Here is a 103,462-nt window from a genome sequence, read left to right on the forward strand (position 1 = left end):
AGAGAGAGAGAGAGAGAGAGAGAGAGAGAGAGAGAGAGAGAGAGAGAGAGAGAGAGAGAGAGAGAGAGAGTGTGTGTTAAAACCAACGTGAACCTACCGAGCAGTTATCATGTGAGGAGAGAACTACTGCAGCCGTCTGATAGATTGTGTGCTGGAAAACACCAGTACTGTAAAATCACAGCACCCCAGAAAATGTCATAAAAGCTTTCTTCCTCAGTCACTCCCTTTCCTTCCTCTCCTCCTCTCCCTCTCTCCCTGTGTGTTAACGTGCGGAACAATTCCCATTGTCTGCAGCATGTTCCAGTGTCTCTCATAAATGATAAAGGAGTGCGACCGGTGCACTATGGATGGACCAGTATAACTGTGCTCTCACTAGCCAGCTATACATCTGCATGTATTTGCCTGCTTGCCTGCCTACATAGCTACATCACGTTACATAACGTGATGTAGTGGCGCCACTCCCGAGTGGCTGTGCCACTAGAGATTCTGGTTCGAGTCCAGGCTCTATCGCAGCCGGCCGCGACCCGGAGACCCATGGGCGGCGCACAATTGGTCCAGCGTCGTCCAAGGTAGGGGAGGATTTGGCCGGGAAGGGATGTGGGTTCATTTCCCACAGGGGGCCAGTATGACATTTTTTTTTTTTAAAGAAGAAAAAACATATATATATATATATATATACACACACACACGTCTGCATCCACTAACTGTAAGTTGCTCTGGATAAGAGCGTCTGCTAAATGACTAAAATGTAAACCCTGGATTTTAGGGCGGCAGGTAGCTTAGCGGTTAAGAGCGTTGTGCCAGTAACCAAAAGGTCGCTGGTTCTAATCCCCGAGCCGACTAGGTGAAAAATCTGTCGATGTGCCCTTGAGCAAGGCACTTAACCCTAATTGCTCATGTAAGTCGCTCTGGATAAGAGCGTCTGTTAAATGACAAAAAAATTAAAAATAAAAAGAACACAACATGGCAGAGGGCTGGGGCACTGGGAACACACACTAGATAATAGTATAAATACAAGTGTGTTATTGGTGCAGGTATGTTGATATGGATGATTTACACTGGAATAGAAGGTCCATAGTGTGTGGAATACTAATAGTATTGATAATGTACACAGTGTATACAAAACATTAAGAACACCTGTTCTTTCCATGACAGACTGACCAGGTGAATCCAGGTGAACTCTATGCTCCCTTACACTTGTTAAATCCACTTCATAATCAGTGTAGATGAAGGGGAGGAGACAGGTTTAAAAATTATTTTTAAGCATTGAGACATGGATTGTGTATATGTGCCATTCAGAGGATGAATGGGCAAGACAAAAAATGTAAGTGCCTTTGATCGGGGTATGGTAGTAGGTGCCAGGTGCACCGGTTTGTGTCAAGAACTGCAACGCTGCTGGGTTTTTCACATTCAACAGTTTCCCATGTGTATCAAGAATGGTCCACCACCCAAAGGACAGCCAACTTGACAACTGTGGGAAGCTTTGTTCTGAGGGCAAAAGGTGGTGCAACTCAATATTAGGAAGGTGTTTCTAATGTTTGGTACACTCAGTGTATATGTCCTTATCTGTGATCCTTGTAATGCACACCCATTAGTAACACCTTCCTAATATTGAGTTACGCAGGGTCTGACCTCCTGTGGCCATTAAAGACACCAGAGGGAAAAGAAAGAGATGGTATGTTTGCATCACCTCAGTCACCATTGTTATCTAGTGTAATGATGTTGTGGTTTATTGGTTTAAAGCATTGTAATGATGTCAAATGAGCTTTGATTAGGCCTAAGTTAAGATGTTTGAATTAAGTTTGTGTTGTGAATCATTACATTGTATTACATTTCATTTTCATCTTATGTTAGAGAGTATTATTAATATATAAATGCTCATTCCTAATGACAGAGTGGGATATACATGCTTTTGTATTATTAACATTTACTGTCTATTTCATAAGTACTTTAAAAATGCATAAATTTAACTAACCTTCATTTGGCCACGAGGAGTAACCTGAAATTAGATGTGGTGAAGCTAGAATTAGTCAGACATCAAACCAAAACTTCATAATCAAATTAAAATGGATGCAAATCTATACAATCAATATCATTATAGGAACTGGTTGTAGTATGGTGCAGCAAAGTGTGCTTTAAGATAAGCATCATTAACTGGCTACTCATTTTGAATTAAGCATCCTGCTGTAGGACAGACAACATGGGAGCCAATGGGGTTAGGGTTACTAGAAAATAGGGGAACATTTTACATTTTTACATTTTAGTCATTTAGCAGACGCTCTTATCCAGAGCGACTTACAGTTAGTGAGTGCATACATTTTTCATACTGAAACCAATGGGGTTAGGGTTACTTTCAATGCAGTAATGAATTACAGTGAAATCGGAGCCTTCTGACTCACATGCACATCAGAATACAGTTAGTAGGCCTACACAACACAGTCAGTACCCACAATACAACACAGCTTTGTCACAACAGGACTAAAACGGCAGCATGGCCAAACGCGATACTTTAATGACACTTTGACTAGCCCTGCATGTAGAGAGAGCAGATATGCCAGTCCATTGTTATTAGGGTTAGGGGTCATTGTATAAGGTTTAGGAGAAGAGTACAATGTGTAACGTGAGTAGAAGCCACGTCTGGACTAGGTTTGATGTGCTGGGTTCAGTCTGGCTAAGACCTGTAGAGGACTGGGCTAGCTAGGTTCTGTATAAGCAATTTGTGACATCTGCTGATATAAAAAGAGCTTTATAAATACATTTGATTGATTGATTGACTGACTGACTGAAGGGGAGTGTGATACATAGCACATCTGTGCCAGCTCTCTAGCTCTTTAAACAACAAACTCCCAATCAGCTCCAAATGACCTGCTTCATTAACAACATGGCTGCAATTACTGCCTTCTCTGGGGTCACAGGGCCAAATGGCTAGCAGGCCCAGGGGGTTGAAGGGGGACGAGGGGTTGGAGGGGTGGAGTGGCGCATGAGGGGGAGGTCTCTCGTCCGATGGGTGGGCGAGATATCTTTTTGTGGTGGAGTGAGAAAGAGAGGGGAGAATGAGACTGGACAATGTTATCCTGTAACCTTTTCCAGGGGCCCAAAATAAGCCTGTTGCTCCCATTTTTTTGTAGCCTCCAGAGACAGAGGGAGGGAAAGAAGAAGCCTGTTGGGCTGGCTCCTCTGGTCACTGGCGTCTGGTCTATGGCTAGGCTATATCGTCAGAGGCTGGTTCTCAGACAGAGGCGAGAAGGGTGGTGCTGGGCTTAACAGCCTCTCTGGCGCAGAGACTCTGTCTGTCAGCTCCCAGACACAGAGAAATATAACCCAGGCCTCCCTCCTCCCTGCTCCTGGCCTGTTCCCCTCCCTCCTCCCTTTCCTCAATTATGGGCCTTTTCATGTGCCTCAGAACCACAGGCAAATCATAATTAAGGCTGAAACTGTCTATTATGATTGGAATATTTTACTAGACAGGCGTAATTACAACCAAAATGGTTGACTTAAAATAAAAAAACAATGAGTTTAAACGGCCAATCAAGGGCTTTAACTGAGAAAAAATAACACACATTTATAATCATCTGATTAACATCCATGTTACCGAAAATGAGCACTTCTCATGGCCGTCACGTATAGGCTACAGACCCTCAGGAATCTCTAGAGCTGGTCAGAAAAGCAGTTCCAATCTGACCCCAAAGAGTTTAGAGTATGCGCTTCCTCTTCTCAAGCTGTTCCAACGGAAGCAGAGGGCCAATCCCTGGCTGAATCCCCCATCATAGACAGAGACAGTGTGTGGAGAGACCATGTCAGACGCTCTGCCCTCTCTCCAACCCCTCATACTTCACCATCAGGAACAAGATAGGTGGAGGGGAGGGAATGAAAGAGCGCGGACTGGGGCTTTTTCAATAACATTGTTTTACAGGCCGATGCAGCGGAGTGAATCCGAGAGGATTGGGGATTATATCTCCTCCAATTTACATTCCTGAATGTCTGCAAATCCATTAACCCATGCTGCCCTCGGCTCCAGTCAGCTCTGGGAGTCGCTGGCTAAATTTAATCAGCCTTCCCTTCGTAGCACAACCACGGCCGCAGCAGCAGCCTCAGACCTAGACCCAGACCCATTCAATGTTCAGCCAACCATGGCACACACGCATATAGAAGTACCTGTTATGTAACACTGGATGAGCATGTTAGTGGGGGTTATTCATCTACTACTTTATCTGGCATTATCCCAGCCGTGTGTGTGTGTGTGTATGTGCAGAGGGAGGCTCAGCTGCGATAAGGAGAAATCGGGGATAGCGTCACAGCCACTACCAACAATGACCCTCTCTACCCAAGACTACAGACAAAGCTCAGAGACAGCCTCCAAATGGCTTTCTCCACGGATATAAACAGCCGTAATAAAAAGGGATTTGAGAAGGCATGTAGCACATAAACACTAAACTGTGATTCGCTCCATTTTGTGTCCGTCGCATATTACTCCACATTGCATCAGAGCAGCCAGCCGTTTCCCAAGAGGGATTAAAAATATATCGTTCCCGTTTAAAAACCAGGAGACAGGAACAGCTCATTATGATGCCGAGTCCCAGAGGAATAAGCAGTGGTGATTACAAGCTGCTGCTGTAGAGAACAAAAGAGGAAAACTTCTCCCCATGAAATCACAGTGGAAATGGCCTGCTTTAATTACCAGCGCTTTATCATCATTCTAAAGCTGTCAGACAGGGGGCTTGCTGGGAATGTGGCATGTTTGTCAGATAAGATAAACATTTGAGGAGTCGAGCAGTTTGAACAGAATGACCGTTTGATCTCTATTTTCTACCAGGAACGCCATTGGTCTGGTCCAGCGCTAGAAGAATAGACCGTGTGCCGACTGCTTGCCTACTCCTCCCTGTCCGCTCTATGGGGCAAATATAAATAAATGTATACGACAGTGTAAGTGTTGGACCCCAACACAGCTGCCTGTTCTTGGGCCACCACAGGCTGTTACACACCTAGCTAGCCTGGGCCACCAAAGTGGAATCAGACGTACAAAGCCCTTTGAATGAAATCAAAGGCCAAAAGCACCTTTGAAAGATAAAACGCTGCTTCCTTTTGTTCTATATCCATCTGTCCCCAGGACACCGACCGTGCACGTGCATGCATGCACACTCATGCATATGCAGACCTCTGCGCTGCCCTGACATTCTTGCATGCCACCTCAATGTATTGGCCTCTTCCACATGGGCCAATAAAGTGCAGGAAGAGAGAGCAAAACCCTGTGTATGAAAATGCCATTAAGGCAGCATGAGCTCTGCAGAGGAATCAGTCTGCCTCTCGGCCGGGTAACGGGGCTATAAATAAGGCTGCCACAGAGACAGGGGGTACAGCGGTCAACCAGGCATGGCACAGTGAGAAAAAAACACACTGGTCAGGAGTTAGCATAGCATCCAAACCATACACAGGAGTTGTCCAAACCCTGAACAGAAGACATTTACTGGGACATTATGAGAACCGATCTGTTCCCCTGAGAATAAGGCAGCCAACCCTGTCAGTTTTACTGATCTCTAATTACGGTGCTCTGAACAGCGTTCTGTTACATTAAAGCGACATTGGCTTTTAAACACGAGCCGCCTTCTTCTCCTCTGGGCCTCTCAGTTCCCAGCTGATTGCAGATCTTTTTAACCTACTTCATGTAGCCAGCAGAGGTTAATGGCAATACCAAATTAATCTAAATCGAGGCATTAGTCTTCCTAAAGGGCTATTTCTGTTTGTGATGGAGTCATGGACGGTTCTGCTGGGTGGGAGGAGATACTGTTCAGAGTTAAACACTCTTTGGGACTGAAGACGGCAGTAAAAGCCAAGGCCAAGGTTGTTGATTAAAATATATCCCCAAAAACTATTTGTTCCTAATCTGAGGTTATATTCCACTCTGCCTCTCGATTTCTCTTTTTGGGTTTCAATTCATAATTAAGATAAAGCGTAAAAGGAAAACTGTCCATGGCAGTGAACTTCTTGAGTCCTGTATAACACTACAGAAACGAGGTGGGATTTCAGCTGAACCCTGTGCCTGTAATTCTGCCCTCATTTCCCTAGCTGGGCCATGTTTGTGTTGTGGGCGGCAGAGAGCAGCCCGGGCCTCTCTGTGCCCTCATGTGCTGAGGTGTAGGAGCAGGATTATCTGGCTCTACCAGGATGTCTGTGTGTGTGTGTGTATGTGTGTGTATGTGTGTGTGTATGTGTGTGTGTGTGTGTATGTGTGTGTGTATGTGTGTATGTGTGTGTGTGCGTGCGTGTGTGTGTGTGTGGAGGGGGGGGCGCTCAAAGCTGAGACTGTGTGCAGATAACAATGTTCATTATTCACTGTTGAAATGTTACCTGCAGATATGGTCAATGTGTAACCTGTGAGGACAGAATGGGTTTGGTGTTTGCCTTGTCAGGGTGTTTGCCTTGTCAGGGTGTTTGCCTTGTCAGAGTTTTAAACCGGGTCAATGAACCTGGACCTCAGACTGAACTATTCCTGCTGCACAGCTAGGCCTGGATCTAGGTCAAAGGTAGGCCGGGAGGGAGGCCTGGACCTTTCTTGAGATGTGTGGCTGCTGAACTGAAGCCATAGTCCTGACTGAGGTTAAAGAAGCAGAGCCCTGACATCGGGCCATGGCATTGGCCTGGTGACGAGATGCATGGTGCTGGGGTGAGTGGTCGACTGAGTGAGGAAGTGAGGCGGGAGGATGAAGGGTTGAGTGTGTGTAGGGGTGGATGAAGGGGTGTGCAGATGAAAGGGTGGGATGTTAGACATTTTAGTCATTTAGCAGACGCTCTTATCCTTTCATGGTTACTGTACCTCTCAGGCAGAGGAAGGTGAGGAAGTCCTCAGTCTTGGGTTTCCGTCTGGAGATGTCTCTGATGTGAGCGGAGGGGGCGGGCAGGGCGGTATCAGACACCTTGACCGGGGTGGTGCTGGGAGAGTTGGGCTGCGACTGGGCAAACTTCCTCTGTGCTTGCAGTCTGGGCCTGGGAAGAGACCGGAGAAAACAGGATTATTCCCATACATCCTTAAACAGACCCACTACCCTCTGTTGTGCATTTTATTTAGTTTGGAAGCCCAGGCTTAGCTCAATGGCCTTTAAATCATGGCCCCAGGCTTTGACCGATTTGCCCTGGATGGATCTAAACTGAGCGGTATACTACAAAGTAAGATCAAAGAGTTAGCCAGCTAACTTGCCTGAATATTCTGAAATAGCTTTTCTTTTTTCTTTTTTTAAGATAAGCCTGAAAATGGGCATGGTCTAATTGGCTCAACAACCAAAAACAAATATCTATGTTTAGCTTTCTTAATGAACCAGAAAATCCACTTATTTCTGGTTGTTTATCAAAGTTAGCTTGCTAACGCATTGATCATGTTTTGTAGTATACCCTTCTGTTCAGCGGTTTAACTCATCTCTGGTCTCAGTTGTTAGTGTGACTAATTTAGTCAGTCTGGGCCTTGGACATGATTTCATTGTCTTTCATATATCAACACTGTAGTGTCCAGGGAGGTTAAAACAATAATATAATGCTCCTTCAGAATAACCCCCAGCAGCACCGGCCAGCAGCCGTCCACCTCATAATAACAGACTTCTGATTTATGTTGGCTCTCTGAATTGTAATTAAGTTCTCCATTAAAGCCAATACCTCTGCAGCAGCTGACAACTGATAACAAGTACAAAGGAGGCGTCAAATTGCCAACAGACTTTCAAGGCCAGATCTCTTTTTTCCTCTGTCTCTCCATCTCCCTCGCTGAGATGCACAGGGCCTTTTTTGCTTTTTAGATCTATTTTTCAGCTCCATCTCAGTCTATCCTTTCGTCTGATTCCACAGGGGGAGCAGGCTGACAGGATGGAATACTAAGAGCAGCTTGTCTGGAGATGGACCTGGTCAGACCTCTTCATCTCTTATCTCACACACGCAGCCATTTCATTTCACCATCATTTCATCATCTCTTTGTCTCAGGGATGTTTGATGCCAGATACACGCCTGTCTCACAGTCAACAGAAAAAGACAACGCCACGCTCATATTGCCTCCCTGTATACCGCCATGCTGTTTGAAATAATCTCCCATTCAATCTGATGCTTGTTAGGAGATTTTCAGCCCTGCCAGGCGGGTTGACAGACACAGACAGCATCGCTAATCAATTGAGACCACAGACGCTTGCTCCAGACAGATTGTGACTACCCGGCTGATTGTCTCATCGCGCTACATGTAGGGGAATGCTTCATGATATTCTACAGTGATTACTCAATATATTAAAATAAATAAATAAATAAAAAGGCAAATCACGCCCTGAAACACCCACAATGCATTTTGTTTCCATCAAGCCCCCGGAACCTACAGCATTCCAATTGGACTTGAATCACAAAGCAATACACAGCCTATATATCCCCAACCCTGACCAAATACATTGAACAAGAAGCTGTGAAGAGATTACATCGATACACACACACACACACACACTGGGTTCAGTGATGGAACAATCGGTCCTGAGAGAAGCCATTGTTCAAGAAGGATTCTGTATTTGATGAGCAGGTGCATCAGTATGATATCCAATCTGTTCTCATGCTTTAGATCAGCCAGTGAAGAGAAAAACAAAAGGTTCTGTTTCCGCTCCCCCTGGAAGGACCAATGGCTGCTGCAGGTCACACCTGAACATGACTTTCGGTGACAGGTGTCACATCAGAGGGCTGGTTTCGCCAGCCCGTCATTATGTTGTGGATAGAACTATCAGTTTCAGTGCCAGACTGGTAAAAACATGAGCTGTTTAAACGGCCTGGCTCTGACGGCCCTATAGCCGGCAGGGCCTCGGGATGCATGGAGAGAGGGAAGAGTGGGAGGAGAAGGAGAGTGAGGAGTGGGCGCTATTGTGCGTCATGGAGACTGGTGCAGATTAGAGATGCAGAATGCATTAGTTACAGTGGCTCCCTGACACTACAGCTCACTTAAAGGGGAACCAACACTACGTCTCCTGGAGGGCAGAACCAACAACAGAACCAACACTACAGCTCACTTAAAGGGGAACCAACACTACGTCTCCCTGTGGGCAGAACCAACAACAGAACCAACACTACAGCTCATTTAAGGGAGAAGCAACACTACGTCTCCCTGAGGGCAGAACCAACAACAGAACCAACACTACAGCTCATATAAGGGAGAAGCAACACTATGTCTACCAGACTGCAGATCCAACACTTCAACTTACTTAGGGTATAACCATTACTACAACAACTCAATTAGAACATGGACGAGGGGTATTTAACGACTGCCTCCCAGACAGTAACAGGATAAAAACATGTCTTTCAATAAACCCCTTCAGAAATAGTATTCTCCTCCTTTCATGGGAATAGAGCCAGAGATAAATAGGAGCCATTTAACTGGACAGGGTTGTTAAAGGTAGGGTCAGTTCGAAACAAGTTGGACCAGTAAAACTATGAGAACTGCTATAGTTAAAGATGGGCCAGTAAAACTGAGAACTGCTATAGTTAAAGATGGGCCAGTAAAACTATTTAAAGTGCCATGGCTCTAACATCCTGTCTAGACAGATCTGAGCCCTTATGAGCACTGTGGCTGAACCAGAAGACTAATCTGGACCCTTTCCCCAGGAGGACGGAGTAGGGACCATCTACAGTCAGGATGTCATGGCACCAAGTACCCACAATGCCCAAAATGTCATGGCACCAAGTACCCACAATGCCCAAAATGTCATGGCACCAAGTACCCACAATGCCCAAAATGTCATGGCACCAAGTACCCACAATGTCATGGCACCAAGTACCCACAATGCCAGATGGACAAAAACAGCAGACACACCAACAGATGCCAAGCCTCTCCAACCCAGAGACTCTCTGCAGAAAGGTCTCCCTGACGCACAAACTTCAACACTGTCACGTGGAGCTGCTTGTTGAGGTGCTGTCATATTTACCCGGGACTCCTTCTATAGGCGTCTAAAGGCACGCTATGTTCTGAAGTTCAGCAGGGCTGTTCATTACCACCACGCACCACCTAATCCTGACTCAGACTAGCTGCCTAGGCACTGCACACCTAAGAGAGAGCGAGAGAGCACGAGAGAGGGGGAGAGAGAGTGAGGGGGAGAAAGGGGGAGAGAGGGGGAGAGAGAGCAGAGCACCTGCAGTGGAGGCACATGCATACAGGGGAGAGATTACAGCAGGATGTTCGCTTCATCCCAGGCTAATCTCCCTGCTCTTCCTCTTCCTCCCACTCCCCCTCCTCGCTCTTCAAAACTGCCGTTCCTCTGATGTTACATGTGTCTCCACTCTGTATCATTGGTTAGCTCTCAGACAGAGAGGGTTACCCAGAGCCGGAACAGAAACACTACTTGCATACCCCCGGCTAAATGAAGGGAGGAATGAGGTTCTAAACCGCTCCAGATGGTCCTAATAAACTCTAGCAGTAGACACTGCAGCGCTCAGCAGCTGGAGAAGAGACTGTACCGTCAGAGTCACATGCAGAAGAGAGTGAGAGAGAAAGGGGATACCTAGTCAGTTGCACAACTGAATGCATTCAACTGAAATGTGTCTTTCGCATTTAACCCAATCAGAAAGGGGGAGGGCTGCCTTAAATCGACATCCCGGGGAGCAGTTGATGTTTGGGGTTAACTGCATTGCTCAAGAGTAGAACGGCAGATTTTTCCACCTTGACGGCTCGGGGATTCAAACCAGCAACCTTTCGTTTACTGGTCCAGTGCTCTCAACCACTAGGCTACCTAGTATTGATCAACATCACACTAACAACACAGCCATGAGAGTATGTAGCTGATAAACCCCATGGGCTTTGTATCCAGGTGAAACTAAAGCCACAATCTCTCCTCACAGCAGCACCATTCCACTGGAACAACAGCACCACGACCATGGCTGTCAATTCAAATGACTGGGATTCTAAAGCAGGGTTAGGGCTAAGGTTAGTGCTAGGGTTAGTGCAAACCGCACTCAGGGAGAGAGCCACTCTGGCTAATGTGTTTATTGCTTTTCTGTCTGAGTGTTGAGCACCTGGAGGAGAGATGGCCTTGCATTGAGCAGACTGTGACCTGGTGACCCTGTGACCCCCGCAGGGCTCGTCACTCCCCTTCCCCACTCCATAATAGGTCATCGGTCAGAGAAGCACAAAGACAAGAACACTAGAGACAAACAAACAACAAACATATAAAGACTATTGAAGTCTGACTCTCTTGAATTTCATCTAAGGACCCCTTATAATATTTTAAGGTGCAATAGTTGTAACTATAGCATTGTGTAGAACCTGCTGATGCAGAATAACCTTGATAGTCCTGCTTGATGCAGATCCATGCTGCCTGGCGGTGTTTAGACTATTCACAAGCACAGCACGGATTTAGACTCCTGTTAGGCTTTGACACTTCTGACGCTCCATATTAAACACATGAGCTCTCTATTCAGACAACCCCTATTGAGATGTGTGCTGCCTTTCAGGTGAGGTGTCTGGCAGCTTTCTAGACACAATGGCTCTGATAGTCATTTCAGATACAGGCTAAATACTGCAGGAATATGAAAGGGTTAGGGTTAGATACCGTTCAATGCTGAGGCCTCAGAGGGAATATAAAAGATACCCAGCGATTTAAATGTTCCCTTCCTTTTATATACATGAACTAAAGAGAGATGGATGTGGCAGTTAAAAGTCATCTTCACAATAGATCAACCTACATTGGCCTAAATAAAGGTGATATATAGCTACAGGCCACATACAGTACATTCATAATACTAGACCTATAAACAAATACCTTCATAAAAAAAACACTGAAACAGGGTAAACATTGACCGACATTTTAAACAAGACTAAAACACACCAGTGAACATGTTTCTCTTTTTATGATGTGAAACAGGGAGTGTTGGCGAACATTCCAATGAGAGTCATCACAGTCTAACAAATGTATTGGCCCAGCGTTGTGTGATGTGTACACGCAGATGTGTGATGTGTACACGCGGTTGTGTGATGTGTACACAAGGCTTAAGTGACTCCTACACGATGATCTTCACACCTAATCCACTTTGCAAATTATTTCCTTAAAGCAACCTAAGCCTACGTGTTGCATAATGCATGAACTGTGGGAAGAGGAGTCCTGTGTCCACTATTGTTCATTAGTATACTACCATGTTACTGTGTCCTCTATTGTTCATTAGTATACTACCATGTTACTGTGTCCACTATTGTTCATTAGTATACTACCATGTTACTGTGTCCTCTATTGTTCATTAGTATACTACCATGTTACTGTGTCCTCTATTGTTCATTAGTATACTATCATGTTACTGTGTCCTCTATTGTTCATTAGTATACTACCATGTTACTGTGTCCTCTATTGTTCATTAGTATACTACCATGTTACTGTGTCCTCTATTGTTCATTAGTATACTACCATGTTACTGTGTCCTCTATTGTTCATTAGTATACTACCATGTTACTGTGTCCTCTATTGTTCATTAGTATACTACCATGTTACTGTGTCCTCTATTGTTCATTAGTATACTACCATGTTACTGTGTCCTCTGTTGTTCATTAGTATACTACCATGTTACTGTGTCCTCTATTGTTCATTAGTATACTACCATGTTACTGTGTCCTCTATTGTTCATTAGTATACTACCATGTTACTGTGTCCTCTATTGTTCATTAGTATACTACCATGTTACTGTGTCCTCTGTTGTTCATTAGTATACTACCATGTTACTGTGTCCTCTATTGTTCATTAGTGTACTACCATGTTACTGTGTCCACTATTGTTCATTAGTATACTACCACGTTACGTTGTCCACTACTTCGCTTTAGTATACTACCAGAGTACTGGGACCATTCTCTGTGCTTAGAGCAGTGAGCTGATGAACTGTGTAGTAAGTCGGAGCTGGACAACATCACCTTGTCTCTTCAGCTCAGTGGGTCGACCGCTTTACCGGACTGACCCTGGCCTCTGACCTCTAACCCCTGATCTTGGCGGCCATCTTAAATCATGCTAAGCCAGGTCAATATTCAGGCTCAGAGAAACGCTATGTTGCTGTTATCACAGACATCATCCATGACATCACAGGCTCTCTGATTGGTTCTGGAACATGGGCAATGCCACCCAGTCCAAATCTGATCATGATAGAACAAACTACTTCTCTTCAGCACTGCTGTCTAGTTTCTGTTGCAATGATGCAGTTTTATTCCTTTGATAAGCACCATTGTCTTCAGTGAATACATTCTGCTTGTAGAGAATAGAGAAACTGGAACAAATCATGTGCATGGCAATGCCTTGCTCCATCTCAGATCTCCCCTACTGTGTTCACTGCGGGGTGGCAGGGTATACAATATCACAATGTGTGATAACACACTCCTCTGCTCTGCAGACAGTATTGTGATCGAGTTTATTCAGACTGTTGTGTGACAGTATGTAGTTGGTTATTAATATCCCTAAGGCTGCCATCTTTATAGAGGCTTTGTAAAGCAGTTTAGAGAGCAGGGCCGAGAGAGAGAGAGAGGCATTAAAGGGAATTATAGAATGAGTCTCAGTGACAAGAGGTTGTTGACTTCGAACCCAAAATGTGAATAATAGCTTAATGGGAGAGAGAAAGACAAAAACACTAACACACATGCACTGTTGGTAACAGTAAGAACAGTGCACTGTGGGTAACAACAGTAAGAGCAGTAACAACAGTGCAGGGTAACTGAAGCTGGTTCAACCCATCCACTGTGACTCAGTCTGATCCGTTTTTTTTGTGCCCGGCTGTCTCATGCTACAATAGCTAGCAACAAAGGGTTGGATGTCTCACCTGCCTGTCAGATCCATTGGAAATACTGACAGTTTAAATTGCACTGAGTCATTACAACACTATAGTAGGCAGGACACGATTCGTCAAGAGATGTTCTATATAGCTAAACACTTTACATGTGGATTTACAACTAATCAATGTCTGGTTACACCAGATACCGACTGGTTTGTCGGTTATCCAACACAACACGCCATGGAGTACCACTCTTCATCTTTTCAAGCATGGTGGTGGCTGCATCATGTTATGAGTATGCTTGTCATCAGAAAGGACTAGCGAGTTGTTTAGGATAAAAATACATGGAATAGAGGCAAAATCCACAGGCAAAATCCTAGAGGAAAACCTGGTTCAGTCTGCTTTCCAACAGACACTGGGACAAGTTCACCTTTCAGCAGGACAGTAACCTAAAACACAAGGCCAAATATACACTGGAACTTACCAAGATTACATTGAATGTTCTTGAGTGGCCTAGTTACAGTTCTGACTTAAATCGGCTTGAAAATCTATGGCAACACATAAAAATAGCAGTCTAGCAATGATCAACAACCAATTTGGCAGAGCTTGAAGAATTTTTCAAAATAATAAATGTGGAAATATTGTACAATCCAGGTGTGCAAGACCTGGATTGACAGAAAGGCAGTGCGTTACTAACTTAGCATTCATTAAAACAAACAACAAGCAGCTCAATGAGCTCTACTTGGCTTCTGCTACTGAGGAGAACTGGCCTCAATAAAATCACCATAAGATGTGGAGCTTTCCAACTATGGTCACCATGGCTGAACCCTGTGTGTCCTACTTCATCCTGGGTAGTGTGGCTGGGAACAGGAGGGAAGTGGAAGGACCTCTCCAGTACTTGGCAGGGAGGGGAGGTCCTGGTGCCTGATCTCCCATCTCTGTGTCCTGCGAAGACAAACATCACCCAGATCCCAAACGCCTCCCTGGACCCACCTCCCCTCAGACACACAGGGACCCTCCCCTGCTCCCCAGGACGCTGCAGCCAAAACCATGCACCTGCACCTCCCCCTCCTCCCCTCTCTTGCTCTTGCATTGCCAGGTGTGAAAGGTCCTGGCACCTCCTCAATCAGCCACCCTGTTATAGACTGGCGTGGGCTGCAGATGCCAGGGCCAAGAAGTCGTCCTCCGCACACACTCTCCCTCTACACACACACACACAATACACACTCCCCACACCAAAAGGCCTGAGCTATTGCCAAGCGCTCTGTGAGCCGGCTGCTCATTAAGGGAGGGAGAGCCTGCTTTTATTTCCTGCATGAGAACTAATGAAACCCACCAAACCACTCTAGTGAACACAGGCCTGTTGTTGACACAACGTCTGTCTACTTCTCTCCCGCTCTCCTCCATCTGTCCATCTTGTTCTCTCGCTCTCCTTTTCAGATTTGCCAGGCCTCTTAATGACCAGGTCTGCTGGACTTTTCAATAACAGGTACAGCAAGGCCAGGTACTGCAAGCTACCACATGCATGCACACACACACACACACACACACACACACAGAGAGAGGAGATGTGGGTGAAAAGAGGAGGTGGAGATGAGGAGCAGAGGAAACATGCAATGGCTGGCTACACAGAGGAGGGTCTCAGTGAGAGAGATTACAGAGCTGATCTCTGTGCTATGGCTGCTGTAGTACAGAATATGTATATGAATATATAGCATTTAATGTAGCTGGGAGTGTGTGCGCGTGTGTAGCAGTGCATTTAATCCACAGTGGCTGGTCTGTTACAGGCCTGTTTGAGAGTGAAGCCCACCCAGTCGCGACCTACCAGTCTGCTCCAGTCGCTCACACCACCCCTGTTCCCCAGTCTCCTCCAGCCCACCCCAGTGTCCTCCAGTCCCTCACACCACAGTTTCCTTCGGCCCTTCCTGAGGACCAGTCTCCTGTATCTGCATTTTATTAACTGAACAAACACTTCCCAGGTGACAGTCAGCCAAGAGGTACAGAGCACCACGTCAGAGGGGAACCCTACAGGGAACAACCAAACCAACACACGTTCAAACTGGGCACAATATTTCACTCATATACTATATAGACGGTTTTCAGAGTCTTAACCCAATCTCCACACACACACACCAAACAGACAGCCCTCTCTCTTTACACTAGATCTGAAGAACCCATTAGAGTTCAATCACTTGAATCTCAAAGGGAGAATAAAAGGTATAAGAGGCTCATGTACCAATTTTCAATTTCCAAGTAATGGTCTTATTCTACTTTCCATGAGAATGACGGGGAGTTTCTCCTGAGGGGAGAAACTGAGTGAGAGAAGCTCTTGTAAAGCAGAGTTCTCCCAAGGCCTTTACAGATTACAAATCACTAGTACAAATTACATGGCAACAAGCCAATTGTTGTATTTGAATGCATGAACTTTTTCCTAAATTATTAATTGGAAATGCTCAACACATCTCTTAAGTCGCTAATTAAAAACGACTGAAAGAATGAACGCTGGTTAAAGAGCTCCCATTCTTCTGAATCAAACTCCTCTTTACCCTTCACTGTTGATGCTGCCATGTCCCATTACTGTAATTCCCTGATTTATCCAAACATTACTGGAGAACTGGAGAAGAGAATACAGCAGGAATTAAGTGAATTAATAAAAGACGGCAAAGGCTTTCATACATTTACTAGCATAATTGTTTATTTTTGCTTTGATCATTCTTGCTCCCCCCCCCCCCACACACACACACACACACTGAAAAAGCTCTGAGAGCACTGAATTAACAAAATGTTGATATCACCTGGATCAAAACACCTCTATGATACCTTGGCTGTACTGTAGGCCATGAAAAAAAGTGCAGTACAGCTCCCCCTGACTATCACTACCTTTACTCCATTACTCTGTCTGGGTCAAAGCTGCTGATCATAGAGGGAGGGAGAGAGAGAGAGAGAGAGAGCGAGAGAGCGAGCGAGATCAGAGAGAAAGCTGAGAGAGAGATCTCTCCCGAGTATAGGTTAACACAACTCACCTCTTCTTGGCAGGGCCATCCTCAGAGTATTCGCTGCTGCCATCGGTGTTCTGGAACCGCGACCCGTCAGCCTTGTGGCCCTTCTGCCCCGAGCCATTGAGCTGGCCGCGGGCATGGGAACCTACAGAGACAAGAGGACAGGCGTTAGAGACCATATCGTATACTGCTAGGACATGTTGACTGGAGAGAAACAGTGACCAAAGTAAGAGGGCTGATTTGTGTTTGGAGCCCGTCAGCTGAACAAAGTCAACAAGTCAGGACTCAGGAAAAAGGAGCAGAGCTCATAAAGACATTCCAGTCAAATGAATGAAGACAGCATTGATGAGTAGCCAAGGCAGAAAAATGAAGTGAACCCCTCTTGATCAAATGAAACAGCATTCCCTGCAATTAAATAAGAAAACAGATTAATTATAATCCACTAAATCTTTGTAGGTAGTACAAAGCATCTACTACCTGGTACTGGAATTTCTAGTTGACTCACCACCCTCCCATCACATTCCTTAGGACTGATGCCTTAAAATCATGTGCCAACCCCAAACCACAACCCTAACCCCTAACTGCAGGTGTCAAAGGAATGTAATAATGACATAAATTAGTAGCGAATGGTTGAGTTGAGCCCAGGCAGCTGAAGTCTGTGTAGAGTGCAGGTCACTACCTGACAGCAGGAGACTAGTCATAGACCCCATCATGGCTGTAAACCGCTCTTAACATGCTCTGGTAGTATGAGTCAGACCATAGTGGTGCTCAGGGAACTGACTGGTTTAGGTTAGGTGTGCGTGTGTGTGTTCTGTGCTCAGAGTTAGTAGGGTGTTCAGCTGGCAGAGAGATGCTTTAGGCCAAGTCTTTACATGCTCTCATGATTCACTCATTCAGGCATCCTTGGAGGCACGAAGTGCCACATATGCTAACAATAACCAGAGCAGTTACACTCAGACAGTGAAGTTTGTCACTCCATTGACCTGCAGGTTGTTTGGTGGAACACCTCCCTTAAGTTTACCTTTACAAATCATCCTTTTGGCATTGAATACATTTAAAAAGAGACCAAGAACTCACAGAAAGCATTCTCCAGATTCAGCTATACTAATCTTCATATAGCTAAATCAGTAGTCGTAGGTGACTGGGATAATATTTATACTGAACATAAACAGCCTGGTGAGGGGCCATCTTGCCTCTTCTCGCCTCCCTCCTCTGAGTTCTTTTACATATGTCGGTCTCACATCAGTGCCATTGTGAGGGGCCGGGCAGGGAGGAAGAGAGAGACAGGGATGCAGACTGGCAGTCATGGAGGGTGCCACACTGGGCTGGGGCCTAAACTCTTTCCCCTGGTCCCAGTGAGGCCTATCCGGCCAGGAGGATGTCGGCTGATCCGTAAGGGTCTCTAATCAGATTTTGAGAGAGAGCGAGAGGTGTGATACCGTAGCGAGCCACAGAGTGTAGCTCATTAATGGAAGGTGGAGTAATGCATACAGAAAGCCCAGATGCAGACAGAAAATATTAAACAGCCAGGAGAGTGGCATTACTTCAGCTTAATCACCTTTACAAACACAGTGACTATGACTGAATAATACTGTTTCTAATAGAGCAAGCTTAGTGTCCACCAGCAGCCTGTAGCAATAACACTCTCTCTCACTGGTCCACTGTGTGCTGTGGCCGTCATAACTGTGGCTAGTAACAATATATGTATTTATCTCAAAGCTTGACTATGACACAGTATGATTGGGACCATAGTGTGTATAAAAATAAACTATGTGTTTGTCGTTTGGGATTTTACCCCATTTGAATGAATTTTCAACCACTTCTGACAATAGAATGGGATACTAAAAGGGGAATTCTAGGAGACAACCCTACAATAGGACAACAAAAGTAGTGTTTTTAAAATGGCTGTCCCACCCACACAGTTCTGCCCACAAATCAACCCCAGACCGAAGGAGACAGAGATCCTATTTAGTAACTGTATTGTCTACTGTGAGTACTAAGAGTAAAACTAAAAGATCTACCCAATAACAAGTCTATGTGGCCTAGGGTTGTCTAGCATTCTAAGCCGCAGTCTCCTCTGGCACACGTCTACAGTGTTGGCATAGGTTAGACTCTGGCCTACTGCCCTTTGACACCACCACTATCCTTCCCACTGTCATCCTCAGAAAATACCTTAAATATATTTAAAAATTAAAATAACAAGTTTATAACAATTCCAGTGGATGTGGCAAGTGAGGATGACATGCTGCAGATTGGCAGTCGGTTTCACTCTCTCTCGCTCTCTCTGAGAGAAGGCCAGCCCTATGACCAAGGCACTGTGCCCTCTGCCACTACATTCTGGCGAAAACTGCCACAGTTTCATCCCCTGAGGTCTCCATGAGACGGGACAGGACAGGGTCAGTGCTGAGGGACAGACAGGACAAAGCCGGTGCCAGTGGTGCTATGTGGCAGACAGTCACTACCATCTCCAACGGTTTGTAACGCAGCCAGTAGTTCCATCAATAGAACGGAGCTATGCCCTCTGAGAACCACGGGGGGAGCGATATGGAGAGGGAGAGAGAGATGGAGAGGAGGGCAGGGGAGCCAGAAGAAAGCTTCCTGAGCAGCAGTAACCAGAGGCCTGTTGATGTAATGATGCCTTCCATCTAGGGAGGAATCACACACGAGAGAGAGAGAGAGAGAGAGGAGAAAAGGGCATCACGTAATTAGTTCAATAATGCAGAGAGAGAAAGAGGAAAAGAGAGATGGACGCCTGCCAACAGTGAGAGGTAAAGTGGTCGGGGAGATGGCATGATTGCCGGTTATGGATGGGAGATAGACAGGGCGCCAGGGATGAGGGGGGCTGACACGCTTAAGGCCTTGCAGGGTTGGTCCTTCACTCTGCTGTTGGATCCATGGGTGTCTGCAGGCAGCTAGCTCCAGACAGCCAGCCAGACACACCCCCTCTAAAAGAGATCGACAAAACTGCAGAAGGAGGAGGGGGGGAGAAAAGGGGTGAGACCATCACAATAGTGGATGTTTGACTGATTTCCAAAATGGAGGAGAGTTTCAGCCGGTACAATGCAGTCTGTGTGCGACTGAGCCTGCAACCTAGATCTAAACTGAGGCTTCCCCTTGCCTGCTTGGCACGGTGTGAACTTCCAGAGGCCTTTCGCTCCCCCTCAGTCTCTGGGCTGTGTCAGTGACAGCAGAGAATAGGTTCAGAGGCCTGTGTGAAGTTCAATCTCCTAGTTGGCTGTTGGCTGGGATTTGAAACAGAGAGGAGACAGAGCAGTGTGGTTTGAAGCACAGCGAAGGTGTCAAACAAAGCAGCATCAGATAGCTCAAACCAGCCTTTATCCTGGGTATATACCACCGATACAGACACAAACAGGCACAGACTGAGCTACCTGAGCTCCATGGACTTTATATTGCACCTGCTTAGAAACATTATCTGCAGCATCCTCTCTGTTTTATTGTGTTTACCAAAGCACCTTCACTCTGAAATAACTCCATATTAATGTGTCATTATTGACGGTGTAGGCAGTCATTGTAAATAAGAATTTGTTCTTAACTGACTTGCCTAGTTAAATAAAGGTAAAATAAATAAATAAAAATTATTCCATCACTACTACCAGATCATTATCAGCTAGTCCACTGTAAACAACTAAACACAGAGTAGCCCATCACAGGTCTGTGAGCATTCAGACAAAAGGCAGACTGGATCAGTGTTGCAGAGAAAAGGGTCCCTGAGGAAACTCACCATTCGTGTATTTGGTTCCATCTCCAAGCTGCCTTTTCTGAGCAGTCTTGAACTCCTTCAGGGAGAGATAGAGCACCTTCCTTACATCCCTCTCCTCTGACCAGGGGATCCCATCTATGTCATCCTAAAAACACAGGACAACTGGTTAGCATTAGGATCTTACCATAACACAGCATAGTAGATGACTACATGTTAGCATAAGCATAACACGCTACATTAGCATAACATAGCAAAGCATTACAAGTAGCACAAAATGCACCATGTTTCTCACAACATAACCATGACCCACAGAAGACAGAAAGGTGATTCCTCACGAAACTAGAACAAAACCATGATATTTTTGATTTTCACAAAGTTTTATCCATATAAGGGTCCTTTGGAAGAAGCATTTAACATATTTCCTATTTATATTTGTTCATACTTACCAAAAATATAAATGCAACATGTAAAAGTGTTGGTCCCATGTTTCATGAGCTGAAATAAAATATGCCAGAGATGTTCCATACGCACAACAAGCTTATTTCTCCTGTTTGTGAGCATTTCTCCTTTGCCAAGTTAATCCATCCACCTGACAGGTGTGGCATATCAATAAGCTGATTAAACAGCATGATCATTACACAGGTGCACCTTGTTCTGTGGACAATAAAAGGCCACTAAAATGTGCAGTTTTGTCACACAACACAATGCCACAGATGTCTCAAGTTGAGGGAGTGTGCAATTGGCATGCTGACTGCAGGAATGTCCAACAGAGCCGTTGCCGGATTTGAATGTTAATTTCTCTACCAAAAACTGCCTCCAACGTCGTTTTAGAGAATTTGGCAGTACATCCAACCGGCCTCACAACTGCAGGCCACGTGTAACCACTCCAGCCCAGGACCTCCACATCCGGCTTCTTCACCTGCGAGATTGTTTGAGGAGGGGGAAGGGAGGTGCTGAGGAGTATTTCTGTCTGTAATAAAGCCCTTTTGTCAGGAAAGATTCATTCTGATTGGCTGGACCTGGCTCCCCAGTTGGTAGGCCTATGCCCTCCCAGACCCACCCATGGCTGCGCCCCTGCCCAGTCATGTGAAATCCATAGATTAGGGCCTAATGAATTTATTTCAATTGACGGATTTCCTTCTCTGAACTGTAACTCAGTAAAATCTTTGAAATTGTTGCATGGTACATTTGTTTTTGTTCAGTATATATTCGTGAGGAATCACCCAGAACCAATAAAGCCTAATAATGAATTAATAGGGAGAATATGGCTGTCTAGTATGACAGATTCCAGTCGTTTCCTTTGGCTGACAAAGAAAGACATAGGATGTTATTGTAACCAGGGTGACAGACATCTTAAACACAGCTTCCTTTTCCTAGAGCACCATTTTATCTGACAATAACCCTTCTTCCATCTCAGTACTATTTATGGATGGACAGTCAATGAGGTCAATGTAGCGCCGATACTTAAAGCAGTACACCGCCAGGAAAGACAGAAGAATGGTATGGTGACATGGACTTCCGTTACAGTACACTAACTTTCCAACATGCTTCATTATTAAGGTCTCCAGTGTCTGAGTACAGAAATAACCTGCTTCCTACACAGAGCAGATTTACTGTATAACACTTATAACCCTGCTTCCCCTCACAGTACAGCGCTGCATCCTACACACAGTGCAGCTGTACTAGGCTACTGTTTGACGTGTAACACTACTAATGATGAGGAAATTAGATTAAAACAAGAGTGAACAAACAAGCTGGATCTCTACTGAAATAGCTGTAGGGCAATTCCATGGTAACGGAATTACTCTGACTCAGATATTTCACTTTAAAATGTATACCAAACAAAAACCATTGATTTCAAAGTTTAACTAACCATAGAACTCTATGAACAAGGACTACTTTTAAACAATTCCACTGAACATTTGACCAAAACACACAAAGTTTGGTAACAGAATAAAACTGAGGGAGATTGTACTATAATTAGGTTACCAAACTTTGCATCTGCACAGTTTTTCCAGTAAAAGTCTATTATATATTGTTTTACTGTGTAAATTCTTCAAAGTAGTCATTGTGCATAGAGTTGTGTTTTGTTTAATTTTTAAATCAATGGTTTTTCTTTGGCATACATTAGTTACTGTGGAATTGCCCTGTAGTGATCATCAGTAGTGGACATCACGGAGATATTGCATGATAATCAAAGTGTTGGTGGAGGTTAGACTGTCCATAGACTTTCTCCTCCTGATGAAACGGAGGGGTGACAGCCATGTTTCCCTGCCGACACGCTCTCGACTGTGTGTGTGTGTGGCCGATGCTGTGCACCACCACTCCGCATTACACTTAGCTTCGACTGACACAAACACACGCATACACACACACACACACACAGACGCATGCACGCACCCACAGCCGACACCTCTGGCTTTGAACTCTGGGAGCTGACCAAAAATTCGCCTGAAAGTTTTTGTTGTTTTTTTCTCTTGGAGGCTGGCAGACTGCCAGAGTAATTTCCTCATCTCCCTACATGTAGTGACGCAGCGTTGGAAACTGCGGAGTGCTGGACATCATTAGCCGAGAGCCCTGAAGAGACGCAACAACCGTTTTTTTTTTTACAATAAAGTCAAATGTCAACAGAAAAATAACTGCGAAAGGAGTCAAAAAGGTTTTCACAACCCTCTACGGAAACAACTCAGCACTGTTAAATCTTTTAAAATGGAACTTTATTCTGCGGATCGCTGGTCTTAACAGACATGCAGCCCTGCCCATCTGCTTAGTAAGGGCTAAACCCCTCAGACTCATAACTAGGTCTCAGCTCCTCTCTAAACCCCCAGACCTCCTGTGTCATACAACACATGTTAATCGAACCAAAAATGGTATGGAAATTCAACATTGATATCGTGCCTTCGCTGTAAGTAAAGCCAGTTTTCTGTCAAATGTCACGACCGACAGACTGACTGACATGGGTAGGCAGAGAGACAAGCAGAGACGCATGAGTGGGTAGTTAGGCAGGCAGCAGGCCGTGGAGGGGGCTGACTGACTGACGGAGGGATGCCAGGCCTCTTCAGAGAGGGAGAGTCGGGCTGCTGGCAGAGTAGAGTAGAGCAGAGGCGGGGCTCAGATGAGAGCTGGCACCACCACAGAGACAACACGCAGCACTGAGCTGACACCCCCCCGCCCGCTGACACCCTCCCCTCCCGCAGGGAACCCACAGCCTGCTAATGAGAGCTGGGGCCTTTGTGTCTCTACTTGAGCAGGCCGACGGGCACACAGCACGCTCTGCAACACACACACACACACGTTTTAGGGGCCCCAAAGGGACTCAGAACACACTACCTTTTATACCACAGCGCTCCACCTTGGCAAATACTGCGAACAGAAAGACACACGGCGGATCCTCTAAACGACATCAAGAACTTCTACTCCTTTGACATTCCCACTGAGACAAGCCTGGATGGGAAAGGTGGGTAGTCCCGACCGAGACTAAAGGTGGGTAGTCGTAGACAGACGTCTGTCACAGCAGACAGAGCCACTCAACATCAGACAACACGCTGGCTCCCTCATCCCACTGTAAACACATACCAGTAGAGACTGTTAATAGAAGCCAGAAAGAAACTCCATATCAACTTGTGAACCCTTTACCATCTGGAACATCCCCAATAGGCTTCAGGAAGATGCGTAGTCTATACCTGACTGTTCTGAGGCTGCTGTTTACACTAGAAGCACTGAGCTGACCCTGTATAAATGGTTCTTTATACAGGGTTAGTACCAGGGTCTAAGCATGGACATTTGTAGATAAGTCTTAAAGGGGACACTTCACAATTTTCCAACTTCATATTCATAATCTCCAGCACCACCCCAACATGTGAAAATGGTGTGTTTCTATATTTGGTAGTTAAAAAGATAGAGAAAGATAAGTGCTTCCAATGACATTGGTGTACATCGTGTGATTGACCAATTGTGAGTAGGCATTGTCTACTAATTGGTTGGCATTGGAAACACTTCTCTATCATTTTTACTACAAAACATAGAAACGCCATTTTCACACAGTGCCTTCAGAAATTATTCATACCCCTTGACTTATTGCACATTTTGTTGTGTTACAGCCTGAATTCAAAACGGATAATTTTTTATTAATTTTTTTACACACACACACACACACACACACACACACACACACACACACACACACACACACACACACACACACATTATGACAAAGTGAAAACATGTTTTTAGAAATGTTTACTAATTTATTGAAAAATACAGAAATATCTAATTTACATAAAGTATTCACACTCCTGAGTCAATACTTTGTAGGACACCTTTCACAGCAATTAATTACAGCTGTGAGTCTTTCTGGGTAAGTCCGTAAGTCTTGTGCAACATTTGACCATTATTATTTTCAAAGTGTTTCAAGCGCTGTCAAATTGGATGTTGATCATTGATAGACAACCATTCTCAGGTCTTGCCATAGATTTACAAGTAGATAAGTCCAAACTAACTCGGCCACTCAGGAACATTCACTGTCTTTTTGGTAAGCAATGCCAGCATAGATTTGTCTTTGTGTTTTAGGTAATTGTCCTGCTGAAAGGTGAATTCATCTCCCAGCATCTGGTGGAAAGCAGACCGAACCAGGTTTTCCTCTGGGATTTTGCCTGTGCTTAGCTCCATTCCATTTTTTGCAGTATTACTTTAGTGCCTTGTTGCAAATAGGATGCATGTTTTGGAATATTGTTATTTTTTACAGGCTTCCTTTTTTTTTTTTTCACTCTGTCAATTAGGTTGGTATTGTGTAGTAACTACAATATTGTTGATCCATCCTCAGTTATCACAGCCATTAAACTGTGTAACTGTTTTAAAGTCACCATTTCTCTACGGAAACTGAGTTTCCTTAAAAAGGAAATAAAAAAACGATTTGAGACCAAGTGAAAAAGCATCCATACACCATCCAAAGTGTAATTAACAACTTCCCATGCTCAAAGGCATATTCAATGTCTGCTTGTTTTTTACTCATCTGCCAATAGGTGCCATTCTTTGCGAGGCATTGAAAACCTCCCTGGTCTTTGTGATTGAATATGTGTTTGAAATTCAGTGCTCGACTGAGGGACATTACAGATAATTGTATGTGTGGGATACAGAGATGAGGTAGTCATTCAAAACTCATGTCAAACACTTATTGCACAGAGTGAGTCCATTAAACTTACATTTACATTTTAGTCATTTAGCAGACGCTCTTATCCAGAGCGACTTACAGTTAGTGAATATATATATATATATATATATATATATACACACACTGGCCCCCCCCTGGGAAACGAACCCACAACCCTGGCGTTGCAAACGCCATGCTCTATCAACTGAGCTACATCCCTGCCGGCCATTCCCTCCCCTACCCTGGACGACGCTGGGCCAATTATGCACCGCCCATGAGTCTCCCGGTCGCGGCCGGCTGCGACAGAGCCTGGATTCGAACCAGGATCTCTAGTGGCACAGTTAGCACTGCGATGCAGTGCCTTAGACCACTGCGCCACTCAGGAGACATTCACTTATTTTAACTTGTTAAGAAAATATTTACTCCTGAACTTATTTAGGCTTGCCATAACAAAGGGGTTGAATACTTGACTCAACAAATGAATAAAGAAATGGAAAGCTGAAATGTCTTAACATTTCGAAAAACATTCCACCTTGACATTATGGGGTATTGGGTGTAGGCCAGTGACAAAAAAATCTCAATTTAAATCAATTTTTAATTCAGGCTGTAACAACAAAATGTGAAAAAAGTCAAGTGGTGTGAATACTTTCTGAAGGGACTGTGGTCCTCTGTAGCTCAGCTGGTAGAGCACGGCGCTTGTAACGCCAAGGTAGTGGGTTCGATCCCCGGGACCCCCCATACACAAAAATGTATGCACACATGACTGTAAGTCGCTTTGGATAAAAGCGTCTGCTAAATGGCATATTATTATTATTATTATTATTACTGTATGTTGATGTTGGGGTGGTGCTGGAGATGAATATGAAGTAGAAAAATTGTGAAATGTCCCTTTAAGAGCAACATGAGTAGTAGTGGGACGAAGGTGGAGGTTCCTGTGGATCTTATTGAGCAGCTGGTGAGATGAAGTAGTGAGATGTTCCATGTTATCACGTCACTGCGTTGTAAACCCCTTCCCCTCTAAAACCACCTGATCCATTAAGACCAGGACTAATGTAATAACCTGCAGAGACACCAACTCCGTTTCATCTGTCAACTCTAACATTGCATGATGGATGGAATAAAGCTTGAATCTAGGTTGTATAAATAGAGATCAAGAGCTTGGGACTATAAAGTTCTATCTGTAAAAAGAGGATTCTGAGATAATTGGCTTTACATTTCCAAACCCTCATTGATTTGAATGGTGTCAGCAATTTTTATCTAGTATTCTTTTGAACTTACCAACATGAATTGGGGTATTTAGAGTGACATACAGGTGGAGAACATTGAACAGAACAAGGCTGTCAATAACTCAATTTTGACAAAAATGCAGATCGAACCTTATAGTCCCAATCTCTTGAGATGTCTGTGGCACTGATGTGAGACAAATGACAAAATAAAAATGTCTTGTGCGGTGAACAATTATGGAAACAAGGTCACTGCAATGAGGTATAAAAGAAGACTTGTTCTTCTAACCTACTGTGTACTGTAGGGGGATTGGCTGAACCTCCTGTGTACAGTAAGAGGATTGGCTGAGCTATTTGGTGCCGAGAGAAAGAGGAATTAAGTCCATCTAATCAAGCAGGAAGTTCACACCCCCTCATTTCACAGAAAGTGAAAAAAAAACAGACACACACTGGAAAGGGGTTGTCCCACTTTCAAAACAAAAGGAACAAGCGTGCGTTGGTTCACGTCGCAGACTAATAATAGCCTGCTGATGATGGTCTGGATCTCATCAACCAGAGAATGTGGGCCAGGAGCCAACTGAGATCAGGCTGAAATGTGTTAGTACTGTATAACACACGTCCCCCCCCCCCCCCCCCCCCTCTCGGCTTCAAATGTGTCCCAGATGCATAGCTCAGTCAGTGCTGGTGTATCTGTAACAGGATGGGTTTTCACACACAGACTTACGCAGCACAATAACTATTTTTCACAGCTCCTCCTCCCCCCAACTGTTACTTAGCTTGCAGATACAAGTGACAAGCTGCAAATTAATTGGAGGTTGCAAAGCCAAAAGGATTTCACCAAGTCACCTGTTACAAAGGAGTGTTCTGGGACACAGCAGAAGTCCATTCCCGAGTGCAGGGCTGAGTCAGTCACTCAGTCCGCTCCTAGTAGGAATATTGCTGGGCTCAGACCGGGACGGAGCCGAGAGAGAACCTAGGGTTAACGGGTGTGTGAGGAGCTTAATGTCATCACCCCATTACACCTCTACCTCAGCGCATTGGAATGCCGGGCCGTATCCGTAGGGTCTCCCTTTGAACACCCTCATGCTGGGATCGACCACATTCCTGCTCCCAGTCTCAGACCCAGAGCACTTCCATCTGCACCAGCAGCATTCCTAAACATTATCCCATTTTGGGGACTTTGGAAATGTTAGGGGCTGCCAACCAAGGGGGAGAGAGGGTTGTTGCCTCGCTTCTCCTCGCTGCATCACTGTGTGTGTGTGTGTGTGTGTCCTGCCCTCCCCTGTACCCAGCGGCCGACCATAAACACCCTGAGAGAAAACACTGTTGATCTGACACAGAGACACACTGCCAGGCGCCACAGAATGCATTTAACTGAAGGAGGGATGTGAAGAGCTTTATCATCCTGTGGCTTCTCTTCCTCTTCTCTCTCATGACAAACTCACTCTGCCAGAGCTAAAGCCAGCTGAGCATGTCTAAGTGACAGACTGCCACTTCCATTCAGCCCTGTCAAGCACAAAATGCTATCAGACTAAACTGGAGCAGAAAGGAGAAAGATAATGTAACGATTTAAAGGCGCAGGAAAAGGGGGGCTGTGTGATTATTTTGACAGACAAATAAATGGCAGAGTGAATTCCAGGTTACAGGAGCTAAAGGGAGGTTCCAGGGCCCAAGCTGGACCAATGAAGCGGCTTTATCAACCAGGCCGACCACCCTTGACCAGTGGTGACTGGTCAGTCCGGTCTTCACACGACTGAAGAAGAGAAACAGAGTCCACCTGATCAGAATAACAGTGTGCGTACACTGGAACTTCAGTGGATGCAGGCAGATTCAGGATATGACCCGGGGGAAGGGGGGATGGACAGGAAGTCCAAAGCCTCATTACTCCACTGGGCTGATTGAGGTGAAATGGTCTGAATCCCACTGGTGGAGATAGGATGAACACGCTAATACAGCCCAGACACAGACAGGCCAATACAGCCCGGACACAGACAGGCCAATACAGCCCGGACACAGACAGGCCAATACAGCCCGGACACAGACAGGCCAATACAGCCCGGACACAGACAGGCCAATACAGCCCGGCTAGCCAGACAGACAGACAAACCTGGTCCCAATACCCACCTTTGCAAATCATCCAGGACTGGCAGTTAACAATACATCAATAGGAACACATGTTGGTCAGCTGACATGGACGTAGTGTGGATGGGACAGAGAGAGTGGGGTGGGACAGGGTTTAGTGTGGACTCGGAGAGTAGGGTGGGGGGTGGGACAGGGTTTAGTGTGTCAATGTCCACTTATTCAGCCTTAATGAAAGTGGATCAGCCGTCTCCTCAGTGAGATCCAGCCCAGAGCCCACCATGCAGCCCTGTTTACACAGGCAAAATCAAGCAGATAAGGAGTAACAGATGGTACAGTCCCCACTCACTTTCTCTTGCTCTCATCCCTCCATGTCGCCCTTCCTTCATGTGTCCATACTACTCAATATTTCTCTTCCCATGACTTTTCCACAGTATACCTCTCCCCCTCCCATCCATCTCAGTGATCCCTCTCCTCTAATGGTAGTGACAGGCCTCTCCTCAGCTAGCAGCAGGGTCTGACTCACAGTGGAGAACATGGTGAATCAAAACGTCCAATCAGGATGAATACATCTGAGGGAATTACAATATTCTAATTTCTCCTGTGTTTAGGAGAGAAACATTCCACACACACACACACACACACACATACACAAACAGTATTTCACCCACAGTCAAACAGGACCCTGAACAGCTTCACCCCCAAGCCATAAGACTGCTAAATTGTTAGTTAAATAGTTAACCAATTGCTACCCGGACTATCTGCATTGACCCTTTTTGCACAAACTCTTTTGACTCATCCCATACACTGCTGTTACGGTTTATTATCTATCCTGTTGCCTATTCATTTTATCCCTACATATACAGTTGAAGTCAGAAGTTTACATACACGTAGGTTGGAGTCATTAAAACCAGTTTTTCAACCACTCCACAAATTTCTTGTTAACAAACTATAGTTTTGGCAAGTCAGTTAGGACATCTACTTTGTGCATGACAAGTAATTTTTCTAACAAATGTTTACAGACAGATTATTTCACTTATAATTCACTGTATAACAATTCCAGTGGGTCAGAAGTTTACATACACCAAGTTGACTGTGCCTTTAAACAGCTTGGAAAATTCAGGAAAATGATGTCATGCTTTAGAAGCTTCTGAGGCTAATTGACATGATTTGAGTCAATTGAAGTTGTATCTGTGGCTGTATTTCAAGGCCTACCTTCAAACTCAGTGCCTCTTTGCTTGACATCATGGGAAAATCAAAAGAAAATCAGCCAAGATCTCAGGAAAAAAAAATGTGTAGACCTCCACAAGTCTGGTTCATCCTTGGGATTAATTTCCAAACGCCTGAAGGTACCACGTTCATCTGTACAAATAAGTACGCAAGTATAAACACCATGGGACCACACAGCCGTCATACCGCTCAGGAAGGAGATGCTTGTCTCCTAGAGATCAACGTACTTTGGTGCGAAAAGTGCAAATCAATCCCAGAACAACAGCAAAGGACGTTGTGTAAATGCTGGAGGAAACAGGTACAAAAGTATCTATATCCACAGTAAAACGAGACCTATATCGACATAACCTGAAAGGCCGCTCAGCAAGGAAGAAGCCACTGCTCCAAAACCGCCATATAAAAGCCAGTCTACGGTTTGCAACTGCACATGGGGACAAAGATCGTACTTTTTGGAGAAATGTCCTCTGGTCTGATGAAACAAAAATAGAACTGTTTGGCCTTAAAGACCATCGTTATGTTTGGAGGAAAAAGGGGGTTGCTTGCAAGCCGAAGAACACCATCCCAACCGTGAAGCACGGGGGTGGCAGCATCATGCTGTGGGGGTGCTTTGCTGCAGGAGGGTCTGGTGCACTTCACAAAATAGATGGCATCATGAGGAAGGAAAATTATGTGGATATATTCAAGCAACATCTCAAGACATCAGTCAGGAAGTTAAAGCTTGGTTGCAAATGGGTCTTCCAAATGGACAGTGACCCCAAGCATACTTCCAAAGTTGTGGCAAAATGGCTTAAGGACAACAAAGTCAAGGTATTGGAGTGGCCATCACAAAGCCCTGACCTCAATCCTATAGAAAATGTGTGGGCAGAACTGAAAAAGCATGTGCGAGCAAGGAGGCCTACAAACCTGACTCAGTTACACCAGCTCTGTCAGGAGGAATGGGCCAAAATTCACCCAATTTATTGTGGGAAGCTTGTGGAAGGCTACCCGGAACGTGTGACCCAAGTTAAACAATTTAAAGGCAATGCTACCAAATACTAATTGAGTGTATGTAAACTTCTGACCCAATGGGAATGTGATGAAAGAAATAAAAGCTGAAATAAATCAATCATTCTCTCTACTATTATTCTGAGACATTTCACATTCTTAAAATAAAGTGGTGATCCTAACTGACCTAAGACAGGGAATGTTTACTAGGATTAAATGTCAGGAAGAGTTTAAATGTACAGTGGGGGAAAAACGTATTTAGTCAGCCACCAATTGTGCAAGTTCTCCCACTTAAAAAGATGAGAGAGGCCTGTAATTTTCATCATAGGTACACGTCAACTATGACAGACAAATTGAGAAAAAATAATCCAGAAAAATCACATTGTAGGATTTTTAATGAATTTATTTGCAAATTATGGTGGAAAATAAGTATTTGGTCACCTACAAACAAGCAAGATTTCTGGCTCTCACAGACCTGTAACTTCTTCTTTAAGAAGCTCCTCTGTCCTCCACTCGTCCTCCACTCGGTGTATTAATGGCACCTGTTTGAACTTGTTATCAGTATAAAAGACACCTGTCCACAACCTCAAACAGTCACACTCCAAACTCCACTATGGCCAAGACCAAAGAGCTGTCAAAGGACACCAGAAACAAAATTGTAGACCTGCACCAGGCTGGGAAGACTGAATCTGCAATAGGTAAGCAGCTTGGTTTGAAGAAATCAACTGTGGGAGCAATTATTAGGAAATGGAAGACATACAAGACCACAATAAATCCTGCAGTGCAGACGTGTCACCCTGCTTAAGCCAGTACATGTCCAGGCCCGTCTGAAGTTTGCTAGAGTGCATTTGGATGATCCAGAAGAGGATTGGGAGAATGTCATATGGTCAAATGAAACCAAAATATAACTTTTTGGTAAAAACTCAACTCGTTGTATTTGGAGGACAAATAATGCTGAGTTGCATCCAAAGAACACCATACCTACTGTGAAGCATGGGGGTGGAAACATCATGCTTTGGGGCTGTTTTTCTGCAAAGGGACCAGGACGACTGATCTGTGTAAAGGAAAGAATGAATGGGGCCATGTATCGTGAGATTTTGAGTGAAAACCTCCTTCCATCAGCAAGGGCATTGAAGATGAAACGTGGCTGGGTCTTTCAGCATGACAATGATCCCAAACACACCGCCCGGGCAACAAAGGAGTGGCTTCGTAAGAAGCATTTCAAGGTCCTGGAGTGGCCTAGCCTGTCTCCAGATCTCAACCCCATAGAAAATCTTTGAAGGGAGTTGAAAGTCCGTGTTGCCCAGCGACAGCCCCAAAACATCACTGCTCTAGAGGAGATCTGCATGGAGGAATGGGCCAAAATACCAGCAACAGTGTGTGAAAACCTTGTGAAGACTTACAGAAAACGTTTGACCTGTGTCATTGCCAACAAAGGGTATATAACAAAGTATTGAGAAACTTTTGTTATTGACCAAATACTTATTTTCCACCATAATTTGCAAATAAATTCATTAAAAATCCTACAATGTGATTTTCTGGAGAAAAAAAATCTCATTTTGTCTGTCATAGTTGACGTGTACCTATGATGAAAATTACAGGCCTCTCTCATCTTTTTAAGTGGGAGAACTTGCACAATTGGTGGCTGACTAAATACTTTTTTCCCCCACTGTATTTGGCTAAGGTGTATGTAAACTTCCGACTTCAACTGTATGTACATATCTACCTCAATTACCTCGTACCCCTGCACATTGACTCAGTACTGGTACCCCGTGTATATAGCCAAGTTATTGTTACTCATTGTGTATTTATTCCTCATGTTAATATTTTTCGATTATCTCCATTGTCTCTCTCAGCATTGTTGGAAAGCATTTCACTGTTAATCTAAATCTGTTGTTTACGAAGCATGTGATGAATAAAATGTGATTAGTCATAGGTCTAGCACACTCATCTCAGGTTTTCCCCCCCTTTGAGAACCCATTGGATGTGTGAACAGTGAATGTCTCATCTGGTTTACAGAACACTGCATGGCTTACAGAACACACGCACACCTTCCACACAGAAAGCAAAAGGCTGTATTCAAAGCGTTGGCTATCTACCCACCACAATAGTAAAGAACCTGCAGTGCTATACACACACCCATATTTTTCAATAATCTGAGAGGATTAAAATAATGTTTTTGTATTTAGAAAGATTATGTATTGTGGGTAAGAGAAAGCAGCATTGTACCTCAGTCCTGAAACATTCCTTGATCACTAAAATCAATAGGATGTTCATTACAGAGTAGCTAATGCAGAGTAGCAGAACAAAACCCTAAGAGATCAGGCTGAGCAACGCTTCCTGGGGACAGCACTGCGTGTCTCGCCGTAGCCATTGTCACCGGGTCTCACTCTGAGTCACCGAGGGAGTTCACCACAACCCTTACAATCTGAAGGAGAAGAGTAGACTCATCAAACATAGCATGCACACACATCAGCATTGTGCTAGAGCTGGAAACCAGCAGTGCACAGTGAAAGCTAGCCTGTCAGCCAGCCAGCCAGTCCCCACACCTGCGTTTGTTTGTTGCGAAGCAGGCAACACCATTTCAGGGAAACATGTCAATTCAGCAACATGTCACTACTGTTATCCACCCAGTCAAACCTGGCTTGTCTGTTACACATGTATTTTACTGTCCCTGACCTGTTGTGTACCCCCCCCCCACCACACACAAACTGTCTCTCAGTTTTCCTCTTCCCCTCTCTGTCTCCAGTGTAATGGACCAAGGTTAGTGTAACTTGTTACCTCACTGCTACACTTTGCCAGCTGGAGAGGAGCTGTGTGTGTGTGTGTGTGTGTGTGTGGGGGGGGGGGGGGGGGGGTGGTACAGACCACCACAGCATGTGATTTCTCTCACACCCTCCAACTCAGAAGATGATTTTATTACAAAACAAGAGCGGACAGCTGTAGGTTCACACACACAGAGAGAAATCGAATAAAAATTAGAGCGAGAGGAGGCGGCAGCAGGAGACAAACTGCAGGTCAGGAGAGAGAACAACTGTCACTGAGCAGGAGAAAGAGCTTTTAGAGGCCATTTAAAGACTCCCACTCTCTGCTCCACTCTGCTTCAGTGCCAGCCTGACTAAACCTGGGAGAGAGCCAAAGAGCCAGACAATGAGTACGTTTACATGCACAGTAATAATTTGATATTAAACTGATTATGGCAGTAGGCAGCTTATGCAACAGTCATGTAAAGACCTTATTCTGCTTATCTTAAATCGGCGTAAGGTCAAAATCGAAGTAAGCATAGGCTGATTAAAACCTGGTTTTCTGAGCAATCTTTCAAATTATTAGGACATGTAAACACCTTAAATTCGGCGTGCCAGCAGTGTATTGATCTGCGCATGTGCTAGCACCAGCCCAGTGAGCCTCCCTCTTTAGCGCGAGTGAAGTGAGTTCGGAACAACTGAATGTATGAATCTTAGAAGTAGTTTTCGCATACAAACTTTAGATGTCCGAACTCAGAATAAAATATGCTACCCAAAAATAATATGGTCGCTGTGGTAGAACATTTATTTTGATTGGCGATTTATTAGAGTGCCATCAGGTAGCCTGATTTCGGATGTGTCCATGTAATCAGGATTATTAGCGAAACTACTATATTATTCTGACTATCCACAATAAATCGCATTATTGTGTGCATGTAACCGTACTCAATGATGCAATGATGCTGAAGCATCGACTCCAACATCCACTCCCTCCCTCTAGCCCCCTTCCTCAGATTCCCTCTCTCCTCCGACAATCTTTTTTTGTCTCCTGGGGTGAAATAAATCTTCCTGTTCTCTTACTGAAATGAATGAGCACTGAACGCTGTGGCTCCCTCCCACGTCCACCTGCCTGTCCTGGGCTTATTATTCAGCCCTGTCCCCTGGGACCCAGCTCCAAGCGCTACACTGTCCCGCCTTCTTTACACCATGCGACTCACTAAGACTGGGTTCCACTGCACCACATGTGATGTTGAGTACATGTAGTCATAGTTTAAATGGCTCCAATGGTAGTGTATGAACACAGAGGAGGTAAGGAGCATGGTAGGAACAGAAGAGAAAAGGATAAGAGAGAGAGAGGGGTGAGAGGAGAGAGTGAGAGGAATAGCAGGAGGGGTGAACAACAATGCAGGTCCTGTGTGTCAGCCCTGGGAGCAGTATGAAAATGTATGCACTCACTAACTGTAAGTCGCTCTGGATAAATGTCTGCTAAAATGTAAATGTACATTTAGTGCCTCTTCTCACAGCTAGTGGAAATACTTTCCAAACTGTTGGCAGCAGCAGTAGGGCTGGAGCCTGGATGTGTTGCAGCTAATGGCACGGAGCAGAGAGTAACGGGGGTGTCAGGACACAGGGCAGGGTGGCACAGAGCAGCACGCGGTGCGGGGGGGGGGTAAACGATGCAGTGTTCTGGGATGCCCTCCTCAACCCAGGCACTCACTGGCCCTGTGGCACACTACTGGGCCTGAGCTCTTGGCTCTGATCGAGCGCATGTGCGCGCACATGTGCGTATTGAAGGAGGACAAACAGCTGTTTTCAGGATGAGTCAGACATCTGGAAATCTAATTAGTCAATTTGTTATTGGATAAAAACGTTGCCCCACCATAGAAACCGCAGAGCATGCTGTAATGTGTGTGAGGTCAACCCCGTCTCCCTCTAGCCCTACCACCAAGCACCGCTCAGCTCTTTCTTCATAATATCCATCCACAGTGTTTCACCGCACATTGGCCTGGTGTATTTGATAAACCTTTGCAGTGAGTTGATAGTTAAGAGGCTGTTATTATTTTATTACTGCCAGTCAGTGTGTGATGCAGGGTGAAGCGGGGTGGGGGTAGACGGTATGGGTCCTGGTAGACAATCACCTGTTTCTCTTTGGTTAACCTGTCTGAGTGATGTTATTAAATTCAACCTACACACCTCACCCCAAGACTCAAACCCAGACATTTTTAGTGATGTAATTAAATTGTAACCCGCTCCTGCCTCACTTACTCACTCTGCTTCCTGTGTCCTCCTCCCCTCCCCCCAGGTCACAGAGGCTCAGTGAACCAGCCAGATCCTGTGGAGTACCTCAGCCCTGTAAAACCACAGATGTGTGCTGCATCCGCCTCACACACACACACACACACACAATCTCTCAGCAAAGGCCTCCATTCTCCTCTAGCTCCATATGGGCTTGCATTAATTGCGAGCGACAGGGGTCAGCTTGAACATATGTCGACCCTGACACACTTCACTTCCTAGAGGGATTCTGCTGCAGAACAGAGACCACGTTGGCCATGGAGACTGACTGCTGGGGGACCGACCAACAAAATGGCTGCTCTTTCCCAACTAACACAGAGAACCAGTGTACTGTGAGCTTTTTATTTAATTTTGAGGCTTCAGAACAACAGTGTATTGAGACATCATGGTCAAAACAGTCAGCCAGCAGCACCAGTCTGTCAAAATAGTCAGCCAGCACCAGTCAGCCAGCACCAGCTTGTCAAAAGCAGATTCACAGTAGAGTGATGACTATCTCAGTTTACCATGAGGTTAGCAGCAGTATGGCTATAACTACAAAGGGAAACCCAGCCGCGAGCTGCCCAGTGACGCGAGCCTACCAGACAAGCTAAATGCCTTTTATGCTCGCTTCGAGGCAAGCAACACTGAAGCATGCATGATAGCACCAGCTGTTCCGGACGACTGTGTGATCACGCTCTCCGTAGCCGATGTGAGCAAGACCTTTAAAACAGGTCAACATTCACAAAGCCGCGGGGCCAGACAGATTACAAGGATGTGTACTCCGAGCATGTGCGGAACAACTGGCAAGTGTCTTCACTGACATTTTCAACCTCTCCCTGACCAAGTCATTAATGCCTACATGTTTCAAGCAGACCACCATAGTCCCTGTGCCCAAGAACGTGAAGGTAACCTGCCTAAATGACTACCGCCCTGTAGCGCTCACATCGGTAGCCATGAAGTGCTTTGAAAGGCTGGTAATGGCTCACATCAACGCCATCATCCCAGAAACCCTAGATCCAATTCGCATACCACCCCAACAGATCCACAGATGACGCAATCTCAATCGCACTCCACACTGCCCTTTCCCACCTGGACAAAAGGAACACATATGTGACAATGCTGTTCATTGACAACAGCTCAGCGTTCAACACCATAGTGCCCATAAAGCTCATCACTAAGCTAAGGACCCTGGGACTAAACAACTCACTCTGCAACTGGATCCAGGACTTCCTGACGGGTGGCCCCCAGGTGGTAAGGGTAGGAAACAACACATCTGCCACGCTGATCCTCAACACCAGGGACCCTCAAGGGTGCGTGCTCAGTCCCCTCCTGTACTCCTTGTTCCCCCATGACTGCGTGGCCAAGTACGTCTCCAACACTATCATTAAGTTTGCTGACGACACAACAGTGGTAGGCCTGATCACCGACAACGATGAGACAGCCTATAGGGAGGAGGTCAGAGACATGGCAGTGTGGTGCCAGGACAACAACCTCTCCCTCAATGTGAGCAAGACAAAGGAAATGATCGTGGACTACAGGAAAAGGAGGGCCGAACAGGTCTCCATTAACATCGACGGGGCTGTAGTGGAGCGGGTCTAGAGTTAAGTTCCTTGGTGTCCACATCACCAACGAACTATCATGGTCCAAACACACCAAGACAGTCGTGAAGAGGGCACGACAAGAGCTTTTCCCCCTCAGGAGACTGAAAAGATTTTACATGGGTCCTCAAAAAGTTCTACAGCTGCACCATCGAGAGCATCCTGACCGGTTGTATCACTGTAAGGCGTTACAGAGGGTAGTGCGTACGGCCCAATACATCACTGGGGCCAAGCTTCCTGCCATCCAGGACCTACATATTAGGCGGTGTCAGAGGAAGGCCAAAAAAATCCTTAACAGCTTCTACCTCCAAGCTATAAGATGTAGATCTCATTCCGTCAGTAGAGGATGCCTGGTTGTTCTTTAAAAGTAATTTCCTCTCAATCTTAAATAAACATGCCCCATTCAAAAAATACAGAACTAAGAACAGATATAGCCCCTGGTTCTCCTCAGACTTGACTGCCCTTGACCAGCACAAAAACATCCTGTGGCGTACTGCATTAGCATCAAATAGCCCCTGCGATATGCAACTTTTCAGGGAAGTTAGGAACCAATATACACAAGCAGTTAGGAAAGCAAAGACTAACTTTTTCAAACAGAAATTTGCATCCTGTAGCACTAACTCCAAAAAGTTTTGGGACACTAAAGTCCATGGAAAATAAGAGCACTTCCTCCCAGCTGCCCACTGCACTGAGGCTAGGAAACACTATCACCACCGATAAATCTACAATAATCGAGAATTTCAACAAGCATTTTGCTACGGCTGGCCATGCTTTCTGGACCCCTACAAATCATCTGGGCTAGACAATCTGGACCCTTTCTTTCTAAAACTAGCCGCCGAAATTGTCGCAACCCCTATTACTAGCCTGTTCAACCTCTCTTTCGTAACGTCTGAGATCCCCAGAGATTGGAAAGCTGCCGCGGTCATCCCCCTCTTCAAAGGGGGTGACACTCTAGATCCAAACTGTTACAGACCCATATCCATCCTGCCCTGCCTTTCAAAAGTTTTTGAAAGCCAAGTCAACAAACAGATCACCGACCATTTCGAATCCCACCGTACCTTCTCCGCTATGCAATCCGGTTTCCGAGCTGGTCATGGGTGCACTTCAGCCACGCTCAAGGTCCTAAACGATATTATAACCGCGATCGATAATAGACAGTACTGTGCAGCCGTTTTCATTGACCTGGCCAAGGCTTTCGACTCTGTCAACCACCGCATTCTTATTGGCAGACTAAATAGCCTTGGTTTCTCAAATGACTGCCTCGCCTGGTTCACCAACTACTTCTCAGATAGAGTTCAATGTGTCAAATCGGAGGGCCTGTTGTCTGGACCTATGGCAGTCTCTATGGGGGTGCCACAGGGTTCAATTCTTGGGCCGACTCTTTTCTCTGTGTATATCAATGACGTCGCTCTTGCTGCTGGTGACTCTCAGATCCACCTCTACGCAGACGACACCATTTTGTATACATCTGGCCCTTCATTGGACACTGTGTTAACAAACCTCCAAACGAGCTTCAATGCCATACAACACTCCTTCAGTAGCCTCCAACTGCTCTTAAACACTAGTAAAACTAAATGCATGCTCTTCAACCGAACGCTGCTTGCACCCGCCCACCCGACTAGAATCACTACTCTCGACGGGTCTGACCTAGAGTATGTGGACAACTACAAATATCTAGGTGTCTGGTTAGACTGTAAACTCTCCTTCCAGACTCACATTAAGAATCTCCAATCCAAAGTTAAATCTAGAATCGGTTTCCTATTTCGCAACAAAGCCTCCTTCACTCATGCTGCCAAACATGCCCTCGTAAAACTGACTATCCTACCGATCCTTGACTTCGGCGATGTCATTTACAAAATAGCCTCCAACACTCTACTCAGCAAATTGGATGTAGTCTATCACAGTGCCATCCGTTTTGTCTCCAAAGCCCCATATAATACCCACCACTGTGACCTGTACGCTCTTGTTGGCTGGTCCTCACTACATATTCGTCGCCAAACCCACTGGCTCCAGGCCATCTATAAATCACTGCTAGGCAAATCCCCGCCTTATCTTAGCTCATTGGTCACCATAGCAACACCCACCCGTAGTCTGCGCTCCAGCAGGTATATCTCACTGGTCATCCCCAAAGCCAACACCTCCTTTGGCCGCAATTCCTTCCAGTTCTCTGCTGCCAATTACTGGAACAAATTGCAAAAATCTCTGAAGCTGGAGACACTTATCTCCCTCACGAACTTTAAGCATCAGTTGTCAGAGCACCTTACCGATCACTGCACCTGTACACAGCCCATCTGAAATTAGCCCGCCCAACTACCTCATCCCTATATTGTTATTTATTTTGCTCATTTGTACCCCAGTATCTCTATTTGCACATCAATCAATCCAGTGTTAATACTAATTGTAATTATTTTGCACTATAGCCTATTTATTGCCTTACCTCCATAACTTGCTACATTTGCACACACTGTATATATATGTATTTCTGTTGTATTTTTGACTTTGTTTTGTTTTACCCCATATGTAACTCTGTGTTGTTGTTTTTATCGCACTGCTTTGCTTTATCTTGGCTAGGTCGCAGTTGTAAATGAGAACTTGTTCTCAACTGGTTTACCTGGTTAAATAAAGGTGAAAAAAAAAAAAAAAAAAATGGATCAAATGGCCACCCGGACTATTTACATCTCCCCCTCCCCCTCCCCTCCAATCCCCCCCTCCAATCCCTCCCTCCATCCCCTCCCCCTCCATCCCCTCCCCCCCTCCATCCCTCCCCTTTGTTTTTACACTGCTGCTACTCGCTGTTTATTATCTATGCGGTCACTTTACCCCTACCAACATGTAGAAATTACCTTGACTAACATGTACCCCCGCACATTGACTCAGTTCCGGTACCCCCTGTATATAGCCTCATTATTGTTATGTAATTTTATTGTGTTACTTTATTATTATTTTTTACTTTATTTAGTAAATATTTTCTTACCTCTATTTCTTGAACTGCATTGTTGGTTAAGGTAAGTAAGCATTTCACGGTAAGGTCTACTGTCACGTACACCAGGCCAAACATAGAAATACAAACCTAGAATATATTCACACCCTGACCAAACTAGCTAGAGTTCTATAGGCCAGGGCTTGACATCTACACCTGTTGTATTCCGCGCATGTGACAAATACATTTGATTTGAACCAGTAGCTTATCTAAGCTCATCAAAAGCATGCCTTTACGGTTAGAAGAACGAACACGGCCTTCTCCCTCCCTCTCGGCTTTACAGAGAAGTCAAAAGAAACAGAACTGGCAGCAACCACTAGGACCTCACATTTAGCTTTTTTCACACGGCTGTGAGAGAAAAGTGTACACACACACACACACACACCATATACCTATGCAGGTGCGAGGCACACAGACACACAGCTACTGTGGGCCTTGTATTATCATTGCAGTCCACTGTGTTCTGTTTATTCAATCTGACACACCGACCCAATTTAGACCGAAGGGGAAATTAAAATCTGCACTTCCCTGTTCCCCAGCATTCATTAACTAGTCATTGTTAGTGGCCGTTTACAAGACCGTACAAAACTAACGCCTAGCGCTGGAGGGCAGATGGAAAATTACACCGCATTGCGAAGGCGACAAAATGAAATAAATGATTGAGTGAAATGTTTAATAACATAAATCACACACGTAACAGCAGCCAGCAAGGCTTAACAACAGCGGAGCGGGCTGGCCTTCTGGGGTTTACAGAGGCGGTAAGAACACACTGGAGCCTGCAGGAGGAATGGTCTGGACAGAGAGGGACACTTCTAAATGTCCACAGCAATTAAGAAGCTCTAAACACTTCTTAACGTTGCTATTGACTGGCGGATCTGTGGGAGCAGAAGAGACAGAACATATCTGTGGGAGCAGAAGAGACAGAACATATCTGTGGGAGCAGACAGGAGGGAGGGATAACTGAACAGACACAGGATCATATCCAGGGGGCTGCACCAGAGGGGTCAAGGGTTAGGGGTCAGGGGTCAGGGAGGCGGCCGGCCTTTGGGGTTAAAGGTGACTCGCAGCAGACACCTCTAAGTTGCTCTGCTCAAAGAGCCTGTCAATCAACATTGATTATTTACCATCCCGAGTCTCCCCCACCCTAACCCTCATAGCCCCAGGGTCTCCGCTAGATAGAAGCCCCTTTACATGACAAAGTGGTACTGGAGAGAAAGGCAGGGGAAGGGAAAGAAAGGGAGAAAAAATTGAAAGAAACTCTTCAATACCAGGGTGGCTGAAATCCCCATGGCACCAGGTCCATCGTCAGGACCCTGCTTTTAAACCGAAGGATCAGAGGGACAGGGAGGTCTACATGGTATCGTCTACAACATCAATCTGTGATAGTAAAGATTCCGTTGGAGTTTAGATTCCCAGAGCGAGCGAACGCCCTCATCAAACCATCTGTCAGGTGAAACCGATCCCACAACCAGCTGAATCCGTCCTGACAAAGAAAGAGGAAACGAGAGGGGGACAGGTATGCATTGTCTCATATTCTGGATCTATTCATCCCTGGTTGTCTTTCCCTCCAGGGTGAAACTAGAGTAGGTGTTAAATGTTCCCCTGCCCTGCCAGCGTCTGACCTGGATATCAGCAGACAGAGGACAGTGTACTGGGTGTTCGCTCCGTCACTAGAACATTCTCTGTTCAGGTCTCAAAAGGAATTAAATTAATCCAAACTGGTCAACTAGAAGACAAGAGGAGCCGGTCAATAAATATAGGCTAGGTCTAGGAGGAATTAGACCTGGCTTTCATGAGGAAATAGGCCAAATATGACATTAAGGTTTTCCTCTGCAGGAATGAAAGTTTGCCACTCAAAACAGAAAACTATATTTATTTCCTGAAAGAACTGCCATTCTGACAGAGCTTCCCAATGGCCCAATCAGAGCCCTCCTCAGGGAGAAGTAGTAACCAATCCCACCTCCTAACACCTTCAGACATGTCAGTCTCCCGATCAATCACTGATAGCATCTAAATAAACAAATCATACCTCCCATCAATCAGTCTATTTAAAGACACCCACAGTCAGGCCTTTGTGTCAGAGTGTGTGTGAAATGATACATTTTAAAAGAGAGAATATAGCTCAAGGAAGTCAATGGAATTTGCAGAGGAGCACCCTGGCTTGGAATATGATTTACAATGGTAATACACTGGATCCACTGGTGGCAGCATGTTGTTTCATGACCTGGTATGAGGAGGCTGGTTTAGTGGCTGAGACGGTCTGTCCCTTCCAGCTCTGTTTAATGACCATGGTGTGTGTGGCACTAGGACCAGACAGACCGTCAGCTCTGACAGTCACTGGGACATAATGTTATCACATTAGGATTCAGACCTGCTGCTAAGAAACTCATATTTCTGATGTCTGGATATTGGGAGCAAACACCAGTTTGGTTATTCCACAGTCACAGGTCAAACCAGGTCACATCATTATTACCTGCTGATAAGCGTCTGTAGTGACGTAGCCCTACCGGCTACACCGGTGCCGTTACCGGACAGGTATCCAACACCTCCCTCATGACATGTCTGTGACTCAGCACTGCCCAGCCTGGTCCTGCGTGGATATAGCCTCATCCCAACCGGCTACATTCCTATCGTGTTCATCCCCAGAGCTGAAGGACAGTGATAGTTCTGCCTTTCAGAGAGGAGCAGCATGGCCTCTCACTGACCCTGATGGAGTCATAATTACTTAATGAAAAAACGACCTCGTAGGAATCCACGGCACCCGTCACCAGGAATCACAGAGAAACACAAAATAAATGCTAGGTCTTTACATTCCCCTGAACTCTATCCCCACACACACACACACAATGAATAGGGCAGTGAATACAACACAGCCAGACAGAGAAGCGTCAGGCGGACCTGAATATGTAGCCCTATGACGACGGCACACCTACAGGCCTACTCACTGTAGGAGGAGAGGATCAACCCTTAACTGGCTGAAAAGTCAGGCAGTGCCGATTTGTCTTCTGTAAGACGCTAATAAGGAGAGTATTGGCTCAGGACATTAGTCGTTTCCCGTCTGTCTACAGAGACCCATAGAGGAGAGAGACCAGTGGATTGGGTTGTTATATTAAACCCTACTAGGCATTTAAACCAGTCCTGGCGTGTTAATGTATGTTCCTGACTCTTAAACATGTTATGTGATTTATAGGGCCTCATAAAAATGTGTGGTTTAATTTAACCTATTTTTCTGTTAGCGAACCTCACAATAACTCCCCTGTATTAGCTCACCGAGGGCCTTTAGGGTTCAATCTCAGTTTTACAGTTTTACTGTGCCTCGGATAAAGAGCAGAAAAAAAAAAGTGTCTAAAAGATGTCGGAAATATGGAATCGAATCAAGTCCTGTGTTCAATTTCCTAGTGAATGGCAGTGGGGTTTTGCGCTGGTAAATTGTCACGTTCCATTAGTGGGAGGTTTTAGGCTGAAGGCCCCTGCTGCTGCTGGAAAAGAAAGAACACTTGTTTATTAGGAAAACATTTATCAGAAAAAAGGCTTTTCCAATCGCAGCCAAAACAGTACAGGACTAGAATGTCTAATGACACTACTGGTGCCAGGGCATTAAAATACTCAGACTTGACACAAATATAATGATGAGGTCTAATATATATATATATATATATCTTACAAAAGTGATCTCAAAGGAGAAGCTAATGTTAAAATGTAGGTGTAGAAAACTCAATAGTATATCAATAAAAGTATACATTCATGATTATGGTCCAACCATTTAGCAAAGTAAAGTGGTATCTGATAGCAACCTAATTAGCATTGTAGTGACACTATAGGCTGTCCTGATGCTGGCTAGTTCAGACCCGAGCCAGGCTCATTTTAAAATAACAAGTGCTTGTTCAATTACTCTCCCAGCTACACCTAGAACCATTAAATCAAGCTGCCAGAGAGCAGCCATATTTCTCCAAGCTGCCTGCCTTACACAGAGGACTGAGACGAGCCAGAGGGTCCTGGCCTCCTTCCCTCCCCACAATGCCCCCTCGTGTCCCCCCCGTAGGGCCCCTGGGGCATGGGGGACGCTTGACTCCCAGATTTCCTGTCCACAATTAAGCGAGCCAATAATGTGGCTGGCGCCTGGCGGGCAGGGCAGGAGGCTTCCCCGGCCCGGTTTAGAGGTTTAGGGAGGGTTTCTGCTGATGCTGCGAGGAACGGAGAGGCGGGTGAGGGAGGAGGGGAGCAGAGAGGAGGGAAGGTAGAATAACAGCCATCCATTCAGTCTGAAGGAGACAGGCTCTAATGATTTTTACAAAGAGCAAGAAAACACACAACTCAGAAACACATCTAATACTCGGAGAAAACGGAGTGGGTTGAGTACAGTAGGGGAGGACGGTCTTGTTGTTTTGCAGATCATTGGCACAATGAGCTGGTTTCTTTAAATGACAAAGTGACTCTGGCAGCGCAGGGCTCGGCATGCCGTAACAGTGCTTCGCTCTCCGTTTCAGCGCATTTAGGCCGAGATACTTTTCATATAAAATCACTACACCCCCACACACAAGAGAAGAATCAACACATGGAAAATGGACAGAGAGAGAGCGAGCAAGCGTGAGAGGGGAGGGGAAGAAAGAGAGTTCTCCGAGAACTCCGAGTGCAGGGAGAGGGGAATGAGAGAAGAGAGGGAGAGTGCAGCGAGTACATTTCACTGGGTGAAGTCATCTTTTTCCTATGGGTGTCATTCAAGCCATATCGCAGGCAATTATGCAGCCTTTAATGCCATTTTATCCCCTGAGCCAACTGCACATCTAGATAATACTGTCTAAATATACCCAGTCTGGGTGAGAGGGGTCTTCCTGAAATAAACACACTTATCCCCTTAATCTGAAAATACCGAGAGCTCAATTTACACATGACATTCACGTCTGTAGATAGATGAGTTAGGGCGGGTTAAGGAGACATTTTAGGATGCATGAACAAGGCAGTTAAAGCCAGGCAGTCCCAGACAGAGCCTTTACCAGGCAGACCATTAACCGGCAGCTATACATTTATCCAGGCAGCATGCTCAGCAGGTAGAGAGACCAGACAGAGTGATAACCAAGCAGCAGACAGATTTAACCAGGCATCCTTCAGGCAGAGCCTCAACTAGGCTGAGCGTTAAGCGGCAGGTAAAGTGGGCGTTCCGCTTCATTAAGTCTGTGGTGATTCTCTGAGTCGGAGCAGATTCACCCAATTTAAGCAGGAAATGACAGGATGTCAACTAGCTGTGGAGAGAGGGAGGGAGAGAGGTGGGAGAAGAGGGGGATGCTGCCACCGAGTGAGACAGGTGATGGCCGTCAAAGCCTCAAGCAGCAGCAGCAGAGCAAACTGAATTACCCTGCTCCGCCAGGAAGGGAGGACAGGACAGTCTAATTACATTACTACTGGGGGGAGGAGAGGGCTAATGTTTGACACAGTCATATTGGAAATCAAGTCTGCTTCTGAGAGGATAAAGGTCAGCTGGTTCAGGCTGGTTCAGCAGGGAGATGGGAGGGACAAGGTGGAGCAGGGTAGTGCGAGTTGCCTTATCAGGACTAGGGCACAGGAGAGCAGGGTCCAGGGAGGGTCGATAGTGCATTAAGGAGAGAGAGAGATTGAGAGGAGAGACACAGGGCTAAAGAGTCAGCCAGGCGGTCTGCAGCGTGTGCAAGGGCCTCTGCACTAATCAAAAGAGGCTTAAAATAGCAACAGCGGGAGGAGGCAGCCAGGCTGACAGCCTCGGTCTGTAATCACGTCCCTAAAACATACACCAGAGGAAGGACTCTATATATAGCAGCAACACACAGGACAGACAGGGAGAGCAATATAACAACATAGGAAATTATTAGTCTGAAATCCCAAAAGGCATTGAATATCATGAAACAATAGGGGCATTCCATTTGGATTCCAGGCTAGGAAAAGATAGGATTGAGAATGGAATGGTGTCCTGAGTCAAATCAATGGCATTAGAAAGGGGACAGGATCAGACCCGCAGGTTCCCTAAAGCTCAGGGGGTGACATTATATAATCTGTTATTGATTATTCCACACAGCCGTCCGTGAGCCCAGGGAAAAACATCCAGCACTGCCCTGGTTGATGCACGGAGACCCACAGACCTGGCTGAGATGCAGCCACTTAGGAAGGAAGACAGTGTGCCAGAAGGACATCCATGCAGCTACTCCTATTTGGGCAGAAATAAAGAAACAGATGTTCGGCTAAACCCCCACGGCAACTGGAACTGCTAGCAGAAATCTCCTTAGAGGGACGTTTTGGCATGAGGGGGAGGGGGAGGGGGTAAATATTTACACTAATTTGTACAAACACATCACATCCTTTTTCACATGGCCAGAATAGAAATACAATATAGATGGTGTCTGTCTGCTGAGGCTGCCTGCCATCAGACATCACTACATCCCAGCAGACAGCACTCTGATGTGGCTCCAGCCTCTCAGAAACACACAATAATCCCAACATCCACTGTGCTAAACATCCTACAAGACAAGATGGGGTTTTAATGTGGAGTCACAGTATCATCAACAAGCCTCTTTACAATTAGAGAGAGATGGAGGGATGGAGAGAGAGAGCAGAGGGAGGGAAACATGAGGGGGGGGGGGGGGGGGGGTGCTGTCACAGTCTGTCTGACTGGCAGTCCTGCTGGGCTGGTATAACAGGACACACACAGGGCTGGCTGGCGCTCTGCACTGGAGTGCATATGACTCAGGCACCAGACCTCAAGATGAACAGACTGAGCGAACGGAAAGGTCGAGCAGAGAGAGAGAGAGAGAGAGAGAGAGAGACACACGATCTTGATGTGCAGCCAACGAAAATGCAGATATGGCGCGCTGTGAGATCTTGCATGACTGTCCCTCACCTCCTACTAAAAATACAGAGACAGATAGACAACCACAAGCACATTTCTGTGAGGAAAGCTAGATTGACGACAGGAAGCAGGGCCACTTCGGAGCAGCAGCTCGGGCAGTCAGTAACTAGGGCATCAAAGATCATGGACAAGTATGATAAGAGCCTAACCCCCCTTAGCCCCATCATTGCTCCACTACTGTATTACATATTAATGATGACAGAGTCAGCCTGGAAGGTCTAGTGGGGACAGCCACTGGAGCGAACACACATCCAGATGCATTCACATTGAGCTAAAACCACAGCAGCATCTGCTAGTTAACCTTGAAATATTTCATTCACCATCTCTGTGAGCCTCTTATGCACCGAGCGCAGAAACCTAAGAGTACGCTTGACTTGGTCCGAGGCTCCATGCTGTAGCTTTAACCTGTTCTCTTAGTGCCAGACTAACCAGAGCACATCCAGGCTGGATGGATGGGAGAGGGGGAGAGAGAGAGAGAGGCTGTCATGTATCACTGAATCGCTTCACATCTGAGGTTCTGCCGAGCCCAGCCCAGTGGAGACTACTGCATTGAATGCAGCTCTGTTCTCTGTGCATGGCAACCAGTTCAACTGCAGTAGCACTCTCACCCCAACCCGACAGACCACAACACAGAAACCCAGAGCTGTGGGTAGAGAGCAGCAGAGTGGGTGGGAGGCTAGAGGAGCTGAAGAAGCAGGACATGTCAAAGGTCCACATTCTACAAACCTTCCCAGGCAGGCACAAAATGGACGCTAACATAGTATGAGAGAAAGAGAGAGGGAGGAAAAGAGAGCGGTGAGGAGTTTGGACGAGGATGTGCCCTTAGGAACTCTTTCAACCCACACATAGAACTAGGAATATCCCCTAGCCCAGACTATGTACTAGACTTCCTGTAACTACAGTAATATCGAGTAGATGAGCATTCATAAACACTGTTTACAAGTGCTGTTGCAGATTTGATTATGTTAAGTGCTTCCAACCTAACACTTTCCACAAGGGCCCATTTTCAGATGCAAGTTGACCCTCTAGTAAAACACAATGCAAGAATGTAACAAACATCAATATGAACATTCCAGGGTTAACAAAGAGTCTTTAAATAATCTGTCCTAGAGGCCCTCTCCTCTCGGGTCGGTCATAAATCCATATAAGTGCATTAGTACTTCCGTACTAGAGTAAGCTACATTCCACTGGGTCTTTGAGCGTCCAATTTTTTAAAAGCAGGACTCTGAGCCACCAGCCATGTGTTGCTTGGGCTTGGCTATACTTTGGAAGTTTATATTGGAATACCCAACATTCTGTCTGTGCATTTTTCACTTGTGTCACTCAAATCACAGGCTTGTGCTACCGCTGCAGCAGACAGGCAGACCCTGTTCATCTCTTTTGTAGTTTACATTTCTGTCTGCTGCTGAAACAGGTTAGTTGTATTATTAGAACACGTAATCAGCTAAGCCCCCACCCCCCTTCGTGGGCCAAACTCTATGACCCTTCATCTAATCATCAGCATGCTGCTGCCTGGGAGAGAGGACAGATCAAAGGCTGGGCTACAGAGGCAGCCCTGAGCGAGACCATGGTGGGGTGAGCCATACCAGACGAGTCGGGAGAACCCACTACAACTGCAGTGACTCCTCATTCAGACAAACATTTATATTAAACAGCCCATTTATACAGTCTGGATGGGTGTTTATGGGTCTACAGTGACCTTGTCTGAGAGACTAATGGAGGAGCCCCTCTGTGCCTTAATAATGCAAAACCCCATACCCAACCATATGACTCAGTACAGCCTGTTTAATACGGTGGTGGGGGAACAAACCACCGGAGTTTGTCAGTTAGGTGCATCATGTGACCGACACTGACCATTCAAGCCTTGCCAACGCTTTGTGTCAGATTACTCTGACCACTGTCTGATCAAGTTCCTCTTTCGTACCCTCTGAAGCCCCCGATGGCCACCCTGCTGCTCACCCCACTACAGCCCACATCGTTTAGGCCTAGATGCTTGGGTGACTGGATGCCTCCCCGCTCCGGAAACCACTGGAGGTAATTTGTCTTTGATGGTTAATGGTTAGTAACTTGTTCTCCCCTCCCTCCCCTCCTTGGCAAGTCGTCTCTTAGAGTAACGTTGTTAGCCAGGAGGCGGTATCCCCCAGAGACAGAGGCAGGCAGGGGTCTTCAACCTGAAACCAAAGACACATGGAGAAACAACCACACCACAAAACCAGTCCTAATGCCCACCGGATCACAGGACAGAGAGCTGAAACACTACAGACTGAAGTGGAGAAACTCAAATCTCTGAAGATCTCTACCTCAACTACCGCATACCCCTGCACATTGACTCGGTACCAGTACTCCTTGTAAAAAGTCTCATTATTCTTATTTTATGGTGTTACCATTTCCTATTTTTTTAGCAAATGTGTATTTATTTTCGTACTTTTTAACTGCATTGTTGGGAAAGGGCTCGTAAGTAAGCATGTCACGGTAAAGTCTACACCTGTTGTATTCGGCGCATGTGACAAGTACATTTAATCTGAACATTTCACAGCTTCTGACATCACCACAAGGCACCGACGACAGCGAAAGGAATGACTGAGAAAGAGTTTCCTTTGGTGACAACACTAGTTTCCTTCAGCTCAGTCTAATGACAGAGGAGGATCTCAGAAACATTCGTCAACAAAGCAGGGCGCTTCTGGTAGAGGATAAACTGAGAAGAGTACAAACCACTTCAGATATTTATGTCAACTTCCTAACAACCCTCTCAGGTTAAAACCCACAATGATTGGATGTGATGCAGGGAGGGGAAGCTCTGAGGAAACTACTGTGACTCAGCCATCCTGAATCATTCTTTCATGTCTTCTACGGACAGGGGAGGTTCTCATGAACACATTTCTGCTGAGTGGGAAAGAAGTTTGCGAGACAGCAAAAAATATGCTCAATTTCAGCACGCAGGGACAGAGGAGGCTGAAGAGAATTATCAGTCCATTTTGACAGTATCATAAAATCTCAAACCAGGGTGTACGTCCTCATCTTACCCTGACGGCTCCAAATTGTACACTTCCTTATCAGGAAAGGAAACTTCCTCCATCCCTCCCACCCCCATATCTTCTTCCTTTTTTTAATCAGTCTTCACTTCCGCCTGGCTGTTCAGGTTGGCTTGGTGCCAGTGGGCTCAGCGAGGGTAGCCATTACGCTGCCAGAGGAGATGTTTACTGGACTGCCAGTCTAGGAACTAAAACGCCACAGAAGTGGATCAGTTTTATCTCGTACAGGCAGGAGGGACAGGTTCAGGTCATGACTTGTGATACGTTTATCCTGTTCTGTTCTAGTCAGGCCACTGTCACTCCCTTTTACTTGAACAATAAAATATCCAACTCATTTAATCACGCTGTCTAGATTAGAATAATCAATATTGAGCCATCATGTTAGTTACTTTTAACGTCGACCAGAGGGTAGACAGAGAAAATACATTAGAGCGATGATGACAACACTAGAGCAATGTCTGTCTGTGTGCAGAGTGTACCTACCTCCAGCTGATCTGAACTACCTCAGTCTGCATTCACATTCCACTCATTCTCTGGGCCAGAAGCTCTGTTTGAACTGTATGACAGGAGTGTGGAGGAATGAGGGAGAGAGGGAGAGCTCCAGAAAGCGAGAGAGTGAGCTCGGTGGTGCTGTGCTATCAGAGGCTGCCAAACAGACAAGGCATCAGCCAAAAGAGAAACCATGAGGGGAGATCAGTCTCAGACCCAATTATACACAGTCTCACACACACCCTTGCAGTCACTCCCTCACACACAGGCCCATATTCACAGTCCCACAGGGGCCTCTGTATGAATATTTAGAGGGTTCTCCCAGTTAAGATAAGAGCCGTGTTGTTGCAGGGAGGGCCTGTTCCCAGTAGACAGACACACAGAGACAGACATGAGCCACAGGAAGCCACCAGGACTCTAACCCCACTGAACCACCAGGACTCTAACCCCACTGAACCACAGCTCCCTGTAGACTGACACAGGTCTGAGCCCAGCTCCCAGTAGACAGACAGACCGGAGCCCAGCTACCAGTGTGTGTAAGGCTGTGTCGTCTTGGAGTCTGGAGTGGCTCTCACAACAAACTGTACAGGGGCTGGGTTGGGGGAGGACGCTGGAGACGGGTTAAGTACCACTGTCTACACACAGCGGAAACCAGAAAGTACAGAAGTCGATGGCCCAAACATCTGTTATTCAGAGAGCAGCCATTGACATCTCTCCCAGTCTTCCTCCCTCCACTGTTGGTGCCAGAGGATATTGCAAGTCAAAGTGTGACATAGTCAGAGTCTACCATTACTACCTGCTCAGTAGAAAACATGTGGGTCTTTTTCCTCTGGTTCCTCCTACCCTCCTCTACAGCCAGTCCACTGCAGCCCAGCCAAGCCAGTGGTGGGTTGGGGTGGGATTTGGATTTGAACCAGACTAACCAACTATGTATCCTCAATAGCCATGTTAACACACAAACACAACATAAAATGGCATTGATATTTTCTCTGCTGTCATTCTTTTGCAAATTCACCGTCCTCATATTGGCACTAGAACTTCCTTTTCTAGAAGCTACTTCGGAACACTTGAAAGATACTGTATTGAAGTAGGCAGTTCTGTGGGAACACCTTTGACATCAGAGGACGTTCCCCTTGTGCTAGCCAATGTGATTGTTGTTTTTCCTAAGGTTCACACCCACTCATCTCCAACTTAAACACGTGTAAATGTACCGCCTTATCACCTCACATCGTAGTTAACTTCAATTAAGTTGTGAATAAAGGCTTCCATGTCATGGTATGAAACTCTCCTCCCCCATCTTCCTTCATTTCCCCTCATAGAAGAAGAAGCGAAGGCTATGGAACAACCATCGAGCACAGAAAGCTTTTGTTTCCATACCAATCTTTTCCACCAGCTCCCACCCACACACACAGAGCAGTCTGCTCCCTGGGATCACCATCCACATGATGTAATGCTTTGCTACAGACTCACAGTATGGTCTATTCTATTAGTTTCTAATGGCCACCAACAGACCAGGCAGAAAGAAACTGTGGCATCATCTTGGGTCAAAGATGAAGAGGTAATTAGGCCAGACTATTTCCTACAAAACAGTGACGTACGTTTTCCATTTCCCCTTCATCTGAACATCCTTCTCTCATAGTGAAACTCCTCTGACACCACTCTTCCTGTCAGACGGCAGTGGGGATCCCCCTATCAGGTGGCAGATTACTGAATGGACCCTGGTCCATGACCCACAATTCCACGGTAGTGATGTAATCCGGTCTGGTCGCCACAGGAAACACTGTACATCTCCCTACAACGCAGCTTTCTTCATGCTAGGACTGATTGGAAGTTTCTCAACCACGCTTTAGGTGAATTTTCCAGGTTCCACTAACAGACTAGGGTTGGTTGGTCACCCACTTACAGGAGGCTACCGCGTGTCATAGACTTTCACTTGTGGGGGGGGGGATATAGTGCCAGAAGACAACACCCTCCTTCAGAGGAGAAGTAGTCATTGAAACTGTTCTCTGGTTCTAGGCCTGGCTGCCATCTACCCCATTAAACACCAATCACAGCTTGTATATCAAATACATGGGAATCTCTGCCAAATCTCTTTACATGCGCATGTGTCTGTGAATGCTGGTAAACGTGATGAGGTCTGAATGAAGAAGAGATGAGAAAAGGAAAGCAGAGAGATGGCTTAGTGACCAGGGTCTGTGGAACGCTCCAGTGCGAGAGAAAGAGGGGAGAAAGAGCGAGAGAAGAGAGCCCTTACTGACAGACTAGATCATCTCTGAGCCTGGCATGGTGGAAACACGCACACACCGGCTCCATGCTCCCGAGTTGACTACCTCACATGTTGACATGCATGACTGACAGTTAAAAGGACAGGAGTGTTGGCCATTTGTAGACTTAAAACATCCACCTGTGATTCCATGCTGTTTGCTAGGCATGATGGATGCTCAAATAATCTTGTTCCAACATTACACAGAAAGGGGGGGGGGGGGGGGGGGGGGGGGACCTCTGTGGTCTTAATCAATATTTTATTGACAGTTCATTCTGAACTCTGCTTCCATTGTAGTTGGCAGCATTGATCTCTATTCATCTTTGTGTTCAAGGCTCTCTACGTCATAGTCAGGAGTCAGCAGCAGCGGAGGGCTGGCTGGTACAGAGTACCCTGAGAGCAGTAGAACCATCTTGAGCTCTCGTTTCAGCTCTTTTTAGCCATTTAAACACATGACAATACCCAGGGGAGGGAGACAGGGGAAGAGGGGAGAGGCAGAGGGAGACAGACATCCCCCCAGAGCCCCTCAACCCCCAGAGTCTGGTTACACTGCTGCTCGCCTATCAAAAGCACTTTGTTCTGCCACGGAGACATCAGCCAATTACACAGCAGGGTGAGCAGGCAGATTGGCAGGGATTGGCCAAGGCATATGGGTGGCTCCACCCATTCTCCCCCCATCCCCTAACAACAGCAGCATGCTGGTCTCTCCCTCTCCTCAGCAGACCAACTGCTCTCGATCGCTCTCCCTCCAGTTCTGTCGCCATCTCCCTCTGTTCATACGTAACTGTCCGGTTTGGAGAAGCAGGCATCATTCTCCCCACCTCTCTCCATTTCCCCCTCAACCCTCAAGCACTCAGGACGACACTGAACAGACCCATCCAAGCCCAGGGTTTCAGCGGTCACACACACACGCTCCTCCTGGGCCTCTTGCTTGTTGCTGGCGGAAGGAAACACTGAACAGAAACAGTAGAGAGGCTGAGGCAGCAGAGGCATATCGTTCTACGCAGGTCCGCTCTACGCAGCACAGAACAGAGTTGAACGAGGTCTCAGCTCTGACCTACTTTTCAATCATCACTACAGGAAGGGAACTGGGAGTAAAACAGGCAGACGGTCAGTTCCTCTATGACCGCTTAGGGATACACAGGGGTGAAGTCCTGTTTCGTCTGGTGAGGAGGGTAAGAGATGGGTAAGGGGGGGTTGTGTCATTGTGGCTCTCTGCCTTGGGCTCTCCCTCCCCTCGTCGTACTCCCTCGTTCCTCCAGCGAGGGGAGCAGAAACAAAGAAAGAGGCCCTGCCCTTCAGCACAGAGAGGTGTTAACAGCAGCCTGCCTCACACAACACAACTCGGCCATCTTAGAATCTGATCGGCTCCATAAGGCCTGTGGGCGAGTGTGCATATGTGTGACTATATCCAGCGATTGGTCCAGGCTGTACCATGGATGGCACAGGTGGAGGCGGGCGGCCCGGGTCTTTGGGAGTAAGAACAGAACGTACCTGCTCACACACAGCCAGCACCTGTCTGAGCAGGAGCCGAGCCGTGAGACAGAACCTGGCCAGAATCATGCAACAAGAGAGGAGAAAGGCTTGGGCGTGTGTGGAGTGACGAGCAGTGGCCCTTTTCTGATGCGATGGAGAAACGGGCGCTGATTGACAGCTCATGCCCTCCTCTACTGGGAATGGGCATTTTAATTACTATTGATTTATTTTGGAGTTGTAGAAGAAGTACAGATAAGATACAATTTTTTACATTGAATAAAGAATGAATTATAATTTCACAATAAAAAAAAAAAAGGTGTGGTGTGTGTGTTCTTACGAGGATACTTGCCTTGTGTACCTGTCCTTAGAAAACCATCCGCTTCTAATTCCAGCATTCTTTCCTCTGTCTGTAGTGGCTTTAGAGGAAACATTATTTTCAGCAGAACACAGCTGTGCATATCTCACACATCCCAATTCAGACACCACAGCCTTTGTCCAAACAGCCTTGAGGAATAAAAGCCAGTTCGACGTAGAAAATACATTGATACTCGTCTTGGCAATTCGTTTCAGTCCCATCCTCCTTTGTAAATACATTAGCTCCATTAAAATCACAGGACAGAAGACCTTTAACATTGCATATTTAACGCCTTTCTCCATTGTTTGTCATAAAAAAATATACAACATTAAATATGGCCATCTGTCAATCAGCCATCGTAAGAGAAACTGAATGATGAGTGAAGAGAATAAAAGTTCCAGGTGCTTTCTAGATCCATGTTGTTGCTCAGAGTAGAATCCCTGCTGTACACCGACTGGTCTCATATTACCATACAGTTGGGATACATTACGCATGGCTGACTACACACACACACACACACACACACACACACACACACTACATGGCTGACCACACCGTTTAACACAAACACCTGCAGACATCAGGTTAGTGGGACAGAAGGCACAGGTTCACACACACTCAAAAGGGAGGCATGTGGCATTGTCAGAGTCTCATTTAGAACGGACAATGGCAGCATGGACGGGAGAAGACAGGTAGTGAAAAAGAGAGTAGGGGTGAGGAGGAGAAACCACTGAGAGGGAAAGTTTAGAGTAGGAAAAAGAAAGACAGTAGTACTGCAGCTTGACCCTTGGACATTCAGTTGAAAGTATTGGAGTTATTTTTCTCAGAGAGCAAAAGGAAACCTTGTATTAAAGCTATTCAGCAAATCCTTTGTGAGACAGAAGAAAATAAAAAAAACACTTGGCACTGAACCCAAAACTGAAGCAGAGAGCGGTAGAGGTTTAGACGCCAAGACGTCGTACTGGCTGTTAGAAGGTGATAACCTCCATTTGGCTGTCAATCTATGGGCTCACTGGGAACAGCCATGTGTTTGAGGAGGAGACAGCTGCTTTTGGAATCAATTCCTCTGGCAGGTTATTCATACATCAATGCCCTCATTTAGGGAGAGAATATGCACATTTCAGAGTCAGACCCTCACGGCTTCAGCTTTTCCATGAATTCATTTCACAGGACTATGAAATAAAACAGTATGGTTTAGACTAGCTTTTCTCTGGTGAGGAGGGAGAACATTAAACTAAACTAGCATGAAGCGCTACTGTATACCTTTAGATGTTTATATACTGAACACATTTATAAACGCAACATGTAAAGTGTTGGTCCCATGTTTCATGAGCTGAAATAAAAGATCCCAGAAATGTTCCATATGCACAAAAAGCTTATTTCCCTCCAATTTTGTGCAAATTAGTTTACATCCCTCTTAGTGAGCATTTCTCCTTTGCCAAGATAATCCATCCACCAGACAGGTGCAGCATATCAAGAAGCTGATTAAACAGCATGGTCATTACACATTACATTGTGATGGGGACAATAAAAAGGCACTAAAAAGTTGTCACACAACACAATGCCACAGATGTCTCAAGTTTTAAGGGAGCGTGCAATTGGCATGTTGACTGCAGGAATATCCACCAGAGCTGTTGCCAGAGAATTGAATGTTCATTGCCCTACCATAAGCCGCCTCCAACAACATTTTAGAGAATTTGGCAGTACGTCCAACCAGCCTCACAACCGCAGACCACGTGTAACCATTCCAGCCCAGGACCTCAACATCCGGCTTCTTCACCTGTGGGATCGTCTGAGACCAGCCACCCAGACAGCTGATGAAACTGAGGAGTATTTATGTCTGTAATAAAGCCCTTTTGTATGGAAAAACTAATTCTGATTGGCTGCACCCTGCCCAGTCATGTGAAATCCATAGATTAGGGCCTAATGAATTCATTTCAATTGACTGATTTCCTTATATGAACTGTAACTCAGTAAAACAATTGAAATTGTCACGTTTATATTGTTTGTTCAGTATATTAACATTTAGACATTTGTAATATTAACATTTAGACATGTATAAATGAATGAAAGGCAAGTAACCAGCTCCAATACATCAGAACTGAGTGTAGTCAAACTCAAATATCCGTTTCAGTGGCTGGCCTAAAGAGAATGTGGAATAAATAGTCAACACAGCTGAGATTTAGTGAAGCCTAAATCTCACTGCTGAGGAGGAGGCACATTTACACAGACAGAGACATCATAGCGGTTCTATTAAACCTCATTTGATCCCCAAGACACAGAGAAACAACGAGACAGACATGAGTTTCTCTAGAGTGAGCTGGACAGGGGGAGGTAGGTGGTTGGCCCATGCATGTGGGGGCGGCAGAGGCAGACTCAGTCTGGCAGTTTCACAGTCCTGTGGTTTGAGGACAGACAGAACAGGGCACAACTCTGTGGCCGTCTCTCACAACCAAGCAGAGCGATTGACAGCCAGGGAGAGCCATACAGCACCGTGCTCCCAGAGCCATGCTCCCACAGTCAATTAGCAGCAGAAAAAACGTGGCTCAGGGAGGCAGAGGGGAGGGGGGTGGGGTAGCAGGAGGGTTACTCTGTTACCCCAAAACAGAGAAGCATTCTGCACTCCGCAGCTCCAATCACACACAATCACTGCTCCATAATGGCGGTTGAGGAGCTGTGTTGATGCGCATCATAGGCGGTCGGCTCTGACTGAGCTGAGAGACGCTAAGCTGCTTTGTCCCATCTGTAAACGTCCAATCAGGGTCAGAGGGTTCACAGAATACAAATGCTGTGCTTAACCCCTAACCGACCTACCAGCCATGCTCCAGGAACCAAAACAAAAGCAGCAGAAAAAGTAAATGTGTTTTTTCTCAGCACTACAGTTACTCAATATAGTCCAGCCATATGACCATCACATTTCAACCATATTTATTTTCATTCACAAGCTATTCTCCTTTCAGATGCTCAAACAAAGTAGGCCTAAAAATGACTAATATTTCTCTGATGGAGAGAAGAGTTCTTTACAACAGGAGGAAAGAGCCAGTCAGCCAGCAGCAGCAGCCGTGGCTTCAACAGATTCATGCCCCATAAAACTAGCGGTGGATGGATTTCAGAGAGCATAGTCGGCTGCCAGATGCTTGGAGACTAAATGATTATGTTACGTTGTAGTCGCACTATACTGCTCTAGTTGTTAGCTGGAGGAAAACAACTATCAGGTCAGTGGATATCAGGGCCAACAGAAATGAAGTGGAGAGGTTTTCATGTGGTTTCCTGGAGCTGTGAGCTCTGCACTCCTGCAGCAGGCCCAGTGTCACTGACAGGACACACTGTGGATGACAGATACAAGCGGCTAGCGATTAGCTGGCCTGGACTCTGTTACTAAAGCACTCTTTCAGCTGAGACAATGAGCAACCTGGTAGGAAGACAGGACAAGGGGACAGTGTGGATGAACTGTAGTGACGTTCAAAGAGATGGCTGCAGGAGAGAAGGCTGAGTGTAATGCTAACTGTCAGGTCGATAAGATTAGCCATTACTCTGCTGGTAATAGAGGCAACCGCAGCAGAACAGACAGTTGACAGGAGGCTGACCACAGAGGACCACAGAGGGGTCCCAGCCTGGCTCTGCACCGGGGTACTGCATATGGGCTCGCACACTCTCACTGACATAGAATAACAAGCCAACACAGAGGCGGATGCATGTCCTATACCACAAAACAGCCTTTAAATCTAACAGCAAACAAAGAGACTGATTTTTTTTTTTTAAGGGCCATTCCATGCCAGCATAGGCCGGAAATATTTTTGGTATCTCCGATTCTTCTGGCAATCCTCACACTGTATAAACTTCCTTGGGAGGAAGGATGTTTGATGTGCTTTTTACATCTGTAACACAAGCCATTTCTTTGAGAATCCTGATGAAAGTGGCCATTCAGAGTGCAGGGCCATATGACTGTAGATTACAGTTGGCCAGCCTGCTCTCAACACAAAGCCAGGTGTTTAGCAGAGCTGCTCAGGATGTTTGGGGCTCACAACACTAAAGCCCCTCTCTGGCACAGAGCTGCAGAAAAAAGTCAATTAAGAAGTGATTTTCACCTCACAGCTTGGCCCGTTGCCTCACAAAGAACCCTGCGGCAGCCTGGGGACTGGAGGAGAGGAGAGACCCAGGGAAGGGGCTACAGGGCTAGGATGGGGAGGTGTTACTGTGAGCCGGCGTACTCTGGGGCCGTGCGCAGAACATTACGATGACGTATGAGAAATGATCAGATACAGAAGGGACAGAGGAGGGAAGGAAGGGTCTCCAGCAGATTAGAGAAAGTACAGAGAGGAGCAGCTGGTTTGATTCATACCTCTATCCCTTTCTCTCTCCTCCTTCTAGCTCTTCTCTTTCTCCTCTCCCGCTTGTCGGTAATTGAGCTCAAAAGGGATCCTGCTGGAGGTGAAATAAATGTACTTTGTCTCGGGCACACAGACAAACCTGGTTACCATGGTGTCACCTCTTTCAGGATCCTCTGCCAATGTCACAGTAAACAGGAGAGCCAGTCACACACCTCCTGTCCCATCAGTCACACAAAGCCCCACACCAAACCATGGCTACTGCCTCAGTCAGTGAGTCTGGCAGATTGTCCAGTGATAAAGGTACTCAACCAACCTTGAAGGAGGAGAGTCTAATGGTGGTTCCACTCCACTATGTCTGAGCACTAAGCCAGTAAGACCATTCAATACTCAGCCAGAGGAAACTAAATGGCTGCCTCTCCTCCACTCCCTCTCCATTCAGGTAGTCAAGTAAAATATGACAACAATGACTGATAGGCATAATAATGACAGCTCGTTCTGTCAGGCAATACCTTAGTTACTGCTGTGTCAAATACTTGGGAGCACAAGAGGAGTGTAAATTGCCACACATTTCACACCCCAGTAAGTCATGCCTCTCAGCCTGTTATACAACCACCACTCAGTATATTCTGTGCAGAGCTACTTTAGAGTCTAACTTCAGCTCTCCACTATGTTCAGACACTCGAGTGTCAAGTCTGAAACAGAGACGCTCCGTTCTGCCCCACTCCAGCAGTTGCTATAGTAACGGAGTGGCTAGGCCCCCTCCGATGGCATGGTGTATAAAAAACACATCTGGTCACTATGGTAACCCTGCCTTTAGGAGACTTCTGTTTACATTACATGGCAGAGTTGGTTTGGGTTGAACTTTAGGATTACCAACAAAACCATTACTAATCTCATACTCTGCTCTCAGTCAGAGTATACTGATGGACATCTATGGGCCCATATGGCTGTAGTGTAAATCAGCTGTAAATTACTAATGTAATGGGATTCAAGCCAGGCTTTGTTCTCTGCGTGTACAGTATATGAATCTGTCATGAGCTACATTTACTCCAAGAAGTGATTAAGATCAGTTTCCAGACCCGGCTCTGTCATTAGGTACGACAGTCCCCAATTTAATTATTTCTATCCTCATTAGTTTGCTCTGACTGTCACAGGTTGCGGTTTTTAGTGCCTTTCAGTCTGGGCTTTGGCTCCCTTCCCTGGGTGTACCAAACACTACAGTCCCCTGCTGTGAGGCCTAGTGGAAACTTAGCAACTAGAAGTGCCATTAAAATGCTGCCATTGTGCAGACAGGAGATCAAAGAGGCATTACTTTTGACTGACAATCAGATCAGAGTATTAGTCTACTTTAAATATGAATGCCACTGTTGGGTCATAATGAACGTCTGTCAAAGTGCTTTATGAAACCACATGATACTGTGATTCATCTTCATGTTTCCATTTTCAGGCCTCCAAGGTAACAGCAGCTCTCTAATGCCATTTGTGAAGGACAGACCGTGTGGCTAACCAAACTCCTGGCCTCATGCGTTTAGCTGACCCACAGGGACAAAGCACAGGGTGCCTGTTTATGGTGCGAGGGAAAGAGAAGGTGAGGCGAGGTATTCACACAGTTTAGACTCCAGCTGCATGACATCTATCTGGGGAAGCTTCCAACATTTCCTTTGGCAGTCTGAAGCTATAACAACAAAATGGGGGAAGAATGCAGCGAAGAGTGAGCAGACACGAGCAGAGGGAAGAAACCACCAAGGAGACGGCTCTTCCACCAAACAGATGATGAATACATAAACACACTAAAACAATAGAAGTGTGCTGAAAGCGGTGAGATCCCACTGTTGCATCGCCAACCCCTCAGCAGTTTAGAGGAGATTCTCTGGCTAAGCGGGACAGAACTGCCATAGCTTCTGCTCTCACGCTGATCCCAATGGAAATGGCGTCGCACTGCTCTTTGTACCTGGCTGAGTAATGAGAGAGTGAATGAAATAAAAAAGAGCCACTCTGTATTCTATTACAAGACAAGATGGAGCGGGAGACTAATGCGTTTCTCATGGCGGCAGTTCTCATGGCGATGGAGCACACAGAGCTGTAACTCTGTAACTAGTCTCCATTGACCTAAAAATAAAATCAACTGTTTCTTGCCTCCCCACCTTTGAGAGTACAACCCCCCCCCCCCCCACCACCACAACTCTCCCCCACACTCTCTAGCCCCCTTTCACTTTGCACACAGCTCACACAAAGCCAATGCAGCCCGCCCAACTACTACAACAGTTTATAGTGAGTCAAGTACACACTGTAGCCACAAGCTCATTACTGTAGTAAGCCAAAGGGAGCTGCCACCCAGAGTTAGGCCTGTCCTCTAAGGGGCTGATGCATGTTGAAAAGGCTGCATTAACATGCACTGAGAGGGAGGTCATCTTTCAGAAATGACCCAGGCTTGTTCAAGGGCCTCCAATGGTTGCAATAGAAATGGAAATAATAATAGTAAAAGGATATCTTCATCGTCACAGTAAATGAGACATCTGAAAAATGCTGATTCCAACGTAACAACCTGTGGATGAGTCAACAGTGTGCCAGTCTAACACAGAGCAGTGGCCAAAGGTCCATGTGGGGCTCTCTGGCAGGAAACAGAGATATTATACTGCTACATATGAAATATCAGCATCATTATAATCACCACCATGATTGCATTACTCGTGATTCATAGAGAATAAATTGGTGGAACCCCAGAACTCTAAACGACATGAGTTTTGTTATGAGTGCACTATGATTCAAACAGATACTGTATAAGTAAATAAGAGTCCAATAAACCAGTTATAACACAAAGCACTAACACAGCTGTGTAGTCTGATTATCAACAGTCTAATGTCAACTATATTTAGACATTGAGTATAATGATTTATAAAGCATGTTGAATATCATTAAGTTTGCCGACGACACAACAGTGGTAGGCCTGATCACCGACAATGATGAGACAGCCTATAGGGAGGTCAGAGACCTGGCAGTGTGGTGCCAGGATAACAACCTCTCCCTCAATGTGCTCGAGACAAAAGGAGATGATTGTGGACTACAGGGGGGGAAAAAGAGGACTGAGCACGCCCCCATTCTCATCGACAGGGCTGTAGTGGAACAGGTTGAGAGCTTCAAGTTCCTTGGTGTCCACATCACCAACAAACTATCATGGTCCAAAAACACCAAGACAGTTGTGAAGAGGGCACGGACAAAGCCTATTCCCCCTCAGGAGACTGAAAAGATTTTGCATGGGTCCTAAGATCCTCAAAAGGTTCTACAGCTGCACCATCGAGAGCATCCTGACTGGTTGCATCACCACATGGAATGGCAACTGCTCGGCCTCCGACCGCAAGGCACTACAGAGGGTAGTGCGTACGGCCCAGTACATCACTGGGGCCAAGCTTCCTGCCATCCAGGATCTCTATACCAGGCGGTGTCAGAGGAAGGCCCTAAAGATTATCAAAGACTCCAGCCACCCTAGTCATAGACTGTTCTCTCTGCTACCGCACGGCAAGCGGTACCGGAGCGCCAAGTCTAGGTCCAAAAGGCTTCTTAACAGCTTCTACCCCCAAGCCATAAGACTCCTGAACAGCTAATCATGGCTACCCGGACTATTTGCATTGCCCCCCACCTTTTTACGCTGCTGCTACTCTGTTTATTATCTATGCATAGTCACTTTAACTCTACCCACAAGTACATATTACCTCAATTACCTCGACTAACCGGTGCCCCTGCACATTGACTCTGTACCGGTACCCCCCTGTATATAGCCTCCCTACTGTTATTTTATTTTACTGCTGCTCTTTAATTATTTGCTATTTTAATTTTTTTCTTAAAACTACATTGTTGGTTATGGGCTTGTAAGTAAGAATTTCACTGTAATGTCTACAGCTGTTGTATTCGGCGCATGTGGCAAATAAAATTTGATTTGATTTGAATAACCGTAAAAAATATCCTCCTCGTTGCCCATTCCCATTGAGCAGCTTGTAACCATACAGGCTTTAGGAGTCTGTAATGTGGATCAATGTAATCAGTGGTTCCATTCTATTGCTTTATCCCCGAAGGCTTACTGCTGCCTGATGACGACAAGTCCGAGTGGTAGAGGGGGATCTGGGGATAATACCGGATTGACCGAGAGCGTATAAAACTGACCTGCCTAGCCCCAGCCCAACCATAGAAGAAGTCCATGCTGTCTGTGGTTGGACACTCTCGCAGGGTAGGTAGAAAGCGGATGTTTCCAGTTTTCAGGGATCCAGTATTTTCAACCTAACTTCCGTTTCCCCCGAAGAACGGATGTGAGGATTTCACTCAGGCGTCTTTCTACGCCTGCTGTGTTAGGGTTGGATGGCAGGACGCTGCAGCACCAACGGTTCCATTATGCTTTACAGTCAGTAGAGACTCACTAGAGCTCTAAACATAACCTCACCAGCTGAATGGGCTCGGCCAAAGCCTCTTGTTCATAATAGCCTTCATTCTAGTGACAGTCCAGTCTCCCCTGTTCTGCCCTCCAGTCACACCCATGGAGCCTATCTCCTACTGTCCAGCATCCTCCCTCCTCAGAGCTGAAGCAAGTTAAGGCCAAACCAAAGACATCTAAAATGTTGATTCAGCTTCTCAGGGATCTTGGATGAGCTGTGGCTGCCACACACACACACACTTTGTGGAGACAGCTTTTGTCCTCTCAGGGTTGTCCAGCTGTCCGGCCAAACCCACAGGAGTAGGACGACACAAATCATGGAGCAAAATTAAGCGTTGCATTCAGTGAGAATGTGGTGAACGTGATATCTATATATACACATACACACACAGACCCAGAATACACATGGTTTATGTGATATATAAATGATATACCCCGAACAGTCTCATTACAGCACAATGTCCGACACACTGTCTTACCGCAGAATATTCGCACATGATACAGTATATTTTAGCAAGATTTCAGTATGATACAGTACATAGGAAAACATCCTCCGCACAGATAATCATTACCCAAGTCAATACACTCACCCTCTTTTTTATGAAATCACAGCAGAGCACATTCCTTACGCTGTGTTCATCTGCCTGATACAGTAAGGCACTACCCTGGTAGTTTATTAAAGTAGGGCATGAGCCTGGCTGGTAGTTTGCCCATAAACAGGTTGGTCTAACTAACAAAGGAGGAACTGTGGCCGTGTGCAGAGATTGTCCCGAGATGATAACAGCTGATAAAAGAAAGGTTGCTTTACATAACAGGGTAAGAGGGGCAGGGTTTGTGACGTAAAGCTGCCATAAAATCGAGAGAGAGAGAGAATGGAGAATAGGAAGCGATGGGCTGGCTGCAGCTGATCACCGGCGGCCCAAATTAAAACCGGCCGTTTGGGGAGCTCCCGTAACGATGCAGTAAAGGGGAACATTGTCTGTTGGCAGACAGCAAAACACTGAGAAGAACTGCATAAATCCACCAATACATACAACCGAATCAAAAGGCTGTCTACCAGCTCCCTGCCTTTCAAGAGATCCGGCTCTCCACGTATTGTGGAGTCAGTGGTTCCTCCGATACAAGGGAGGATCTAACTATAGCTAATACTGAGAATGCTTGAGCGAGAAGGTGCGAGGGAGGGTAGTGGTACAGAGTAAGGATAAAGTGTCTGAAACATTCCTGTTACAACCTCCCTACCTCACAGCATCTCACTGACCCAGTTACAGTGCCAGGGCTCTTCAGAAAGGAACCGTGAACTCTGCCGTGTTCCACACATGAAAAAAAAAATGAGGATTAAAAAAAAATGACCATCTGCATTAAAACAGAAGGTTAAATTAAGCACATTCAGGCTCAGGTCCACAAACCCTTGTGGGTGAACACAAGGCCCACATTTAAATAGTAAAGCTGAAGGACTGAGGAGGGGAGGGAGAGAGGGGACAGAACCTTTACAGGCCTCGACCCCCGCTCCATTTCTGTTTTCCTCTTTTTGTGCTCCACACTGCAGTGGATTTTTCAACTTGGCCTCATCAGTTGTGCTCCTGATGAAACACTGACAGCTTCTTTACATTTGTAAAGATCCCTGCAGCAGCTGTGCTTATCCCACCACACAGCCTAGCTCTATCCCAGCACACAGAGGCCAGCCCAGCTCCACACAGCCTGAATCAGAGGCAGTTCTATCCCACCACACACCCTGAAAACAGCCTAGTCAGGACAAAATGGCCTTAGCTGCACATCTCCTCTCAGTGCTATGTTCAGTTAAACAACACCACAAATATAGCGAACGCTGCTACCCAACTGACTTAAACCCCGCCCCCCCTACAAATTCACTGCCATCCAGGACCTACTCTGTCAGAGGAAGGCTCAAAAAATGGTCAAAGGCTCCAGTCACCCAAGTAATAGACTGTTCTCTCTGCTACCACACGGCAAGCGGTACCGGAGCGCCAGGTCTAGGTCCAAAAGGCTCTTTAACAGCTTCTACCCCCAAGCCATAAGACAGCTGAACAGTTAATCAAATGGCCACCCGGACTATTTACATTGACCCCCCCCCTTGTTTTTACACTGCTGCTTCTCGCTGTTTATTTCCTATGCATAGTCACTTTAACCCTACCTACACGTACAAATTACCTTGACTAACCTGTACCCCCGCACATTGACTCGGTACCAGCACCCCCAGTATATATCCTCGTTATTGTTATATTATTGTGTTACGTTTTATTTTATTTTTTACTTTAGTTTATTTAGTAAATATTTAAATTTTGTATCTCTTGAACTGCATTGTTGGTTAAGGGGCTTGTAAGTACGCATTTCACAGTAAGGTCTACACCTGTTGCATTCGGCGCATGTGACAAATACGATTTGCATATACAAATATATAATTTCAGAGAAGGAGAGAGTATGTTTGTGCCTCTAAATGTCTGTCAAGTTGCCAGGCAAAGTGATGAGCCATCGTAGAAACCAGAGTGTGGGCGGGGGGGGGGTTAACTTTTGCCTCCTATCTAAGGAGCGGTAATTGCCTTGCCTTGTTTGCTTTTATTACGTTTTTTTCCTGACTGATGAATTTTAAAAGCATGGATGGAGCACATGGGGGAGAATAACAACTCTCACTCTGTTCCAGTGTTCCAGGGGACATGCTTAAGCCAAGCATGGATAATTGTCTAACGCTAATTAAGGGGAGGTTAAACCAGAGGGGCCAAGAGTTGTTGAGGGGAGGGTGGGGGTATTGCGTTCTGAGTGGGGGCCCAAAGAGAGGTGGGGTACCTCCAGGTTGTTCGCATGGTTTGGTCCGAGTAGATTTCTACTCCAGCTGCTGCACCTCAGCATATGTGAAAGCCATGTACCGTGCGGTCCAATTCCACACACACTTACAGCCACATGAACATAGATCTATAATTACACAAGAAGTTAAGAATAAAATATAAAAATAGACCTATATAATTTTAGACCTCAGCCTTGAGATTTTATTTGTCTTTTTCACTGTCAAATTATCTCACCAGTCCCAAAAAAAGTTGGAAATGTAGTGCATCGATTACTTTAATAGCATTGCCATAAGAGGTGAGTATTTTGGGGAGAAATAGTATCACACTCATGGGGAAATGTATTGACTTAAATCAAAAGTTTGTAACTATATGCTTAACACTTCAAGTATTTAGTATTATTTCACCTCATAATATAAAAGTATAATGTTTCAATCACGTTATTGGAGTGGAATGCTTGGGGAAGGCCACAATCGCCAGTTATGGGCTATCCCACTGGGCTTTGATTATTCTCAGAGCATCGTGGGCCACAAACAAAGTAGCCTAGTCAGCAGCAGGCCCACACGTGGCCAACATGTTTTGAGATTAGTTCAATTTAAATAAAAACGTGCATCTCAAATTATGTTATTATTCAACGTGGTTCATAATAACTTCACATTGTTTTCACACGAGGAAACTTCACACGAAAACACACGCAGTAATGTGAGTGTTAAACTCAGCCAAGCGATGTGCTGAGTGTCTCAGTTTGAGAGAGTACGTCATTGTTTAGTTTACGCCTGTTTTAAACCTACATTTTAAAGATTTAAAACCTTGTAGGTTACACAGGTGGTAAAAACCTTGAAATTGGTATAGCCCATTTCTGCCAAATTCGCCGGTATTAGGTAATTGCAGAAAGAAAATGGTCGCTTTCTGCTTCCCCTTCACATGAACCTCTGCAATGCGACTGAAACACTACCTCCTTAAAATTACACCATAAACAAGCTAGCGCTAAATCAACTAACCGCTTTAACATTTCGTTTAGCTGTATCCAGGGTCTCTCGTCTGCTTAAACTATTAACTGCGGATCCCCCGAGTATTTAGAAAAATGTCCGAGAAGCTTTAACATTCTTGCTCAGCAAGCGCAGTCTGCAATATATCCCATTCACAGAGGTCACACACAAACGTACTACACAAAATTAAAATGATCAGACCCGTTATCGCATATCAATGTTAGTAAACCAACACAGACAAACAACTCCTCCTGAGCATTCCACTACGATTGTAAAATATTGTAAATTCTACGGAAATGTTAAATTGCCTGACCCCCTTTCTGCTCTTTCCCCCTACGGAAAAAAATTAAAGAGCTACAGTCCACTCGTCATGGTCGAACCGTGCTATTCAGCTACTCTCAAGTCACATCAACATAACTAAAGTGAATGTTGTTGTGATATCCAACAGCAAAACAAGGTGTTCATTTATAAATACCACAGTTTATAGAGGGCTGCTCAGCATGGAGTATAGAACCCGGAATCAGCCATGGGCGATATGGCTGTCTTTACGGCTCTGAAAAGGGCTATGGGAGAAAACAAAGGCATTCTGAAAACAATTAGCCAGCTCCTGTAGAAAATTCAGACTAAATCAATAAACCTCACAACAAGTCGGTTGTTATCGTGTACAAATGATTCTAGAATGTGCATTGCCCTTCCATGGCGAGTTAATAATCAAATACATAGCCTTGTCTGATGTTGAAGAAATGAACCAACACAGACACTATAAATATATTCGACTATTTAAAGCAAAGACGTCTAACTGATAACACATTATACAACTTTACCATCTGAAAGGAAATTCGGCCCCAATAGGCCACAGCTGTGTAATGGTAACCTTCACACTCAGTGATCGAAGTTTATGCATTTTCTTCGAAACAGGCGAAATGAACGTGCAAACTTCTAAAGGTCAAATTATTTTATACACATTGAACAATAATAGTCAAGTAGTTACTCACGTATTTCTTTTGGATGATATTCCTCTTAGGTCTTTCCTTGCTCATTCTGCAATCCAAAATGTTTTGCTAAAGAGAGAATGGCCACATGAATTTCTTTCTTTGACTCTCGCTTCTCCCGGAGCACACCAAACACAATTTAAATCCCCGGTATGTGAGCTCTCTGGCTTTGTAGAATCCTCGCTCTGGGTTTCCCTTGACGATTTGGATTTCGTCAATAGATTCCAAATTAAAGGTCCACGACGAACCGAGACAAACAAAAAACAAACTCACTTCGGAATAACATATTCAAAACAAATAACTTCCATTCGCAGAAAACCCCTCGGCGATCTCTCTCCCGGCTATCCTGATCGACATGGATATTATAAAGGTATTAGTCTGTTCTTTGAAAAGAGTCGCATCTTCTTTAAGAAGAGGATTTGAATCGAACCAAATAAATAAAATAAAAAAGGTTCGATGTCCCGTTTCGGCTGGAACTATCAGACGACGAGTGTCGACTACTCCAGCACGGCTGCTATTCTGAACGAGGCGAGTTTCTTTCTTCCCCGGGTTCAGCCTATCACATCCGTTACCATGGACAGCGGCAACTTTAAAAGGCCTTTTTTCAGGCACCGGGTGAAAATCATTTTACAAAACGGGAGATGAATAATATATCCCGGATAAAGTAGCCTATCTTGTTCGAATGAATGGAATCCTCACGTGTAGGCTAGTTGGTTATTCCCTAATTACAAGTTACTTCGTTTCCTATTTCTCCTCAGTGGCTCGAGCATCCAGTGAAAAGCTGACCTGGAGCGCCATTCATATTTAGTGTGCAAATTAGCAACATTGTTTCAAGCCCTCAATCTATGCAATGCCAATGCTACAAAGTAATCGACAATATTCTGTGTCCAAAGTAAACATGTTCTTGTGATATGTCTGTCATGTTGGTTTTCGGCCACAGGCCTGCATTCACCTTCAGAATGGCATTGTAGCATTGAGGTAAGGATGGTGAAGTAAAGTGGTCAAATAAACCTTCATCACAGCGACCATATTCTTTTTGGGAAGCTTATAAAATGTATATGTGAAAACTATAACATTTATGATTTTCCAAATTTACTTCCTAAGGTCACTCACGATGCACACCTGCAACTTGCAATAGCACATGACCTACAGGGGTGCATTCCGTTTGGTTCCAGTAGCTTCAATAGCCACAAAGTCAGAATCACAGCTACAAAGTCCAAATTGTCAACAAAAAAAAAATAGCTTTTTGGTAATAATTTAAGGTTAGGGTTAGGCATACGGTTAGCAGTGTTGTTAAGGTTAGGTTTAAAATCACATTTTAAGAAGATAAATAGTATAAATGAGTGGGGTTTATGTAGCTATGTAAGCTAGTGATGAAGTTCAGCAGTGGTGTGAAGTAATTATGTAAAAATACTTTAAAGTACTACTTAAGTAATTTTTGGGGGGGTATCTGTACTGTTTATATTTTTCACAACTTTGACTTCACTATATTCCTTAAGAAAATAATGTACTTTTTACTCCATACTAAACCCTGAAACCCAAAAGTAGTCGGTACATTTTGAATGCTTAGCAGGACAGTAAAATTGTCAAATTCACACACTTATCAAGAGAATGTCCCTGGTCATCCCTACTGCCTCTGATCTGGCAGACTCACTAAACACACATGCTTCTTTTCATAAATTATGTCTGAGTGTTGGAGTGTGCCCCTGGCTATCCATAAAAACAAGAAAATAGTGCAGTCTGGTTTGCTTAATATAAGGAATTTGAAATTAGTTATACTTATACTTTTGATACTTAAGTATATTTGAGCAATTACACTGACTTTTAGTACTTTAAAACCAAATACTTTTAGACTTTTACTCAAGTAGTATTTTACTGGGTGACTTTCACTTTTACTTGAGTAATTTTCTATTAAGGTATCTTTACTTTTACTCAAGTATGACAATTTAGTACTTTTTCCACCACTGCCATTCAGTTCGGTTCAATGTTTTCTACATTGCGTGACGGTTTGTACGTTAATGGACAACATGCTACTGAACAACACGTTTCCCTAAAACAGTGTGCACCGTTCTTTAACAGCCTTTAAGGTACGTTTGCTCCAGTTTAGTGGGTGTAGCGAGGTGTGGTCTGATCAATATGGGTGTGACCATTAGAAATCTCCAGAGAAATCCTCTTGAGTGGCGCAGTGGTCTAAGGCACTGCATCGCAGTGCTAGCTGTGCCACTAGAGATCCTGGTTCAAATCCAGGCTCTGTCATAGCCGGCCGCGACCGGGAGACCCATGGGGCGGCGCACAATTGGCCCAGCGTCGTCCAGGGTAGGGGAGGGAATGGCCGGCAGGGATGTTGGTAGATCATGGTGTTTGCAACGCCAGGGTTGTGGGTTCGATTCCCACGGGGGGCCAGTATGAAAATATATATATATATAATGTATGCACTCACTAACTGTAAGTCGCTCTGGATAAGAGCGTCTGCAAAATGACTAAAATGTAAATCGCAAAACTGGTGCAGCACACACCATACACAACCACCCTCTGGGCCACCATAATCCTCTTCTTCAACCTGTTGTTCAGTACTGTTTCCGTTTAAATAAACATTGAACACGGTTCTTTTGAAGCCTACTAAACGAACTCCAGGTGAGATCTGGGCTACAATAGGAGGTTACAGTAATAGTCACCACATTGCCACCACATTGCTTAAAAATTTGACATATTCACATAGCACCATCAATATGACTCAAAATGAGCTTTTCATGTTAAAGTTGACTAGAAGATTAAGTAGATTAATCATAGCCTATTGATCATGAATCTAAGCATCCTTCCTTCACTATAAGACACTGTAGGCATCTACCACCTCCACAACTAAGGGAAAATATAATCTCTCTCCAGAAAACCAGTGATTTAGCAGTGAACAGGGAAACAATTATCCAAAGGCTTTTGACTTGAAGTTCAGTAAACCTTCCTTCAAGTCGAAATGGTCATATTCCAATATGTTTTCATCTCAGTGAACAAGAAGAGAAATGGTTTGAAAACCCACCTCAATCCAGGGATGGAAGGCGTCGCTGTACTCCTAATTATCCCATTAGGCAAATTGAGAAGATTGAAATACTGCTAGTTAATTAATTAAACTGCCTTTTTCATCCTTATGCTAGGTAGCTATTGGTAAAGCAGCCCATTTAATTCCACAACACTTCTGGTAGCTACTCACCCCAACGCTAGGCGTCGCATTTTCATGGAATCCTATGAGCTGCTTTAGCATTAGCTAGCCTAGCATGCTGATGGAAAAGCACGTTTTATTAAAAATAAGCAGTATTTCAATCTTCTTGATTTGCCTATTGGGATAATTAGGAGTACAGTGACACCTTCCATCCCTGGATTGAGGTCATTTTTCAAACCGGCAGCCCCTCATACCTCTCTGATTCAGAGGGGTTGGTTTAAATGCGGAAGACACATTTCAGTTGAATTCATTCAGTTGTGCAACTGACTAGATATCCCCTTTCCCTTTCTCATTCACTGAGATGAAAATATCAGGCATATCACTGTTTTCGACTTGAAGGAAGGTTACTGAACTTCAAGTAAAAAACAACTCTGCTGCCTTCTGTTACTCAGAACATCCCTACTGGCCCCTACACTGTCACGGCTTATCATTGCTTTGAAGTTGTCAGAACTGTGTGTGCGTGTGTGCGTCTTCAGGGACTGATGAGCAGGATCTTGGTTGGTTGTGATGACTGTTTGCTGACTGGTTCCTCTTGCCCCTCAGTGACCTATCAGGAGGAATGACGAGGCCTACATGATGATGCAGTGTGGGAAGGGAAGACTGTGTGGACCAGAGGAGGCTGGTGAGGGGAGGACGGCTCATAATAATGAATGGAATGGTGTGAATGGAATGGTATCAAACATGGAAACCAGGTGTTTGATGTGTTTGAGACCATTCCATTTATTCCGTTCCAGCCATTACTATGAGCCCGTCCTCCCCATTTAAATTGCCACGAGCCCCCACTGGTGTGGACCTGTGTGATGTGGGTAAGTACTGTTACTGTTGCTCACAGCAGCAAAGTCAAGTCTCTGAGATCATGTAGAAAGGTAAGGTAAAGTCTCTTCCGCTGTTGGATTGGCTCTTTAATGTTCTTAAAGCAAAAAAAAAAAAGCATCAGTCTATTTACACTGGGGATGGATCAGGTGCACTTCCTGATGATAGTGAACCGAGGTGCTGAAATGAGCCCTACAGGGAACAGATGAACACCAGCGAATGAACATGTTGATTTCATTATAGTCCTGCATCAAGAATGGGATATCACTCCCCAGCATGTTTGATATAGATTCAGCACCATGCTCACACTGATCAAAGCAGTGAACTTGTCCATGAATGAACAAAGACTATGGAACAATATCTGGCAGATCAATTAGCCACAGTGAAACATGCAGATGACATGATATTAACATGATATTATGGATCTAATTAAATCAGACCAGCCTCCAGACTTCCCACTGATCCCAGTTAACCACAGGGTTGAGATATAAGGTAGTAACACTTTATATAATCATTTTCATTTATAAGCCATTATCAGATGCTTTATAAGGTATGTCTTAATGATTTGCTTGTCACGTTGCTGTGTATAGGTGTGGTGTAGAATCAGGCAGCAGAGGATAAGTCCAACAAGACTTTACTTGAGCACACAAAATAAATCCAAAACAGCCCGGAGGCAAAAGGACGCACACAGGCGTAATAGCGAGCGCACACACAGGTGCGTAAAACTCTCCTAACACACAAGGAGGAAGCTATGAAAAATAGCGTACCGACACGGGTAGCGCAACCACGACACGAACAATTACACACAACACTAACCTAACAACAAGGAAACTAAATAGGGTGCTAAATGAGACATAACACAAAACAGGTGTGACTAACAGACAAAACCAAACAAACAAGAAACATAGAGCGGTGGCAGCTAGAACTCCGGAGACGACGACCGGCGAAACCTGCCCGAACAAGGAGGAGGAGCCGCCTCGGCCGAAACCGTGACAGTACCCCCCCCTTGACGCGCGGCCCAGCCGCGTGCCGCCTCCGGCCTCGGGGACGACCAGGAGGACGCGGAGCAGGGCGCGTAGGATGACCACGATGGAATTCGGTCATCAGGGACGGATCCAGAATGTCCCTCCTCGGCACCCAGCACCGCTCCTCCGGACCGTACCCCTCCCACTCCACGAGATATTGGAGACCCCCCATCCGGCGTCTCGAATCCAGGATGGTCCGAACAGTGTACGCCGGAGCCCCCTCGATGTCCAACGGGGGCGGAGGAGTCTCCTCAATCTCAAAGTCCTGGAGTGGACCAGCTACCACCGGCCTGAGGAGAGACACATGGAACGAGGGGTTAATATTCTTGTAATCAATAGGTAGTTCTAACCTGTAACTCACCTCGTTCAATCTCCTCAGGACTTTAAAAGGCCCCACAAACCGCCGACCCAGCTTCCGGCAGGGCAGGCGGAGGGGCAGGTTTCTGGTTGAGAGCCAGACTCGATCCACAGCGGGGGCCTCGATCTGGCTCTCATGCCACGGTGCCAGAACCGGCTGGTACCCTAATACACACTGGAAAGGGGTTAGTTGGGTGGAGGAGTGGCGGAGAGAGTTCTGTGCCATCTCGGCCCAGGGCACATATCTCGCCCACTCCTCCGGCCGGCCCTGACAATATGACCTCAGAAACCTACCCACATCCTGGTTGACTCGTTCAACCTGCCCATTACTCTCCGGGTGGTAACCCGAGGTAAGGCTCACCGAGACCCCCAAACGTTCCATAAATGCTCTCCAGACTCTGGAGGTAAACTGGGGGCCTCGATCGGACACTATATCCTCGGGCACCCCGTAATGCCGGAAGACGTGAGTAAATAGAGCCTCAGCGGTCTGTAGGGCCGTAGGAAGACCCGGCATGGGAAGGAGACGACAGGCCTTCGAGAACCGATCCACAACGACCAGGATGGTGGTATTCCCCTGTGAGGAGGGAAGATCGGTAACAAAATCCACCGAGAGGTGAGACCAGGGTCGTTGTGGAACGGGCAGGGGCTGTAATTTATCCCTGGGCAAGTGTCTGGGCGCCTTACACTGGGCACACACTGAGCAGGAGGAGACATAAACCCTCACATCCCTGGCTAACGTTGGCCACCAGTACTTCCTACTAAGGCAGTGCACTGTCCGGCCAATACCCGGATGTCCAGAGGAGGGGGACGTGTGAGCCCAATAAATCAGCCGATCCCGGACCTCGAGCGGGACGTACGCCCGACCCACCGGACACTGTGGAGGACTAGGCTCGGTGCGTAACGCCCGCTCGATCTCCGCATCGACCTCCCACACCACCGGTGCCACCAGACAAGACTCCGGTAGTATGGGAATGGACTCCACGCACCTCTCCTCCGTGTCATACCGACGGGACAGAGCATCTGCCTTCCCGTTCTGGGACCCAGGGATGTAAGTGATCTTGAACACAAACCGGGCGAGAAACATAGTCCATCGAGCCTGGCGAGGATTCAGTCTCCTAGCTGCCCGAATGTATTCCAGGTTACGATGGTCGGTCAGAATGAGGAAAGGGTGCTGAGCCCCCTCAAGCCAATGCCTCCACACCTTTAGGGCCTGGACTACGGCTAACAGCTCCCTGTCCCCTACGTCATAATTCCGCTCCGCCGGACTGAGCTTCTTAGAATAGAAAGCACAGGGGCGGAGCTTAGGTGGTGTACCGGATCGTTGAGAAAGAACTGCCCCGATACCGGCCTCAGACGCGTCCACCTCAACTTGGAAGGGTAAAGTGGGATCCGGGTGCGCCAACACCGGAGCCGAGGTAAACAGGTCCTTCAGTCTCCCAAAGGCCCTGTCCGCCTCAGCTGACCACTGCAAGCGCACCGGACCCCCCTTCAGAAGAGACGTTATGGGAGCTGCCACCTGTCCAAAACCCCGGATAAACCTCCGGTAGTAATTCGCAAAACCCAAGAACCGCTGCACCTCTTTAACCGTAGTTGGGGTTTGCCAATTACGCATGGCGGACACTCGGTCCACCTCCATTCTCACCCCTGACGCAGACAACTGGTAACCCAAAAAGGAAACTGACTCCTGGAAGAACAGACATTTCTCAGCTTTGACATACAGGTCATGCTCCAACAGTCTCCTCAATACCCTGCGCACCAGGGCTACATGCTCGGCCCGAGTAGCACTGTACACAAGAATATCATCTATGTACACCACTACTCCCTGCGCCTGCATGTCCCGGAAAAGTTCATCTACAAACGATTGGAAGACTGATGGAGCATTCATTAACCCATATGGCATGACGAGATACTCGTAATGGCCGGAGGTAGTACTAAATGCTGTCTTCCACTCATCGCCCTCCCTAATGCGCACCAAGTTATATGCGCTCCTGAGATCCAATTTTGTGAAGAACCTTGCCCCGTGTAAGGACTCCGTCATGGTCCCAATCAGCGGGAGTGGATAACTATATTTCACCGTCACCTGATTGAGACCGCGGTAATCAATACACGGACGCAAACCTCCATCCTTTTTCTTCACAAAAAAGAAGCTTGAGGACGCGGGAGAAGTGGAGGACCGTATGTATCCCTGTCTCAGAGACTCTGCAATGTAAGTTTCCATTGCCCTTTTCTCCTCCTGTGACAAAGGATACACATGGCTCCGCGGAAGCGCTGCTCCTGTCTGGAGGTCTATCGCACAATCCCCTTGTCTATGAGGTGGCAACTGTGCCGCTCTGGTCTTACTAAACACGAGCGCCAAATCCTCATACTCAGGAGGAATGTGCAGTGCTGGCATCTGGTTCGGACTCTCCACCGAGGTCGCCCCTACGGAAACACCCAGACATAACCCCTCACACTGAGCAGACCACCCTTTAAGAGCCTTCTCTCGCCACGAAATAGTAGGATCATGGGTCATCAACCAGGGAAGCCCCAGTACCACCGGATACGCAGGAGAGTCGATCAGATAGAGTTGAATCGTCTCCTCATGACCCCCCTGCGTCATCATCCTAAGTGGCGCTGTGACCTCCCCAATCAACCCAGATCCTAACGGACGACTATCTAGGGCATGTACAGGAAAGGGTTTTTCGACTGGAAGGAGGGGAATCCCTAACTTAACACAGAATCTCCGATCTACAAAATTCCCAGCTGCGCCTGAATCGACTAGCGCCTTATGCTGGGACCGAGGTGCAACCTGTGGGAAACAAACAGGTAATGTAATGTGTACGACAGAAAGCTCTGGGTAAGTAGGGCGCCTACTCACCTGGGAGGACTCCCCACTGTATGACCTGCTCTCTCCCTCACCAGGGGACCCTCCCCAGCACCTAGCCGCGGTGTGCCCTCCGCGCCCACACTTGGTGCAGGAGACGGCCCCCCTCGGGCTCCTACCTCTTCTCCCTCTAGCGCCAGCACCTCCAAGCTCCATCGGACACTGCTCGGAGGCGCTGGAGGGTGGAATGGGGGGCCCCACCTGGGACGTCCGCGGGTCGCAAGCAGGTTGTCCAGTCGAATGGCCATGTCCACCAGCTGGTCAAATGTTAGTGTAGTGTCCCTGCATGCTAACTCTCTGCGGACGTCCTCCCGAAGGCTACATCGGAAGTGGTCTATGAGGGCCCTCTCATTCCACCCAGCATCAGCCGCTAGAGTCCGGAACACCAGCGCAAACTCCTGAGCGCTCCTCATCCCCTGTCGGAGGTGGAATAGACGTTCCCCCGCCGCTCTCCCCTCTGGTGGATGGTCGAAGACCGCACGGAAGCGACGGGACAACTCCGCATAGGTGACTGTGGCGGCGTCTATTCCCCTCCATTCGGCGTTGGCCCACTCCAACGCCTTGCCGGTGAGACAGGAGATGAGGGCGGAAACGCTCTCGTATCCCGAGGGCGCCGGGTGTATGGTGGCAATGTAGAGCTCCACTTGTAAGAGGAACCCCTGACACCCGGCAGCGGTGCCGTCGTACGCCCTCGGGAGCGAGAGCCGAATCCCACTGGGTTCCGGTCGATGGACGGGCTGGCTGTCCGGTGGTGATGGTGCGATAGGTGGGGCTGTGGGAACCCCGCTGGTCTCCCATCGACGAAGGGTGTCCATGACGCCCTCCAAGGCGTGCCCGATTCGGCTCCTGCTGATTCCATGTTCTGGTGTGTAATTCTGTCACGTTGCTGTGTATAGGTGTGGTGTAGAATCAGGCGCAGGCAGCAGAGGATAAGTCCAACAAGACTTTACTTGAGCACACAAAATAAATCCAAAACAGCCCGGAGGCAAAAGGACGCACACAGGCGTAATAGCGAGCGCACACACAGGTGTGTAAAACTCTCCTAACACACAAGGAGGAAGCTTTGAAAAATAGCGTACCACGACACGAACAATTACACACAACACTAACCTAACAACAAGGAAACTAAATAGGGTGCTAAATGAGACATAACACAAAACAGGTGTGACTAACAGACAAAACCAAACAAACAAGAAACATAGAGTGGTGGCAGCTAGAACTCCGGAGACGACGACCGGCGAAACCTGCCCGAACAAGGAGGAGGAGCCGCCTCGGCCGAAACCGTGACATTGCTAAACATTTGCAAATCTTTATTACTAATTTATTAAATATCCGTAAGCTATTTATAAACTGTTACACTGAAACTGTTACACTGTATAATAACGCTGGTAAATGTATAGGGATACATTATTTTTTAAATAATCAATTTACTCATCAGTGATGTGCCATGCTGATGTAGAAACATAAATAGTTCAGTTAATGTTTGGGACATGAGTAGTTCTTTTTGTTTTTCCATGTCCTTCTGCTCCCAGGGTCTCTGTGGAGCTCTGTCCTGTTGAGTGACATTTAAGCCTAAATGAATCAATGAACCAGACAGTGCTGTGTGCTGTGCAGGGACTTGGAGTCAGCCCCCACACAGCAAGCAGGCTAGTGTTTCCACTACAAATGTTTATGCTCTATTCCTCCTCGCCTAAAGAGGGCCTGGAAAATAGTAGAGGGCCATTACCAGAGGGCTTCTTGGCTGCCCTATTCACTATTCCTACTGGCCTCTATTGCAAATGCATGTTCTCCACTAATAGCTGTAGGTACACTTGACTTGATCTAGGGGTCCATGCAGGCCGTGACGCTGAGCAGACAGACATGTTTAAACCTCCTTTAACAGGCTGCTTGGTGTAAGGTCTGCTCTGAGGTGGGGAGGTGGGGTGGAGGTGGATTGAGGAGTCTGACCGTGTCCTGATGGGCCGGGGGGGTTCCTGGGGGGGGGGGCTGATTGGAGCTTTCACTCTCCATGGTTTTAATTGGTGAGTGAGGCTGAACAGAGTAGACGGTGCTACTCAGACTGATGTCCAGTAACAGAGTAGATGGAAGGAATGGGAGGTGTAGTGGTGGGAAAAGACCGTTAATTTAGCATGGTTAAATCCTCTCAGGGTACTGGGAACTTGCTTAGACTGTTGGAACAGGATCACTGTTAGTGTAACCTCAAATATTATGGGATCATTTTTGTGGTATTATAATGATGAATGTGGTATAAATTGCAAGGTTTCTTTTACTCTTTTTATTATAGAAAGATGATTTCTTCATTACCACACAACATTACGACCATTGTAGCAACCGGCAGAAGAACAGCCCTGTGCTGCTTGGTGGGAGAGGAGGTTGTAAAATAGAAGCTTGTACAATTTTGTATTTTCAAGCTGCTGTAAAATTCAAATATTACGAGCATGTGAGGACATTGAATATTACACAAAGTAGTGAGAAATTATGTTTTAAATGGTGTGGCGTGCCGAGTGTCGCACTAGTATTAAATTACCCTGTTGAAATGGAAATCCTGCACCTACTCTCATTAAAGTGAGGTTAACCTCTCCTGACCCCCCCCCCCCCCCCCCCCCCCCCCCCTCTGCTGGGACCAGGCAAGATCCCAAACAACATTTATTTTACGGCCCTGGCCCCCCGCAGAGAGACTGAGAGTCCCAGTCTACCACGCAGGATAATTGGATACCTTGAGTTCCTAAATCCCTCCTGGAATGAAATGCATGCTAGGTTATTGCATCAGGTGGACTCAAATGTAAAACACCAATGAGAAAGAGAGAAAAGCCAGGTTCAAAGTAAACAACAACAACAATAACAACAGAATCCAAAGACTGTGTAACTGTTCAAGCCCTGACATGTCAGTTACCCTACTGCTCTACTGGTTGGTTAAACACAACCACAAGGGTGCTGCTGCCCCATTGTTGCGTTTGTTGACAATGTTGGTTGTCACAGCCTCACCTGAGAACCCAAAGCCTTACCTGTTCTCACCTAGGAACCCTGTCTTCATTCTGTATCTATGAGACTCTGTCTGATGTGGAGCTGGTTCTGTCCAGCTGAACCTGTTGCTTGGAGACGCCCCCCATGTGATCCAGTCTGATGTGGAGACTTTGTATCTTCTGTCTGTCACTGTCTCTCTGTGATCTCTCCATTCAACTGTATGTTCTGGTTCTAATTGTCTTCCTGCCTCTCAGCAGTTGGAGTCCATTTACATTTCTCTTCCTCACATTCTGAGGTTTGATTAAAGTGGATTAGTCTCTAGCCATGATTCAGTGATGACCAGGGGAGGCCTGCCACCCTCAGTGTAGTCACGTAAAGAGTGGCTACAAAAGGTGTTCGGCTGACTGACTGGATGACTCAGCTGGGTCAAGCTCCACTGCAGATGGGAGGTGGGTCTGAAAGGCCTCCAGAGGGACCTGAGTCTCCTGGGTCTCCCTGTGACCCTGAGGCCCTTTCATGCCCAGGACACCTGCACCATTCACAAAGACCAGCCTTCCTCTGCTTTGTGATCACAGGGAGAGAGAGGGGGAAGAGAGAGAGCGGAGAGAGAGAGAGCAAGCAAGGAGAGTGAGCGAGCGAGCGAGGAGAAAGAGCAAGGGAGGAGAGAGGGAGAGAGGAGAGAGGGAGCGGGTGCGAGAGCGAGGCCACTGCCACTGACCTCAGCCACGTGGAAACAAAGTAACACAAACGGACCATGGCCAGGAACAGCTGGGGAGCACAGCACAGAACGACAAGACAGACTGGGTGGTCTGGGAGAGGGGGGAGCAGAGAGGGAGAGATGGGAGGACATGGAGCGACGGAATTGGCTACCCGATCTTGATTGTGTTCAAGAATTTTGCTATTGCTCCTAAATGATAAACCTAGTGAACTACAGTGGCTTGCGAAAGTATTTACCCCCCTTGGCATTTTTCCTATTTTGTTGCCTTACAACCTGGAATTAAAATGGATTTTTGGGGGGGTTTGTATCATTTGATTTACACAACATGCCTACCACTTTGAAGATGCAAAATATTTTTTCTTGTGAAACAAACAAGAAATAAGACAAAAAAAACTATTCACCCCCTCAAAGTCTATACTTTGTAGAGCCACCTTTTGCAGCAATTAAAGCTCTCTTGGGGTATGTCTCTATAAGCTTGGCACATCTAGCCACTGGGATTTTTCCCATTCTTCAAGGCAAAACTGCTCCAGCTCCTTCAAGTTGGATGGGTTCTGCTGGTGTACAGCAATCTTTAAGTCATACCACAGATTCTCAATTGGATTGAGGTCTGGGCTTTGACTAGGCCATTCCAATACATTTAAATGTTTCCCCTTAAACCACTCAAGTGTTGCTTTAGCAGTATGCTTAGGGTCATTGTCCTGCTGGAAGGTGAACCTCCGTCCCAGTCTCAAATCTCTGGAAGACTGAAACAGGTTTCCCTCAAGAATTTCCCTGTATTTAGCGCCATCCATCATTCCTTCAATTCTGACCAGTTTTCCAGTCCCTGCCGATGAAAAACATCCCCACAGCATGATGCTGCCACCACCATGCTTCACTGTGGGGATGGTGTTCTCGGGGTGATGAGAGGTGTTGGGTTTGCGCCAGACATAGCGTTTTCCTTGATGGCCAAAAAGCTCAATTTTAGTCTCATCTGACCAGAGTACCTTCTTCCATATGTTTGGGGAGTCTCCCACATGCCTTTTGGCGAACACCAAACGTGTTTGCTTATTTTTTTCTTTAAGCAATGGCTTTTTTCTGGTCATTCTTCCATAAAGCCCAGCTCTGTGGAGTGTACGGCTTTAAGTGGTCCTATGGACAGATACTCTCTGATTAATGCCCTCCTTGCCTGGTCCGTGAGTTTTGGTGGGTGGCCCTCTCTTGACAGGTTTGTTGTGGTGCCATATTCCAATTTCCATTTTTTAAATAATGGATTTAATGGTGCCCCGTGGGATGTTCAAAGTTTCTGATATTTTTTTATAACCCAACCCTGATCTGTACTTCTCCACAACTTTGTCCCTGACCTGTTTGGAAAGCTCTCTTGGTCTTCATGGTGCAGCTTGCTTGGTGGTGCCTCTTGCTTAGTGGTGTTGCAGACTCTGGGGCCTTTCAGAACAGGTGTATATATACTGAGATCATGTGACAGATCATGTGACACTTAGATTGCACACGGGTGGACTTTATTTAACTAATTATGTGACTTCTGAAGGTAATTGGTTGCACCAAATCTTTTTTAGGGGCTTCATAGCAAAGGGGGTGAATACATATACACGCACCACTTTTCCGTTATTTATTTATTGGAATTTTTTGAAACAAGTTATTTTTTTCATTCCACTTCACCAATTTGGACTATTTTGTGTATGTCCATTACATGAAATGCAAATAAAAATCAATTTAAATTACAAGTTCTAATTCAACAAAATAGGAAAAATGCCAATGGGGATGAATACTTTTGCAAGGCGCTGCAAGTTGTTACAGGAGGGGGTCGCAGTTCCGGATCGACCCACTAGGTGTCATCCTCCGACAACCTTAGGCACCTCCTCACTCACAGTCTGGACAAATCAGTATCCTATTGGTGTCACCTGTTCACCTGTGTATTTATGCCCGCACTTCCCTGTGTTTCCTTGCTCAGTTTTTAGTTTTTTAGTTATGTTTTTTTTCTTGCAAATATATATATACACATATACATACATATACACATAAATACATATACATACATATATATACATATCCTTTAAAAAAATATATTTCCCTTGATTACTTTTCAGTTTTCTCTGTTAGTTTCTCTATGTCCAGCAGTACTACTCAATATCTGATTGGAGACCTATGTACAGGTACTTGAGAGTGTTCTCCCTGTTTCGTTATTTGTTTCAGTCGTAGATAGTTTTTGGAGACTTATTTGCTCCGCCTTTATTTTATCGTGATAAGTCCGTTATTTTGTATTCTGGCTTCGGGACAACCAGTAAAGATCCTTGTTTCACCATCTCTGCCTACTGCCTACTGTATATCCTGCACCGCACCTGGGTCACACCTCACACCAACCCTAACAGAAAACTGAGCCCATATGGACCCAGTGGAGGCAGCAGTGTATCGGAGCGCATTGGCAATACAGGGAGCTATGCTGAACCAACACGACCGCAGCCTGCAGCAGATCATCGAGAATATCCACCAGCTGACGATCGCCGTGCAGAGCCGGGTGGCTTACCGACCAGCCCCGGCAGCCGGCGGAGTGGAAGCCGTGGCAGTGGAGTCTCCTTTCTCTCCTGCGACATTGCGGGAACCCCGCCTATCACCTCCGGAGAGGTATGACGGATGTCCAGAGGGCTGCAGGGAATTCCTCACCCAGTGTTCCCTGGTATTCAGCCTACAACCCTCCTCCTTCCCGACGGAGCAGGACCGGGTGGCCTACATCATCTGTTGACGGGTCGGGCCCTTTCCTGGGCTACCGCGGAGTGGGAGAGCCAAACTCCGGCGTGCTCAGAATCCTACCAATTCACCCGTGGGCTACGCAACGTGTTCGACACCTCTCGAGTGGTGTCGGGGCACGAGGCCGGGAAGCGGCTCACGCCCTGTCGGCAGGGTGACCGTTCGGTGGCGGACTACTCCATGGAGTTCTGGACCCGGGCTCGAGAGGCAGGATGGGAGGAGGCCGTCCTGGTTGTCCTTTAAGCACAGGGGCTGCCTGAATGACTGGACGGCCTCATCAAACTCTCGGTGCGGGTAGACAATCGGCGTCATGAGAGGGCGCATGAGAGAGGGATGACGCAAGGCGCGCCTCCGCGTCCCCCTATCAACCCGGAGAAGCCGGGAAATGGGAGGGCTCGCTGGTATCAGGAGGGGTGCTAGCGAGCCAGAACCGAAACCCCAACTCCAGAGACTCCCTGACATTTCTCCCCGTTAGGGTTCAGTGGGCCCACGCTGCGCATCGGGCGCATGCACTGGTCGATTCTGGGGCCGCGGGAAACCTAATGGACGCGGGGCTGGCCCAAGGGTGGAGCGTTCCGTTATTCTCCCTCTCCGAGCCGGTTCCGGTCATGGGCCCATCCTGTTCCGGTCTCCACCAACCACTCATCAGCCCAAACCACCGTCCCTGTAGGCAGGTACGGCGGCGCTTAAGCGGGCCTCGGTCAGGTCTCAACATCAGGCCAACCGCAGGCGTCGCCCGGGCCCTGGTTTTTCGCCCGGTACAGAGGGTGTGGCTCTCCACGCGGGATCTTCCCCTCCACGTGGAGTCCAGGAAGCTGTCCCCCCGGTTCGTCGGGCCATTCAGAGTGGTCCGGCGAGACAACCCAGTGTCCTACCGCCTGCAACTTCCCCCCACCATGTGGGTGCATCCCACATTTCATGTGTCCCTCCTCAAGCCCATGCCCTCACTTCCCTGTGTTACCGTGCTCAGTTTTCTCTGTTAGTTTCTCTATGTCCAGCAGTACTACTCAGTGTCTGATCGGAGACCTATGTACAGGTACTTGAGAAGTGTTTTCCCTGTTTCGTTATTTGTTTCAGTCGTAGGTAGTATTTCGTATTTTTGCTGTCAGTCGGTTTTTGGAGACTTATTTGCTCCGCCTTTCTTTTATCGTGATAAGTCCGTTATTTTGTATTCTGGCTTCGGGACAACCAGTAAAGATCCTTGTTTCACCATCTCTGCCTACTGCCTACTGTATATCCTGCACCGCACCTGAGTCACACCTCACACCAACCCTTACACTAGGTAATTGCACACCATTTTACATAATAATTTCTGATTGTTCCAGGATTCCTAGCATCAATGAGCCTCTGCTTTATAACTTTTTAGTAGAATAGGGCCAGACATACTGGAATATTCCCTGTGTTTAATATGGAGCTGGTCCTAGCTGCTTGGTTTGCATGATAACAAGGTGATTGTAACAGAAGGTCCTGTTGATAAGCATTTCCCCTGGTTCCCCTGGGCTCTGGTCATTAAAGGGACATAAAAAAAATGTTCAACTTCATATTAATCTCCAGCACCAACCAAACATCCACATATGTGAAAAAGGCGCGTTTCTATGTTTTGTAGTAAAAAGATAGAGGAAGATAAGTGTTTCCAATGACATCATCAACCAATTAGTAGACAGTTGGTAGGCAATTATTAGGCAATGCCCACTCATAATTGGTTAAAATCACATGATGCACACTGATGATGTCATTGGAAACACTTATCTTCCTCTATTTATTTTACTACAAAACATAGAAATGCGTAATTCTCACATGTTGATGTTAGGGTGGTGCTGGAGATGATGAATATGAAGTTGAACATTTTTGAAATTCCCTTTTAAGCTACACATGTCCCTCTCCTGATGGGATGGAGGGTTGTTAAGCCCTGGAGGGTTGTGAATGACAGGTGGGTTGGAGGAGGGTTGTGTTCTAGAGGCAACCGCTTGTTGGTCTGTCCTGGTTCTACAGCAGCCTGATTAGAAACTGAGAGGTTGTAATTGTACTTGAACTAACTGAAGAACTACATGCTGGTTGGGGAGCGAGGAGAGAGAGAGAAAAGAGAGTAGAGAGAGAGAGATAAAAGAGAGAAAGGTGTTTTTATGTGTTGATCTCGAGTCAACCTTGAATGCTCTCTACCTCTTCTATATGCACTCCTGTTGTAATGCTGATTGTGATGGTTCAGGAGTAGAACTTGAAGTGTAGAGAACAATATGTTCCCCCTATGTTACTCTGATTGCTGGCCTGTGTTCAATCAAATATACTTTTCAGTGATCCTCATTTAATTGATCTAATCATTTACCTTTATCAAAAACGTAGTTTCAGACCATTAACCTCCATCTCTTATTAAATACTTTACATGTACCCTGAGTCATAATAACGATATTGTCAGTGTGGTGGGATGGTGACTAGTGGTAATACATGTGTAATATAGTCACCTCCATAATAAGGGCTTCCTAGCACTCCCTGGTAATATCATCCTCTTCATGAGAATACAGCTCTGATAACCGACATTATGGTCATAAATGAAACCATGAACCACTCAACTGAACATTGAAGAGTAGTTATGTAGTCCTCTGTGTATCTATCATATTTTACTAGGATAATTTGCCTGTCAAATGTGACTCCAGCACAAGATGTTACTCAGTAGACTCAGTATACCATACTACTGGCAGGCTCACAGCTCTCCCTGTGTCGTTTTAATGAATTGTAATCCCAAACCTGTTATCGCAGATCATACCACATTTATTAGGATTGTTATTTTTTTATGTTATAATTTTTTATTAATAACAATAAACACTTCAATGATCTCTCTCTCTTTCACACATTAAATGATGAGATTGGGATTTTACATTACAGTAATTTAGCAGACTCTTATCCAGAGTGACTTACATGAGCACTTAGGGTTTAGTGCCTTGCTCAAAGGCACATTGACAGATTTTTCACGTAGTCAGCTCGGGGATTCAAACCAGCAACCTTTTGGTTACTGGCCCAACGGTCTTAACCGCTAGGCTACCTGAAAGGTTAATAACAATACTGTATAAAAAGCCTTATTTCTTTCCAAAATAACTCATAAACATCCTTAATAGTAAAGTGTGATTATGATGATATTAATTATCATCACTCTAAGCAGCCTCTCTGTTCAGCAGCCCCTCCGACTTTGTTACCAGCCCAGCTCCCTGTGGAGCTGCTGGGGCCAACTGGCTTCAGTAGTGGAGCTGATCGGTGCTGCGCTCTCTCTCTCTCTCTTTTCTCCACTCTTGTCTTTCTTTCTTTCTTTCTTTCTTTCTTTCTTTCTTTCTTTCTTTCTTTCTTTCTTTCTTTCTTTCTTTCTTTCTTTCTTTCTTTCTTTCTTTCTTTCTTTCTTTCTTTCTTTCTTTCTCGCTCTCTGCTTTCTCCCTCCTCTCTTCCCCTCTCTCTCCTCTCTTCGGCTGTCCCCAAAAGAGAACCCTTTGAAGAACCCTTTTTGGTTCCAGGTAGAACCCTTTTTGGTTCCAGGTAGAACTCTTTTGTGTTCCACTTAGAACCTTCTGTGTAAAGGGTTCTACATGGAACTCAAAAAGGTTCTACCTGGAACCAAAAAGGGTTCTTCAAAGGGTTCTCCTTTGGGGACAGCCGAAGAACCCTTTTAGGTTCTAGATAGCACCTTCTTTTCTAAGTGTGTACATTCCACAGAGGTGCTGCACTCCGTACTAGTGTGGGTGAGGAGAGGTGGAGAGAGGGAGAGGAGGAGAGAGTGAGAGGGGTTGATCTGGACACAGAGCTGCAGTTTAGGCCACAGAGATAAGACAAGGAAAACCAAGACACAGACCTTTTCTCAATTAGATTTTCTCACCTTCTGCGTCCTCTATCCTCTGTCCTCTCTCGCCGACTTTGGAAAAAGGTCAAAGGTAATCGAGAAGAAGCGGCGAGGAGAGGGAAGTTGACAAAAATGCGCTTGTTTACAGGGTGGAATCCCAAAATAAATTTAGCTAATTGTGCAATACATTTTATAGATAAAAGGATGAGTAGCATATCGTTTTTAAGTGTTTGCATACTTTACCCCTTCGAGAGAACAATAGCTGATTCAAAGGGGATGTGGCAGTTTTTAAAACTCCACTATCGAGGAGGGGAGGACCGTCTTCTGTTTGCCTATTAACGAATTGGCACTCTCCTCAACTACTCAACCACCAATCGGGTTCCGGGTCACGGAGGAGAGAGGACAGAGAAGAGAGTACGGAGGAGAGAGTACGGAGGAGGAGAGAGGACGGAGGAGAGAGGACGGAGGAGAGAGTACGGAGGAGAGAGTATGGAGGAGAGAGGATGGAGGACGGACCTTTGCCCAAACCTTTGCCCAAACCTTTGCACTGACACTTCCTGCCTTGACACTATCTCTTGCACACATACTCCCTCTCTCTCTCTCTCTCTCTCTCTCTCTCTCTCTCTCTCTCTCTCTCTCTCTCTCTCTCTCTCTCTCTCTCTCTCTCTCTATCTCTCTCTCTCTCTCTCTCTCTCTCTCTCTCTCTCCTCTCTCTCTCTCTCTCTCTCTCTCTCTCTCTCTCTCTCTCTCTCTCTCTCTCACACTTACTCTCTACTCTCCCTCTCTCTCTCGCTTACTCTCTACTCTCCCTCTCTCCCCACCCATGAAAAATGGAGGCCTCATTAATTTTTTACAGGTTTGCAGTGTGCGTTGTCCGGGGTGTTAGTTTCAGCAGGGGAGGTGAGGCAGAGGGGAGGTGAGGAGAGAGAATGCTCACAGGGAGAAATGTCACGACGATGCTGAGCTCTTAAGCCCGGCACAAAGGGAGGTGAGAGGAAACGCTTATCTCAGAGCTCTTCTTAACAGCAGCAGACCAGGCAGGATACAGCGCAGCTAACAGGCTAGCAGGCTCACCTTCTAGTGTTTTCTAATGAGGAGTTTGTAGAGGAACACAGTATCATTTATACCCTATATATATTTTCCTACAGAGTCATGAAATTGCACTCGCAGTAGCACAGCACCAAAACCCACCTCAGCCTGTTAGTCAGTTAGGAGGGAAGAAGGTTAGGAAGAAGGAAGGGAGGGTGGGTTAGGTAAATGAAGCCAGACATCTGTCTCCTGCTGATCAATATTCCTGTCAGGGAACAGGACTCTCCTCTTCTCTTCATAAAGCAGGCTGCTCACTCAGCCAACAGTCACAGACACTTCATTGAAGCATCATCACTAATTTTACCAGCCTGATAAGCACCTACTCAGCACAGCGTGTCTGACAACCTCATTTTAATAGATGTAGAGAGAGAAGGAGAGCGAGAGAGCGAGAATAGAAAAGATACCTTATGCAATCTCATTATCTACTTAATATAAATGACTTTTCTACCAGTACAGTTCGATTCCACTAATAGCCGTGCAATCCATTAATGTAAGTGTCAGTCTGATAGGATGATGTCAGCAAGTATAGTATACAGGTCTGTTTTCAGGCCCATCATTCTCACAGCATATATCAGTGGAGTGTTGCTCTCTGGATGACAATTACCTTTGTGTGTGTGCGTGTGTGTGTGCGTATGGTGTCTGTTTGTAACCTCACTGCTCCTGTCAATCATCCTCAGCACCACTCTCAGCCTCGCTGTAGGATGTAGGAGGGAGATGCTGTGTAGAGACCAGGCTAATTCTTCTAATGACTCCAGAATGCCTATTAACTCAGTATGTGGGTGGGACTGTATTGTATGGCAGGAAGCAGTTTGTTGTGCTTATTCTGACTAATCAGAATGCTTTCTAATGCTACAGGGAAATCGTTAGGTCCTCAATAACCTTTCCCATTCCAGGAGCAACATGCTTAAGTGTTCACTGTTAAGGTATTTAAGTTGTTACAACATCATTGGTCATTTACAACCATACCTCCTTGATAATACCTTTAGGATGACAAGCCTTAACGTCTTAACCATACATAAAGGTAAATCGTTTGTGAATATATTTGGAATATTTGTGGTATAAAGTTATCCTAAGGGACCAAATTGATCATGGTGGAAGTATTTAACCGATTTGTTCCCACAGTGGTTTCTTTGAGAACCCAGCATCAGTCATCTATGAGCTGGAAAAACCATTACTCGGACTCAGAGGTCATTGGTAAAAACATGATGTTATGGGAGATGTCTTTAACACATTCAGGACTGAACTGGCTCCGGCTTTTAGCAGCTGCTCTTAATCAGCTCTGATAAAGCTATGGTTAAGTGGGTCTGTAGGTGGGAAGACCGGTACAACCTCCCCTGTGGTACACCCTCTCTCCCAGTGGATGACTTTATGAGGGGGAGTGTGTGAGAAGGAGAGAGAGACTGTCTCCGCACTAAAATGAGTTATCTCAGCAGAGACACAGGGGAGTGCTTTGCGTGGGAGAATGTGATACAGAGAATTTTCTATGACATACTTCTCCAGCCAACAGGACAGGCTGTGAGTGTTGGGGCCGTAGTGATAGGGTGACAGGGCGGATGGTTAGGCAACGGCTCTTCCTGCTTCTGTGGTTTCCGGTGCTGAGGACTGTCTGTTCACCAGACTCACCCCTGACCTCCACCCAGTAGAGCTGCAGGCCAGATTAGCTCCAACACACTGGGGTGACTCCTCCCCACTGACACTGGCTCCCTCCCTCTCCGCTGCAGACAACCAACCAGCACCCCCAGCAGCCTGGCTCTGCCATGAGGTCCATCACATGACTCAACACCAACTGTCACTGCACGTGGTCTGTCTCCTAGTACAACCCTCCCGTTGTCACAAACAGATACTGTAGTATATGCCCTTTTGTTTCCTCTTGCCATGAGTAATCCTTTGTTTCACCTTCATCGGACACTGCAGTTATCTGTACTTTCTCACACTACAAACTTTATATGAACGAACAAACATGCTGGGAACCCAACCCAAACATGTGAACCCAACACCAAGGCAACGCACCAGGCTACCACGGCAACACACCAGGCTGTAGCTGGCCTGTTGGCCTGGGGCACAGCATCGCCACGGTAAAAGTGTTCTGCATGGCCCTCCTAACCAGAGCCAGGCTCTCTCTCTCTCTCTCTCTCTCTCTCTCTCTCTCGCTCTTTCTCTCTCGCTCTTTCTCTCTCTGGAGCACATTAGACTGCAGAGCCAGCCTGGAAGCACCTTGTCTGAAGTGAAGCACTTTCTCTGCGTTTTCATATGTCTGTGCGAGCGTTCCTCTCTTTCCCCCAGCCAAGTCTGTCACACTAAAAGTATTGTGGAAGAGGAACTTGTGAGGAATCATGAGCTCTTTGAAGCTGCAAGCGCTCTATTCAAACCAGCCACTCATCAAATGTATGTCATCAACCCCAATTATAAAAAATTTCCTCTCTCAAAACTGACATTTTCCATTGTTGTAAGACGTCATGCTTTGACATGATAGCACAACATATTTTCCTGTCTCAGCCATATTTCTGACACAGAATGTCGGTCTAAAATACCTTGCTTTTCCAGATGAATTGAAACAATGCCATGTGCAGCTCAGAGCTTGTCTGTAAATTCAGTTCAACACCTTAGTCATGTAAAGGGGATCAGACCACGCAACCTCAAAGCTACTCATCTAACCAACCTTGTGTATTTTTCAATGTTTAATTCGCCAAGCAAAATCAATCATCGTCATGAGAAGTTATGAGCCAAAATAAGGGTAACAGAACAAAACAACAATTAACAATGAGTGAGGCATGTGGTAATTCTCCTATTGTAAAGCTGTCATTTCCTAAGAGAGACAGAGGAAAGGTTATTTTAAGGGATCTAAATATGTCTTCACCAATTTATTATACGCTTGGTTGTCAGAGATACGACACTGTCCTGTTCTATTTAAATTCAAATTATGGAGGAAATGTCTCTCTACTGTAGTCTATAGTCTTTAAGAGGAGTTGATCTCATGGTGGACATTGAACGCTACAGAGGGACTTAGCAGACCCTAGATAATTATAGTGCACTGCCACCACAGAGGACTGTGGTCTGACTGAGAACCACAAGTGTCTGGAGCTCACTGAGCTATGCTACAGAGCAGTGCTTCATTTGTAAATCGGGAGATCCCGGGAACACATAGTGTGCGCGAGACGGTGTGGGGTAATCCGGGGGGCTCTGAGGTATCGGAACACATCGAGAATAAATGTGTACAACACAACGTAGCAGCCAAGTAGCCTACTATCTATGGTGGTGAAACGGACAGCACTCTCCAAGACGCTAATTAATTAAAAGCATTTTAGACGTCACTGCAGTATGCCCACATACTTAAGTATAGCTGCGGGGTTTACACAAATCCTAATTTCTTATAGCCTAATTTCTAGACATCAATGTACAGCAACATTTTTAGACGACATGCAGAACACCCGCCATATGCATACATACTCAGCTGTGGGGCTTACAAGACCCGAATTTCATATAATTTTCAAGACATCAATGTAGCAGTAGAACAAATATCACAATATAAAAATTTAACTTCAAGTAAAATACATCAATGTAGGCTACAACAGAACACACATATGAGAATACACAGTTGAAGTCGGAAGTTTACATACACCTTAGCCAAATACATTTAAACCCAGTTTCTCACAATTCTTGACATTTAATCCTAGTAAAAAGTCCCTGTCTTAGGTCAGTTAGGATCACCACTTTATTTTAAGAATGTGAAATGTCAGAATAATAGTAGAGAGAATTATTTATTTCAACTTTTTTTTATTTCATAACATTCCCAGTGGGTCAGAAGTTTACATACACTCAATTAGTATTTGGTAGCATTGCCTTTCAATTGTCAAACATTTTGGGTAGCCTTCCACAAGCTTCCCACAATAAGTTGGGTGAATTTTGGCCCATTCCTCCTGACAGAGCTGGTTTAACTGAGTCAGGTTTGTAATCCTCCTTGCTCGCACACGCTTTTTCAGTTCTGCCCACAAATGTTCTATAGGATTGAGGTCAGGGCTTTGTGATGGCCACTCCAATACCTTGACTTTGTTGTCCTTAAGCCATTTTGCCACAACTTTGGAAGTATGCTTGGAGTCATTGTCCATTTGGAAGACCCATTTGTGACCAAGCTTTAACTTCCTGACTGATGTCTTGAGATGTTGCTTGAATATATCCACATAATTTTCCTTCCTCATGATGCCATCTATTTTGTGAAGTGCACCAGACCCTCTTGCAGCAAATCACCCCCACAGCATGATGCTGCCACCCCTGTGCTTCACAGTTGGGATGGTGTTCTTCGGCTTGCAAGCAACCCCCTTTTTCCTCCAAACATAACAATGGTCATTATGGCCAAAGAGTTCTATTTTTGTTTCATCAGACCAGAGGATATTTCTCCAAAAAGTACGGTCTTTGTCCCCATGTGCAGTTGCAAACCGTAGTCTGGCTTTTTTATGGCGGTTTTGGAGCAGTGGCTTCTTCCTTGCTGAGCGGCCTTTCAGGTTATGTCGATATAGGACTCATTTTACTGTGGATATAGATACTTTTGTACCTGTTTCCTCCAGCATCTTCACAAGGTCCTTTGCTGTTGTTCTGGGATTGATTTGCACTTTTCGCACCAAAGTACATTCATCTCTAGGAGACAGAACGCATCTCCTTCCTGAGCGGTATGACGGCTGCGTGGTCCCATGATGTTTATACTTGTGTACTATTGTTTGTACAGATGTATGTGGTACCTTCAGGCAATTTTTTTTCTGAGGTCTTGGCTGATTTCTTTGGATTATCCCATGATGTCAAGCAAAGAGGCACTGAGTTTGAAGGTAGGCCTTGAAATACATCCACAGGTACACCTCCAATTGACTCAAGTGATGTCAAATAGCCTATCAGAAGCTTCTAAAGTCATGACATCATTTTCTGGAATTCTCCTAGCTGTTTAAAGGCACAGTCAATTTAGTGTATGTAAACTTCTGACCCACTGGAATTGTGATACAGTGGATTATAAGTGAAATAATCTGTCTGTAAACAATTGTTGGAAAATTTACTTGTGTCATGCACAAAGTAGATGTCCTAACCGACTTGCCAAAACTATAGTTTGTTAACAAGACATTTGTGGAGTGGTTGAAAAACGAGTTTTAATGACTCCAACCTAAGTGTATGTAAACTTCCGACTTCAACTGTATAGGCCTCCTGACTATGTGATAATATGAAGCACATATTCAGATTACAAACTTGTTCTGTGCTATGAAGGTAAAGGAAGAAAAAAAAGTCCTACATTTGTTTTCAAAAGCTCCCACAATGACTCTCCCCATGTCGTCCATTTAACTCCTGAGAGTCAACTTCTTGCTCAAAGCCATGAGCGAGCATGTGGCTGTGATGTTTAGCCTCCTTCGAAGGCTGTTCTGAAGACTCTGGCTGTAGTGTCTATTTATTTTTCCAATTTGATTGTTAACCTGGGTGTCCTCTTTATCCTTGTCTGCAAGGCTTGCTGCTACCAAATGCGCCTTGGTTCAGGCATGTTCAAAAACCTTTTTTCTGAGGGCTCTTTGTTTTGTTTCTTTACGTCTGATGCATAGGATGTTAATTTACTGTACATTATACCCACTTTTTTGCTAGTTTAATCCCTCCAGTTGTTTCTAGACCCAAGCTCCCTACCTTTTTGCATGTTGTACAGCCCAACTTTGAGTTCTGCATGACAAGCCAGTGGTTAAACGTTTGCTTGTTCTTGAACTGCAAATTGCACCTGCTCCGAGCACTTCATCGGTGGATGCACTGCCCCCCTCCCCCCAGCTCCCCCTCTCCCTCTCCAGCTGAGTCTGACTCGCTAGTAGGCCTTCTAGCTAGTGGAGGTGCCGGTGGTGATGCTGAACTGGCGGGATTAGTATTGCCATCAGGGATAGTTTGCCCCTCACTCCTCTCCTCCGGAACTGACAGTTCTCTGGCTCGTTCTGGGTTAGACTCACCATCTTTCTCTAGATCTTTGGACTTGACAAATGTCAAACTCGACTGCCTTTTCTTATACATTTTTTATTTGGCTTTCACACGATTTAAATTCAGTATGGCGACGACTAGACTAGGCTACGTGACGTGATTACGTAGGGACCTCTTCACTAGCTGACCACCACTACCAAGACCTGTGTCAAGATCAGTTACTTACCCCACTGGCCGTCCCCATAACCTCTATGTACAAATAAGAGAGCAGGTCTGGAATCAGTGTGGCAGGATAGGATGATTACATAGAAGGATCACCGTGCTTTTACATTATGGTCTTTCTGGGGGGCGGGAGAAATAACGAGGAGGCAACTTGATTTAATGCTGATCGCTTTTATTAGAACGTCTACAGTGCGAACAGTGATACACTGAATTTAACCCTGGAATTTTTTTGATACCTTCACAAATACCCATGCATAACAAGCATGCACTATGTAAATCCTGGACTATATAGTCCTCTCAGGCACTGGAGCTGCTGCTGATTTCTAAATGATAGCTCTGCCACACCACTCAGCACAGCCCAGAGTATATCCAGCTTGCTGCTATTTAAAAACCGAGTAAAAGGCCGCTACTTAACCCTTTACCCAGCCACTCCTACCCCCCGACGCCAGGCTCCAGATTGGCAGCATTTATATGCAAATCAGAGTCTGTCACTTATACCACCAGCTCTCTTCAACGCTTGTCCACAACCCACAACCCACAACTGGAAGGGTGGAAGGGTACCTCTGCCACCCTTCCACCCAGCATACTATTCTCATGCTCTTTCCCTCACTCTCTCTCTCTCTCTCTCTCTCTCTCTCTCTCTCTCTCTCTCTCTCTCAATTACATTTCAATTTAAGGGCTTTATTGGCATGGGAAACGTATATGTTGACATTGCCAAAGCAAGTGAAGTAGATAGTAAACAAAAGTGAAATAAACAATAAATATTAACAGTAAACATTACACTCAGAAGTTCCAAAAGAATAAAGACATTTCAAATGTCATATTATGTCTATATACAGTGTTGTAACAATGTGCAAATAGTTAAAGTACAAATGGAAAAATAAATAAACATAAATATGGGTTGTATTTACAATGGTGTTTGTTCTTCACTGGTTGCCCTTTTCTTGTGGCAACAGGTCACAAATATTGCTGCTGTGATGGCACACTGTGGTATTTCACCCAGTAGATAAGGGAGTTTTTCAAAATTGGGTTTGTTTTCGAATTCTTTGTGGATCTCTGTAATCTGAGGGAAATATGTGTCTCTAATATGGTCTCTCTCGCTCGCTCTCTCTCTCCCCCTTGCTCTCTTGCACTCTTTCTCCCCCTCTCCCCTTGTGCTTTCTCTCTCTCACACACACATTATGTGGACAGAGTCAAGGTCATTGGCTCATCACAGTTTTTAGTCTTCCCTTTAGTTACAGTGATGTCAAATATCTCAACCGCCTCAAATAGCTTTCAAATGTCACCCATTTTACATCCCACATACTCTGAGAATTTTTCAACTTAAACTGCAATGTTCTTTGCAGTGTCTTGAATTTCCTCCCTTCAGTGTTTTGGACCATCAATCTACGCCTCTGGAAATGCTCTACCTTGGACAATTTGTCTTTATAATGCAGAACTGTCAACACCTCACATCTCTGTAAAAGAGACAGAAAGAGACTTTCCCCAGCTCTGTCTCTTGCTCCAGGGTCTTAGACAGGCTTACAGCTGGCTGTGGGTTTGGAACAGGGTGCAGGTTTTGAGAACGGGCAGGTGTGTGTTGCTGTAGAGCCCAGGTGTGTCCACATGTCAACCATTCACATCCCCTCAAGGGGAACTGTAGTGGGGCGTCCAGGTATCAGCTTACAGCATTGCTCTCTCTCTGTCTGGGCTGTCTGTAGAGGCACGACTCTCTCAGGTTGGGGAGTGAACTGTGAGCCGGGAGGAACGCAGAAGATCTATGATCCATGAAATGAAAAGTAAGCGTTTGAGACCGACACAGTAAGAGGTTTGAGACCGTCACAGGGGGCGGAGTGAATGGTGTAGACAGGAAGGTAGTGGTTGATTGATGGCTGGGAATGGGAGACGTGCAGGTAGATGAGAGGTAATAGGTGGGAGGGAGTGGAGCAGAGCAGGTTACAGCAGGGGGAGGGAGCAGAGAAGGTTACAGCAGGCGGAGGGAGCAGGGCAGGTTACAGCAGGGGGAGGGAGCAGAGAAGGTTACAGCAGGGGGAGGGAGCAGAGAAGGTTACAGCAGGGGGAGGGAGCAGGGCAGGTTACAGCAGGGGGAGGGAGCAGAGAAGGTTACAGCAGGGGGAGGGAACAGAGAAGGTTACAGCAGGGGGAGGGAGCAGGGCAGGTTACAGCAGGGGGAGGGAGCAGAGAAGGTTACAGCAGGGGGAGGGAACAGAGAAGGTTACAGCAGGGGGAGGGAGCAGAGAAGGTTACAGCAGGGGGAGGGAGCAGGGCAGGTTACAGCAGGGGGAGGGAGCAGAGCAGGTTACAGCAGGGGGAGGGAGCAGAGAAGGTTACAGCAGGCGGAGGGAGCAGAGCAGGTTACAGCAGGGGGAGGGAGCAGAGAAGGTTACAGCAGGGGGAGGGAGCAGAGAAGGTTACAGCAGGGGGAGGGAGCAGAGAAGGTTACAGCAGGGGGAGGGAGCAGAGAAGGTTAGAGCAGGGGGAGGGAGCAGAGAAGGTTACAGCAGGCAGAGGGAGCAGAGCAGGTTACAGCAGGGGGAGGGAGCAGAGAAGGTTACAGCAGGCGGATGGAGCAGTGCAGGTTACAGCAGGGGGAGGGAGCAGGGCAGGTTACAGCAGGGGGAGGGAGAAGGGAAGGTTACAGCAGGGGGAGGGAGCAGGGCAGGTTACAGCAGGGGGAGGGAGCAGAGAAGGTTACAGCAGGCGGAGGGAGCAGAACAGGTTACAGCAGGGGAAGGGAGCAGGGCAGGTTACAGCAGGGGGAGGGAGCAGGGAAGGTTACAGCAGGGGGAGGTAGCAGGGCAGGTTACAGCAGGGGGAGGGAGCAGAGAAGGTTACAGCAGGGGGAGGTAGCAGGGCAGGTTACAGCAGGGGGAGGGAGCAGAGAAAGTTACAGCAGGGGGAGGGAGCAGAGAAGGTTACAGCAGGTGGAGGGAGCAGGGCAGGTTACAGCAGGGGGAGGGAGCAGGGCAGGTTACAGCAGGGGGAGGGAGCAGGGCAGGTTACAGCAGGGGGAGGGAGCAGAGAAGGTTACAGCAGGGGGAGGGAGCAGGGAAGGTTACAGCAGGTGGAGGGAGCAGAGCAGGTTACAGCAGGGGGAGGGAGCAGTGAAGGTTACAGCAGGGGGAGGGAGCAGGGCAGGTTACAGCAGGGGGAGGGAGCAGGGCAGGTTACAGCAGGGGGAGGGAGCAGAGAAGGTTACAGCAGGGGGAGGGAGCAGGGCAGGTTACAGCAGGGGAAGGGAGCAGGGCAGGTTACAGCAGGGGTAGGGAGCAGAGAAGGTTACAGCAGGCAGAGGGAGCAGGGCAGGTTACAGCAGGGGGGGAGCAGATGGGTTACAGCATGGGGGGGAGCAGTGCAGGTTACAGCAGGGTAAGGGAGCAGTGAAGGTTACATCAGGGGGAGGGAGCAGGGAAGGTTACAGCAGGCAGAGGGAGCAGGGCAGGTTACAGCAGGGGGGGGAGCAGGTAGGTTACAGCATGGGGGGGGGGGGGAGCAGGGCAGGTTACAGCAGGGGGAGGAGGCAGGCCAGGTTACAGCAGGGGGAGGGAGCAGGTCAGGTTACAGCAGGGGAAGGGAGCAGGCGGAGGGGGAAGGTCAGGTTACAGCAGGGGGAGGGAGTAGGTCAGGTTATAGCAGGGGGAGAGAGCAGTGTGAATGTTTGCCAACTGTGTTCACGGTAGTTAATGCTTAATCTTTTAGGGCTTATTCCCAGCTTGAGGAATGGGATCTTAACTCGCAACTTTTTTATAAATCATACATAGATGTCCAATGGAGATTTGGGTGAAACGTTTGAGACGACCAACTGTTACCACTAAATCTTCAAGCAGTAAAGGCTTTGTTTGGTTTTTTTACCAAGTGTTGGCTCATAGGTGTTTATTAAAAGGTCATCTGTGACTGTATTAAGACTTAACCTGTCCACTTTCAGTCAATGAGTAAAATGAGAGCAGCAGAAGAGTTTGAAGGAAGCTCAGTGTAAACATTACATTTTCCTGTTTTCCCATTCGGTTAAGGTGAAGTGTATCAGGAGGGTCCCCGAGCGGGGTCTAACAGGGGAAGGCAGCCTGGCTGAGGGTCCTTCAAAAGTAGTGCACTGAGTGTACAAAACATTATGAACACCTGCTCTTTCCATGACATAGACTGACCAGGTGAATCCAGGTGAAAGCTATGATCCCTTATGGATGTCACTTGTTAAATCCACTTCAATCAGTGTATATGAAGGGGAGGAGAAGGATTTTAAGCCTTGAGACAATTGAGACATGGATTGTGTTTGTGTGCCATTTAGAAGGTGAATTGGAAAAACAAAAGAGTGCTTTTGTTTAAAGTGCCTTTGAACAGGGTATGGTAGTAGGTGCCAGGCGCATCAGTTTGTGTCAAGAACTGCAATGCTGCTGTGTTTTTCACGGTCAACAGTTTCCCATGTGTATCAAGAATGGTCCACCACCCAAAGGACATCCAGCCGACTTGACACAACTGTGGGAAGCATTGGAGTCAAAATGGGCCAGAATCCCTGTGGAACGCTTTCGAAGCCTTGTAGAGTCCATACATAGACGAATTGAGGCTGTTCTGAGGTCAAAAGGGGGGGTGCAACCCAATATTAGGAAGTTCTTGATGTTTTGTAAACTATAGGGAATAGAGTGCCATTTTGGACGAGGCCAATGTATCTGAGCAGATGGAGAGCACATTGTTTTATTAACTTCTGACCTCTTCTCTCTTTTCTCCTCTCTCGCATGTCGTCATGCTGCTATATTTACACCACAGTCACTGCATGCTGATGACAGCATTGTTGAGACACACGCGACTCAGGGACGCACTCCACACCTTAAACGCCCTGACAACACACACCACACCTGAAACACCGTGAAGCAACAAGTATTACAAAGACACAGTTGACAGCAAGATGGATTCTTAGTTAAGCATCAACATAATAATGTTCTGTGTTCTCACTGTGCGGCGTTATGACTGATAGGCCAACGTCTTCCAACAGAAAGGCCAAGTCCTTAGCAGGATGCAAATGTCTGTAGTAAAATTACCTTGTCATATACTGTAGGCTACTAACGACCAACAGGGTGCTAACTGGGAAACCCAAAACTAAAAGAAGGAAAATGTTGCTGGAATGGATCATTTTTACAAGCATAAATGTGCATTTAGCAAAACTAAATTGTAAGATTTTATAGTATTTTTATTTGCTTTTATAATACAGTAAAATGCCACATTGGGAGCTTCAACATATGCTGTATATAAACAGATACAGATACAGATTCACAGATTCTTGCTTTCTTGACATTAACAGAAGAGAAGCTACGTTTTCCCCTGGGCTCCTAATCGACAGTTTTCCCCTCCTCTTTCTTCCTTCGCTCTTCAAGTTGTCATGGAGATGTAACCTTTACCAAATCCTGAGTGATCCCTGGGAGTCAGATCATTACCAGAACACCACGCTCCTCTAAAAGGATTAATTTGTTATTCAAATCGAAAACGAATTTGTGCCGAGGTGCTTTGCGTTGGCTGTGGCTAATGCAGCCGAGTTGATTTAATATAGGATTTGAATAGCTGCATGAAAGAAAGCAGCTGTCTGTCCCATGTTTAGCAATTTCCATATCTCTCTATATTCATAACGCCATATTCATCATTCCATCTTACCACGGAGGAGGACATTGCTGGAACATGATGATGAAGTGTCCTTTTTTACTCAACTTTCAGAGACAAACGGAAACGTTCTTCTTTTACTTTATGTACAGTCGTGGTCAAAAGTTTTGAGAATGACACAAGTATTGGTCTTCACAAAGTTTGCTGCTTCAGTGTTTTTAGATATTTTTGTCAGATGTTACTATGGTATACTGAAGTATAATTACAAGCATTCCATAAGTGTCAAAGGCTTTTATTGACAATTACATTAAGTTTATGCAAAGAGTCAATATTTGCAGTGTTGACCCTTCTTTTTCAAGACCTCTGCAATCCGCCCTGGCATGCTGTCAATTAACTTCTGGGCCACATCCTGACTGATGGCAGCCCATTCTTGCATAATCAATGCTTGGAGTTTGTCAGAATTTGTGGGTTTTTGTTTGTCTACCCGCCTCTTGAAGATTGACCACAAGTTCTCAATGGGATTAAGGTCTTGTTAGTTTCCTGGCAATGGACCCAACATTTCGATGTTTTGTCCCCGAGCCACTTAGTTATCACGTTTGCCTTATGGCAAGGTGCTCCATCATGCTGGAAAAGGCATTGTTTGTCACCAAACTGTTCTTGGATGGTTGGGGAAGTTGCTCTCGGAGGATGTGTTGGTACCATTCTTTATTCATGACTGTGTTCTTAGGCAAAATTGTGAGTGAGCCCACTCCCTTGGCTGTGAAGCAACCCCACACATGAATGGTCTCAGGATGCTTTACTGTTGGCATGACACAGGACTGATGGTAGCGCTCACCTTGTCTTCTCCGGACAAGCTTTTTCCGGATGCCCCAAACAATCGGAAAGGGGATTCATCAGAGAAAATGACTACCCCAGTCCTCAGCAGACCAATCCCTGTACCTTTTGCAGAATATCAGTCTGTCCCTGATGTTTTTCCTGGAGAGAAGTGGCTTCCTCGCTGCCCTTCTTGAACCAGGCCCATCCTCCAAAAGTCTTCGCCTCACTGTGCGTGCAGATGCACTCACACCTGCCTGCTGCCATTCCTGAGCAAGCTCTGCACTAGTGGTGCTCCGATCCCGCAGCTGAATCAACTTTAGGAGATGGTCCTGGCGCTTGCTGGACTTTCTTGGGCGCCCTGAAGCCTTCTTCACAACAATTGAACCTCTCTCCTTGAAGTTCTTGATGATCCGATAAATGGTTGATTTAGGTGCAATCTTACTAGCAGCAATATCCTTTCCTGTGAAGCCCTTTTGTGCAAAGCAATGATGACGGCACGTGTTTCCTTGCAGGTAACCATGGTTAACAGAGGACGAACAATGATTTCAAGCACCACCCTCCTTTTAAAGCTTCCAGTCTGTTATTCTAACTCAATCAGCATGACAGAGTGATCTCCAGCCTTGTCCTCGTCAGCACTCACCTGTGTTAACGAGATAATCACTGACATGATGTCAGCTGGTCCTTTTGTGGCAGGGCTGAAATGCAGTGGAAATGTTTTTTGGGGATTAAGTTCATTTTCATGGCAAAGAGGGACTTTGCAATTAATCTGATCACTCTTCATAACATTCTGGAGTATATGCAAATTGCCATCATAAAAACTGAGGCAGAAGACTTTGTGAAAATAATATTTGTGTCATTCTCAAAACTTTTGACCACGACTGTATATATAAAGTATGTTTAGCTTTCATTACTTTCACAAGGCCTGATGTTCAACAAGTCAGCAGCACCTGATCCCGGAACAGAGTAGACTGGTAGACTGTCTGCCAGACAGGCCAGTGCCTGACGATTAAACTGAAGAGCCAACAGTAATTCTAATTGGTTTACCTGAGGTTTCCTGAAGGTTGTTGGATGCATCAGGTGCCTGTCATCTCTTTGAGGCTTTCAGTAGGAGTTTCAGTAGGAGTTTCACACAAATGAGAGTACTAGAAGTATGAGAGTACTGGAAGAAGGGGATCTGATGAGCCTCCTCCATTTAATGTCATTTACAGTCATAACTCAGACTACTGTATATGGGAGTAAATGACTGCACTATCTCCATCTCTTTTTAATATCATTGTTTTTCAATGAGAGATACAGTCTGTCTCAGAGTCCCACAGCTTGTTATCAGATCACTGTCTTTATTTGAGTATTCCATCTCCTCCTCTGTCTCTCTCTCTCACTATCTTTCTCTCTGTGTGTCTGTATCTCCTTCTCTCTATATTACTTCAGCACTCTTATTTATCCCTGTTTTCTCCCTCTGTTCCTTTCTTCTCTCTCTCTCTCTCTCTCCTCTCTCTCTCTCTCTCTCTCTCTCTCTCTCTCTCTCTCTCTATCTCTCTCTCTCTCTCTCTCTCTCTCTCTCTCTCTCTCTCTCTCTCTCTCTCTCTCTCTCTCTCTCTCTCTCTCTCTCTCTCTCCTCTCTCTCTCTCTCTGTAAAACCATGATAATAAGGCATGCTGTATGTTTAAACCATACTGGAGAGCAGCAGAGGAGGTGGGGAGAAGAGAGGCAGCATCTGAGGGGGGAGTTTAGAGTGTGCCTCAGCCCCCCTTCCCCACCTCTCCCCCTCTCACTCCTCTTGTGTTTACAGCCTGTCATTGAGGAAAGAGGGAAGGAGGGTGTACAGAGAGGTGGGAGGGAAGATGGAGGGTGTGGGGGCTGGAAACCCCAAAAGTTGGCCCAGTGACAAGTGACCCCCTCCCCCCTCTCCGTACAGAGTAGCAAGAAAGCACCACAGAAAGAAAAATTGAAAGAAAGAAAGAGAGGGACAGAGAAAGAAAGAGAGGGACAGAGAAAGAGTGGGATAAAGGAAAGCAAGCCCAGCTGTAAGCTCCACAATGCATACGAGAGTTTGGCAGGAGCTCAAAGCAGCTCCAAACCACTGCCTCCATTTTCCTTCTGAATTAAAAGGCTCAGTGCTGCAAAGCTGGGGGGTAGAGGGAGGGAGGAAGGGCGAGAGAGAGGGAGGTGGGAAGGAGGGAGAGCACGGGGGTAAAGTGAGAGGAGGGGGATGCACGGAGGATTATATATTAATGTGTTTCTTCAGCAGCTTAATCCTAATGATTACACTAAAATAAATATAATTTGTTTTATCTGCTCTGGTTAAAGCAGGCAGGTGCCAGCAAGGTCGTGAGGAGAGAACAGAAAGTAGGGATACCTACTGGTAAATATTTACAGCTAACACCAAAGTTATAGATCTCTTGTGAATATATGTAAACATACATTTTTTTATATTACTAGGCTTAAAACATAAATTAATTATAGGGCTGCACAGAGGAGCTTTTGTGGATTTGTGAGCGGTCTAATGTAGTTCATGACTGGTTTGAGACTGTGGGTATTTGTTAAGCTATAGATTGTGCATTCAAGCCCTCTGTCGTTCTC

The 103,462-nt window shown here is 46.0% G+C and overlaps 1 protein-coding gene across 1 annotated transcript; it reads right to left on the reverse strand.

Annotated features, from left to right (window-relative positions):
* Nucleotides 1-1,975: 1,975 nt before the first annotated feature.
* LOC311120466 (protein Jumonji-like) lies at nucleotides 1,976-69,236 on the reverse strand (the record flags this gene model as incomplete). Its single annotated transcript, XM_084195053.1, has 5 exons — nucleotides 68,735-69,236; nucleotides 20,473-20,596; nucleotides 16,755-16,875; nucleotides 6,812-6,981; nucleotides 1,976-1,999 (listed from the first exon to the last, which is right to left on the reverse strand). Coding segments are annotated over exons 1-5 (484 nt in total), but the record flags the coding sequence as incomplete, so codon positions are not given.
* Between the last annotated feature and the right edge of the window lie 34,226 nt (nucleotides 69,237-103,462).

This window comes from Coregonus lavaretus (assembly GCF_964263955.1).
Source record: "Coregonus lavaretus genome assembly, contig: HAP1_SCAFFOLD_1641, whole genome shotgun sequence".
NCBI classification, from domain to species: Eukaryota; Metazoa; Chordata; class Actinopteri; order Salmoniformes; family Salmonidae; genus Coregonus; species Coregonus lavaretus.